Source organism: Balearica regulorum, chromosome 2 (assembly GCF_011004875.1).
Source record: "Balearica regulorum gibbericeps isolate bBalReg1 chromosome 2, bBalReg1.pri, whole genome shotgun sequence".
In the NCBI taxonomy this organism is placed as follows: Eukaryota; Metazoa; Chordata; class Aves; order Gruiformes; family Gruidae; genus Balearica; species Balearica regulorum.
This window is the reverse complement of record NC_046185.1, coordinates 114,374,732-114,496,627: the sequence shown is the minus strand read 5'-3', so window position 1 is coordinate 114,496,627 and position 121,896 is coordinate 114,374,732. Positions and strand designations below refer to the sequence as shown.

General features: G+C 40.7%; 4 protein-coding genes and 1 long non-coding RNA gene across 10 annotated transcripts; 3 read left to right on the top strand and 2 right to left on the bottom strand.

The window, feature by feature from the left end:
• Nucleotides 1-491: 491 nt before the first annotated feature.
• Nucleotides 492-10,943, bottom strand: LOC104631619 (uncharacterized). Its single transcript, XM_075747132.1, has 6 exons — nucleotides 10,887-10,943; nucleotides 8,446-8,606; nucleotides 5,461-7,404; nucleotides 4,309-4,434; nucleotides 2,366-2,488; nucleotides 492-736 (listed from the first exon to the last, which is right to left on the bottom strand). The coding sequence occupies exons 2-6, from the start codon at nucleotides 8,591-8,593 to the stop codon at nucleotides 699-701; spliced, it is 2,379 nt and encodes a 792-aa protein (XP_075603247.1). The 5' UTR covers nucleotides 8,594-8,606; nucleotides 10,887-10,943; the 3' UTR covers nucleotides 492-698.
• Nucleotides 10,944-11,373: 430 nt separating this feature from the next.
• Nucleotides 11,374-25,583, top strand: KBTBD2 (kelch repeat and BTB domain containing 2). Of its 4 annotated transcripts, none has more exons than XM_075745371.1 (4): nucleotides 11,374-11,513; nucleotides 18,866-19,389; nucleotides 22,270-22,435; nucleotides 22,863-25,583. In XM_075745371.1, the coding sequence occupies exons 2-4, from the start codon at nucleotides 19,220-19,222 to the stop codon at nucleotides 24,396-24,398; spliced, it is 1,872 nt and encodes a 623-aa protein (XP_075601486.1). In that variant the 5' UTR covers nucleotides 11,374-11,513; nucleotides 18,866-19,219; the 3' UTR covers nucleotides 24,399-25,583. The 4 variants fall into 4 exon arrangements, with proteins under 4 accessions (XP_075601486.1, XP_075601485.1, XP_075601487.1 ...); XM_075745370.1 differs by lacking the exon at nucleotides 11,374-11,513 and adding an exon at nucleotides 11,534-11,739; XM_075745372.1 differs by lacking the exon at nucleotides 11,374-11,513 and adding an exon at nucleotides 11,885-12,124.
• A 4,711-nt stretch (nucleotides 25,584-30,294) lies between these two features.
• On the bottom strand, nucleotides 30,295-71,153 carry AVL9 (AVL9 cell migration associated). 3 transcript variants are annotated; one of them, XM_075745442.1, is made up of 16 exons: nucleotides 70,925-71,152; nucleotides 55,993-56,113; nucleotides 53,813-53,898; nucleotides 52,018-52,089; nucleotides 51,159-51,248; nucleotides 50,737-50,803; nucleotides 50,029-50,069; nucleotides 48,902-48,940; nucleotides 45,058-45,127; nucleotides 43,887-44,431; nucleotides 40,914-41,048; nucleotides 39,884-40,103; nucleotides 38,394-38,511; nucleotides 37,420-37,473; nucleotides 34,994-35,082; nucleotides 30,295-34,132 (listed from the first exon to the last, which is right to left on the bottom strand). In XM_075745442.1, the coding sequence occupies exons 1-16, from the start codon at nucleotides 71,015-71,017 to the stop codon at nucleotides 34,038-34,040; spliced, it is 1,935 nt and encodes a 644-aa protein (XP_075601557.1). In that variant the 5' UTR covers nucleotides 71,018-71,152; the 3' UTR covers nucleotides 30,295-34,037. The 3 variants fall into 3 exon arrangements, 2 of the variants coding, with proteins under 2 accessions (XP_075601557.1, XP_075601558.1); XR_012834026.1 differs by having other exon boundaries at nucleotides 34,019-34,132; nucleotides 34,994-35,098; nucleotides 70,925-71,153; XM_075745443.1 differs by lacking the exons at nucleotides 52,018-52,089; nucleotides 53,813-53,898 and having other exon boundaries at nucleotides 70,925-71,148.
• Nucleotides 40,903-66,574, top strand: LOC142600507 (uncharacterized). The gene is made up of 3 exons (XR_012834029.1): nucleotides 40,903-41,042; nucleotides 48,874-48,968; nucleotides 66,405-66,574. It is a non-coding gene; the product is annotated as an uncharacterized LOC142600507 (long non-coding RNA).
• Nucleotides 71,154-83,951: 12,798 nt separating the features above from the next.
• Nucleotides 83,952-88,410, top strand: LSM5 (LSM5 homolog, U6 small nuclear RNA and mRNA degradation associated). Its single transcript, XM_075745369.1, has 5 exons — nucleotides 83,952-84,050; nucleotides 84,785-84,880; nucleotides 85,095-85,122; nucleotides 85,764-85,836; nucleotides 87,636-88,410. Exons 1-5 carry the CDS (start codon nucleotides 84,005-84,007, stop codon nucleotides 87,666-87,668), a joined length of 276 nt encoding a protein of 91 aa, XP_075601484.1. The 5' UTR covers nucleotides 83,952-84,004; the 3' UTR covers nucleotides 87,669-88,410.
• The last annotated feature ends 33,486 nt before the right edge of the window (nucleotides 88,411-121,896 follow it).

Sequence of the window (121,896 nt, the reverse complement as noted above, 5' to 3'; positions counted from 1 at the left end):
CAGGGCACACCACTGTTGTAAAAACTTCTATTTCACCTTCAAAGTCCTTCTTGCTAGCTCAGGGTCTCCATAGAGGACCAAAAGTCTCAAGAGAAAGAAGGCAGGGGGAAGCATCACATCAGCTCAGTGCTTTTGGTTTAGTCCTCAATCATGCCTTTGAAGAGAGTGTGATCTGAGGTACTGCCTTGAAATTTCAAGTCACTTGTGACTTGATAGAGCTTTAACTACATTCCTTTACACTTTGATAAAAATCCAGCCAAAAATCCAGCTGATGGAAGAGAATCTTATACCTATGTCCACATCATATAGACAAACTGACTATAAGATGAGATGACATGGTCAGGCTTCACAATTCTACAGTGTCTAGGAACAGAGCAGCAGTAAATGGTATGCTCTAATAGTATTGATGCACATACATCCCCATCAAACTTTTTTGCTTCCATGTATAGATGGACTACAAGAAGTCTCAAAGTGCAATTCTATTAAATTTATTATTTAAATACTGGATGTGCTAGTTGTAAAAAGGTGACTTTAGTGTTAAATACTTAATTCCTTTTTAATAGTGTCCTCAGTCTTTACAGTGCTACTTCTTACCCTTTAAGACTGCACAGCAACTTACAAAATATACAAGATGGTAACAGAGTTTTGGATTTATGCAAATCTGATACATTTTTCCTCTCCTGCCCCAATATTTGCAGTTATCTTCTTTTATAGAGGGACTTTTTTGTTCCACGCCCTAAAGAAAAAAAAAAGAGATTAAGGTATGCATTCTCTCTCTAAGTAATACATGTCAATTTTCTTCAAAAGAAAGACTAAACATCAGTGGTTGCCTTTTCCTATTACAGGAGAGGACACTGACAGTTGATATTAGAACTATATACTCAACTTCTCAGCAAGGATAAATTCTGCAGGAATAGTGTTGGACTGCAGAATACTCCAGTATAACAGATAGATAAGAGTTCTACATCAAACCCATAAAATATTTTCAGCATGTTCTTGTAACTACATGTTGTTAATTAACCAGGCAGGCAGCTAAACACTACACAGCCATTTGCTCACTCCCCCAAGCCCAGTGGGATAGGGGAGAAAATAGTAAAACTCAAGTTGAAATAAGACTATTTAATAGATCAGTAAAGGAAGAGATGATAATAATAATAATGGAATATACAAAACAGGTATTGCACAATGCAATTACTCAGCACCCGCTGACTGATGCTGAGCATGACATCATATGGTATGGTATATGCCTTTGGCCAGTTTTGGTCAGCTGTCCTGGCTGCATCCCCTCCCAGCTTCTTGTGCATCTCCAGCCTTCTCGCTGGTGGGGCATGAGAAGCTGAAAAGTCCTTGACTTGTTGCGAAGTAGTGCTTACACTAACTAAAACATCAGTGTTATGAACATTATTCTCTTACTAAGTCAAAAACACAGCACCATACCAGCTACTAGGAAGAAAGTTAACTATCCCAGCCAAAATGAGGACAGCATCCAAGAAACACCAACTATTTCTGGGGCAGTTGAATATTTTGGGATTATGCATGTTTCCTGGATGCTTTTAGTAAAAAGGATCAGCAATTAAAATGTTTAACACTGATGTTTAAATAATCTGACTTCAGGACTGACACCAATTTTGACTAGTAAGATGCTTCTGTTACCAACTTTGCAAATACATGAAATTGTAAGCCTGTTTAATATGAGAAAGCGATGGTCTTTAACTGACTGAATATTCTAGTTAGCTTTACTATGCCATCAGAGTTCCTTCTGGAAAAGAACAATATCTTTTAGGTAGTTTCTTCTATGTACTGACACTTTTCATTCAGACTGTCCCACAAATTCACAGAAGCATATTTGTTATTGAACCTTCTTAATGTGATTTTCACATATGTTTGAGAAAGATGAGGGGAAAAAAAGTAGCAAGAAGTTCCTACTCCATAAAATCAAAGTTCTAAGAATTATCTATATGCATTACTGTTGTATCAAATCACAGTATTTTGGCCGAAACAAATCTGCAGCTTAAAGAAAAGGATGTACTGCAACGTGACACAGGACCCAACATGTAAAAAAAGTTAGTAGAACAGTTTGAAGAACAACTGGACTAGAATAGTTGTATTTGGAGGATTCTCCTCCTCCCACCCCCAAATCAAGAGGAAGAAGCTAACCTGGTCAAAGCTACAATGGTATTCATAGCAAGCTAAGTAAGTGTTCAAAGTTTAGCTTGCTTTTTTCCTCATCTTGTCTGCATACATAGCATTTACTATTATTTCACAAGCTATCTAATACCTGTGCAGTTCAGACAGAGCCATTACTCTGAGAATAATGAAAAATGCTTGTAACAGTCATTTTAGTAGCCTGTCACTATATACCAACCTTTGCGTACGCTGCTTTTAGGTATCTCCCATGCTTCTTCTTCCACCTCACATCTTGTGTCTCTGCGTTTTGAAGGTGGCTTGCCTATTCTTTTCTTCTTTGATTTAACCAAAGGTGGGCACCCTAAATAGCAAGATACATCTGGTGTTATTTCTCCAAAGCATAATCTTAAAGCAAATTTAAACTTGACTTTCCCTGACTAGTCTGTAGTGTTCCTCTCTCCCTTCCTTCTATGTGCCCATTTTAGCATCAGATAAAACTGACACTACATATGTCAAGCAACAGTCTTATACATCTACAATATTTAATCACTCTCTAACCATAATTCTGGATGCTTTTTTGGGGGGTCATAACTTTGATAGGTGTTAATGTGGCAAAAAAGAACCCACTGAGAGTTGGGTAATTCTGTTCTAGTTCACTTTTCAAGTGTTCAAGACTAGTTGATGACTGTCCAAGTGACCCAACTCACCCATTGTCTTTAAGAACTCAGTTCTTCAGACCTGTTAATTTATGTACCACGGGTACACACTTCAAGCAGTCAAATTTAGCATATGATATAATTAAAGCAACATATCTTGTTTAGCCAAACCCCCAGACTTGCAGGGCACTTAAATTTCAGATTAAAGAAACCAGTCTTAAGAGAAACAACATTTTAAAAAGGACATAATTTTGCTAGCACTTTTTAGGCATCCATTGGCATGAACAGCATTCAGAAGTCGTCAGTTCCTGCTTCCTAATACTGAATGTGATAGCTTCTTTAAACTACATAGGCTGGAAAAGGAGGAAGAGAAAGCAGGGAGTAACATATAGGCCAAACATTCTCAGTATGCTGCACCATCTATGACTTAGAAATACAAGGGACATGCTTAAAGGTAATAAAATAGTTCTAAATTTTTTTTTTTCCATAAATTGTTGTAAGGACCTAAGAAAGGTGCTGCTAAAGTAAAGGGGTTTAAACTTTTTAGAGCAGGCTAGCATAAAAAATCCACAACATTTTGAAGAAACCTGTGGATAGAAAGGATCTAAAGCCTCCAATGCAGGAAGTAAATCCCAAACCCCAACATACTCAAGCATGAAAGCAATGCAGAGAGAGAACTCTAAGGAATACATACTAAAAAACAGTCTGCTGGGCTGTTGATACAGGAAACTTTATTTATATTATCACTGAACAGAAGCAAGTCAGTCTGTTCTGAAGATAACTTTACACTTTGTTACTTGATAGACTGATCATATGATACTTGGCAGTACGTAACCAAGTAATAATACTTGGACTACAGCAAACTCTGTGGTTGTTCCAACAGCACTTAAACTAAGAAATACTCGTGAAAGCATCTAGAAACAGAGCTGAACTCCAAGTAGATCTTAATTGTAAAGAAAAAACATTGTGCTTCAGAAGAAAGATATGGAAACTATCTAACCTTTTACTTTGTTAGAATAACTTGGATTTCTTCATCTTTTCCTTAACCACATCAAGATGATTTTACTCAGACATCCTTTAACAGTAGTGGGGCAACTGTTGTTCCATACTAGTTTCTCTGAACATCGGCTTTTGTAGCTGTCGTACATGACCGCCTATATGTTCTACTCAAGATTAGAAACTACCACTGCATATGCACTCAAGAGAAGCATTATTGGGTAAAGAATTAATACTGCAATTTATGGCAGTAGCAACTTTGCACAATTAAGGGCTTTGCTTGGCTGCATCAAAGCACTTGATGCTTTGATTTCCCATGGTACCCTTAAAAAAAAGGGTAGTGATAATGCACCCTTATTCACATGTTTGGGTTTGAGAAGGCTATAAACATACCCTGAGATGTAGTGACTGACAGGCTTTTCATCAATATCAGAGCAATGATAATTATCTTCAGTATCAAATATCATAAGCTTGCTGTTTTGTATCATATCCTTTTGAACATTACTTAAACACATTGAGGAAGTTGTACCTTGTTCTTTGCTCTTGGCCAGGGGTGAGAGACTACCATATATCTGGCTGGTAAACTTCGGTTTAGCACCACTTCTAATCCAATACTCTTCAGGTGGTATCGCTGTGTTCTCCCTTAACAGCCTTCCTAAAAAACCCCAAAAAACAACCAGTTGATTTAAGGCCAGTATTTAGTTTTGCTAATGTTAACATACTGTTTTATCCACACGACAAATCAGAATGCAAAGCTAGCCACTAATTTTGCTAGCTAGACTCTAATGTTAAGAGTCTATTAAAATAAAAACATAGTTTTCTGGAGACCACACTTGACAAAAATTACAAGCTGCTTTAAGTCTACAGATTTTGCAGAAAGAAAATAAAGTTTAAGAACACTAAGGCTGTTATTAGAAGTAGGTCACCTGGTTTATATGCCTGTCACACTACAAGACTGTACTAAACAGCAGCCACTTACTGAAGTACTCGCATAACCAGTTATGAACCCTGAATGATAACTGCTTATTTGGTTCAGATGAATCCAATTTCTACCAATATCTACTTTTGATTAAATAAAATGCTCTTTTCCAGATCAAATTTAATACAGTTTCACACTGATTTTATGAGAATACAGCAAAACTTTTGTTGCTAGCAGTAAGAGAGGAACAGCTACAATAAAGTTAACAGTTTGACATTTCTTCTGCAGAGAAGTTACACAGAGTATGACCACCAGATTATAATGAACTTAATCCTGTTTAATCCACTTAACATGGTTATGTTATGGGAGAGTAGAATGTTCATATAAATTTAAACACCAAGTTTCCAAGATATTATTAAACAATGGTAAATGTGTAGTTCAAATGACCTTAAGCTTTTCAAATTAATTAATTGCCAGTAATGTCAGAAAAGTAAGTATATCAAATCTAACTCAAAGGAGAGTTTCTGCAAGATTCTTTGCTGGTTGTGAAGATGCAGAATCCTCATGCATTATGTAAAAAAATCGCACCAACCCCCTTCTGCCTCAAAAAAAAAAATTCTGCAGTACTTCTGACTCTAAGCCAAACCTGAAGCTACAACATTGTCCAATCTTCCCACTGGTTCAAACTACAATTTGCAACTGCAATTAGATGTTCTTTGCATGTTCTATTAAACAGCATTTTGTCCTCAGCTATTAGCTTACCTCTCAAGAATTTATGCAGCATTCTCTGGTGTTCAAGTCCTTCTCTTCTTGCTGTAGGTCTCTTTCTTCCATAATGCCCATAATCACTGTATACAACTTCATCTTGTTCTTTCTCCTTTGGCTTGTAAACTACACCAATGTTTTCACCAAGCCCACTCCTAGTTTTTATTTTCTCTTGAGCAGGCCAGCTAATTAATTGAGCTGGTATAGCATTTTTAGGTGGTTTCCAAAGCACCCTTTGGCCAACTTGGTAGAAGCTTCCTTTACTAGGTGTGAAGATTCCATATGGAGGTGCTTCTTGAAAGAAATACTCTATTTCATCCATGTCATCCTCCTCCTCCTCCTCCTCTTCTTCCTCTCCATCTTCATCATCTTCTCCCCTCACAGAGTATTCTTCAGAGTCCTCAACTTCTGATAAACTCTTAGCTGCTTTTTTCTTGAGAGAATTGATTTTTTTCTGACTAGAAGATCTAGGAAGGGCTCCCAGCTTTCTACTTTTACTGGAAGCCTCTTTAATCTTCATGGTTGAAGAGTTTTTGACATCTTGGTCATTCAAGCTGTCCATCTGCTCCCTTCCTACTGCTTCATCTTCATTAAGGGACCCACCACTTTTAATTTTCTCTTTCTTTAACCCCTCTTTACTTTTCTGGAAAGTATACATGCTTTTCTGAAGCACATAGTCAGGGACAAAATAAGACACTGGGGAATTATCAATTGATGATCCTTCTTCTCTAGAGGACATGTCATCAGAAGAAAGACTGAGTACACTTTGATGTTTCCTTTGCGGCAAACAAACATCATAGTTGTAGTTTGTGTCCATACTGTCCAAACAAGCCAGCCAACTGTTAGAGGGAACATACTTCTCAATTGATTCGTCACACCAAATACTTTTATCCGTTTGACTTTCATTGGTTACGCTGTGGCTTAGATTCAGCTTTTTCTGCTGAAAACTCAAGTCACTCATCACCTCCATACTAGATGGAAGTAGTCCTGCTTGCTGAATAAAGCTGGGCTCTTCTTGAGAAGTTTTTGAGCCTGTAGATTTTTTAGAGCTAGGTTTCTTAGCTACTACCACATCCTGTCTTACTACTGGTTGATCTATGCTAACAGTTCTTGCCAACTCTGTTATTTGCACTGCCATGGTTTCACCTGGGGGGGATTTTGCCCATTGACTTGTATTCACCTGCTTTTCTGCATCCAGCTTAGCTTCATTATTTTGGACCTCTTTTTCTTGCACAGTTTCAACACCCTGTTTTGAGGTGAGAACAGCTTTTCTCTCATCTAAGGAAGCTCCTGGTACCATTTTCTCCCCTTCATGAGGGCCATATATCATTCCTTCACATGAACTAACAGAAAATAAGTCACGCTGCACTATATTCTCCGGGACTGGTTTACCACTTGCCACATCATACAAAGGGATAGTTTCTTTAAAGGACTTCCACAGTTGAATAGCTGGAGAGCCATTTCCATATTCTATCCTCACTTCTTCCTTCTCAAAGGCATAGCTTCCAGTAGGAAGATTTCTATACTGTGTAGAGCTAGAAGGGCTCTTGTTATGAAACTCTCTGTCTACCACAATGGAAGATCCAGATGAATCTTGTTTCTCTGAAGTATTTTCAGTCTCTGTACCTATACCAGAAGAAACACAGGCCGTATTTCCTGCATCACAACCTTTCGTTTCTGTACGGATATCTTGATTCTTTTTTTGCTTGTTTTCAGGCTGTCTAGGATCAGTCTGTGTTTCTTTTGTCTCCATTTTTTTCCCAGAGGTACTATAGTGTCTAAATCTTGTTGCATGATAAAACATAGGGGAAGGTGGGGGAGCATTAAAATAAGGCCTTCTGTTAATTCTTGCATGCATTGGATGCTGTGGAACAAAAAATCCAGGGTACTCATGGAGCGCAACAGAATAAAATGGAAAATACGGATTTCCACTTCGCAAGCCTAGACATTGGGGATTTAAAAAAAGTAAAGACAAGTATATCTTCTATCTGAAATAAGTCTTTCTGATTAATATTTGCCTGCATACACAGGGACAGCTACAAGATCAGACACATAGGTAATTAAACACTCCACCTGTCAATGCTTGGAAGCAAATGTGGTGCAGAAACCCGGAGAGAGTTCCTTGTTATGGAACAGCTTATCTGAACAGCTACACTTTAACCAGAGCTTATTTTATTTCTTGAAACATACACCAATTAGCTTTTTTTTTTTTTGTACTTTTTTGCTATTTCACAGACTATGCTATAGCATTGTCTTTGAAAAAGACAGCTCCAGATAGAAGTTAACATATATACACCATTTACAATATGTATTTAATAATATTGTTTCTGGGTGGACTCTTAAGTTGGTGTATATCCATACTTATAATGTATGCATGAAACACACATTAATTGTTAGGCATATTCTACAGCTGCGTAGCTGTAAGGGGGCCTACAGGAAAGATGGTGAGGGACTGTTTATCAGGGAGTGTAGTGACAGGACAAGGGGTAATGGGTTTAAGCTGAAGGAGAGTAGATTTAGATTAGATATCAGGAAGAAATTCTTTATTGTGAGGGTGGTGAGGCACTGGAACAGGCTGCCCAGAGAAGCTGTGGATGCCCCATCCCTGGAAGTGTTTAAGACCAGGTTGGATGAGGCTTTGGGCAACGTGGTCTAGTGGAGGGTGTCCCTGCCCATGGCAGGGGGGCTGGAACTAGATGATCTTTGAGGTCCCTTCCAACCCAAACCATTCTATGAGTCTATGAAGGTAACTATTACTTACTATTTTGCTTAGTTTCCATTCTCCAGAAACAGATTCTTTACAGCACGCAACCTACACATTTAACTAACATTTCATAGATCAGATCTTTGACAACTAAAACATTACATTAATTCTACCTTAAACTCCCAAGAAGCTTGTTAACATAGATACACAATTGTTTCCTACACTCTAGCAGTAATTTACTAAGCAAAGCTACCACAGACAGCTCTCATTTACCTTACCTGGAGGAGGTACGCAGTACGGACTGTATGCATGACTGAGGTACCATGGATTTGGAAAAGGCTGTTGTACTGTTGGCTGTGCATAAAAAAAGGGTCTTGTGTGGTTTGTGGAATATGATCCACTTTCTGAAGTTGAGGCAGTATTCATTTTTTTTTATACACTGAAAGAGATAAATGATCATAATTAGACACTTTGAAAACCGTGTGACCTAATGATTTTTATGCTCTGTCAGAGTTCAGCAGACATTCTTCTCCCAGCCCAATGAAACCAGGTCTTTCCTGAAGAAAGCTACTATCTTCCAAACAGAAAGTAGACATTACTATCAAGGTCAGAGATTTCAGTTCTCCTTTGCTAAGCAAGCTTTTATATGCAGCTCTCAATATTAGCACTTCAAGTCAATCTTATAATACATTTTAAAGCCACAGGACCAGTAACTTTAATGTAGTCTTACATGCAAACATCCATATAAGTAGTATTCCAGCCAATTATAAAGCTAGCCTTCAGTAAGAACCCTAAAAAAACCCCACAACACAACAGAAAAAACAGCAAACAACACAATTGGAGGCTTTACACAATCAGACATTTGGTGCATCATGAAGAAAACACTTCTTAAAGCCAACACGTACATTGCATTTGAGATCACAATAAGAGCTCTATTAATTCATGATTTGTACTTTATAAAGGACAGCTAATATAACAAACCAAATATTTCAGTAATGTCATGCTTCCTATGCTTAAACTAAATAAGTAACAAAAAGCACAAAATCCTTATGCATAAGTTCACATTCAAAGCCATACAAAATTCACAAAACAGAAGTTCCTCCCACACTTAGGTATTTCCTCAGTTAACTAATACACTACATTCAGTCTATTCCAACCTGTGCAAGTGATACAGCTCTGTCACACATCACTTATAAACAAGAATAAAAGAAGTCAGAGAACACAGAAGATCCAGTGACTAAACAAAACTAACAAAAGAAAAAGACAACAGTTCAACTCTTTGGAGAACTTAGGGGCTTCAAAGTTACAGAAAAAACAATTGAATTCAAGACCTGTTACAAAGTAGCACACAGTTCAGCCTAGAGTTTCAGGAAGCTTTCAGGAACACTGGAGCCCTCTTCAGTTTCCATCTAGAACAGCCTGTCCAGCTGTTCATAAGCACAAAAAAGCCTGCAAGACTCCCCCCACTCTCCTAGGCCAAAGTTCCCACAGTTATTTTGACCTTTGAGAAAGAATACCATAGGAGAAGAAAGGAAAAAAAAAACCAACCCCAAAACAACACCCTACAAAAACTAAGCTATTCCTGCCCCATTATAGCCCCTACAAAACTAAGGTCCATGCTGCTGCTGCTTACAGCCCAGCAAGAAACTAATCGAGTCCTCCACTCACCCTCTTTAAGGCAGGCAGCTGCTACTTGTCCGCTCCTCCCCCTTCCACCTGAGGCTCATTCGATAGTGGTGTGGGGGCCTTTTCCCATCTATGCGTGGGAGGGAGAATCAAAACATGAGGATAGGAATAGTGGTAAAAGACTTCAGCTGGTGTACAGAAAGCCAGCAGTCTCATCTTGCAGACATTTAAGCTGCATTGCTAAGTGAATCCAGTATTTCCCTTTTGTAATGTTGCAACTTACATTTAAAAAAAAAAAAAAAAGAGGAAAATATTACCCATCTTCTGCTTAAAACTACTGTTAAAGATACTTTTTAGAGGAAAAAAACCTCCACACAATGTAAGGCAAAGTTTAGATTTGTTTCTAAAGTTTGCCAGTTGATCAGTACTCAATAAAGAAAGCAACAATCTTCCATCCTAACAGGGCTGAGTGGACTGACAAATGTAATGTTCTTTCCATATGAACAAGGGAAGTGCCTATTCCAGTACAGGGTACTCTACCACATGTAACAGAAATCTATTAAATGGGATGTTGTAATTTGGCTCTGCCCTGTGTCTCTACAGGGCATGCGAATCTGAGTGGCCGCTTGGCAACTCCCCATCTCTGAGTGAATGACAACTCACTCGTATTGGGAAGACCGTGGGAGGAGGCGCAAGGAATGCCCTGTGCAAGTGAGTGACTAGAGGAAAAACAAAGCAGTGTGGATGGTTGGAGACTGTTTATGTTGGGAAATTCTTGTCATTTCTGGTTTGTTTGGGTTTTTTTTTTTCTATAATGTCCAGATTAAACTTGCCCTTTGCACTAAGGCACAAATTATAAAATGCCTGGGAAGGATTACTGATCTCGTTGTTCACAGACTTCCCAAGTCAAAGCTTGTCTTTTCCATTGATGGCAGCTCTTGTACTTTGTGTGGAGGTCTCTTGCATCATTTGTTTGGGATGTTTTAAATCTTTAACTCCCGTATTCATCAGATTAAGCTTTCACCTTTAAGTTAAATTCATCTTTCTCTTGGTGGATGGACCCAAAGGGAAATTAAAAAAAAATAAAACCCACTCCCTAGCTTTTAAAAAGTTTCCTGTCCTGGGGATTTTCCTTTCCCTTGGACCAGACTTCAGTCTTCGGGTTCCTCCTGCTTCCCTTGCCCCCATTGCTTCCCTCCTGCGGCAGGCTCAAGGCCCCACAACCCTCAGGTGGCGTTTGCTCAAGGGGCAGGCAAACCTCGCCTCTGAGGCTTTAGGATTTGGCTAAAGGCCGTTTCAGCTGCGTGGTGCCTCAGCCCGCGGGAGGGCCCCAGGGAAACAAGGAGGCGCTGGGAAGAAGAGAGGGATAAGGCCGGGCTGCGCCGCGGCCGACCGTTAACCGTTAACCCCACAGGCCTCCAGGCTGTAGCGAGCCGCTCCTCCCAGCAGAGGGCGCTGCCTCCGCCTGCGCGCCTGGAGCCGTTTGGCGGCCGCGCAGGCGCGTTCGCTCCTCTGGGGGACGCGCTCCAGCCCTTCCTGCGCCTGCGCAGTCGGAAGCGCCGGAGCTGCTGCCGTTCCCTTGGCGCGCGGGCGCTTGCGTAGGCAGGGGAAGCTCGGGGGAGAGGAACAGGAAATGGCGGCGGGCCGAGGTGCTGGACCTGGCGCGTGGGGCTCATTCCCCGCCCCGCGCCTTTTCCCGCTCTGAGCGTGCGCAGGAGAGGTGGGCAGGCGCGGCAGCGCGCGGCGCATCGTAACGGCCGCTGAGCGGCGGTGATGCTGGGGGGGGGGGGAGGAGGAGGCGGAGGGCAGCGCGCCTGCGCGCCTAGTGGCCGCCGCCTCCGCAGCCCGGGTGAGACCGGATCCTCCTGCCCCCGCTTCCCCGGCCCCCTCGCCCCTAGCCGCCTGTGCTCGGGACGCTGAGGTAGAAAAGGAAGCGGCGGTCGGAGGTTTGTTCGGGGGGAATAGCGGCGGCGGCGGCTTTCCCGCGCTCACGTCCCGCCGCGCTGTGAGGCGGCGGCTGCCCTCGTCTGGCGCGACCGTTGGGCCGTTTCCCCTTCCCTCGCCGGCGGCGGCCTGCGGGGCCGGGGCGGGGGTAGGCCACCCCTCGCCGCGAAGGGGCCTCGGCGGCGGGCGGCGCTCCCGCGGCGGGGAGGCCCATGGGGGGCTCTGCGGCAGCCTGCCGCTTCCCCCCCCCCCCCCGCCCCGTTTGGGTGCGGCTCTTGCCCGCCCCTTCCGCGACCTGTGGCCGCTCCCGCCCGGCAGCTGCGGCTCCCGGGCCCGCTGGCCACCGGCGGAGACTCGTGGCGGAGGCACCCCGAGGAAGAAGGCGAGGTGGTTGCTGGGGCCGCTTCCGCGCCCTTGGGGCCGGCTCCTGGCACGGCGGAGCTCGGGAGAGCAGGGAGGGGGAGAGAAGAGAGAAACGCGCTGGGCTTTCAGCCGTGCGGCCGGCGGGGCCGTCCCTGACCCCCGGAGTGCGGCGGTACTCGTGCAGCAGGAAGGTGCCCCCTTCCTTAGGGCTGTCAGGGAGCTTCTTAGGGAAGCAGGAAAGGAATTAAAGCAGGGGACGGATGGAACGGCGCACCTAGGTGTGAAGAAGAGGAGGGGAAAAAAAATGTGTTCCCTCTCCAGCACTGCGTTGCTGTGTCCCGCAAACAGGAGGGGACTGTAAACTCAGGCCTGTAGTGGGGTGGGCAGTAGGGCTACCAGAGTTCAGTAGCCCTCTTCAGCTGAGCAGGTTGGGGTGTTTGAATTTTGGTGGGCTTTTTTGAGAGATGCTTGAAGGGCTGGACACGATGAAGTTTTCTAGGAGAACAGCACAGTAGTGGCATTACTGTTTCTTGTAATTGCCCACCTTTCCTTGCTGCTATGTCTAGTTGTGTGCGTATATATAGTAGTAATATCTACAGTGACTGAGGATGGGCTTCAATGTTTATATGTGGATTTGAAGAGTCAAATAATCCTTAGTGAGCTTTTATAGTCTAAATATGTGCATAGTCTGTCTTTGATGTTAGCCATCTTCATGCCTAAGATTTTTCCAGTATTTACTATTATTTCTGTTATGAACAAGATAGATACCTGCTGCTTTTGAAATAACTGAAATTATGATTTATAAATGGAGTTACGTTGTAGTTAGCGTGCATTTTTAGATGTTTTCTTGCAAAGCTACAGCTTGGCTTCCTTGCATTACTTTGTGGTCATAGTGGACCTGAAAGGCTGTGTGCTGTTGTGAGCTCACCTAGGGCTGTATCTACGTGAATTTTAAGATGATGTATTTAGGAGATCATTAAAATACACAATCAACTTAGTTCAGTTTCTCATAAATGTACTGGGAGAAATAGTTAGTTTTTAATATACTCAGATATGTAAATCATGTAGTCTCATGATACAGGGTATAGGTGTCACACCTCTTTCCTAATTATTTTTGTGTGTGGAGTAAAAGGGTCCTGTTATACTCAGTGTTGTGTAACTAGCATCTTGCAGGAATAGGCCAAAGTGGAAGCAAGGATGTTGCTGCTAATTTAGTATTTATTCGACTACCTTTTTGGACAGGTGGTTGTTGTTGTTTGGATTTTTCTGTTGGTTTTTTTTTGTTCTTGTTTTTCTGAGGCAACCTTCTTTGTTTTGGTCATGTGATTATGAAACAGACCAGAATCGGTGCAAATCCTAAAATTTCCTTAATTTAGTGACTACTGCATTTTGAGAATAAATTTTATATGCATAAGATATCCATTATAAGACTCTTAATGTTTCAGGAACTAAGTTATGGCTAGTTAAGCTACATTAATTATTAATTTAATTTCTCAATGCAGAAATGCTTGAATTTATAGTTGAACATCATCATATCTCATAGTGAATATTTAAGGGAGTGATGTATACTTGTGAACTGGAATTTAAGTTGTTAAATAAAACAGGCTAGCTTCTTGAATATACTAGAGTTCGGGGGGGGAACCCCACTTTTCTGTACGTGCATGATATATGGCTGGATCTTACTGGAGACATCCATGGCCCACTTTTTTTTCAAAGGTTAATTTTCCAAAACAGGTCAAGTCTTTCCACAAAACAGAAACGCCCTTGGGGATGGAAACTACCTGCGCTTAGCGTAGAAGGCCAGTTGCCAAGTTAAGTGGTTGGTTTATCTTGTGCTAATTTTATTTCTGAGCAGGTATTTCCTTTAGTGTATAACTTCCTTTAGGAGCAGAAAAACAGGAAAGAAACTGGTCATGAGGAGTGCATTATGACCAAACGTGTTGTTAGCATGGAGTCTGATACTTCTAGTGTCTAGCTTTTGCATAGTTCCAGAAAGCTCACCTGCCTCAAAGTTGTAACTTGCCTCCCAAGCGTAATATGTATGGGCAAATTAGTAGTAGTTTCCAAGTGAATAGTAATTTTCAAGATGATAATGCTGTAGGAATAACTCAGTCCTTGTTTTTTGTGAAATTTCATGTTATTGCCTTATTAGAATCTCCTTGATGTCCTCAGGTTTCTGGACGGCAGTGGTATCAAAGACACCTTTGATGGCTTTAGAAGAGCGGAAAACTTCCAAGTCTGGAACTGCTTCATCAATTACCTATTTCTTTTTCGCTGCCAAGGATGTGAATTTGATACATTACTCAAGAATCTAGAGCTTCCAACTCCTTTTTCTTCTTTTTTTCCTATCTTTGAGATCTGTTGGCTAGGTGTATTAGTTTAAATTATTTATTTTGGTTTTAGTACTTATATTCCCCCTTGCTATTAGTTGGCATAATTGTTTTGAAACATGTTGATTTGTAACTCAGCATATCCTTAATAGTAACTAAGTGCGTACTTTCAGCGCTAGCTGGGAGGATTGCTATCTCTACACACATGAATGCTTGTGTAGTTTGGCTTACGGTTGTTCAGTCCTTAATTCTGACATTTTATTATGTTAAAAATAGTGAATGACTCACTTCTTTAGACGTGTTTTTACTTGTGCTTTGTATGAAGCTGCCCTTGGATGGGAATAGGAATTTGATTAAAAGTGCACAAAAGTAGTATTTAAAGCTTTTTTTTTGTTAGTTAAAACTAGATTATATAAGTTGAATGTCCAGGGAAGTAAGTTTTTCTTGAGTTTTATTTTCTTTTTCTTCCAAAAATACAGGTTTATTGAAATGTTAATTGTAGTTAGTGAAGTTAGAATTCAAGAGGTATTTAGAGGGCTGAAGATGCAGATAGGAACCTGTGAGACTTTTATAGGTCTTTAAGTATTTCCCGGAATTTTATTGGAAGTTAGGCATCTAATCTGGCAGACTTCTTAATGGGATTTTCAATATCTAAGTTTAAAAAAAAATTAAAAATTGCATGTCTATATATCTATTTTGCCTTTCTCATAGTTTGGAAAAAATAAAGTAAAATTTTTGTATTGTATAGTCCACTTGAAGACTATATATCCTATACCTTTCCCTACTAATTAAACTGGAAATAGTCAATATATTTATTCATTCCATGTTATACATTGAAATATAATGCTAGCACTTTGATGTGTGTAGTGTAGAATTTATCTCTCTTTATCAGTCTTTGCCTGACCTCAGAAGATAAACAGATTCAAGGAAGGCAATTAATAGTCTGTCCCAATACTCATTAACATTCGATGACTAATTTTTGGAATGGTCTCATTCATATTTGAAGTAGAAGAACAAGTGTTAAAAGCCAACCCCATTAAAATGACTTAAGCTAAAAGGAGTAATTACTTAAAACCAAACCCTCTTATCAAGCTATTACTTAATGTTGCTCTTCAGCTTGATAGGGAGTTACTTTGGATCACCTGGTAGCATTTTGGTAGCAATCCAGTACTGCTGTGGCCTTCCAGCAGCTACCTACCAGTCCTGTTTTAGCTGACTTCCAAGAAGTTACCCAGAACAGAACGGTCATTCCAGTGACATCATTGAAAGGTAAAGTCTTATTCATAGAACTTGTATTCAAGGATTATTTTTATTCTATCAGAATCTCAGTTCAGGATATTAAGCTAACTTCAGCCATAGATTTTTTTTCACCCATAAATCAGAAATGTTCAATGCTGTGTATTAGGACAACTACAGGAGACTGGTGCATCTACAGATGCACCACATCTTTTGTAGATGCACATCTTTTGAAGTTCATAGTTTTTCAGTTAGCTGAGATCTAAGAGCTGTATGCCACACAAGCACAGTGTGATGAGATGTTAGGTTGGGACTGGGGAGAACTGAGCCTCTTACAGTTCTCCTTTGGCAAGTATGTGGCTTTGGACAAGCTGATTCTTATTTCAGTTCCTCAGGTTTTCAGCCTCTAAAGTGAGGAGAATATCTCATTTACACTTGTCTTGAACTCTTTCTTCAGAGTGGTGCAAGAGAGGTAGCTAGTCTTGGATGACTTTCCAGGCACAAAATGATGTTCTTACACTACTTATCCTAATGTTTTGAGTAGATTCACTTCTCTTGAGCAAATGAGAATAGAAATTATGGTAAATTTAGACCAGAAATTCAGAGATCCTTGATGTATTTATTGTTCTCCTGAGGAGTATTTAGTTACAGTTTCACTAGAAAGGGATGGAATGTGACTCCTGACTTTGACAAATACAAAATTTTGTTCTTTAGAGAATGGTTAGCATCAGCAGCAAAATGGTATGGATGTGGAAAACAGGAATCATGTATGTAACATGTTCCTACCATCTGCACTTCCCTGGAGCATATCATGGAAATGAGATGGTTTCAGATCAGTTGTAAATCAAGGACTCCAGCTTTGTAAATTTACCGTTTAGAGGTAGTTCACATCACATAAATGTTCTGCAACAAGACTCCCGTCATCTCCTCAATCCTTTCTGCTGCTGAGGGTCATACTCAAATGTTCCAGCTATTTATAGCAATTAATTTCACAGTTTCAACTCGTCTTCTGTTGGACAGGTCTGTTTTTTCAGTTATTGACTGTCAGCCGCATGCTGCCAAGAATGTCTTTAATGTTACTAGCAGGTGTATATCAATTTCTCTGTGGCATCCTCGACTGGTTCTGTTACCTGGTGGCTAAAACAATGCATATTAGTTTTTGCTTTTTCCCCCTGGTTTCTAAAGATTTATATTATTTAAAATAATACATTGGAATAGGAAGTTATGGTATCAGTGACTTCTTTTGCTAAAGCTTAATGCTACTGATGCTCTGCCCGAACAGAGCTTAATCCACCGGCTTGTATTGTTCTTGAAACTTTACTCCTAAGCCAGGAAAAACAATGCTGTAGAGAGACCTGGGATACCAGTAGAGCCACGAGCTATTTATTCTGTGGGCCTAACACACTTGGGAAGTCTGTGTGTCTCTGTAGTCATTTAAAGTTCAGTGCAAAATCTGTCAATGGATTAGGTTGCACGTTAAGCTGTTATCAGATAACCAGGATAGTGGTCAGTGGCGCAGAGACAGGATGCATACTAATTTGGTGAAAAGAAGCTGTGACTTGAAAGAGAAGGTCGCTGCTTGAGACAAGCAATATCTTTGTATAGCCTTGATGTACTTGTGGTTTAGTGACTTCAGCAGTTAACTGCACTTGAAACTTGAAGGTCTGAAGTCAAGACTTAAAGATAATATGTTATTATACTAGACAGTAGTCTCTCCCTCCTCCTCCCCCAAATATTAACACCTTTTCTATTTTAATTAACTGGCTTCACCTGAACAAACAGCAAGCATTGGGTTTGACTATTTTGACTGTTTTCCAGTTAAACAACCAGTGAAAACTAAGTGTCTGAGATTCCTGTTTGTGTATATTTTTTCACTAAAAAAAAATCAGTCACACCAAATTAGTAGTAATTAAAGTGGCATTAATTAAGCATATATGTTTCAAGTGAGTGAATTTTAAGACAGCTGTCTTTGAATTATCTTACAGGCAGGGCTCTGTTAAAATAGCAGATCTTTGATATGGCTGGCAGGTGTTTCTACAGCCTTCATCTACACTAAATTGTATAATTTTGTATGGAATTTAAAGTATGTCATTTCAAGTAAGGTATTTCTGTATTCACTTTTCATCATGAACTATAATGATTGTGATGTCTTGGACATTAGATAAACATGTCCCTGATTAGTCCTTGATTTTGGAATGCAAAAGAACAGTGCAAGAGTAAATAAATCTGGGAGTATTTGATAATTTGGTACTCTGATGTCCTTTATGATGGTGATTTTACTGTCACAACTGTCCCATTCTTATGTTTCTGTATGCACATGGAAGATAAGATAAAACCTGACCCCATTTTTAAGAGGAGAGATGTCCAAACAAGAAAACAGACTTTGGTAGCCTGTGGTCATTGCTTTAGAACCACTGCAAGTGTTTTGACCCCTACTATTCCAGCATCCCTTTGCTCCTATTATCTCCTTATTTTTCTTTTCTCCAGTCTGCAGCAGTCATGCTTACCTGGCTGTATAGAAATGACTCAGTAGAAAAAAAAAAAAGGAATGTGAAATGGTAATAGGTGAAGCCCTTCTGCACAGAAAAGATGAATCAAATAAGCAGTGGGAATATAGGCTGTTAGGTTTGGGTTTTTTTGGTTTGGGTTTTTTTTTAATCCTTAAGCTCTGGTTCTGCTTGTTCTCTAGTAGAATGCCAAAGGTGAAATAAATGGGTTGATGATGATGTTGAGAGTTTAGTTGGAAAATGATGGAATGTTGAAGAAATTGCATTTATATTTTTAATGGCCTGGTATTGATAAGCTTTAAGTAGACAAAACCACAGAAGCGGAAAAAGTAGCCATTTAATATGGAGATGAAAAAAATGTGGCTATCTTCTCAGTGGTTGAAGGAAATATACAGGTGTGCCCAGTGGGTAGCTCTTGGAAGAGGAATAAAGTCTTCTTTGGTCTTAGAAGCTGTGTTGATGAAATAAATTTTCTTCATTTGTGAGTCTAGGTCTTGATGGGAATTAATGTACAAACTCTTCTGCTTTTCATTTTGCTTTGATACTTTTGTTGTTTAATTTTTTCTCAGTGAGTTTTTGTGCAAGTAATGAAGTACGAATTTAGAAACGTTTGCTAGACAATTTAAGAAAAACCTTTCATAGTTACCCCTTAAAAATGCTAATGTAAATTAATTTTATTTTCCTGCTTTTAGTCACTCAAGTGCAGCCACTGATCACGAGATGTTACCGGAAAACCTACCTCAGACTTCGCTTTTGCTCATTCATTTGCTGCATCATAGATCTCAACAGGAGCTCTGCAGACACTCTTGAAAACGTCTGAACAGATTGTGACATCGTCAAAACATGATGACCTAATAGGTCAAAGTCTGCAACATTGATTCAGCAGTCCAAGATAACGCTGCCTTTTTTTATCAATATCACTTCTGAAGGCTACAGACCTCCTGCCATTTCTTCCCTGGTTACATCAGAAACATTCAACTGACCTTTGTTGGCGAAAAGATCTTGACTTCTCTCTCTGGTCCTGGAAATATTAATGGAATACAGTCATGTCTACCCAGGACGAGAGGCAGATAAATACTGAGTATGCTGTATCCTTGCTGGAGCAGTTAAAATTCTTTTATGAACAGCAGTTGCTAACTGACATAGTGTTGATTGTTGAGGGCACTGAATTTCCCTGCCATAAGATGGTTCTTGCAACATGCAGCTCATATTTCAGGTAAGTATTCAAATTAGGATCTGTTAATTCTAGAAAATCTGTTTTTGAGTGTAGTATTACTTAATTAACAATTAATGTGTTGCAGAGAGTTTTAAAGATCAGTGAAGTAAGTAGAAAACCTAAATATCATTACTTGCCAACACCAAAGGAGTAAAATAAATTTTCCAGCATCTTGTAACTTACTGTGGATAGGTACTGTAGTTTTTACAGTAAGTGAGATGAGAGGGGGGGAAAAAAAGTCACACTTGTGATAGTTTGTTTTCTTTAGGGAGTTAATAGTCTGAATAATTAGTACATTTTTTTATTCTTTGTACTTTTAAATATTTAAACTTTTTTTTTATTTCCCAAGGTAGGGTAACTAGGGATTATTGAGACTTCACTATGGGAGTTCTGTTGTCATGTTTATTAACTATAGTTTCTGAGCAGAAGCCTCTGCTGAAAGTAGGGCTTGCTGTGCAAGTTCACAGCTTCATTTTCTGAATCATTTGGTTTTCTCTGCTCAGCAAAGAAGCCAGAAACTCTTGTCTTGTCTGAGAGTCTTGCTGCAATGCAACAGGGTTTTTGTGTGTGTGGTTTTTTTGTTTGGGTTTATTTTTTTCCCCCCACTGGCATGCTGTTGCAATTTTTATTTCAGTAGCTCCTGCTTCCCAGGTGTCCTGGTTTTGTCTTTTGAAAAGTTTTTATTAAGATGTCAAGTACTACTACTTTTTGCAGATACCTTCATAGTAAGACCTAGAAGATGAGGCACCTCGAATTTTCTGCAGTGATTAATCATTTTTTGTTGGCAATACAGTGTAATTAATCTGCCTGTCTGGAAGGAATTTTGAAGCTTGAAACTGGTCTCGGTGACATCATGCATGTTTTACCTTCCTGATGCATTGTGGAGTGTTTATAACTTTTCTTTCCTGTTTAATCAAGGGAGGGTTTGCAAATTCTGTTTTCTCATTGAGATGGCTCACTATACAGAACACTTCTAACACTCTTCTGTTATTGTGTGCTTTCTTGTGTAAAACTATTTGAGGATTAATTTATTACTTTCACAGAAGATTTTGTTGCTGATGATTTGTGTTAATTTTTCCATCTCAGATGAGTCTGGTAAAATTTTTAGCAACAAGAATTGTGTGATCACTAGATAATGATTATTGCCGTTGGCCTTGTGCAGATGACATAGTTCCAACAGTCTATAAAATAACAGCCACTGGAAATGTGGCCAGATTTAATGGGGGTGGCTAATCATAAGGTTGGAAAGCTGTCATGAATCCACACAGTGTGCTGCATTAGAATATGCAGTCAGATCTCTTATTCATATGCGTTTGTTTATTATTTATGGAATGAGGTTTTGGCACTGGTTAAAAGAAGTATCAAGCTTGTGGTTTTGTCATGTTGTTTTTCTTCTCTACATTGGTTTACAAAAAGATGCTCAGCTTCCTAAATTTAGCTTTATTATGAAAAATTGATAGCCCTGAAGGAGGCTGTGGGGGGAGGGGGAAGAACTGAAAAGCATCTCTTAGCATGATGCAGCCATTGTGTACAACCGCAGCCAGCTTCCCTTACATCTTTGAGCTTGAATGCTGTGCTGCAGCAGCCCAGCTCCAGCATAGGCCGCTCAGTGGTGCTTAAGTGTGCACTACAGCCAGATTCTCTCACAGCTACCTCTTCCTTTCTATGAAGAGGAGCCTTTGCTGGTACTTGTACTGTCTTGCTTGCCTTTAAAAAGCTGCATGGCAAGTTGATGCTCACTTGGCTGGTCAGTGATCCCTCCTAAAATGCAAGTTGCTCTGAGTTAATGAGCTTAGAAGATGACAGAGATGGGGATGGGGCAGGAGGGAATGGTGGTGGGGTGCTGTCTTTTGTATCAGATGCTTCTTGGAGTGGCTTTGCTTTGGGAGTGTATCTCCGTGTCCCCTTCACCTCTCCAGCTGCAGGCAGGACTGCAGGGTGCACCCACTGTCCCTTCTAACTTCTCTCATAATCTGGTTTCCTAAAATGCCCCAAACAAATGTAAAGAGCCTTGAGCTGAATTTTCAATACAACTGTAAAGGCCCAACCTGAACGAATATAAAGCTCTTAAAATCAATGTCCCACATTTTATTGCCAAGTACCTGAAGTACTAGAATCCAGTTAGTTCTTAACTGTGTTGCAATTAAAAAATCAGAATGGGCAATAAGTATATAAAGCATTATGGAAACAGTAACCTTTTTTTTTAAATTGCCTTTCTACTTTTTCAGGAAGATCAGGAAGATGCAATGGAAATATGCACTGGTGGTTTTTTGGGGTGTTGTTTTGTTGTTTTTTTTCCCCAGACCAAGTCTGATTGTAGACAAAAATCAATGACAAAAAACAAACCTGATGTGCACTGCATATTATTATGAATGGTATATAAGAAATACTTCATGGAGTGCTAGTCCTTGCTCCGTTTTCTGAGCTAACTTTTTCCTCCTCGCAGAGGAGTGTGCTTTTTGATACGACTTAGTCCATTGCATAAATCTGCTGCTTTTGTTTTAGAATTTAAAATCTGTCTGTAAATGTTTCAGCAGTATTTTCTGGAGGATGCTTCTTCCCTCTTACTACCTAACACAGAAAAAGTTGTACATTTCATCATTAAAACTCTATAAAGTCATTGTGGTTCTCTGCTGATTAACACAAAAGAGTTTGCATAAATATAAAATATTTCTACAGAAGACACTGATGGTACTTCTTGAATGTTCTGTACAAATACTTTAATCTTAAATACTGGATGGTAGCCTAAAGTAAATACTAAACACCTGTAAACAGGCAACCTAAAAGACTTTTCACCTTCACTGAAGACCTATGGGTGACTATTTAAGATTACTGTACTTAACTATTGATCCTTGTCTTAATATGTGTATTTCTTCTCAGAGCCATGTTCATGAGTGGGCTAAGTGAAAGTAAACAAACACATGTACACCTGAGGAACGTGGATGCAGCCACTTTACAAATTATCATAACTTACGCATACACGGGTAACCTGGCAATAAGTGACAGCACAGTAGAACAGCTTTATGAAACTGCCTGCTTCTTACAGGTAGGAATGTTTTGAGTGTGCAGTAACTGCTTCTAATCTCAGAATCATTTTTTCTGTCTTATTAAATAGTCTTTTCTGTTTTGTCATTTCAAAATACTCGTTTGGTTTGCTCAGTATGGACAGTAGTTGCTTGCCAGATACATTTCACGTACCCATCCCTCCTTGCTTCATGGTCCTTATGGAGGGTGGAAGTAAAACAGTGCACTTCTAACACGTAGAAAATTAGCTTCTCCAGCAGACATAGTCATGTGATGTACTTGATCTGTATGAAGCAGTTAAGTCACTGCTGTATTTTTGTGTATATGTAGTATTCCAGGCCTAAACTTTCTTGTTCAACACTAAATGCAGGTACTTTTACTTGCTGCGGGTACGTGAAGGAATAGATTGCACGCAGTAATACTTGGTGTGTTTCTTCTTTGCATTACAGGTAGATGATGTGTTAAAACGGTGTAGAGAATACTTAATCAAAAAAATTAACGCAGAAAATTGTGTGCGTCTATTAAGTTTTGCTGATCTCTTCAGCTGTGAAGAGTTAAAACAGAGTGCTAAAAGAATGGTAGAGCACAAGTTCACAGCTGTGTACCACCAGGAGGCTTTCATGCAACTGTCACATGATCTACTGATAGATATTTTAAGCAGTGACAATTTAAATGTGGAAAAGGAGGAGACAGTTCGTGAAGCTGCTATGTTATGGCTGGAGTACAACACAGAATCACGATCGCAGTATTTGTCCTCTGTTCTTAGCCAAATCCGAATTGATGCACTGTCAGAAGTGACACAGAGAGCCTGGTTTCAAGGCTTACCACCTAATGATAAGTCGGTGGTGGTGCAAGGACTGTACAAATCCATGCCCAAGTTTTTCAAGCCCAGGCTTGGTATGACAAAAGAGGAGATGATGATATTCATTGAAGCTGCTGCTGAAAACCCTGGTAGTCTTTATTCTTCTGTCTGTTACAGCCCCCAGGCAGAAAAAGTTTACAAACTTTGCAATCCTCCTGCTGACCTGCATAAGGTTGGGACACTTGTAACTCCTGATAATGACATCTATATAGCAGGTGGGCAAGTTCCTCTGAAAAACACAAAAACCAATCACAGTAAAAGCAGCAAACTCCAGGTTGCCTTCAGAACTGTGAATTGCTTTTACTGGTTTGATGCGCAGCAAAACACTTGGTTTCCAAAGACACCGATGCTCTTTGTTCGTATAAAGCCATCCCTGGTCTGCTGCGAAGGATACATCTATGCAATTGGAGGAGATAGTGTCGGTGGAGAACTCAACAGGAGAACTGTGGAGAGATACGATACTGAGAAAGATGAGTGGACCATGGTCAGCCCCTTGCCTTGTGCATGGCAATGGAGCACAGCAGTAGCAGTTCACAACTGCATTTATGTAATGGCACACAACTTGATGTACTGCTATTTTCCCAGGTCAGACGCTTGGGTAGAAATGGCTATGCGACAAACAAGTAGATGTTTTGCTTCAGCTGCTGCTTTTGGTGATAAAATATTCTATATTGGAGGACTGCATATTGCCAGCAATTCTGGCATAAGGCTCCCAAGCAGTACTGTGGATGGGTCTTCCGTAACCGTGGAAATCTATGATGTGAATAAAAATGAATGGAGAATGGCAGCCAATATCCCTGCCAAGCGGTATTCTGACCCATGCGTTAGAGCGGTTGTCATCTCTAATTCTCTGTGTGTCTTTATACGAGAAACCCACATGAACGAGAGAGCGAAGTATGCCACCTATCAATATGATCTGGAACTCGATCGCTGGTTTTTAAGACAGCATATATCGGAACGTGTGCTGTGGGACTTGGGGAAAGACTTCCGGTGCACCGTAGGAAAGCTGTATCCGTCTTGCCTTGAAGAGTCCCTATGGAAGCCTCCAACATATCTTTTCTCGACAGACGGAGGTGATGAGTTTGAGCTGGATGGGGAGATGGTTACTTTACCACCTGTATAGCTCCCAAATTAGACTGCACAACTGATTCTGTGCTTGGTTATCTTGAAATAAATGGTTGTGAAAGAACAGGTCTGGAAACAGAAATGTCAAACCTGTCTTTCATGAGTTGTATTTTTATGCCCTACCTAACACTTGGCCGCTGTTCAGTATGAATCAGTGAAATGAGCAGGTATGCTTCCATAATCTGAAATATTATTATCTGATAATTGAGAAACATATATGTATATCATGAGCTTAAGCATCTGACTTGTCTAAAGAATTAATTTCTAGTCCTACGAAGTCTCGGTTCAGGAAAATTAGCTTCAGAAAAAAAGTAGTTACTGTTTCTGGGATGATGTCACAACTTTTGAAAGTATCTTCCAGTTATATTTGAACTACTTCTGGATATTCTACTTAAGTGCTAGTTATAGAATTGTCAGTGTGGCCTAATTAAAGGACTGTGCTGCACTCACTTAATACTAATATCCATGTTGGTATAGTAATGCCATTAAAAGAAAAAGAAACAAATCCCATGGATCTACCTGTGGTAGGAAGGGTAGATCTTCCATTGTATGGTAACATGCAGGGCAAAATGACTGCAGGTTCAGTCAAGCTGTATTATTAGGTGCATGTATTCTATTTTCACTAACTTATACCTGTCTATTTAGAATACAGGTCTTCCAAGCAGCTGGTAGTTTACCAGGTGTGGACTTAAGTTGCTGGGCTTGCAATAGGAGTTGTCAGCCCTCATAGTGCGGGTCTATGTGGAGCTTTAATCAGTAAATGTCTCCACATTCTGTATTACAGTAACATTGGCTCATGTATATTACTTCCTGCTGCTGATGTATTTTTCCATTGTAAAACAAAGTTTTAGTGTGGATTAACCAGGTCTTTATTTTCTGTTAATTTAATAACAAGCATTACTGTAGTGTGATTGTGTATAGATACCCCTTAGCTATCAGGTTTTTTACTTTGGGGGGGTGGGGGGGCCAACTGTTCAGGAATATCCTGTGCCCTGCGTGCAGGAGAGCAGATGACTAGTGCTGCTCTGGCATTAATCCCAGGAACCACTAGCAGTAGCGGGGTGCCGCCAACCTAACATGAACACAGGTGCTTCATGACAAACCTTACTAGCATGTTCAGCTGCATCATGTTCTGGCACTGTATTTTGAATGACATTAATTTATTAAAAAAGACTGAATCCAACCGAGTTTGAGTGTGCTTTCTGGTTGATGTAGATGCAGTTGTGATGCCCTCCTGCCACACACACACTTCTAGCAAGTAGTTTTTTGAAGGCAGCTTGAAGTAGTTAAGCTGTGAAAAGCTTAGAGACATGTACATTAGTTGGCTCTGCTTACTGATCAGTGAAAGCTGGAAATCAGGTATTGAAGTCAAACAGAGGATTATATACAACTTGTGAATCCCTCACTATGATTTTTGTAAATCCTTTTCTCCCATCATGGGACAAGTTCTACTCTACTCAAAGTGAAGAACAACAGGCATGAGGGAGGTAATGAGGAGTCTTTCCTGTAAGCACAGAAGATGGGAGACCTATTTTCAGTCTCTAATATTAAAAGCAAGTTTGTTTACTCTGGTGTCCAGACTGTCACTGCCTTTTTCTTAATTCTGTTTCTTGTTCCAGTAAATACAGTTAGAGCTTTCAACAACGCTGACTAGGTCTGAAGTGGATTTACAAAGTTTTGTCTTGTACAATTAATAAAGGTTTTGATGGGGAAAGGGACTTTATCTAAACCTGCCTCATATAAAACTCTTCCTAATGCTTTGACATTTTGTACTATGTAAGGATTTATGGGTCCCAGAGTAACAATGGCTCCAACAGAAAGAGGCAAGCTACTGCTTTTTTGTGAAGGTGACATAACATGTTTGCATTTACCAATATATCAGCTTTTTTTTTGTTTTCCTTTAAACAGCTGAATTGCTTAGATAAGAGGGGAGAAGAGGCTCAGGGGCTCCTGCTGATAGGTCTGTGTGTATTGCTTTCATGTAGCCTGGGACATGCAGTTCCAAGCCCGTTATTATTAAAAGAAAGAGTGATACTACTTTATAATGCAATTTGGAGAATCGCATACCTCGGGCAGAAATGAGTAGTATCCTATTAACTCCAGCCTGAATAGACTGCTTGGTTCTGTAGGTTGTTCTCACTTCAGCCTGCTGTACCAGGCTGCATTAGGCTTTAGGACAAGCCTATGTTCTTTGAGTGTAGATGATCTATAGCTAGTGAAGGAGCACAGTGGGTTTGTTCTGTTACTGAGAGCTTTCAACTTGAGTTTAAAGTCTTAAGCATAGTTTCTTACCAAAGAGGGAAGGAAATGGGGGGGAAAAAAAAAAGGGTGAACTTCAATAGGAAATAGATGATTAAATTGCAGTGGCTCTAAGTCACAGTTGCCTCACAGAGCCTGGAAGAACTGTCCCTGATTTAATCCATTTAGGAACATTTTTTTAAAAGACAGATGGTCTACATGACTTCCTGCTAGTCTGCATTTTTTGTATATTATTTTTATATTGTTTTTAGATACTATCTGTATTTCTTGTATTTTATATTGTCTAAGATTATGTGGTACCTTATTTAAATTTACTATTAATAATACAGTACTTAAAGACAAGACTAGTTGAGTGTTGAACAGTTCTCTAGTGACTCTGTTAAAGACATACTTACACAACTAGTTGCTGCAGTCAGTATTCAACCCCAGAGGAAAACACAGCTGGCAAATGCTATTCTCAAGTCCAAATTCTTTCCTTGCATAATTTGAGAAGGAAACAGCAGGCAAAGCGTTGTCATGTGCCTGGAAATGATCACTAGTGGTAGAGTTAGAGAAAGGCTTCTGTGGGAACAAAGACAACAGCTGAAAAAAATGCAGTTCTCATTTCATAAATAGAGCAAATTTGATTAAAGCCTTCACAGAGTCCTAAGCTAGTATCTTACTACCAAGCTCTAGCCTAATACTAGCCTATTCAGCCTGTACTTGGCTTTGACGTACATTTACATACAAGTTTCAGTGAATCAACCTGGTATGTCCTCAAGCTTTGCTGTATTTTCAAAAATTTTGCTTCTTTTCTGGAAGAACTACTTTTAGTCCTACATAGTTTCAGTTCCCCCTACCTGAAGTAATAAAAAGCAGCCATCTGGCCTCTGTTAATTTTTAATGCACCCACTCATTTTTACAGTTGTTAAACCACATCCCTAATTGCAAGTTTAGTTTTTGTTCTAAGGGGACCAGTCAGATCTAGGGCAGTGACATGTGTCAGGCTTTACAGAGAACAGGATCAGATGGACAGTTAATTTTGGGGGAAAATAGTACAAAATTCTAAAGTGTTGTGTGTTTTTTTGTTTAAGAGTTTAAGGCACTGGTTTTCACAAAATTTCTCAGGTCACTTCTCAATGCTTCTGTTAAGATGTACTATCACCTGCAGTACAGCTAAGGAACACCTGTGGACAAACCTGCAGACCACTGAACTTAGTAACAGGCTAGTGATTTTTTTTCCTCCTGTTTCCCATGTACAGCTACCTTCATGTTTTCTCTCTTTGGATCTGGATTCCTACATGAAAGGAGCTTTTAATTTAGGCAGACTGAAATAGGCTTGCCCTTTAAAACCAGTTTCTTTCCACTTCATGCTCAACATTAGCCAGACAGAGTTGTTTAGTTCCACTCCAGAATTATTTAAAAGATCTTCCCCCTCCTACAACATTTATCATGATTACAATTCAGCAAGGCAGAGTTCTTCCTCGTAGAGCTTATAACCTGGAGGAGGAGTGCTAACAGTGAGACAGGACAGGCATGAAGGTAAAGGAGTAATAAAAGTATCTCTGGGTGCTCTTCTCCCCTTCTGCCTCTAAACCACACAGCTCTTCCAGGGCTTGGGCTGACTTGTGTTGTTTCAGCAAAGAAAGGGTTTAGGCATTGTACATACACCATTCCTGAAGTGCTAAAGCATGACTGGTCACCTGAAGCATTACATGACTTCATCTCTTAAAATAGTAAGCTCTACTGAATACATACATGCACTCTACTGCATTCATATGACCAAAGAGCCAGTAAACAGGACAATAAAAGGTACTAAAAAGGTAGCAATGTAATGTAGACCTTAAAGCTTACTCAGATTTACGTGCTAAACATCCAGCTAAATCTTGATGCTGAGATTTTATTTAGAAAGTGCAAGAAGTATGGCTAGCTATTTTAACTCAGCATGTGTTTTTACTGAAGTGAAAAAAAATACTGAGAAATGACTTCCACAATTTAAAGATTGGCCATACTTTTCAGCCAGCTCTTTTGCACAGCATTACATGTGTCAAAATGCATATACACGCAATTTATTAAGAGCGGCAAAGTTCAGTAACCACAGGTCGTATTAGGCAAGGCATTAAGCTCAGCATTATTTTTTGCCACTTTCTGGTATGCTTGAACTTGCAACTGCTCCACTGTATTTCTGTGTGCATTTCATAAAGTCTCTGATGAGACTACCCGTTGACTTTGCTTCTTCAGTGTTTTCCATCATGAAAGTGATCTTATTCCCCATGTTATTTTTAAGACAACAAAATGCCTCTACCTCTGCCTTCAGATAACTGTTCTTCCTTCAGTCTAAACATTCTGATTTGATTTCCTTTATGCTCACCTGATCTAGAAAGCAGTGCTACTTTCTTAGTGATCTAGATTAAGACAAGAAAAGGATTTTGTAGATGATTTCTGCTACTACTGAGGCAAATAGTAATTACGCTTTCATTAGTAAATTCAGGCAGGGAAGTAACAACAACAACAATCTCATTTTCTATCAGTTGAGTTTGGATTAGTATTACAAGAGAAGCAATGTATGTGATTAGGCAATTTTGAACCTATATAGAAAGACTCAACAAGACAGCAAGACTTCCAAGTTCCATCACAACTGAGATGAAGCCACGTGTCTACACGTTACGCACATACAACATCAACTGATGGGGAATAAGGTAAACTGACAGAAGTGATCCATCTCCTTTTTTTTTTTTTTTTTTAAGTGAATCCAAACACTACTTCTCATGTTTGATAAAGAATGGGGTCAAGACCAGAACCATCACAGAACTAAAGCTCTGTGCCCGCTGGTTTAAGTCAGTCTCTACTATAGCATTAAAGACTCAAAACACCACGAAGCAATTTGTCATACATCTTTAATCATAGTAGAATAATGTAGTGCTTCTGCCTTTAATGTATACTCTCCATGTTGCCCTTTTTAATGAAAACTAAATACCTGCAAGAAAGTAAAATTACACTGCATAAACAACATGATGTAAATTTATCTTTCGGTGTGTTTGCACAACTACTTGCATACAGTCGGAAAAATTTTAACAAGTTTTAGAGAATTGCAACCGTTTTCTAGACATAAGCTTCATCTAATTCATATCTGAATGTTATTCAAGGCAGCTCATTTCCTCCTACTGGAAACAGCAATTTACCAAATCATTCTCATCCAGGTACAGTGACAGTTACAGTAGAAGTTTTAAAGTTTTAAAATAGCTCACTGTGGCAGAGAACTGGATATGCAGCAATTAATTTACTCAGCATCCTGATTTTAACTAGGTGTCACAATCCACATGAACGACATACTATTTTGAATCTAAATCTACATCAAAATTTTATAGTCGTACCTAAAAGTTCTTAGTGATGTAATAGAGGTCTGTGACCTACTGAAGACTTTAATCAATTCACGATGAGCAGTACCCAAATAGGGAATAAAAAGTAAGTCACACTAGAGGATCCTCTTGTCCTAAATCTGCAAAAAGCAGCATTCACCATCAGTTTAAATGGAAGACAAATTTAAAAAAGACTGCCAGTGTATTACAAGCAGATACTAATATCAAAACCAGATGCCTGCAAGCATTCTGTGGTGGGATTAATTCCTTAAAATAATACAGCTTTTTGAGCAGACAGAACATTAAACAGGCTTGATGTATTTATTTTTCAAGCAGCACAAGAAAAATCAAATACAGTACTTGTATGTTCAATTATCAAGCAACAGTTTCTATGTTGAAAAACTGCATTCATGCCTTCACTTTCACAATTAAATACTGCCACATTAGTTTCTTTGCTTAGTAATAATTTCTATGGAAATCAGAAGCTTGTTTAGGCAAAATACTATATTTAATTACAAAAGTGCTTAAAACAGATGTACAAGGTCAAACAAGTAGAATGCACCAGAACACTGATCTAAAAATTATAATTACATTGTGATATTTGAGGAAACTGGTGTCAGATGTGCACAGGAATTAAGGTTATGACACAAAAATGGTGAAAAAAGCTGAACATTTTAGTCAAGTGAAATATTAGGTCAACAATACTTAGTCCTGGGGGGGTTTTGGGACTTGTATCTACAGAGGCTCAACAGGCAGTTCCTCAGATGCTGGCACATACAAAAAGCAGAGGCTGATGTCAGAAAGTTGAGAGGTGCGCTATTGTACTACCTATAGGTCAGTTCATGCTGCACAATGACAGCCAGAAAGACCTTTGCAACATATATCCCGACAGAGCTGTAACAATAGCTTCACAGTTGCCTTGTTAGAGGCATTGTCAACAATTCATTTAGGACTCTGTTTCTTGCAGTGCAGAAATGTATGTCAGGGTCTTTGAAATGGAAGTCAACTGCCTAAATCTTTCTGAATAAGTAATAATGCTTGCACTGGAAATTTTAAAACAGAGGGGAGGAAAGTAACTTGCATTTGCACTGGATTTAACTAAAGAGGTTACAGCCATTAAGATGACAACTACATGAGCTTAGATGAACCTCAGTGGCTGCATGCCTTCCTACAGCCCAAAAGTATGTTTAAGCAAATGTCAAAGAGCAAGCATACATGTTAATGAAGACCACGTATTACAAAGATCACTTCATCTCCACCCGCTGCATGAGTCTTAATCACTGTACGAGTTTAAAACACAGTCCAACTTGCTAGCAGGATGCCAGTTCTTAAAAAGATTGAGACTGAATACAGGTTTCTTATTCTATCATTTGTAAAGAAAAGAAAATACTCTTAATCAGGTTGTGTTTGGCTCTACAACAGACAGGGGGGAAAAGACTGCAGAGAAAGATCTGTCTGGTCTTCTTGCCCATAAGAGAAATACTGTGAAGTATCATAACAGAGTCCCTGTACAAAGCAGCAAGTAGCAGTACATCAGCTTAGCACTGCAGAGGGCACCTCATTCTGCCTTTCCTCAGATCAATCTACCAAAAAAGATAATAAAAAATGTCAGCTTTCTAATATCCCTGGGCCAGCAAGGGAGTCTGTGGGAATAAAGGGAATGCAGAGAGCTAATAAATCAGCTATACATATTTGGGGCATAGGAGAATTCTACAGAAGAAACTCAGGTGAGGAGGTGACCAAGGAGGATATTGAAAAGGGATCCCTGAAGGTCTTGTTTCTATACCTTGTACATGTAAATACTAACCACTTGCCCGGTTCCTAGAACTCACCATTGTGAGCTCCTAAGCCTAAATTTACCTAGTGTGCCTTAAGTTGCTGAAGTTAGTTTTATAGGTGCTTAAATCCTTTATGCACCTTCATTCAGTCTTCACTACAACATGAAGCCTGACCACTTAAATCCCAGACAGCAGATAATATATTAGCCGTTTTCACAAAAGCAAGTGATTATTTTCTTATCTGCATGCTGAATCAGAAAGCTCTAGACTCATCATGAATAAATGCAGCCCTAGTCTTATTTCACCAGAGCTCTTCCTGCATATCAAGTATTACTTAGTCTTTGAAAAGATATAAATGTCTATTACAGAAGAACATCAGAAGTTTTAGGAGATGCACAAATACACACAGAGACCAGGAGCAACAGATGCAGTTCTATAGATACAGTTTACTTCTATGTCAGAAGCAGAAGGTTAGTAGAGCTTTAGAGACCTTTTTTGCCCTTCTTAAATGAAACTACTCAAACTAGCTGTATACTCTCAGGTCTTCCACAGCTATTCTATCTAGTTTGTCCTGGAAAAATAACCAAGGCTTTAAGCCAGATCCTGTGCTTTCAAATTGCTGTTTGAAGCAATGAAACTGAAAAGTAAGTTGTTGGACAGTAATTACATGATACAAGTGTGGCTTTTCTATTAGCTTTTCAAATGCACCTAAAGAAATTAGAACTTAATTTCTTTAAACAAATTACATTCAAGCCTTGTTTCTCTCTTGTACAGCTGCTGTATTTTATTTGAGAAATAGAAGAAATAACCATGACTTGAAATCTTTGCCCTGGAAAAAACATGGCAAAATGCTGACAGATGCTGAAGAGGCAATAAACTAAGAGCCTTTTACTACAGAAAGTTGGGACATTTGATAATGTAATGTAGAAAATGTTAACAGCTATCATGTGGGGATGATAGAAAGCATATAGAGGCACACACAGTACAAGAAAGAGGAATAGTCTCAGAATCAAGAAACGTAGGAAGTGGAATATACGCTTGCATACAGAAGACACTGCACGCATGTTACGTACGAAATACAGCATTATGCCACATCTGTTCACATAAACCATTATATTTCTTCACACAAGGATATGAACTGAGCCATTTCAGTTACTCTCTCAATTCTACTGTTATTTTCCTCATGAAAAAAGTAGTTATCCAAACAAAACATTCCCTGAGTCAACACAGAAAATCGATATAGCTGATTTTCATTTGGAAGAGTCTTCATAACTTTAATGGCAAAAACAAACAAAAAAAAAGCCATGCAGAGTTTGCTACTGTGCTAGTTTTAGGTGTTTTTAGTACTTTGTATTCATATGTATGTAACTACATTGATGGTGTAATTACATTTTAATAGAGCAAGACCTCACAAAACTGTCTTATGATCCAATCCCAATTTGGGAGAATTGTTTTGTAATACTTTTCCTGAAGAGATCTCTCCAACTGGAATCCCATTCACATCCCAGGGTAAAAACATAGCCAAAACATACTGCAAAGTTATGAAGGCCTGCTGCGTAACATCAAGAAAATACTGATTTTGCAACTGTCACATAGATTTGGGGACACAAGCAGCTAGAGACAGATTACTGCAAACAACTGTATGTGGCTACAGAGGAGAAAGCAAAAAAAAACCCAAGAAACCCTTAAGTCAGCCACAGTCTTACTTTGCACCCTGTGATTTTAGTTTGCAGGTGAAAGTGAGACAGTTCCATCTGGCTTGGAACCCTTTAAGGGTTTCCACCGTATACTTTTTGCAGAGATGCTCTCAAATTCAACCTGAAGGAGGAATCAGTGTTTATACTCTGCTTATTTCTAACAAGAATTCACAAACATTTGTCTATTTGGAATGAAAAATATAACTAGTTTACATAAATATTTTCAACATCCAAGAAAATGTACAAATCTGAAGTCAAACACATTTGGCTTGCAACAAGCCCTGTTTGCTAATGTCTTTATAAAGGCTCAGTTTTAAAGAAAAGTAGTCATTTTAAATACAACCAATATCCTGCAAATGCCATCCCATTGGATGGAGGCACTCACCATTCTTTTATACTTCTAGTGAAACTGAATGATAACATTCCACGTCTGCTTGCAAGCAACATACACCTTGTTTTGGTCCTGGATAGTTAATCTTCACTCCTGTATTTTGGAGCGATCTTTTTACAGCTCAGAGAAAGCATTGCACCTGAAATATTCAGCAGCATTGTGCAAAACCATCATTTAGTCTCCGAGGCTTTGGGTTGACTGCGTAAAAGTAGAAAACCACGATGACATAGCTGATTTCGCACTTGTGAAAGCTCCTCCAACTGATTGACCTGCATTACAAAACAAAAGAAAGAAGGTCAATAGTGTAGTGTTATCATTACTAAGCTGCTACAAAGAAGTATACATAAAGAAATAAATCACACTATCAGTTGTTCCATTTAGGATTTAAAATCCAAATCCAGAGCCTGTGTCAGAAAATATTCAAAGAATTTCAACATAGTAGCTCAGCAGAAATGGCCTACATTGTCCTGTACCCTGGAAGGCCTGCTAGGCTTCAGGCTGAAAGGCACTCCTTTGCAGAACATACAACAGCAAAAACATAGAAACACTCCGATGGATTAAAAGCGGAAGCTAAACAATTTTTCGGCAAAGCTACTGCAGAAAAATTATCAGATTCTTCAAAGGGTGAACTCAAGTTATCTCGCACTGCAAGATGGCAACATGATGTTGCCCCTGTTCAAGCGCAACAAGTGCTTTTCCAGAAAATTAAAGACTATTTCAAAACCTGCAGAAACTGACATCAGGTCTTCCTCTGATCTCAACCAGCTCTGGATAGTTTCAAAGTGACAGAAAAATGAGAACAGCTCAATGCAGAAGGTGGTGTTGTGGCCTAAGCACTTCCAGATTACATGAAAGCTTTTACCTGAACGTCACGTCTCTCTTGCCGTGTTCATCTCTGGCCCACACTGGAAGAGGAATTTACGCTAATTTCTTTGTCTACTTGCTTCTCTTTCCACTATTACACAATATACAAGGCCTCAATCGGCAGTTTTACCCCTCAAAATGTTGCTCTGTTTTGTATGTATGTTATAAAGTACACTTTGTTTAAAACAAACAATAACTGAGATATAGGATGCTTTTTCAAAAAAGATACAGCTCAGATACAAGCTGGTTTTAAATAAATTTCTTACCCACAGCTTTTCCTGTTTGTACAACATTTCGGCTAGTAGAAACCATCACATTTCCAATCTTCTTTCCACGTTCACTGTTTTGCACAGAGCTAAACAAGAGAGATACTGACGACTGTCAGTTGACTAACTTATTACTTCCAGGTATAAATAAAACATATAGTTAAAAATAGATATCAATACACACACAGATTTACATTGCATACATATATATAATTTTATATATATGATCAAGCCCATAATTCCTGCATGCATCTTATCCACATAGATGAGTCAGGCAAGCTTCTCAGATGAAGACAAAATACTACCAGCAAGACAGGAATCAAAACACCCAATGGTTCCTTCTTAGACAACACACTTTATACCTTTCCTAAATGTTTACCAAAATGCATTTATGTTCTAAATAACAAAGTCGGATTTGCAGTAGTTTTGAGAAGTTTTAGCCCTAATATATAAGCTTTAAACAAAATAGTGTTACCAATCATTCTTTTTTCTAAATAGTTTACTTTATCTTTCTCTTTTTGATCTAGTACAGTTTACACTCACGCTTTTGTTAAAGAAATGCAAAAAGACAACAGACACTACAGTCATTTGGAAAGGAAAGCACAAAAACAATCAGTTCTACTGCACAAGTGTAGTCACTTGAAAATAATCTCATTTAGTTTTAAATTGTAACATTCAAGTCCACATTTCAGGCTTTGCAAACCCATTTATGTAAAACTTAACAACACAACACGCCACATTGTTTTCCCGTTTTCAGAATCTTCAGTGTGGATTCAAAAAGCAGAAAGGAGTACACCAAGAACAAGTTTAGGCTCAGTTTGCAAAAAGCAAGTCATTTTGATGAGTATCTGATAGCAGAGTATCTGATAGCAAGTCACATCCGGAGAATAAAGGCACTGATGTAAAAATATTTATTATTAGATACACACTAACAGCTACTGGTCCTTTTACATTGATTTCAGGCTACTCAGCAGAGTTAATATGTCCCCTTTCAAACACAAAAATAGGGCAAGTAAAAGATTATAGACACACATCTTTCAAATTAAGCCTTTCTACAAAGACCATCCATTAATAATAAGAGCTGCTATCAGCATGCACCTTATTGAAGGCAATTACTTTGAGATAAATCTTGATTCATTTGCATTCTCAATCGCCATCATGGAAATTTTATCTGTCATTGGTCAGCAAAAGCAACAAAAAGATTCAGCAGGCTGAAGTCTGAACCTTTTTATTCCTCAAGCTGTTCTTCTACGTCAGCATGTGGTTTAGGTCTACTCACAGTGTACAGAAAATAACTGTTTACAGCCAAGCCAGGTGCAGAATCAGCAGCATGTAAGTATTGCTGATTTACAGCATCTTAAAGAACCGGTCTCTGATGTTTTATGGTCAACATAGCTAAGTGAGAAAACAATCTATTTTGTTTGGTGCATAAACAAGAATAAATAGTTAACTACAACTCCCAGACTGAATTCTGCCTTCAGTTAGAGCTAAACCAGCTATAGGAAAAACAAGCACCACTGAGTTTTAGACTTGAATACTACACATTAAGAGCTGAGACCAACTTAAAGTTCAGTTGAGTTTGGTGCAGTAAGAGATTATGTAAAACTCATTTTAAACTTCTAAACTGAAGAAGCTGAACCACGTCTCAGTACATATACAGTGAACTTCAAGAGTTTTAGAAGAATGCTGTATTAAAAACCAGCTAATTTAAAAAAAAAGCATGAATTCAACAAACTTTATGGCAACCAGCGCAAAGTTGGAGGGCTTTGCTGAGTCAGGGCTGCAATGAGCTCAGTGGCATCACAGTAACAACAGTAGCAAAGAACTTTAGAATGAATCAGAATTTAGCTACAGGAAAAGTAACTCTCCCCCAGGGATTCCCCCCCCCAGTAGCTGGCATGGGCAGTAGGCTTTGTTTATAACATGCAGTGTTTGTGAATTTCGACAATGATTAATGGCCTTTAGAAATGAAAGAGGCGTGTCTCAGTACCTATACAGTGAACTTCAAGAGTTTTAGAAGAATGCTGTATTAAAAAACAGCTAATTTAAAAAAAAAAAAATTGTTTTCTCCTAATAACGAGACTTAAAGTCAACATACAGAAAAACATCGATGAAAGTTTTAACAGCTTTAGTTTGCAATTTAAAAATAAATATACAAAAGCCTTATAATTACAATGCAAAAAATCAGGGCTCTATTATGTAAAGTCCAACACAAAATAGTGCATTAGCACTGTTTTTCCCTATTTCAGGCAAATGTTCCATCTTTAGATGCGGTGATGTTTTGCAAGAGAACATTGAGAACAGTTTCATGTACATGGCCAATTTAAATCATTATTTTGTTTAGCTCATCATAGCAACAGTTATACAGGTATTAGTATTTGACCACACTTTAAAAAAAAAAAAAAATCGAAGTACTATATACTTACTGTGACAATCTTAATTTAACATCTGATACAGAGTACTGTCCCTGGAATGGGTGGCTAGAAGAGGAAGAAAAACCCGAGAAAACATTATTTATTTTTTCATGATGAATCTGTATCATACAATTATTATAATAAGTCTGTGGCTTACAAAGAACATAAATCTTTTGTAGATATACTACTATGTCGCTTTACAGAAGGCTAGGTCCCAGTGACTATTCAACCTCAGACTTCTTATGAACTACCTGTAAGGTAACATCTATTTACAGAGCAGATCTTAACCATCTTTTCACACTAAGATACAGGTACCTCCTCCTAGCAACACAGAGCAAATAAAAAAGAAAGAAAAAAAAAAAGATCCTTTATTAGACCAAAAGAGCTTTGCAGGTCTAAAGAAAAACCTTCTTCACACTACAGCAGCTGACAAAGCAAAAGCAAACAAAACTCCCTGCAGTACAGTAATAACCCACATTAAAAAAAACACATGCACAGCCAACAGTGTTACCAAGCCTGGCATCATCCAATCTTTGAGTGAAAATACACATAAACCAATCCAAAGTACAGAAGATGCAACATAAACCAGCCAGCTCCTCTCCATTCCCACCAATTACAACCCTGGACACAGCTATTCCCTGTTCACCTGGAAGCAATTAATAAAAAGCAGAACCATCTGAGGACAATTCCTGAAGAATGACAAACCTTCTATAGCTGGGACAGCCAGCAATCAACTTCAACAAATTTCACTTCTCCTGACTCGGGATATATTTTTCTTCATAAAACTATAGCCCAAAATTAAAGTATTGAAGAACAGAAATACTCAATTTCTGTACTTACAGAATAGGGCCCCAACGTTTCACCCTCAGGGCTTTATAGTAGGAACAAGGGGAATGCTGTAATTCTACAAAATGGTGTGCCTGACTACACGTACTAGGAGCTCTCCAGGTTAAATGCTACCAAAAAGAAAAAAAAAGTTTTCTTACCTAGAATTTACCTCTGCAAGAGCTGGATGCTTGTTGCTATTCCAAACTCTGTAGTTGTGGGTATTTTTCCAGGCTGCTACAAATGCTGTTCCAAAGTCTGACAAAGTCTTTTCATTGTCTGATAAATTAAAATAAAGATGAGAATTTGCAGCAATTCATTAGAGATGTAATATAACAAATTACTTTTTTTCCTTGTAAAGAAAAACTAAAGTTTTCCAGACTCTTATCAAATGAAAGACAATTAAAGCTCTAGTACTAAGAACTAGGCACTTCAAAAATGTTTCATCATGTTAATTTTAAAGTGTCCCAAATATACAATGCCAAGACAAGAGAGAAAAGAAAAAAAAGCTTAAAGAAAAGCTTCACAAAGTGCTAAGTAAAGAGCTCAAGTGGAAAAAAAAAAAGTCATCCAAGCATAGGCCTCTTGACTTACTCTCTGGGCAAGACAGGAAAGGGGAGAGAATGGCCACATATAACAACTAAGAACAAAAACATCATTTGCATTGGTCTTGGTCAGATACACTGGGCTTTGCTGTACCATGTTATTACTCATTCAAATTTAGTAAATCCCAAATCCACTCCAAAACTGCAGTATGAACTACTGTGGAATAAACTTAACATAACAACATCCCCTTTAAACCACTGAAGAGTATAGGAAATCACTTTAAAGCCAGCCAGTGAAATTTCCAGAAAACCCTGACATTTCGTATCAACCAAGTAATCATCTTAAAACATTAATGTTATCAGACAAAGAACTTGGCATCTTCCAGACTTTAAAATCAAGTTCTCAATCCCATGTTTTCTCACAAATACCACAGAACAAGATCTGAATCACTTAATTGAGGTGAATAGAAAATAACCATGACGAGAATGAAGTTAACAGGGTCAGTGCTGGGCAAACTAAACTTTTTCCACAAATAAAATACTGATTCTTTCAGTTATAGTCATGCAGAAAATGTTAGAACATAGAGACTTCACTCTGAGTTAAGACAAAAAATGTTGAGCCTCAGAAAACACAATCTTATAAAGCCTCTAGATGACACTTCTCACTTACGTGAATCCCTACATAAGATCATGGCAAGAAGGGAAAGAGATGGAACAGCCTAGTAAGACTTTCTGAAAACAGGCACGTAATGTATCCTTGAATCCAATTAGTTCCCCAAAATTAACTTCAGGTTGCAACAGAGTCTGTGAGACACTCAAGTTTGTGAAAGTCTCATCATGTATGGGGTTTCAGGTATTTCTACTTATGAGGAAAACTTCATTAAATCAAGGTGAAGGAGACAGTCAAAGTGTCTGTAAGGCTGTGAAGTAAGAATTAGCAGTTTGTCAAGGGACAACACGGCTAGCCAAGGACAACTGAAAAAGCAGCCTAAAATGAAATGTTAGGCAGAGGGAGATCCAATGATAGGCCATGTGCTTAATGCAACAGAGCAAATGCTTATTACACCCACCCTCATCCCAGTCCCTAGATAAGGTATCTGTTCTACCTGGTTGCAGCACAGCAGCAAGCAGTGCATGAAGATAAGCACTGAACTGAGCCCTGATCCACTCATCTCCTCCTTCCCATCCAGTGCCATCAAGGAAAACATCATCTCTGTTCTCAGTTACATGCTTCACCAAGTAATCTGCAAATCTTAGGTCAGCAGTTGTTGGGTTCAGGATCTTACGGAGTTCCGGATCGTGGATTTGTACATGAGCATCTTCTACCTGTTTGAAATAAGTTCAAGGGTAAACATTTACCTAAATAAAACAGCATATATATACTACTATATATCACTACCTAAATCAAAACCCACAGCCCCCCAAAATATCAAGGAGAAACAAATGGCCAAAGAATGAGTGAATTGTTCTCAGGAAGTCTGATACTGCTCTGATATAACTGGAATCTGATCATCTTCCTGGCAAACAGAAAAATCTGCTTATTTGACAGTATTTGGCAGGGGAAGTTTGGTGCTGACATGTATTGTCCTAGAGGCTCTTTGATTATCGCTTCAATTTATTAAGTTGATTACCTATATGTAGCTATCTTAGGTTACCAAATAACAATTATATAGTTGTATCTATTTGCCAGAACTGACAGTGTTTTCTTAGATAGTATTTTTTTAACCTCTTGATTAAATCAGAAGGAAGTCAATAGCAATGTGTTTTATTATCTGACTGCATCTGTTTCTCAGCTGCAAGCACTTACTTTTGAAGACCTTATTACAAAGTCATGAAAAAAGCCCATGACATGAAAAAATTACACCAGCAGGAAAATAAAAATTTAAGTGCCCTGCAAATTCAAACATTGGATATAAGAAAATACAGAAAAACATGTATTAGTTTTGCACAGCTTATCTAATCCCATCCTAACAAATGATACAAATTTAATAAGCTGCATTTAAGAATTTATTTCATAGGAAAATAATTCAAAATTGGGGCATGAACATGAAACTTTAAAGCTCTATTTAAAATACAAACTCTGTTTCCCCCTCTACTCCTCTCTAGTTCAAGAAATTCAAATGCAAAGATTCATACTTCCACAATTGCATCACTCAGATGTTTCTGCTGACGGAACAGGATATTGGTGGCTCCCGCAACAAAGCCGCGGACTGTTACATCTGACAGGAGATGATGCTGCTGCAGTGCCATGTATGGCAAACAAAGGTACCCCTAAAGTAACAGGGATATTTAGAGGATTAACATAAGGCTAAGGAAAAAAAAATCAACTGTTTAAGGTCAGAGTTTTTCCTAATAAAAGCCAGCACATTCCACTCAGAATGAACCTTGCTTATTACAATTCCATCCATGATTATCATTTTGTTACATCTGCAAAGCAAAGCAACCAGATTCCACATGAATTAAATTTTTCAAGAGGTTGTGTTGCCTTTCTGTCTAAGGACTGAAAATGAAATACAACACAAAGGACAGGAATGAAATGCGTTTATAAAGCAACAGAATAAACAGTAGGAAACAAGAATGAGGTCTTAGGTCCGTTCAGAGACAAGCAGTCAATGGAGATGAAGATTCATCTTTGCACTTGCATATCATGGTGTCTTCTGGTAGTCCTGAGGCACATAATGCAGAAAAGCTACACAGTGCTATCCACATTTTGTAGGTGGAGATTTCCAGGCTCTAGATACAGCAATCCATTTTTGATAAGCATATGCATGCCTGCTTTAAGAAAGGGCAGGATAGAAAGCAATACACTGTGTTTTTTTAGCCACTCCACACCTGTAAGTTAATCTAATATCCTATATTCCAATTAAAAAATAAAAATTAAAAAAAACCCCAAAACAAAACACCACAACATTTTGAAAAAAGGCTTTGCACTAAGTCATTGAGAGATCATTGAAAAGCAGCTGTAGATATCATAATTTTCTTTTTAAATAATCAACATACCCCTGAAGTCTAATTCCAGCTGTTCGATTGCATAAAGCACAACACAATTTATTCACTAGTAGAAACCCAGAAGGGCTAACAGCATACTGGACAGAAACAAAAAGCACATGCACTTTATCACAGAGTACATGGTAATTAGAAACATATGCAAGAAAGGAGCACAACTATTCTCTTTTGTTATATTAGACACAGGGATGGCTTTCCAGATGACAAGCACTTATCAGTTGAAAACAAACAGCCTGTGTCAAAGGAACAATGATGCTTTGAGAGAAATCACCAACCTAAAATGGAGTATTTTCAAAATATATGGCTTCAGAAGCTGGCAAAGGAAGGTTTAATTACTGTATATTCAAGTAGCAAAGTCCTGGAAATTTTTCATTATGTAATGTATCAAATGTCAGTTCCCAAATTCACATTTATCTCTAAGTATAACAACTTTTATTTCCGTGAACACGGTCCATTCTTTTTAAAAGAGTGCAAATGAAATGAGTATTACATCTTTACAGAACTGGTACTAAAGAAAAAAGTATCACAACCTGTTTTCCTTATGCTCAGGTGTACTTGGATAATGCATTATGCCATCTTGCAAAATCTCCTCCCACTCAAATTTGTCAGATTTATTAGTCTTTCCATGGCATGGCATAAAACAACCCTGAGATGAGAGCTCTAGAAGAGATTTAAACTTTCCAGTAAGTGGTTAAACTATAACTTTGAATCATGTTTTTCTGATAACTTAGAGATGTAAAGCCTTTTCTGCTTTAATTACATTAGATGAACTCAAATGGAAAGTGCCTTTGTGGAACAGAAGGTAAACATGTAGAAACTGTCAGCTTCCTTGAAGTTGTTTACTTTTCCATTTTATGAGCTTAATAGCAAACTGGGTTTGCACTCGTAGGCCCCCTTATCAATTATTTTCTTCTTGATTACAATCTAGTGTTTTAAACAGAACTAAATAGAACTTACTGGTTATTCTTTTCATTAGACAGACCGTAAGGACAAACACTAGCCTGCAGATTTTTGTTGAAAAAGCATCTCTAACAGTGACGTGAGGGAATACAGGGCAATGACATTTGAGCTGCTCACTTGGGCCCACATCGTGTACCATTTCCAATGAAAGTTATTGTGAGAAGCTCAAACACAATCATCAAATACAATGTTGCGCAAGGAAATGCAAATAAGCACCTCCAAAGGAAGAAACATCATTTTGAACCTCATCAGCTTGAGGAAATAAATCTGAATCTTCTACTTTCTGGGCAAATGTTCATCTGAAAAGTTACTACATTAAAAACAGAACAAAAAAGTATATAACTTTTTTTACTGACAAAAGTATCTTTAAAAGGGATGCATTTTCCCTGTTCTTTATGGGAAACCAGCCCTAGTACATATATTGCTTGTTATCTGACAACAATGTCCATTGGAGTCCTTAGAGAGACTCTGCAATACCTGGAGTTCAGTTAGGCATCAGCTCAAGCTTAAAATTCAGCAGCTCAGCACTATTCACAGGGAAAGAGCTACAGACAACCTGGAAGAGTTATCATGTAAAGAAAGGTGAAATTTTTTATATATACATATATATATTTTTGTGTCTATATATACACATGCATTTATATACACATTTTGTGCATATATATACACATACACATTTATAAATACATATATACATAAAAATTAAAAGAGGAAAACATAGGCTTAGCTGTCAGCCAAGATAAGGTCAGTTTAGATTAAGGTATTTAAACACTTCTTAAGTACTCTGATCTTGTCCTATATAGGTTAGATCAACAATTCTTCAGAGTAAAAGAAAACAGTAGTTACTGATACATGCCATTTATGAAGCACAGTGGGGTTGCAGGTTACCATCATGTAGAATTGAAAATAGTATATAAGTATACACGACAGAAAAGTGGAATGCATGTGTGCGCACACACTTCCCTCTCAAACGTGCACTTACACTTTCCACCTGCCTAGGAATGCAGTCACTTGCCAGAGACTGTACTTACAGGTTTTGTAGTACCCTACTGTCCACTTGGAGTTGGGTAACCAAAATTATTAGCCACTTCTGAAAAACAGAAGTCTTTGTGAATTACCAGGTATCATGAACAACATGTTTACCTTTGTAAAAATAGCCAACGGCATACCATACTGGTCCTCTTCCAACCCAGATATCAGTCCTGGAACAAGCACTGCGTGTCCTGTATTTGCTTGGGGCTGCACAGTGATTGGAAGGCTTTCTGAGCTCATGCCTTCGCTTGGAAGATTTTCAGCTTGTTCTGATGCTGTATTTTCACGTTCTCCTTTCAAATTTGACTCCTCCAAAACACTAGGATCTAAGGTCTCCCAGTCACTTTCAGAGGATGCTGGAGAACTGCGGGAAGGAACTTTCAAGCGCTGCACAGTACCATTGGAGGACTGAGCTCCATTGCAAGTCTTCTCTGACTGGGAGAAAGGCACGTTTGCTTTTTGACCTTCCAGTGCATGGCTTCCTGCCATCTTCCTGCCTCCCTTTCCCATTTCTAAGTTTGTATTTGAAATGTCAGCAGCAGACACAGAAACATAGTCATCTAACCGTGATGTATTTTCCTGCAAGCCAGCATCCTCCGATATGCTCTTTCTTGGCTTATACTGTGAGCAGTCAGTAAGACCATGTTCAATCATACCTGGAAAGCAATAGCACGCATGAGTATCACCATCTCAATAGAAATTTAAGTGACTTTTGTTAAAGAAAATGAATAAAGTGCTCTTGTGTGCATAGTGGAAATCACGTATTTCAAAACACTACTTTGGGGGGTGGGAGGTGTGCATTAAAAAACAAAACAAAGCAAAACCCCCAAAATCACACTTTCTTTCCTAAAGAATCTGCCCCAACTTTTGCTTTGAGATGACTAGTTATAAGCTCAGAATTAGCAAGGTTAGTTTTCTGTGGGTTTTTTGTTGGGTTTTTTTTTGAAGAGTGCATGCAGAAGGGAGAGAGAGGTTTGTGGTTTTGTTTTTTAACGAACTTGACAGGAATATGTGACTTATGCAGGGTCCCATCTATGTTACCCACAGGCAACACAGAAGATCCAGTGGCTCCAATTACGCACAAGAAATAACCCATAGAGTGCAAGTGGTAAGTATTAGGAAATGTGCATATAATCCATGGACATGCATACAAGTCACTCATTTTTCAGGCAACGAAACATAAGTCTATTGTCACATAAGTTGTTTTCCAAATGAAACAGTACAGCCAATCTCAGTCATCATCAGATAGCATATAAAAAGTAGTCCAAACTTCTCTTCTTACCAGGAAAGAGTGACAGGACAGTCATCAGAGCTCCCACCAATCTATTTACTGGAGAAATATAAAACAGCACCTGGTGGCAGAAGGGAGGGGAGTGGGGGGACGAAAGCATGCAAGAGAGGAAAGGGGAATTAGGGAGGAAAGAATGAGAAAAACACAATTACACTTAAGCATAACAAAGATAGACAGAACAGATGCAAACTATTCAAGGCATTGCTTTTGATGTTATTTTAGAAAGTCTGCTTAACAACAAAAGCTCTTACAGCAGAGTTCAAAGTAAATATTTAAGTATGTCTATTGCATCCTTGTATTTTATAATATTTGTAATATATATGTTATGTAAATATACACGTGTGTGTAATATATACTTGTCAATCATTCAGATTTTTCCGTCAGTCATTCAGATTTTTTTTCCCCCAAATTGATCCAGTTACTGAATGACTGACAGAAAAAAATTGTTCCTGGCATGCCACATAAATTCTTGTTCATTCGTAGTACATCAAAATTTCTGTTATAAATCAAAGAGGCCAAATAATCTCCATTCCAGAATTCGGACAAAAACCTATGCAAAAACATCTAAGAAAATATATTAAAGATATGCTGCATTTATCCTGTTTTGATTTATCTGCATACATTTATTACAAGTATCTTCCTATGATTAAAAAGGATTTTTTGGAAACAGAAGACATGACTGATACTAACTTTGGTTAAACACTTAAGGCATAACATGGTGAAACAGAACCTCCTTAATTAAATCAGAGAGACTGGGATTAGTAAATTAGTTAGGAATTTGAAAGGGGAGCGTCAAAGGCTAGCAATGAAAGAAGAAACACAAGGCAGACTGAATATTACTACTGGAGTTCCTCCAAGACAGGCCTTTGGCAGGGGGAGGAAAGAAAACAACCAACCAACCAAAACCAACCCAAAACAAAACAACAACAAAAAACCCCACAAAAAAACCCCCACGAAACACCCCCATGAAAGTCAACTTGTTTAACAATGCCATTTTTACATCCTCAAGCAGCACAATACTAGTAAAAAAATATATGATCATTACAAGCAACAAACAAAATGCAAAGGAATACAGAATGATCCAACTTGATGACTTTTCAAGCCAGTTTCATAGGTATATGATGAAATTAAAAGTGCAAGTTTGTGGACTTTGACTTAATAAAAGACTTCTACTATAAGCTAGGAAGACACTTTCAAAGTGACTGATGAGTAGTAACTCTTGTTTTTAACTAGCAACTCTTGTTGTTTTAACTAGCAACACTAGTATTTGCAAGTTTACAAGCTAGTGAATTGATGGAACCAAGAGAAAGACCTATGCAGTCCTAACACATACCAAATGATGTTTAATGGTACCTCAGCTAAAAATAGACTATGTATACTATCTTGTACAATTTTTCTTTTTTCTACATTCAAGACAGGTGAATTCAAATTGCAACAGCCACAGAAAAAGCATGAGAAGAAAAAGCAGCTCGTCTGAGGAAAGAGCTGCTGCTGACTCAACTGGAATAAAAACATCTAACCTTTTAAAATGCTGCTCTATAACATGCGTGTACGAAAGATGCCTGATATAATAGCAAGGAACAGAAACCCAACAATACCTCTATAGGTTTAGATTCTCAGATGCCATGTATTCCTAGCCAAACTTATTTTTAAGCCTACAGAAATAATTAGTCTATAAAGCACCACCTTGTTTTCAAGAAATCTATTCCAGTCTAGGTTTTTGTTTGGATATACTGCTTACTTAAGCCGAGTACTCTTCTGTATTTGTTCTATCAAGTCCCTCTGCCATCTGTCCATCTGTATGGGTGCACGCTTCCTTACCCCTCCCAACCCCATTACATGGACTACAACATTTACATCAGCAAACTGGGTGGTCCTGGCAGCGGATAGTAAAATGATCACCATCTGGAAGTTGTCTTCAACCCTAATAACAAGCTGAGAGGCGAAAAAAAAAATAAATAATCCTTTAGCCTGTGGAAAGGCATCAACCAAATTTCTAAGGATTAAAGGAAATCAGTCTGTGGCATTCAGGCACTCTTCAGCTCAAAGAAAATTGGCATTACTAGTGACTTCTTGCATATTATATTTAAGGTCTTTGAACATACAGATTCCCATAGTTATTCTGGAACTTGAACATTTGCCAGAAAACAGGCAGTGCTAGAAAACCAATACTCTTCCTTTTGAAATTGCAAGTTTTGTCTTCCTATTTGAGCTTAGGGAAAAACAAAACTAAAGCAATCTGCAGGTTTATTCAATAAGCATCCAGTTACTTTCAAAACAATTTAGTATGTTTGAGTCATAAGAACGTGCTTGGGAAACCCTCCCTAGCCCCTCTTCCTGTGTATTTATGTCTTGCGGTTTGAGCAGCTTCAGCTTTACTGTAGCTCAGTAAAGTATTTTGTTTATATATGTCCAAACGCTGAACTGACCTGATGAAATGTTATCATAAGTTTTTAAACAGATCAATAGAGATACTTTACAAAATCTTAACTGAAAAATGTATTTTCTACTAATGGTTAAAAAAAAAAAAAATCACTGCAGACTTTCAGAATGTATTAAGTTATTTTTGGGAAAAAGCTTGAATATTGAGTTGATTACACACATTTCCACATGTATACTCCTACTATGTTACAATCATATTTTCTCAAGTATACCTTTTGCATAGCCTTTAATATTGCAGTCTTTAGCATATGGTTCTTTAATGCAGCAACTGATTTCTTGTCATCAATACTTAGAATGGTCAAGGTGTATCTAACTTACAGAATTAAATGACAAGTGCAAAAGCTCTGGAGAAGCACTACTTCCATTTTTTCTGCCTCTTCTATTTACTGCCTCACAAAAGACACCTAGGCCTTGGATATATCAAAACCACAACTGTTTTGATATCTTACAGATTAAGTCCTACTGACTTTCCAGTTGCAGCTAACAGGAAATTCTAATGTTCCTTCTCAGCACTCTGAAGAAGCTGGGTTTTAAAACAGCAGGTTCACTGAAGAAAAAGTGAAATTTGGGAAACTGAAATAAAACTTTAAACAAAAAATTAAAAAGCAAAACAAAAATAAACCTCTGCATGAATATGTGTGGGAGCTGACACATAGTCATTTCACTGAAAGTTCCTGTTCTAGGTTATTAATATATATATACACACACAGAAGAAGAAAATAAATATACCTACTATTTCACATCTGCTTGTACATTTTGCATATCCCACTTAAACTGCTAAGATAGCATAGCTTCTGAGGCTGTAAGATAGCCCAAAGAAAACATTGAGCCTATAATGCAACAGTTTTTAGCAAATTAGAACCTGAGTTCAGTCTGAATTAACAGCCCTTTACACAGTCTCCTGCAGGTGTTCAGGCAATTCAGGTTTGAAGGACGCTTGTAGCACTCATTTCCTTTGGTATACCTATTTAAAACCCAAACCAGAAGTTCTATTTACTGAATCCTGTAAAGCTGTATGCTCCCTTTTAGGTACCAGCATTTCCTATCAGTTCCTTCACACAGGTACTTATTTGCATTATGTGTTTCCTTTCCTATCTTTTATAACATGTTAAGTTGCTTCACTCACATTTTACTTACTCTAGCTGGGACAGCTATTAATAAGGTGGAGTGTGGATAGAACAGAAGTGGAGGCAAATTTATGCATCAACACACAGTAGTTACTTTGAGCATAATTTCTCAATTTAAAATTGGATGCAAAGTTTTTTATATGATTTCAGATACTTCTGTTTTACCTTATTTTGTTTTTCGCTAGTATATTCTACATAACTTCATAGGAAAAAATTAACAATTCTATTTCTATTTCAGTTACCTGCCTCAGACTACAAAACATTACCTTTTTCTCTAGAAGAATCAATTTAAAAAGGATCAAGACCTGAAAAACACAAAAAAAGAAAAACATGGTGAGTTAATCAGTGCCATTTATCAAAAATAGTGTGCAAGCATAATCTCTTATTCAAGTTTTCATACTAATCACTGCATAACTGTTCTCCACCTGTTCTCCACCTGAGCACTCTTTAAAATAGCATTTCAGATGCACAGAGAAAAACCTGCACCAACAGTAACTGTGTAATTTGAATCATATAAAACTTATTTATAAGAAAGAACATGTTATATAATTCTGGAATTTAAAAAAACCCACCAGTAAACTGCATAAACATAAACCAGCTCCTCCACAGAAACACAGAAAAGAATTCAGCAAAATACCAAGAACAGCATTCACCTCACCTAATTTTAGGCATCTACAGATGAGGCATCTAGATCAGAAGTGGCTGTTCAGACTCTCTACACTCAGAGACAGATGCTTCTGGGGCATGACTGGCAGACATTTGAAGTTAAACAAAAATGAGTTCCACCCCAAAAATCTACTGAACATGCGCAAATATACCACGAAATCCAGATTCTTGAATTTGTTTCCTTGGTGCCTCTCAGTTAGTAAAAGATTCTAAATGCAATTTGTACCTTAGCTATAGGACACACACTCAATTTCAATAGTCATTAGGAAAAAGAGGCGCAAGTCCCCTCAGGTTCTATGATGGCAGAAGCTGCAATAACTACAAGATACAGGGAAAAATGCTCCAAGTTGTGTCTGCACGGACTTTAGCAATATTCTTCTACCCCATTCATCTGGGGTAGACGAGAAGCAGGAAACAGAAACAAGACCATAACTGAGATACCACTTGCACTTAAGGACAGGACTAAAAAAAAAGTCACACAAACCTAGAAAACTCCAGGGAATCCAGCAGACAAACAAAACTTCTCTGTCTGGAACTTACTTTCACTGAAGTTATGTAGGCAGAAGGGGAAGGGAAATCAGGAGGTTGTAACAAGAAGTACTTAGGAAACAGTCTTCTTACTCCTAGCTCAGGTATGTCTGGACATGTTTATTTTTCAATTCCTCACAAAGCATTTTACCCCACAAAATAAGTGCTGTACTTTATATATCTAGCAGAGAATACCTACCTTGTGTCTGAAGTGAAGAACAAGATCCCGAGGAGACAGACCTGAGATACCAAAAAGAGAGCAATTATTACAGTTTAATAGCTAGTAGAGATACTAACTTATTTCTTGTCACTGTTTTTCAGGGGGAGGGGGACACCCGTTATGTATTCTATGTGAACCTGGTTATTTCAATAGCAGAACTCATATCAAATTCTTTCTTTTGAGCAGGAGCAAGACTTAAATCTACAAAGGAGACAATAATAACATGAATAGTCACACTCTGAGTTATTCCTGTTAGCTGCCACATAGCATTATGGAAACACTGAATACTACACTGTGCATTCAGAAAACACAGGGAAGAGTCAGAATCAAATATGGGATAACCCAAATAACAGGTGGATGAGAGCTTGAGCACCCCACACCATCAGACAGTTCCATCAAAAAATTAAGAAGGTACTGTTTCCCAAAAGCAGCCAAGTAGTCGCTTGCCAGTTAGGTCAAGAGGTAACATGGCTTTCAACCTACAACTAACTCCTATTATGAAAGCAACACCACATTTATTTGACATTTATTTAAATCTATTAATAAAGAAATGCATAACAGAATACTGTGTAGGCACACAGACCTCTCGTGCTTAATCTGTTAACACACATAACAAATTAGCTCAGGAAGGGAATGTGTTGATTAGCATAACGCTATCTCTGCTGCTTGTACAAAAAAGTCACTCACCAAGATAAACTTGTGACCCTTCTAGCAAAGTACTGCCCAAGGAACTATTCATATGATCATAAAGTTCCTGTAAAAGTTAGAACAAAGGCAAAATAGGCAGAAGCCGTTAATGGCATGTGGTCACACAAAATCCAGAATAAATAGAATTCACTTATTCAAGGATTTCAATGTTTTACTCCAGAAAGAAAGTAAAATTTTACTAATGGAGTCAATGGAAGTACATGCTGACAATATTGCATTTCATTACAAATCAGAAAGTTGACCCTCTGTCAGATTAGGGTAGTTCATTTAGTTCACATTATTACAAGAGCTGAATAACTTAATGACCTGTGCAAACAGAGTATTTGAGCACTAATTAAAACCACTAAAGTTCACAGCCATACACTGAAAGCTTTGTTCTGTGTGGCTATTCCTTAAGTTACCTTTAGAATTGAAATTTGTGAGAAGTCTTTTTCTTCAAAATACGCATGTGTAATGAGTTGCAGCTTTGCCTGAAGTAACCCATACAAAGGCTTGAAAGAAAAACAAACACAAAAGCAAGTGAAGAAAACTTATTTAGTCACTCATTTTGAACTTTAATCTTCTCCCGCTCTTATCTTGCAATATAGACACGTTATTACACACAGAGTTCATGGAGTGGCACTCCTTAGCTGCTAACTTGCAGCATCTTTCTCCTATGCTTGTTTTAAATGATGATAATTCTTTTTTCTTTCCAATTGCACATACCATACAATCACTGAACATCTTTCTGGAAAAGTATTTTCCTGCTTTAACACTGCTCATGCAGCTCCCATAATAGTTCTTTCTTTAGCTTTAAGCACAGAATTTCTGTTCCCTGTCTGATGACCAGCTTTTGCTAAATAGGTAGAAATAAAAGATACTCCTTCAAAACAAGAGTATGCTGTATGTGTGACAATCTTCAAACCTCTTTCATAGCTGTCAATAGCCACTCTCTCCAGTTACTATAATGGCCAAACTCCTCAATCCTACTACATGAATAAAAAGTTAGCAGCACTTAAGAATAATCAAAAGTGCAAATAGATATCCTGGTCCCTGACAAAAGGCAGACACTTTTACAATTACTCTTACAAGGAGATACCAATTCAAGGTTGCTCGCTCAAATGCCATAAACTTTTGATTCAGTTTTACTTCAGCATTTTGTTACCCTCTGCAATGACTTCAAGACAGATGTTTGGAGCCAGAAGTTCCAAACAAGAATATGGAAACCAAGTAATTTTTAGTATGTTATTTTGAAGTGTTTTGGGAGTTAAACATTCTTACCAGCTGACTGAGAACACAGACGCTTTTCTGTACTGTTTCTCGGGTGATATCTGCTTGCCGTACTTTTAATGCCTAAGAAACAGAAGTATTACAGTATTTTTACCCACACACATTTTCAAAAATAATTCTTTCACGGGTCTACTTGCCACATAACACCCCCTATTTAAACAAAATACTAAACCTGACTGCCTTTAATGGTGGAATATCCAAACCATGTAACAGCATGCCCTTACCTAGTAAAAATGGTCCTAACACTGATATGTCAGAATTGTGTTTTCATCCCACTGTGCACAGCAAAGATCCAAATACCGTTGTGATGATAGGCAGAGAACTGTTTAAAAGACACTGGCATGGAAAAAAGGCAATAGCCCTGGTAAAGGCAATGGCATTTTAACTCAGGGTAATGTAACAGAAGAGAAGGCACACCACCACTCATTCTTCTCTAACATTATCTGGGAAAACGGACCAGGTTGAAAAGTCTTTGCATAGCAATTGTTTGCTTTATACGTCAGGATCTTCTTTGAGCCACCCGTAAAATAAAAGAGGTGCCATCTGCAGAATCAACTACATTCTCAGCCAGACCAAATGGTCCCAGCACGTAACAGCAGACCTAGAAAGGGTGGGGGCAGAAATACAACCAAGTGATTAACTCAATTGTACAAAACAGCAAGTGTGCCGACTGTAGCCCACACATCAAAAAGGACAGATGGAAAGAGTGCTACAGCTGTCATATGAAACACGTTGGTTTAGATTCTTCTTGTTCCAAAGAGTTCACTTTAAACATCTATTTAATTTCTTAATTGGTTACTAAACAGCATAAACTTGAATCAAGAGCACCATGAAGCCAAGTTATTGCATAGTTAAATACAGCAAGACTCTAATCACAGAATACAGTGAAGTCTGGCTGCAAAGATAGTGAGTGAACTAAAATCAACATGGATTTAGTTCAAAAGAAATGGAATTTAAATCTGCACCTGTAAAATTTATCCTATAGCACAAACAGGAATTTGAAATATAATAAAGATGTAAATTATGTGCCGTGGTTTAATGTTAATCACATTATCTGAATACAAGACTCATTCAAAACTCAAATCCACGTGACATTCCAGATTCTTGGCATTTCACTGGGAAAGGGAGTAATTTTAAAAGAAATTTGTAGTAACTTCTCAATTGTAAGTGCACATATATTACCACTACCACTTTTGAAAACATGGGCAGATTCTAGTAGATCAAGTAGATAATTTCCTCAGCGTGATCTGATGCACCCTGTAGCTGTCATCAATTTTTCAACTTTACTGCTAAAAGTTCGGTATCAGTAAGGAACTACAATGAACGGGAAGATTCTGGTCTACTCTGCAAGCATACTTTTGGCAAAGGAAGTAGGTGAAGAGAATTATCACTACACTCGCATGGTTAGATCCCAGGAAATACTCTAAAATTCGTCATAGTCACATACCAAAGAAATTTCAGCTTTTTCCACCCAAGAGGCCTACTTACTGGAAACATGAAAGACTGTCAGTTTCATTTTGCTACTTGGTGCCAATGCCTGGATTAGCTCTCAAGAACCAAAATGTATTTTGTAATTGCCTTGAACATTTCAAAAGATCACAATATGCCTACTGACATAAGGGAAAGAAATAATTCTCAAGTTCTGTAGCTACCTACTGTGCACATTTTCATAGCTTTTTAATGTAAACTGATCATGCAGTTTGTTGGTGCAAGCCATTGAATTTTAGGGTCATTACTGCAACAAGCCTGTTATTTCACTAATATAATTCACAACTTGGGAAGTTACCTTTGCTTCAATCTGCCTATAGCAAGAGACGCCATATACTGTGGTTCGATCTCCACATCTTGGTGGCAAATGGAAAAACACGGTATCTATGAAAAACAAAGGACCATTTCATAAGTCACTAACAAGAGTTCAGTATTTTTATTTTCAGCATCACTTATTTATAAAATGTTTACTGCTGAAAATACTGGCACACTTATTTTCTGAGACTTAAAAAAATAAGAAAGAAAGAGTCATCTATAAAGCTATGCCTGCATCAAAATTAGTTTCCAAATTGCAAGATGCTTTGTGGAAGAATCCCCAGCTGTGCCAATATGGATATTCTGACAACAGCCTCATGTTTAGCCTGACCAAACTCCCGTAAGCCCACTGACAGGTTCTCAGGAGCAGCTACTGACAGCAGAGAAGCACCACTGCAACCTGCAGGCATGCTGCTTTCCCAATCCAGTACGGAGGAGCAAAGACAAGGCACTGTGAGGCAAGGTGTACAGCTGGAGCATGATGCCATCAAGAAGGTAAATGCAATGAAGATAGGGAAAAAAGCCACCAAGGAGGAAATATACAGTTGAAAGATTAGAGTAGCTGCTACCACTGGCTTGATCTATATACGCACGTACATATACACATGCACTTGCTACTACTGCAAAAAAGTTGCTAAATCCTAAGCAAAGGACAGGACATTACAACTGTTTGCCTTTCAAAATATGAGTGAAATCTGTTTTCAAGCCAGCTATTATTTTTTTTGCTTCACAGTAACAAAATGAACAGAAGAGACAATTACACATGCATTCAGTCTAACAGAAAGAGGGACTCTTTATTACAAAAACTTACTCTCTTGAGCAAGTTTAATTACATTATGGAGATCATCTAGGGTTTTAGAAAGTCTTTAAGACCATTTCCTGTACCAAGTCATCCTCTTCGCAAAAATGCAACTATCAGAGGGAATTAGTTTAAAACTCAAAAAATAGATATCTAATAAAGTGACAATAAATGTAACATAACTATTATCTGAAACATATTTGCCTGTTTCAAGCTCGTGTATTCTTCCCTACAAAACATAAAGATACATATCAGTCTTGTCGCCAAGTCTTTTTTTTTCTTACAAAAAAAATACACATTGATAATCTTTTAGTGCAGCAATAAAAATGTTCAAACTTGAGCATTAACTGGGATTGTACTGAGCAAAGAGGGAACAGGTAAGTGCAGCTGTATATGATTTTCCTAGCTTTGAATATAGCCGACTTCTTGTTATGTATTTAACAATGCAGAAATTGAGCAAAAAAAAAATCATGACCCAGAGCAGAGTCAGAGAGACTCTTCTTGCTGCTGGGAAAGGGATTATTTTGATATGACTTCCTTTGCTTCAAAATGAGGGCTCTGGAAGCTGGAGAATTAGGAAGCTAAGTACATCAAGTTAAAAAAGAATTTAAAAAAATCTTATTAAAAGTAGTATTAAAGGGTTTCTGTGATTTTGCTGTTTTAAGTGATTTCCTTGTTCACTGCTCTGCAGAAAAAAGATGAAACAACTGAATGTGCATCTAAATGTCACGGCGATGTACTGAACTCCTGTCAAATAAAGAAATAAATCCAATACTAAACAAACAAGAAAAAAAAACTACTGCAGTGAACTTGCTGGTAACCGCATGGCAAAGGCATCCTATCTTCTTGCTGCTGACAAATACACTAAAGCTCTTGTTCCTGTCCTTTACATTTGTTGGTTTTCAAAATATGTCATTCTACAGACACTGAATAACTTGCAGGTCACTAAGAATCTCTACATTATTGGAGGGAAAAAAATCATAATGACTACATACAATACAAAGCTAAATTTTAGAGTTTCCTTTTTCCCTTACCCCAAAACTGGATTAGGTTTTACTCAAGAGTTTACTCCCCCTTCAAAGAACTTCTAAGGAAGCCGGTAGCCTTGTTTTGTGCTAGGACTACGCACAAACCCTTAAGCTTATATTGACATCTGATTTCTTGATGTAGGAGGTACAGCTTTATGATCTACTTTCACTTCAAACTCTGAGGCAACATGCCATTGCCGATGTATTTTGCATCTTAAACAAAATGTACAGGAAGTCTAATAGTGAAAAGGATCGTTGATCAACTGTTCAGATATGAGGATTTTTCTTTTGGTTGCAGTAGAAGTAGTACACACAGCTTCCTCTCTCATTTCTTACCTTCCTGATAGTTGTGAGCGCCATCTGGTAAGGCGAGAAATGGCAAGTATTTCCATTCTTCTGGTAAACTGTGGCTGTCATGTCCTTCTCCAGGCTTTAAGGGAGGATAGGAAAATTCAACCTAAACAAACAAAAACAGAATGGAGAATACATTACTGTTACCAAACAAGCCAGCCTCTGTGATTCAGCCTAGCACCTTTTCTTTAGCAATGGTGTGAAACAAAGTTTTTCTTCCTACTAGCATTTTGCATCTCTTCCTCCAAAGCACCTGTGGACTGACTTATGCATGGTCTAACTAACAGGCCTTGGGCAGATTTGGCTTTTACAGTGCTTCCACTCAGCCTAGTACCTTTTCCTCAAGAGAAATGTGAAACACAAAACACCACTCAGCAGCTGAATACCTTCTCCCCTGTATGCACATAGCCAGCAGCACATTGCTGCACCTGCAATGCCAGCAGAGGCCATTGCTGGGGCACATACATCCTCAAATCTGCTTTGGCTTCTCAGCCCCCCCAGTGCTCACGACTAGGTAACACTAACACATGCAAGCCTCTATTTTATCCTACCAGATATTGAACAATCTCAGAAACTATACTAACAACAAAATACTGCTTTTAATATTTTTATGTCCTTGACCACAATGCGTTTTACACATTGGCCTAAAGTATCTCCTTTTCCTTTCCCCAAGAGATCCTGCTTTTCAATGTTGCCTTTCAATTTCACCTTTCATTTATTTTACCATTTACCCCTTTTCCCTAGAAATAGGGTCAGCTTTTCTATTCCTTGCACTACACTACGTATCTACTACAGATCCTCATCATCAGCATATTCACAGTACTACCCTTTCATCATCTTTTCCTATGGAGACCCCTCTGGGTTTCCAGCCACCTTCATCAACTCTTTTTTCCAGCTATGCCTTTCTTAAATTTCTGAACAAAATCTAACCACAAATTTATCAGTAAAAGAAACTGTTTAAACATATTGCAACTTTTCTTGAAGGACATTTAGCTATTAACTAGTGAGCTGTAAAATGTACGCACGGAAAATAAAAAACCATGACAAAGCAAGCATACGGAAAATCTTAACATTTGAAGGATGATTAAAATAAAAACACTGTAAAGGATGAGAGTACTGAAGAAGGAATGGGGAAAAAAATGAAATTCTTCACCTTAACACACGGTGTCACTCTTTCTACAACTGTTGCCAACTTGGAAAAAAGCACAAAGGACAAAAAAACAACACAAGAAATCAGCCTTGCTACCTGCTGTATCAATTTCAAGTTTTCTTATTCCTCGCATTATAAAATAGATCTAAATATGCACAAAAAATAAAGGTCTGGTGAATGACCAAAATACTGAGCTAAAGGTAAGTAACCCACAAAGAATAATTAACCAAGGGCGTGGGGAAAAAAAGACATACAATAGAAAAAGGATTAATTTTGGCTGGGGAAGGAGGAGGGAATCCAGACCTTGACTTGTAGTTAGTTATCAAGAATCCATAGAGCCTTTTAAACAAAATACGCCATTAAGCAAAACTTCCAAAGGAGAGAGAAACACTGGAATTAGCATCCAAAGACGGAGCAGAGAAACTGCCTGCCGTTTAGTACACACATAAATCCTGACAGTTCCCTGCTATCCTTTTCAAATCACAGATTATAAGACAATTAAAATGATAGAAGCTTCATGTAAATATCTGCAATACAGAAGAGGATTGTACCATACAATTTGATGCTGTCCAGATTCAAACTGGCTGGCTGAAAACACTGTTTACAGAATTATTACTGGATACTTGCAGGAGGAGTAACCTTAGCAATAAATAAAGCATGGTTCCTAAGTTTTAAAGCATAGATACTGTCAAGGAGCATCTACGCTAACATCCCTTATCAGGTATTTTATTTCACTGCATGGCCAATAGAGAGGGGTCCAGATTTGCCCTCTGCAGGAGCTTCTTACCATCGAATACAGAGAAAACTCAGTCTCTTAGATTTCAGTGAATACCTTCAAAGCATCATTCCTGACAGGGAAATACCGTAAGTAAAGATCTAAGACATCATTACTTCCAAGCACTTACAGAATTACATTTGTATTTTGCATTCCAACCAAAATAATGAATTAGAAGACTTATTTAAAGGAAAGAAGGGTAGGAAAATTCAAGCTATATGAAAAACATGTATTCACTAAGCAATACTCCTTTTTTAAAGTCCAGAATAAAGCTAAGAGATCTGGCTCCTCTGTTCTTTTGACAGTGTGAATGAAATTTGCTGAAGAACTACTTTGGTCTAGCTCACAATATGCTATCAATAACGCAGCTGCTATCAGATGCTCCCAGCAACATGGATTTCTGCAGGCTCTGACTGTTCCAAATTCAACAAACTGAACAGGAATTAGTGACACTGATGATAATCTTGTTTTATATTAGTCTGCTTCTTTCAAAAATACATGTTCTAATATAGAGATTTTTGTATGTATGTGCATGTATAAGTGAGAGGGGATCACAAAACTCAGATAAAGCAGAATTAAGATTGCTTAAGTGGCCCTAAATAATCTATTTTACATATATACTTTATGACAGACCTGATTTGCATTATGACATACTATTCCTCCCTGTCCCCAAGAGGATCCATGTAGGAGGTACCCTGGTTTCTAAGGAGGAATCACATTTGTGTAGTTTAATAGATCACTGCTTGTAGAAGTACCGCTTCATATTGCAGAGGCTGAAATGGTGGAAGTAACAAAGAAGCAGGACAAAGAAAAACGACAATCTAACAGCAAGGAGAGCATGTAATGCTCTGGAGAACTTCCTTTCACCCCTCCTCTGACTTAAAGAGTTCCCAGTGATTTCATTTCAAAGAGTTAAGTCCAACTTTTTCACAAGTACTCACTGCAGGTGGGATTCATGTCAGCTGACCACATGTCAAAAACCAAGATCCCCGAGCCAGTTTTCCTAAGCATTCTGCATAGTCAGAGAAAACAGACACCTGCAGAGGATGATTCATCTGATCTGTTTCTTTCCATTGTGTCTGAAGAGAGCTAGCTCAGACTTCTAAGTCTAACTTGCAGATGACTGAATTAACGCAGATGAAACTCACCCTAACTTAATTTCTGTATCTCAATTTGCAAATTTGTATCAATTGCAGTGATGAATCCTTTGCATAGAAAAAAAACATTCTTTCAAAACCAAAGTTTTATAACAACATTGAGTAGCCTTAAAAAAACCCCAACAAATCCCAAACCCCACCGTTCCTGAAATTCTTGAAACTGAGCAGTGCATACGTACAAAAGCAATAATAATGGAGTAGACAGAATCTCGATACTATCACTTCTGAGGTTTTGAACAACTGGAGCCTCAGTAAAATTTTTCTCTCAGCCTGTGCGTGCAAACTGTACAGGATAGTGTTCCTAGCTAAGGCAACATAAAAAAAATTATTTTTTTTTCTTATCTTACATTTTAAACCCAAGACCAACCATGACAGGGGGATGGGACGACAGAAGAGATCTGTCTCACAGCTCTTTTTACCCTTCTTCACAGAATGAAGAAAGGAGCTCATTTTTTATTTAAATACAATGAATTTTTATGTAAATCCCTACATATATGCATGTGCATGCATAAACATGCACTTGTTTCCCTGTTTGTCATTAATACACATATGCATTACAAAAACTGCCTACAAATATGAGAAATAAAGGCTTTTAATAAAACTCTGTAGTCAATAGGAACAAATACATGCAAGCCTTCAGAGCTGACTGCCAGAGCAGATTTTACATTTTTTTGTCTCCACAAGTGAATTAAAAAAGACTCGTTCAACAAAACTAAATTCAAATTCAAAGCTGAACTCCTCAGAGACTTCAGAATAAACTACATAAAACATAAGCTAGAATCTCCACTCATTTCTTACTCTTCCAAGCATCACGTATCTTCATTACAGCTGGAAATATTGATCATGCCTGTCAAGGGGTTTTGATGGCAATGCTTTCTGCCTGTTCAGACCGTAGTCTTCTGTAAGTAGATAGCTCTTGATGGATTTCAGAACTAAAATCAATACATAATATTGTGTTGTGATTTAGTGGAGAAAGATAACTCTGCTCTTTGCTACACAAAGTATTTCAACTTTTGTGGATTAGCAAGTTAAAATAAGATATAACTTTAAAAAACTCCCTAAACTGCAGTACTGTATTTCTGGAAATGACATTTTTATTTTTCTGTAATTCTGCTGTGTTAACTTTTATAAGCAGTTTGTACTGAATCTAACCTACTGGTACACAGCACTATCCTGTTTGTGGAATGAATAAAAAAAAAAAAAAAAAAGCAGCCCAGGCACGCTGTTTTGGTTCCTTGTCTTTAAAGGGACTTCCTAGCCAGAATAAATTTACTAGATGTTCATTAACTCACAGTAAGAAAATATGAGTGCAGGCAAGGAAAAATGTATTTCAGTTCCTACATTTAAGAGCTAACACGATAGTTTTTCTTTAAAAAAATCCATTGATATTGTCTTCTACTAAATTACATGTACACAATTAGAAGAAAGGTTAAAAAAGAACATTAATAAAACAGGAATTTTCAAAATATATGTGCATGTCCACCTAAACTATCACACTCAAACATTAGAGAGGTAGTTGGCATTAATTTCTGGTGAACTTTATACTTGGGTAAGGTTGTTTTCCTAATCTGTGAAAAGTATTAAGTGTTAGCAGTCACAGTAAGATCCTCAGTGAACACTAAACAGTGATATAAACTCCTCATCCTCCCCACTCCATCTACTGTCACATGTTTGAACTACTCCACTTACAAGTTAACCTCTCATAATATCAGCTCTCCTCTTTAATACGGGTATTTTTTAAGATTTCTCTTCAGACTAGAAATAAAAAAAGTTGGCCCCCATCTAAGTTTTTCCATTGGTTCAACGGAGAGAGAGTTTAATCTCAAATGTCTAAAAACATCTAAAATATTTAGAACAACAGTATTATGTTAAAGACAAGGATGCTTTCACTAAGATGCAGAACTTAATTTACAGGGAGTGAACCCATTCCATTCTCTGAACAATTGCTTTGATAATCTCTCCCATTGCTTGTACTGCACAAACAGGTAGAATAATTGCTTCAAATTAAGAAAATGAGATCAGCAAAACCCACTCATTACATTCCTATTTAGAAAAACTTTTCCCTTCATAAATCATTTCAACACATTTCTTTTCAAGGATACCAACTCTTCCTCTGTCATTTAAGAAAAGCAGAAGGATATTGAGCATTCAGTATAATACTAAGCAGCAGTGACCAAAAAACCTAACAGATTAAAATTACACCTAAACCTTGATCCCTTATTTCAAATAAGCCAGTACTTGCTTTTCATTTGAAGTAGGGATTTTTAAAAGAAGTTTTCTTGATATATTAGTCCTAGCATAGCCAGATCCAGAGAAAAACAGCACACCAATGATTTTATCTGAATCAGGGTAACAACCGCAGCATGCAGCCAAATGAAAAATCCAAGAACATTGTTAGTCTTTCAGCACTGAGAACAATTTATTATCTAAATCATAGTTTAATCAGATTTAAATGACAAACGTTCCCCACTGTTGTATGACAGAACCAACAGATCAGGATCTACAAGTTGAAGAGCCCATCCACGTAACAATAATGGCTATGCAGTAATACGATGACATCTAACAACAGATTTTTAAATAAAAGTTATATATTTATATAAATATGTATAGGTGTAATAACTATGTATAATACACATGCATATTTATACATATGTGTAGACTAAATATGTATGATGCATGTTTATACAAATATGTTTAAAAAATCCATTACATAGTAACAATGAAGGAAATCCATGTATTACAAAGAGGTAGGGAATAGTCTTTTCTATCCTTCTAGTTCCTGAAACTAGACCTTCCTCACGTTCCCGTATCTCTAAAGCGATACAGCAGCCACCTACACAAGTTCTAAGACAGCATTTGTACTGTTACAGATGCACAATATAACCACATTTGCTTCAAAAACTCTGACTAGGTTAGTAAAGTTTTAACTCTTAGGCTCTTAGAAGACAAAATAACCTGAAACACTGAAACCTTCATCTTTGTTTTCAAAGTCATGCTAGTACGCATTTTAGACAATCTTTCCAATTACTTACAGTCAAAGTCTCTTCAAAGAAAGTAAACAACAACAAACAAACCCCCTCCACTCCTCCCAGAAGAGGGACATACGTAACACTATTGCAGCCATTCCAGCCTAAGGGACTTTCTAGAGAACTCTGCCCTCAAGACAAGACTTTGTGGTCTTACAGAAAGTAAGAATTCATACAGAATGAACTCTTAAGAAGATACAAGGTACCAGAGGGGCCAGCTTCCTTAATGAAATGAGAGGGCAACCCTCACTTCTACTAAGTTACCTCTGCCCAACACAGCAACTAGTACAGACTGGGGTCAGCAGCAGCCAGCTTTCCACCCACACCACCTGCTGCACCCATCGGCTCTTAACAGACACACGGAGCTACAAGGACTGGTAGCATTTCCTCTCCCCCAGGACAGCACCCAGACCTCATCAGACATGAGACTCAGACGCACACCCTTTCCCCAGCTCTGTTGCATGCCCTGGTTCCCCATGGGAAGGAGCCCTCACAGGCTGGCAGGGAGTTGTCAAATGGTACAGCGAATCCTCCTTTTCCTGGGAAAACTGAGGACCAGGACTGTAGGCAGGCTTTAAAGCACATTTACTCATCAGTTTATAAACAGCCATTGTGTGTAATTCATAAAGCATATATTGCTGAACTGATGCAGTCCAAGAGAGTGATCCTTTATCTTATGAGTCAACAAGCATTCAGGTTCTTTACCCAGAATGGATCTTATTGAACATGCTCCTTCCTTACAAGTTTCAACATTAGATTTACTCCTGAGAGCAGGCAAATCGGGCTCACTACCCAGTATGAGGCTGAGAAGCTACACAGACGTAGTAACATCATGCTCTCTGTAACCCCAATGAAGCAGGCAGCCCCGTGTCCTATCCCCCAGCATGTCAGAGCAGGCAAGGAACTTGCTTTCACATCTTCTATCCACACCTATCTGAGAATGCTTTTAGAAACAACATGCCTGCCTAGGTGTAATAATCCACCACCACATACAAGCAATGGGACAGATTACCAAAATTAGACATATATCATAAAATAAGGCAGTATTAGGACAGGGAACACAAAGTTGAGACTTGCAAGTTCTGATTTACTCCAACTCGAGTGACCTCTGTTCAGTGATTTTACAGCTTTGAACCTCCCCCTATTATATATGCATGTAAATTACGCTGCCACCTTTATACAAGTGCTGAAAGCCCGAGTTACTATTTGAAAGCATTCTGAAATAGGCAGATGAAAGGTGCGACAGAGGTACAGAAATAAATATTTTACTGATTTAGCATTCATTCAATTTATTCAAGAGAAAGGTCAAGATTCCTGGTACAGAATGTTTAAACAACTACTCGCATGTTATGACACATACAAAGAACAGACAGATCATAAGATGAAAGTTAACGATGAGGGCTATGGGAAGTGTTACATAACCGCAAATAGGTATTCAGGAACCTTCTCTCAATTCACACATCAGGGCAACTACAGAGAAAATATCCAGTGTGGAATCCTTCAAAGAAATACTTTACTTCCTGTTCGGGCCTTCAAGGAAGCAACCGAAAGATTATCAAGCACCACGCTCTTTAAAGCCTGAAAAACTAAACAAAGAAACAAAACAAAAAAACCCAAACAAAAATCCACCATACCTGGGAGTTTTTCTTGAACAATGAACACAAAATACTAAGTAAGTGGATTACATAGACATGCAAAGAGTGCAACCCCTCATCAATTCTACACACAAGATCAGAATCTGTGGTAGTGTTTACAGAAGTGAGAAATAGTAATTACATGTGTACTCAGCAATGTATGGTGTATTTAAAATGATTAGCATCCCATGCTAATTTGAGTCGCCTTTCTAATAAAGGCTAAAAGCTGCTAAGTTTCAACCCGTACAACCTGAACATAAGCAAATCCATGTATTTTAGACAATAAGCTAATCTCTGATACTCAATGTATGCTATGATTAACTTAGCATCATCAAGAGACTTCACGCTCATAACGGTCCTTTAAAATGCTTAAATAATATTATTACAAGCAAGGAACAAAAACAAAGGAACTGTGCTAACATTTACAGGTTATCATCAATAGAGCCAGGAACAAAGCCCTTCAGTTTGATTCCAGCCTAGTTCCTTTTGAAGTTCTTTTTGTTTCTGTTGTTCCTTTAACAAGACCTTGTTTAATCACTAGAGAAGATTATCTATTGCACAATATCTGCCTACTGTGCTCCTCCAAAAGAGAGACACAAGGACTTTAAAGACCACCGAGCATATACTTCATTCACATGGCTAAGAAAGTGCCAAGCACATCTAACAGAATCACAGCAACTACTGGGTTGGCAGAATCAAGAAGAGGAAAAAAAAGTAATTTTCCAGTAAAGCAGAGTCTTAGAAGACAGACAGCAGACAAACGGGGACTGAGACAGGCTAGAAGTGTTCCCCTTAACAAAAGAAAAGAAAGATGCCTCCAGAAAGGCTACTCGTGGAACCTAGGGAATTTCAGTATTTCCCTCTTGGAAGCAAGTGCCACAATCAAGGACACAGGAGACCTGGCAATGTAGGCAGTTCTCAAAGGAGTTGATAAAAAAGAGCAGACTGAACTTGCTTGTTCCTTAGACACCTCCTAATTCTGCAAACAAAGTCAAGCTTAACTTGCCAACAATTCTGCTCTGAGACACATGCTCCCTAGGTATCAGTAAAAAAGGCCACGTGCACGGATTGCTCAAGGCACCTTACGTGAATCACAAGCATTGCCTTCTGGAACTCAAGTACTTGAGGAGCAGCACATACACAATTCAGGAAGGGAGGAAGTCTTAAAGGGCATTCTTCCCTCTGAAAGATTGTACTCAGGCTCTTCTTTAAAACTTAGGCATCAGCTGTTTAATTCCTGAAACTCCTGTTTCCTTTGCATGCCAGGAAGAAAATGTACAGTCAGGCAAGACAGGGGGATTGGTCTTCAAACACAGTCCACACAAAAACATATGCACACAGCACGCAACTCAGACGCAACTTTGGAGAAAGCAAACATCACGTTTACATAAAAAAGTTAAAGTACTTTGAAGATCCTGAGGACAAACTTTGGGATTCCACAGGAATATGCCTTTCAGTGTTTACAATAATCCACTCCCATGTCTGTGACGCCAAGTTTGAAATGTCATTCTCCACTGGTGTACAGAGAAGTGGGTCAAGATCAGCTGCTATTTTACCGAGCAAGGATCCCAAGCGATGTGAGCTTGGGATTGGTCACCAGCAATGTGAGCAGTCCATGACACACATAGCACTTTCCCCACTACCCACCTTTTTTTTTTTTTTTTTTTGGTCTCTTTCTTTTCTACAACACAGTTGGAAATGCATATATTTAAGTCAAGAACGAACTGGAAGATACTCAAGCCCTTGACAGGATATGTGAGATTGGTCACCCACTGCACGAGATCAGAGGTGATCTGCTGAACTGCTCAGGACCCTGAGTGCAGAAAAGCTGGGCCTTGCCCTAAGTGAAGTGATATTATGTATGGCCTGACTGGTGGTGCCACAGAGCCTCAGTTTACTCAGATGTAATAGCCTCAAAGCCTTGTAGCATCAAGAGGAGAAGGGGATTCTTGTACCAGGTCAGGCAGTACAGTAGTAAAGGGACCATCTACTTCCTCAACAGCCAGTGGGCTTACGGGCACTTGTGTGTAACTCTCTTACCTCCCAGTTTTTCCAACTTTGCTGAAACTTTCCTTCCTCTCCTTTTCAAACAAATCAGTTCTCATTTTAAATTTGCCTTCAAAATTATTGATTTTTAGAGTACTCAGGATATTTTAAACCTTCCTACACCCTCAAAGACTATTATCTGCCTCCCCATGTAAACAAAGCTCGGAGACAGCTCAAACGAGGATTGCAGCACACGGGATCACTAGTGGAGAACTACACCTCATGACACTCAGTCTTCCACCTTCACCATAAAACAAACGCGTCTCTGTGTATTTTTTTCCAACACACAACTTAGATCTGCTAGTCAAGCTCTCAGTGAACTAGCTACAGATACTCCAAAACAGATCACACCATTTCTGCGGCAGGCTTTCCTTACTACCAATTTATGCCTCAATGGTTTTGTGAGTTGAGTCCTGTAGAACCTGAGAAGCTCCTATCGCACCAATCCCATGGGTTTTACATGAACGGACAAGAGTATAAGCAACTACATATGACAAAGGGCTGTGTTTGCTGTTCCCTCCTCCTTAAGCTGCTCCTCTTATCAGTAGCAAACAGGTATCAAAAAAGCAAATTTTTTTTTGAGTGCTAATTAAATATTTGTCATTTCAGGTGAATGAAAATCATGATTGAATGAATACTTCCCACGGGCTCTGCCCATTTCAGGACATTTGCTATTTAATTACGCACTGAGGAGGGTTCCCATAAGAAGTCAGCCGGTACGTAGAAAGCAAAGAAACCCATCACAATGCCTGCCTCACACCAATTGTCGTTCCCTTCTTTAACTGACCTGTTGAGAGTGTGTCAAATGGACCTAGTTTCCAGCCAAGCTTCTCCTCCCATTCTCTGAGCACTCTGTTGTAACTACCTCTTCTCCTTGGCAAAGAGATACAGCAGCCAGCACTCTTTGAACATCTCATTGGTATCACGGTCCAAGTCAGTAACTAAGAGGCCCGAAGAAGCAGGCTGGCAATCTGCTCATATAAACAGACAAAAGCCTAGCCTACAGCTTCTCCAAAAGCTTCCTCCATACTTGCTAGAGAAATCTCCTTCCAATACGTTCAGGATTTTTAGTTTGTAAAATGCAATGTGCTGCTTTCACACAGCACAAAGCCTTCCTAACAGTGAGTGGCAACTCCAAGTTTTTAACAATTGCCCAGGAAACTGCATCCTCACACGAAACAAGGTACGCACAGTAAACCTTCACTTTGTCTCTTACATAATCCTGTTTCAGCCAGCAAGAAGATCCACAGTACAATAGTGGACCCTTGGAAGGAGCACGCGGAACATTCGTCGCACTCATGCACTCAATCAAAAGGCACACAGAGCAGACCAATTCCCTGACTCTCCTTTTTTGTAAACAAATGCATATAGATTGTTTTTCAAGTCTATGCAAGAAAAATATGTTCCTATATGCTTCCAAACTGCACATAAAAGTCTTTGCTCTATAGGTTAAACATTACATAGACTGTAAGTTAATCAACAGGAAGAGCTGTATGCTCCAACGATCAAGCTTCAGAGGGAAAGTCAGCTAATGAAAACACCTAGCATCAAGACATCCGTCAAAATATCGAACTCCACATGCATTCCCTAGTAAGACTACGGAGAAAACAGATGGAATGCAGAACCTAAAAGGAGCCTTCTCAAGCAAGCCAAGTAAGTTTCTGTTATGACAGGCAGGCTAGCTGTATGATCTCTCGATCTGAAGCTCCCCAAATTCACTCTGAATTACTGCTGGTTGAAAGCCACTTTGGAACTTTTTTTTTTCTTTTCTGCAATTAGTAGTTTCTTGTATGCAATCTGCAGCACATCCACAGATAGTTCATATCCACTTTTTCTTGTGCCAATGCTGTCTTTTAGATTAAACAGTTGGTTTTTCCTCCTTATTCTTCACTTTCCGACAGTATCCGTGTCGGATTGTGTGTAATGCGGTAGTTCAATGAATACTCCAAATACCATGAGCAAACACAGCTAGGAAAAAGAGAAGTCCCAGACTGCCACTTTGAAGAGACTCTCTTCCAGCCCCATGCTGGTCTCCTCCTTGTGCCTGTGTAGCTGTCTTCTGCAGATGTCCACTCAGCAAACAGAACCTGTGAACCAACCAGCTCAAAACCGACCCATCAAAACAAGGCTTACTTTTTGGTCACCTCAGTTCCCTGTGTCATCTTACCACACAATCACCTCGGCTTTCCAGTGGTGAAGAGGCAGGAGAGGAAAAGGAGAGGATGTTCTCATATTTGCAGAGGTGGCTTATAGTCTTCATATGAATACAGCCTCAAAATCAATTTTGTTAGCCTACCTAGCCAAGCTCTTGTACATCCTCCTCAAAAACAAACTGCCCAAGGACTATCTCATCCATTTCTGGAAGAGACAGAATCCAAATCCATTTTTCTGAAAGGTGGATCAGAATTTATAAACATATTACTAAACTATAGGACTACATTTGTTGCCACTTTTGCCCTCAGATCACACCACTTCTTCTTGATCATATGCAGTTTCTTTTCTCTTCAGAGGTCTCCTCATGTTAATTCCCAAACCTATGCTGTTATATTCATTCCTATTGCATGACTCTGTAATGTTCCCCAATTCTATCACTCCAGCATTCCTTCTCATCCAGCTCTTGCACAACATTCCAGCCTTCCTTTGTAACACCGATTCCTCAAGTTTGCTCATCAGAGTTAGATTTTACCGTGTAAATGATGCCAGTGCCGCTTACGTGGGCCCAAATTCACTGCAACTTTCAGACCAGCAGCTCCTCTTCTGACACAAATCTGTTGCCGCTTCCTCTCCTTACCCAAGTATGAGCTGTTGTACTAATTCTCCGGTATCTCCACCTTAAAAAAAAAAACCCTCCACCACTTTTTTTTTTTTTTTTTTGAGGGGGTGGTGGGCCGTGCTGTGCGATCCATTATCAAGTTCCATGCAGATTCAAGCTACTGTTTCTTTTACAGAGGAAGTAAATCTATCATTCTTACAAAAGACACAGGTCAGTCTGGTATGCTCCATCTTTAGTGAATGCCCACAGGACTCAGTCTGCTTAGTTTCATGTTGTTAATTAATTCTTTCCTTCAGTAATTCTCTAGAGCCTCGCACAGCACTGACGTCAAACTCATTAGGCTATAGCTGTGCAGCTCCCTGCCTCCAGTTCTTTTAGGAAACTATTTTTATAGTTCAGTAACAAATCTGCTATTTCAGAGGTAGAATATATTTAAAATTAGATTTCTGGTTAGATTTCCCTTAGGAAGCCTGGCTGTTTGTGGTTCTACCAATTGTCGTTATATTCCTGCAGTTCTTCTCCCTGTGACACAGCTACCCCGTCCCCTTCCCAATCGCCTGCCTCTCCAACTTGTCCAGTTCCTTTCTTGAGATACTTAAAGACGACTTTGGTTCAGAGGTATTCCAACCCAATTTTTGACAACATATATTCTGAAAACTTACTTCTACAAACATTTTCCTGTCAGCAAGATAAAATTCACTGCTACTAAATTATAGTCTGGGGTTGGGTTTTTTTGTTTTGGTTTGGTGTTTTTGTTTTCCCTTGCATTAACACTGCATAATGCTACAAAAGAAATACAGGCCCCAAAAGAAGAACAGAAGCAACAAAAGCCACCTCTGCTTTTCTCTCCAGCCTATGTCTTTTCCAAGACACCAACAACAAGGTGAGGGCAAAAATGCACTCTTCCTTATACAGATATCCAACTAACACTCATCTCCTAACAGTCTTTGACAAGAAAGTGACTGATAAATACTGTAAAACTTGCAACCTAGATGATCTAATAACTTGGTAAGAACTGATCCTGTGAACATGCACATGTGAACCGCTCCTAGGACACCATGAGGAAAAAGGATGCATTACAAACACGGTCTTTCAGAAAAAGAGATTGAAGGACGCATACAATGAGTTATTAAACTTCTACTTCAGCCTCTGTTGGTATGAGGAACTGTTTTACATGTTACCATGCCATGCTTATTTTGTTTCCTGAAGCATTAACAAAGATTAATTTAACTCTTTGCTACCTTGTATTAAACGCGTTCATGTCAGATCAATTCTCGTACAATGGCAACCATCACGTTCCTTACTGTTTTGGCAATTTTTGTAAAGACTAAGAATGCTCCGTGGAAAAAGACTCACTGCAAGTCCAACATTACATCTATCTGCTCTTGTCACAGCAAAACCACTGTGTGTGCAGCCTACCTGGGCAACAGCATCTTCTGTTTCAAGAGTTAAAAAAAAAAATTTAAAAAAATCAGAACATAAAATATCTAAGAAATACACAACGTAAAATTCTTCTACCTTACAGGCCACATGAAACAGTAAAGCATTTATGAAAGAAGTGAAGAAACATGTAAAGAAAACTTAAGGGTGAATTTATACCCTGGGGCCATCAGGCTGTTTGGGTACAAGTTGTACCTGTGAGAGTTCAACACGGTGCTGCCCGGCTGGGCCAGCAGGAATAGAAAGTAGATTAAAAAAAAAAATTTTTTTTTTCTTTTAATTCCCTGTCTGAACGTATTAAACACAGACGACCCACAGCAGATCCGAGAGCCACGACCTGAGCCGTCTCCCAGCATTTGCAGGCCGGGGGGAGTGGGGGGGGTACGGCCGCGGCGGGGAGCGCACCCTGCCGGCCCTCGCTCCGCCTCGCCCCCCGGCGGGAGCGCCGAGGCAGGACAGGGCGCAGTCACGTCCGCAGCTCAATAAACATTAACTGCCAGGAGCGGGCTGAGTCACGGCCCCGCCAGGCAGCCCCCGCCCCGCGCCTCTTGGCTGAAGGAACCCCCGGCCCCCTCCGCTGGGGAAGCGGGAGGCCGGAACCAACTGGGGCCCTACCGCGCTTCGCGGCGCCTCGCCGGTTTCAAAGCACTCCTTTACCCTCCCTCTCGAGGTAAAGCAAAGCCGCCCCCACCCCATCAGACGCCCCCCCTCCCGCAAGGGTTCAAGCCTTCCCTGAGGGGCTGCAGCCAGGCCGCCCCGCCGCAGAACGAGGGCAGCAGCTGGGAAGGCGCCGGGCAGCTCGGGGGAGGGGACCCGGAGCAGGACAGGGAGCAAGCGCAAGAGCGGAGGGGAGAGGCGAGAGACGAGGGGCACCCGCCGGCGGGCGAGGAGGCGGGCAGCACCCGCGCCCCCTCACCTGGCAGCCCTTCTTGTGGTGGAAGCCCACCACCACGATGTGCAGCACCGGGCCCCGCGGGGGGGCGACCAGCGGCGCGCCCCGTTTCTCCATAGAAGCCCCGGCGATGGCCGCTCTGGAGGATGCCGCCGTGCTAAGGCTCTCGCTCCACCTCCCGCCGCCAACGATCCTACAGGGACGCAGCCCCGACCGCCTGCGCTTCCGCAAGGCCCGGCCGGGGGAGGGCGGGGCGCCGCCGGCAGCACCTCCCTTTTCCCGCTCCTCCCTTCCCGCCGCGGCCGGGGATTCGCTTCGGCCCGTCCCTTCAGGAGGTGTTTTGGGCTGCGGGCCGCGGAGTGCGGGTGGGTGTCGGCGCTGGGCTCTTCAAGGAGTTCTCCAGGAAAGCTCGTTTCATCGAAGGGACTCCTAGTGAAAGCAGTTTCGTTTTGTCCCGCGGCCAGGAAAACGCATGGCGGCTGAGCAGTGGAGTCGGCCGTGCCGGGGCAGCCTGCCGGACCTCGGCTGAGGCTTTCCCGCCAGTCCCCTCAGCGCTAGTGCTGCCAGCCGCGGCGGGGCTGCGAGCAGGGGCGTTAACGGTGCCTCCTTTTTCTGGTCCTGGTCGTCTTTTCTGAGAAATTTTCTTCTCAAAGTCCCCCTGAAGCGCAGAGGACAGCATATCCTCCGGCAGCGTCCTTCCAGCGTGAAGTCGTGCAGGTTAATGGCAGCGCAAAATGAAGTCTGGGATTGTTTCAGTTCAGGTGTGTCAGGTTGGTTGCTGAAGGTTAAAAAAGAAAAATCACGGCTTCTTCCATTAGTACTGTTCTGCTGCTAAACATAAGTTATGATACCCTGGAAAGACAGTCCAAAGACTTGTCCAAGAGCACAGGCAAATTTAGTGCAAGAGAACATTTAAAAATCTTTCTCTTACTGCAGTCAGACCATGCTCCCTCTTTAACCTTTGTTATGATTCAATTCTGGTTATTTAAATCAACAGCATTTGCTAGAGACCACTCAATTATTAAGATTCTGTGTGGAAATCGGAGGAACAGATTCTTTTTGAAAGAACCACAAAAGAATAGTGCTTAAAGAAAATCTCATCACTAACACAATACCCAGAGGCTCAAATTATAATAATAAAGCATGTAATTACATATTGTTCCTCAGCTCCAACAGAAGTGACATATAATAAAAAAAAAATAAAAAGAAAAAATATACTGTAGGGAACACAGGATAAGCTACAAGGAACAATCCAGCTCTGTCAAGTGAATGATTTCTTATTAGTTTTAGTCTGTAACTTACTGTTTAGCATCATTTCAAAAAAGAAAAAGGTTTGAAATATTGGCCATTATCTCCTGCAGTAGTGAGATATCCCCCAAAAGATGCATGGGAGTGTTCATAGCTCACACTCAGTTCATTGAGGAAAGTGCAGTCTGGCATCACTCTTACCACTGAATTTTGCATTATAGAGGCATCTGAGCGATACTGCTGGATAACTGTGCCTTATTGCTTCTCTGAACAGATTTTTTTTTTTTCTGATTGAAATTTTCTTTCCCACTAAGGCAATAAAAATGTTGGACTGACACCATCAGCAAGTTCTAGGAAAACTAACTGGTATAATGTGTTTTTGTTTTCACAGCTCACACTGCGTGTATTTATGAGAAAGAAAGGAAGGTGAGAGCTGCTATGAAATGGAAATTCTTGGAAAAGTCTCAGTTGTAATTTTCCCAATGGAATTTTCTTTTTCAGCGCATAGCTAACAAATAGCAATGAAAACAGCCCTACAAGTTCTTCTGTTACTCACAGGCAATATTTTACTTAAAAACCACCAGCTATTATATCATTACAATATTAATCATCATTTGTTAGTCATTCTGCATTTCATAACAATAACAAGGAGTTCTCAACTTGGCTTATGCGCAGTGAAGCTTCTTGAGATAGATAAGCTTTACCTAGGCAGTATGATAATTTACATCTGGAAGTAACACCAGAGGTAAGCAGTGCCTGTGGTAGCTGGTAGCTCTGCTTTGTTTGTTAGGTATAGCCCAGCTTCCTAAAGAACAAAATTGTGAATTTGTGGAGATGAGCATGTGAACAAAAAATAATCATTCTCGGATTTCTGTTGAAAAAACGCATAAATGAAGTCCTGGCATGGCTCTGAGGTTTGTAACTAATTTCTTCTGGATGGCAATCTCACTGTGTGTGTGGAGTGGATTTTTTCTGAAGCTCTTGTCCTAAATTTCAGAAAAACTGAGTTGTATGCAGTAAGGATCATAACACTCGTTGGGATTATGATCTCTCACTTGGAAACTTATGTAAAAGAAATAGGAAAGAGAAAAGACTGCAGAAGAATTGATCAGACATAAATTTAATGAATGTCTCACAATATTAAAAACTGGAGAACATTTTACAGAGATAAAAATCTTATATATGAATATAAAAATATGGGAAAATAGCCATTAGTCAAGTAAACAAACAAAAATAGCACAAAAAAGAAATTATTTTATGTGAAATATGGAAAAAAGCAGTAAGGCAAGACGAGAAAACACTGCCATGTAAGGACCATCCATGTTCATTATGGTGAATGAAGGTGCTTGAGAATTTCATTAATGCGATGATAGGATAAGTGTACCCTCACTGACTACATCCATCTTCCACATGGGGAAAAAATACTTGGTTGAAGTTATTTTGGGATAAGCATGGGCAGCCCTTCACTTCTGCGAGAGGCCATAACAATCGGTCTGGTCGGGGTGCAATATGGCGGCTAACGCGAGCACCAGGCCGCCTCAGCTCAGTAAGTGGTACTGCCACCGCTTGGTGGGAAGCTTGAATGGGGTCGGTGAGGCTGGAAGGCCAGGGGTGGGAGGCGACACAGCTGGGGTGAAGTGCGTGAGTCTGGCCGCAGTGCCTGGCGTTATTGGTTGAAAAGGGAGAAACCCTCACCTGAGCGGAGCTGAGGGGCCAGGGGTGCGGGCAGAATGGGGTGGCCCTCCTGGTGTCTACCTGAGGCTGTGGGGCCTCCTGCTGCTCCAGAGCTGTACCCGTGCTGGACACCGGCATGGTCCCTGCCTGTGGCAGTATAGAGGCGCTGGGATGTTTCAGCCTCCGGTGCAGGCAGCGCTCGGGGAGGTGGCTCTGGGCCATGGTTTGGGTGTGGAGCAAAGCCTGGCTGGGGAGGAGTGTTGGTGCTCGGTGTCACACGGTGATGAAGTGCACACCAGCGACAGTGAGGTGTTTGCACCGGAGGGGACGTGTCCCTGCAGCGTACCAGCCTATTGCCTCAGAAACTTCTTTATCTCATAGCAGCAGTAAAGTGTGCAAGTACACTAGAGTGACCGTCTTTTCTCCCTGCTTTTGCAGCATGTAGACAAGTGGTCCTGAACACCAGGAGAATCTCAGGACTCTCAAGCATGCAGGAATAAAAAGAGAGCTTGGATTATTACAGGGCTTTGCAGACACAAATGCGACATATCTTCTCCTGCAACTTTGAAGAGGCTTCAGTTTGGATGGCAGAAACATTGGTCTCAGATCTTGACCGTTCTCCCCAACCAAGTATTCCGCTGTCCCTTCCGTGCTATTTACGCTTCCACTCCCCAGGGGTCCCCCCTCACTTTGGCTGGAAAGGCTGTAGGAAATCACCATAAAAGTTGGCAGTCATCATCACTTGTGGCAACACTTGTGTCTCCCAATTTGATGGCTCCTTTTTCTGCACAGCTCAGTGAGAAAACTGAAGAAATGCTGCCACCAGCACATACTGTGTGATGGCGCATAGGACAGAAAGGTGCAAGCTAACAAGGCGTAGAGCAGCTTCTGCTGTGTCTTTTAGGCCAGTTTCAACACCTGTAGAGCTGTTTACACTCAGGAACGACCTTTTGTGCCTATGGTCTGTCTTTCTGTAGTCCCTAATTGCCACAGTGATGTTGCTCTCAGATCTGAGGCCAGAGCTGGAGGCTCTTCCCTGAGGAGTAACATGCTGCGGTGCCCCCTGTAAATGTGTCCCGAGTCTCCTGTGTTGAGTGTAGGCTGCACCTGTGAATTGCCGTGTTTACTAAAGACATACTGGGAAGGAGTCCAGCCCTGTACGTCTCAAGACTGGATCCAGGCTGCCCGATTCTGACTGAAGTTGTGTCAGTTGCTCCTGGTTGTGTCTGAAGTCAATAGGAATGAGGTCAGGTTTGCAACTACTCCCGATGGACACTCAAAACCTCCCGTGAGATCTTCAGTTGGTCACTGCTGCTTTTAGGGCCAGCAGTTAATGAAAATGCACTGAAGGCTTTCGTCAGTAAGACTAACACAATGTTGAGTAATGCCAATTGCATTATAATGGTGAGCAAGTGGATCCTCCTTTTCTCCTCAAACCGTGGAAGAAGGGCAGTTTTCACTTGGGGCTACTCTGCTCCCAAAAGTGACTGGAGGGAAAGGGCTGCCCAAGTGCAGCAGCCCTCCTGCCTGTGTGTGTTCAGAATGGCCTTTTTCCACCTTGCTGCTTCTCAGTCTGTTAGCAATTGAGCAAACTCACCCTTGAATGAATGAGTGGTATTTCATTCTCACCCATGTTGTCACGATGCTGAATGGGGTTTCCTGTTCTGCCTCTGAGCACAATAAAGCCAGGCAAGGCGTTAAAAAGAGAGAACTGGAAGGACATGAAAATACATGAGTAAGCGATGGAATAGTTTGGATTTTTTTGCTCTAAGAGGGAGAGACATAGTGTAGTAGATAAAAAGGAAAAAAAACCCAACAAAACAACATAAACCCCTGTAAACCAAACCAAACCAAAAAAGTGTTTTTACGTATATACAGAGCAAATTTGATATGAAGTCCCTGAGGTGCACCGAGACCATCAGTGTCATGTGTTCCCTGGTTTGCTGCAAGCCCTGGGCTCCAGTAACCTGTGCTGGATACCTGCCAGTCCACTCCATGGCTCCACGAGGGAGTAAAACAAATAATGACGTTGATTAGAAACCAAGGTGTAAAACAGTAGTTGTCCCCATGGCCTGCTGCCTACTGGCTTTCAAGACCTTAAAGCCAGAGGAGCTGAGGAGCTCACAGAGGTATTTTTTCCTGTAGAACCAGTTTTCTTTCGCAGCAAACCTCCACTTCCATGTTTTATTCCTACCAGTAAGATGAAGCTCTTTTCTTACACATCTCATGAACTAGACATGCGATGCTGCTTTCATGCACGTTGGCAAAGAACGCTCACATTTGAATGCTCTCTTTCTTTGATCAGTAAGACTCAGGAAGCAGGTAGGAGAGATGAGCCAAAGACAGTAGGGATACAAGCTGGGGGCAATCAAGCTGACTATTTTTTTTCGACAAGGCCTTTGCTGTTCTCAGTAGCAAAACTAGCCATGGCGAAGTGTGTGGGAGATAAACAGGCTGATTTCTACCTGGTATTGGGTGAGGAAACCAATTTCAGTGTTCTGGAAGATGACTAGTCAGCTCCAGCCCTGAGCCTCCTCTTCTCCCAGCTGCACAGCGGCAGCTCCCTCAGCCTGCCCCTGTGGGCCATGTGCCCCGGCCCCTCACCTTCTCAACAGCGCTGGTCTGTCGGTGTCTTTCCTGTCCTGGGGAGACCAGGATGGGACACAGGAGTCTGCACGCAGTCTCAAAAGTGCCAAATATGAGAGGAGAGCATTTTTTGGTTTTTTATTGGGTTTTGTTGGTGTTTTTAATTGTTTATTGGCCAGTCTTGCCAAAACTTCTGTCGGAACTGAAGTCTTCTGCTTCTGCAAAGGAAGAGCTGTCTCCATCTTGAATGTTTCCAGGGATGGGGCATCTACCTTCTTTGCTGGTCTGTTGCTGTTTTCTGCGCAGTGCCAGGGCAGGTCTGGCTTCATCTTCACCCACCCATTCAGTAGCTGAGGCGAGAGCTGGCTGAGGACAGCCACCCCCGTCTGGCTTCCTCAGCCTCAGGCTGACAAAGTGCTACCTTCAGGCCCCAGTAGCCTTGATGGCGCTTCAGGGGAGTCCAGAAGGCTCTGTGGTGTCCAGCAGTCTCTGACAGTGTCCGGTGACATCCAGTGGTCCCTGATGGTCTCCAGCAGTGTCTGTGGTGTCCAGTGGTCTCCAGTGGTCCCCCGGTGGTCTCCAGCAGGCCCAAGGGCCTCCTCCTGGTGTGATGCTGGCCAGGATATGGCAGCCCCTCTCCTTGCCTCTTCCCCAGGGCTCAGGGCAGAGGAGATGCCTCCCCTCTATGAGGGGCGGGGGTGAGGGGTGGGAAAGCAGGGCTCATCTGGACAGCTGGGCAATCTTCCTGATGAGCCTGCTGGATGTTGGTGTGGATGGTGCCCTTTTAGGGCTAGCGTGGGCTGCAGGCGTGGCTCTGTTGGAAGCTGGCTGTTTGGAGGGTCCCTGAGAGGCCCTGGCGGTCCTGTGGCACTTTGGTCACCATGGTGGTGTAGTGCCCCATCAGCCCTGAGGGAGGTGGATCCACTTCCATTGGCTCTTCCTGGGGAGGCCAGGATAGTGACTCCATGTATTTTGGGATGGCCCAGTACTGAGTGCTGGAACCCTGTGGCCACTTTCCTGGCTACTTTGGCTCCGCTGAAAGCGTGGCCTGAAATAGATGATGGGGCAGTGTTTTACCCCCGAATTGAAACAGCTATGTGTGGGTTGTCATGGAAAGCGTCATCGGAGTCTTCTCACAAGTTAGCAGGAAGGTTGGGATGGTTATTAGTTACTGGTCTTAGAGCTCTTGACTGTGAAGTTGTTCCATTCTGGAGTAAAATGAGAGAGTTGGAAAGGGAAGTCGTGGCTTTACAAGATGCAAAAATGATTGCGCAAGAAGTGATTAATACTCGAGCAGAGCAGTGCCATGAGCTGTGAGGTAGAGTGGTTGGTAGCATGTATTGCTAATAAAGGAAGCAACAGATACAGAAAAAATAAGGTTTTGATTTTCCAAGTTCATGCTCTCACCACAAAACCTTTGTGGGATTCTGAGGAATAGGATGGAAATATCTGGAGTGAATCCTCGGACTCCAAGGTTGAGTTTGAGTTGCATTCAGAAGGCAGGGAGGTGGTAGAAGCATGACACCTCATACAAATGAAGCGGCGGTAGAAACAAGCAGATGGGGGAGTACAGGTCACACGTGCTTACACCCCACAAGAGTTAAGGGAATTTTTAGAGATCTATCAGCAAAAGAGTGGGAAAGGCATACTGGCCTGGATTTTGTGAGCTTGGGATAGTGGAGCTGCATCTATCTATTTATTAATGAGTGAAAAAGATATATTAAGCCCTATAGCCAGTGATGATCAGATACAACGAAGATATGCTCAGTTGCAAAATATCAGAGATCCTGATAGACAAGATATTCTTGCACCTACACTGTATCAATGGTTGTGTGCAGCAGTTTTAACAGTATATGCTGAACCTGTTGAATTAGTGTTGTCCCTCGGAAATTGGCATACAATGGAAGAGAGTATTAATTTAGCGTGGCAGATGGGGATGGCTCATGCGTTGACTATGGGACCCAATCCAGACAGAGTAGCAGTAACGAGAAGTATCAAAATGCAACTTTTGAGAAGAGTGCCTGCCTCACTAAAATCCGTCATTACACCATCAGTCACGAATGCTACTGGTAACGTGGGTGCCCTGGCAAATACCTTGAGGGAAACTGGGGCTGCAACTTCAGGACCACGTGGTAGATAAAGAAAAGCTGGCAAAACAAAAACAAGTTACATCACAGATGACAAGGAAACAAATGTGGAATGATCTTGTACAAGCGGGCATCCCACGATCAGAAATAAATGGGAGTACAACATCAAAAATGTTTCTCCGATGGCAAAAGTTAGCACCTATGCAAAAAAGCCAACTGTCCCTGGCACTGCCGCCAACTCTGCGCCCACCCTCAGCCCTGCCTGCCACCTCAAGGCAAGGTGCTACCTGACAAATGCCAAAACAGCAGAAATGAAGGTTTGGCAGGTCCCCCAAAATTGCCACCACTGTAGCCTTTTACTGTGAGAGGGGCCAACGTCCTCATGTTCCTTTAACTACAGAGTGGTGGTCTGGGGAGATTTTAAATGTGTTAGCTCTGGTGGATACTGTAGCTGAAGTTACTGTATTACATGTTAATAATAAAGAAGCCGCATCACAGATCTGTGGATTAGGGGGAAATCTAACCTCTGCTAGAGCTAAGGTTACCTTAACGATAGGAAATGCCACTCCATTTACCACAATACTGTTAATTGCCCCAATTAAAGAATATATTTGGGGTATTGATGTGTTAGCATGATGAACAGTTGAAACTTTAAATGGTCACTTCTGCTTCAGGACTTGGCAAGCGGGATTCACTATTCGATCTATAACCGTCTTGCGTGAATTCCCAAAGTGGGATCTTGTTGCACTGTCCGTGCCTGCCAAGGTGGTAACTGTAAAACAATATTGTATTCCAGGGGAGGAGGAAATGACTCAAACCATTCAGGCACTTCAACAAGTGGGAATTGTTAAGGAAACCGTGACTGCTTTTAATAATCCTATCTGGCCTGTTAGAAAGCCAGATGGCACTTGGGAGAATGACTGCAGATTATAGAGAATTGAATAAAGTCACCCCCTGACTTGCAGTTATGGTACCAGACATGGTTACTCTTATAGAGAAAATTAGCAAAAATTTACAACCCTGGAAGGTAGTGATAGATCTTGCCTCAGCGATACAAATACAGTCCTTCCATTTGCCACCAAATGATAGCAGCTGATGTAGCACTATGGTCAGGTACCGTTATTGTTTACCATTATATTGATGATCTATTGATTATGACGGAATCACAACAAGAAATTGAAGTAGCTGCTGAAGTGCTGAAAGTGCATTTACAGGACTGAGGCTAGGCAATTAATTCAAAGAAAATACAGGGCCCTAGTACTACTGTACAATTTTGGGGAATAGTTTGACGTGGGCACATTAGAGAAATACCAAATAAGGTACAGCAAACAGTCCAGCGATTTCCTGTACCAACCACAGTAAAAGAGCTACAGACCTTCTTGGGACATTTAGGGTATTGGAGAACTTTTATCCCACTTGTGGCGGTATTAACGTGCCCTCTGCAGAAACTAACTAGGAAGAAGGTTGTTTGGCAGTGGACCAAGCAACAGAGAGAAACCTTTGATGCCTGCAGAAATGCTTTGATTGAGCATGTGCAATTATACACTCCTAGGCAAGGATATCCTTTTGAATGAGAAGTAACAATTCTAGATGATATAGTGGGAATATATATTTTTGATATATATATTTTTGATATATTTTTGGCTCGCAGATGAGTGGGCCAAAAAATCAGAAGGACCCTGTTGGATTTTGGTCCAAGGCATTATAAGGCTCCACTGTACATTATATCCCAATAGAAAAACAAGTTTTAGCTGTAGTTTGGGCACTCCAAGAAACTGAAAGAATCACAGGCCAAGATGGCGTGATTGTACACACGCTTCTATCTGCTCATGGATGGGTCACTGACAATTGTTAGGGCCCATGCAGGGGTAGCTAGGCAGCCATGCGTTGAAAATGGAAACATTATTTACAGCAATGATTTCTATCGGGAAAACCGCATGTAACCACTCCACACACCACTCTTCTAGGAACTGTATCATTTAATCATATGCCCATGCTAGGGGAAACTCTTCTCCTTGGAGATATCCCTGCATCTCCTGTGGAGGAAGCTCCCTCTTATGACGAGTTAATAGAAGAGCACAAAAAAGGTGCCTGGTTTACAGATGGAAGCGCAACGTACACAGCAAAAGACAGTGGAGAGCAGTTGCATATGCTCCACTTGCAGGAGTTATATTATGGCAAAGAGGTGTACAGGCATCTAGTCAGTGGGCTGAACTGATTACAGCATCTCTTGCCATCCTGGAAGGGAAGGCATATAACTTACATGCTGACAGTCGGGTTGTATACAGAAGCCTCACAATGTGGTTACCTGGGCCTAAAAGGATTGGTGTGTACAAAAATACCCTCTATGGGGGCCAGATATATGGCAACAAATTTGGCAGTAGGTACAGAGGTATCCTTTAAAAGTAAGGCATGTCTCAGCTCATCAAAAAGATGATTTGCTTGAATCACAAAATAATAGGGAAGTAGATGATATGTCCTCCACCGAAGTACATGCTCAAGCTATAAATGCACATATAGATTGTGGACATCAGTCAGCTCATACGGCACACACATGGGACATTGGTCACAATCAAACCCATCTGCCATTACGTATTTATAAAGCATGTGCACATAATTGTACTATTTGTACACAGCTACATTTAAGACCATTATATAGGCCATGGGGAAGGATAAAAAGGGGTCAGTAGACCTTGAATTACATCACGTGAACCAATTACATGGCCTCCCTGCCCCCATCGAGGGGGTGACAATACATATTCACTGCTGTGGATACAGTGTCAGGACTATTTTTTGCTAAAGCCACCAAATATGCTAATCAACATAGCACAATTGAAGCATTAGAACAACTTATTAATCAGTACGGACCTCCTCACCAAACACAAAGTGACCAAAGAACACACTTTGGTGAACATAATGTCCAAGATTGGGGTCAAGGGCTAGGGACAGATTGGATATTCCACATTGCCTACCAAATGGTATCTCTTCCAAAATATTAACTACAGGGCAAATGGAATTGTTTACACCGACGGATTGCGTGGTGGGACCACAACCTATTAGTCTAGAGATGAAGATTCATATAATAACCCGAGAATGCCATATGGATCTGTACCCCAACTTCTCTTATTTTATATCCTCTGTTGATATTAGATTCTTGAGTTCTTGTATTTCAGGTATCATCGACGAATACCTGTGCCTTATCTAGAGGAGACAGATAGTGTTGGAATGGTGTTACTGGTGTCATGAACCCAACATCAAATTGAAGTTTAATCTGAAAAAGCGCAAGCCATAGCTCTCCAATCTGTGTGGGCAGTTACCCCACGTCAGGTTATCAAACCCAGAGTGATATTAGTTGAGGGAGCTGGAGCAACAGCGTATATATTACTGGAAGGAGACGACACTCCTGTTTTCCTCCCGTCACAGGTTGGCGCGTCGTGCTGTGTAGTCTCGTACTACAAGCACATGCCCTGGATGCGTTTCTGCAAGGTCAACATGTAAATACTTAGATTTGGTTAGCCTCTACTGTCACTAACTCATCTGCCTTTTGTATTGTATTAACAGCTGCAGATCTTTTGACAACGTGTTTTATTGGCATGCCAACTCCAGTAGCTGTATTACAGAATTATACTCTGCTAAGCACTTTTGATACTAATGTTCCTCATTGTTATTCCTTCTGAGTAGATAATGGCTGTACGTCAAGGAACGTTACAAAATCGATTGATGGTGGACTATCTCCTTTTTCGACACCATAAATGCTGTTCCCGTTGAAGGCACGTGCTGCTTCAACATAACTGATGAAACGGTCAGTGTAAAGGATCATATTCAGCACCTCCAGGATTTAACGCGTCAAATGAAACAATCTACTGGTGGCGCCTGGCTGGCTGAGTTACTTCATTCCCTGACCGGATGGGTGAGACACTCAATTCAAAGCATTATTGTAGAGATGTGTTTATTCCTTTTTCTATATTGTGTGCCCCTCTAAGTTACCCTGCCCTGCACTCCAGAAACGGACACCTCCAGCTTTGCCAGCCCCAGCAGACACGGTCCCTTGAGCGAGTAGGGTGGAACGTGGGATAATAGCGGAAGATTGGTGAGGAGGATTATAAACATGCTCAAGTGACTTGCAGCTGGGGTGTAGAAAAATACGTATGTCATACTAATTGTTGTTTATCCTTGTGTGCGTGACAAGTAGAACATCTGTGTTTAGATAACATGGGCTTATGATATAGACTTAGAGGCACCCTATCCTACAGGCTTGAAGTTCCTGCCTTGCTAAAGACGACATTAAAGCACAGTGGTAAACTACACCTGCATGAATCCCTGATAAATGGGTGAAATCAGCAGGGTCAGCAATCCTGTAGCATGGACTGAGCTCAGCAGTGCCTGTGTCCGCTTGTGCGCCTCTGCCCGGGTGCTGCTTTGGGGATCCCCCGGTTGGCAAGGTAGCGAAAATAAATTTACTCCTTGCGTTTCATCCATGGTATTGCGGTTGTTCCTGCGCCCTACGTGTGCCGACTCGTGCCGTTGTTACAACTACTCCAAGCAGCACTTCATACACCCTGTGCTCAAGGGAGCCGCGCCAGCCCTGCAGCGAGTCGGGTCCAGCAGAACATCTCTGCTCTGGTCCTGCGCGGCGCCCAGCCGGGCAGCCGCATCTGCTGATTTCAGAGGTATTTCCCTTCAGGAACAGAAAGTCCAAGCGTTCGGAGTTACGTGGGATCTAACCCCATTTAGGAACCAAGCTCGCAGGTCTGCGATGCCAGCAGCTCTCCGGCCTTGGAAAGGCACGTGCGTTTCTGGAAGCAGCACCGCCCCTCTTAGGCGAGGGACGGAGTGTATTCCGGCTTGGTTCGGCTGAAGTCTACCCCGTCGCAAAATGTGCGATGACTCTAGAAGTTGACATACCCTGTTTTATTTAATACCGTAGCGTTAAGCAAGCAAAGCATGCTTGAACAGCCAGTGACTTTTTGGCTCAAAGCCAGTTGTGCGCAGGCAAAAGGGTTTCCAAAAATCCTTCTTGCTGCAGCCCTCTTGCAGATCAATGAGCAAAGCTGGAATAAAAAAAAATAAAAATCAGCACATAACCCAGCTATGAAATACAGCCCATAAAATCCCTCCGCCTCACACTCCAGACGAAAAGGAGACTTACCTGAAGGGTGGACCGACACCCTGGGCACGCCGGGCTGTTCCGTACCGGTTGTACCGGCGACGGTCCAAGGCGGCACTGCCGGGTTGGGCCGGCGGGAGAAGGAGGGAAGAGAAAAAGGATTTATATTTCCTTTAAATCTCCACCTGGACGCATTCAACGCGCACAACCCACCCGAGACGCGGCTGTCGCCACGCCAGCTCTATGGCGGCGTTGGCAGGGGAACGGGGGAGGGCCCGGGGCGGGGCCGGGAGGCGGGGCGATGGCTCTGCCATCCACTCGTTGGGGCTGCTGGGCGGGTCCCTGCGGGCGGCTCTTCATATCTGCTGGAGGTGGTAGCGACTGGTCAGGTCTGGATCTGACATGGCGGCTAACGCGACCACCAACCCGTCTCAGCTCCTGCCGCTCGGTAACCAGCTCCGCCGCCACGCTTCCGCGCTCTCCCGGCGTCCGGGCGGCGGCGGAGGGGGAAGCCCGTTCTGTGACGGGCGGGCAAGGAGGGAGAGGCCGTTTGTGGGCACCTCCGGGTGGTGCGAGCGGTGCCGCCGCTTGGCGGGAAGCTTGAATGGGGTTGGCGAGGCTGGAAGGCCGGGGCGGGCGGGCGGGCGCCTCACCTCAGGCGAGGGTTTCCTCGCTCAGCCCGGGGGTGTGTGTGTGGGGGGGTGTGGAGGCGGCGGCGTGAGGCGAGGGAGGGCATGGCGGCTGGATGGGGCAGGGAAGAGGCCGGCGTGGAGGGGCCTGGCTGCGGCCCCGCTTCTGCTCGGCGGGCGCAGGCAGCGCCTGGGGAGGTGGCTCTGGGCCATGGTTTGGGTGTGGAGCAAAGCCTGGCTGGGGAGGAGTGTTGGTGCTCGGTGTCACACGGTGATGAAGTGCACACCAGCGACAGTGAGGTGTTTGCACTGGAGGGGACGTGTCCCTGCAGCATACCAGCCTATTGCCTCAGAAACTTCTTTATCTCATAGCAGCAGTAAAGCGTGCAAGGATACTTTTTTCCTTTTTTTTGTGTGTGTCTTTTTCTTATTTTCGTGGGTTTTACCAGTGTCCATGACAATTACTTTTTTTGCCACCAAAATATCAGGGTTTTTGTTTGAAAAATGTATGTTCTGTCTCTTGTACTTTTTAATTTTTTGTTTTTATTTACAGAACTTGTGGACAAATGCATAGGTTCACGCATTCATATTGTGATGAAGAGTGATAAAGAAATTGTTGGAACGCTTCTAGGTTTTGATGACTTTGTCAGTATCCTTTGGTGGAAATGTTTAAAGCCATCCACTTTATGCTTCAGTTGAATTAATTTATTGCTTTTGAGAGGTTTGATTTCACTATATGGAGTACTTTTGTATGGATCAATTGAATTATTCTCCTATTTTTATTTTACATTATTATAATAATAATTTTAAGTACTTTGATTTTAAAATTGTGGGCCTTATTTTCCTTGAAACTGGAATTTCAGATATGGTGTTAGAAGATGTTACAGAATTGTAAGTATTATTTCTGTCTCTTGTTCCTATTTAATGTTTGGACTTCCTGAGGAAAAATATTGTGTAAGACTTATAGGCAAGATGTTTTTCTATTTTTGGAATACTTGCCACCTGAATAGCTTATACGTTGGACTTAAACTATAGAGAGTGATGTGTTCAGGACAGCAGCGTCAGAGTAGCTGTTGCATGATTTAGACTTGTAATCAGATTCCTAATTTGTAGTCTTAATTTTGCATGGGTTGTGTGTTGAACTTTCCAGTAGTTTGTTTGCCTTTACATTTCCTTAAGATCTAGGCAAAGATTTTAAAAGTTAGCAGACTTAAGGATAAGTATTTATTACTTTGTCATGCCATGTTGCTATTTGAAACCTATTTTGAATATTGGTGGTATTCAAGAAACTGCTGTGATGTAGAGGGTGAATATGTATCTTTGTGTACTGAGCAGAAAAGAACAATGGATCTTTTTGGTTACCAGATAGTTCTCTTCACTCAGGTGGTCAATTTATCAAGATTACGCTGTAGTGTGGCTATTATGTTTGTTAGTTCCAAGAAATGCAGAGACTTGTGTCAGTTCTGCAATCACAACTGGAATCATTGTCTCTGATTATGTGTTCTTTCTTACTTTTTCTAATGCTACTTCAGTGAGATTACACCCGAGGGTAGAAGAATCACAAAGCTAGACCAGATTTTGCTAAATGGAAATAACATAACAATGGTAAGTCATCATTGTTATAAGGCTGCGTGCATGTATTTTCTGTACCTGTAAACTGATCAGTAGTTGAGTTCAACTTCTTCAAGCTGACCTTTCCAGACACTTCCATTGTATAAACTGCTTTCAAGTAGCTTCCGGGGCACATGTGTATATGAATGAGGCTGGAAAAGTGATCTTAATGCCTGACTCGGTTCATGTTACAGTTAAAAAAAAAAAACAAACCCCAACATGAAAAGAGCATGGCCTGAATTTTATTTTGGTGAATATTTTTCTGGTCTTCAGGTGTACAAGGGAATTGCTGACTTTGTTACCCACTCTGTAGGCTGGTTCATGCAGTGGCTTTTAACTCATGAGTGTTTGCCTGCATAAGTGTGTAGGGTGAGATACATCTACATTTCATCTGTTATCATATGTATAGATGTGTTTGCAGCAGTTTGGATGCTTACAAGCTTGCCAAGTCATTTGGTAATTATGACACCATGTGATGCCCAGAGAGCTGTACCTTTATGTGCTCTGAAAAAAAATCTGGAAGTCTGTTGGATTATACCAAATCAGAAGCACTATGATTTTTAGTTTATTATACGCTAATGGATGTAGATCAGTACTGAAATGGTAATTGCATATTGTAATTATGTATCCCTAAGATGAATTCTGCAACTTCCTAAATACCACAAAAGCAGGCCACAGTAGTTTTTAGCTTATCTGCATAGATGGCTACAAAATCTGGACTTCCTACATAAGGACATTCCTAATTTTGTGGGAAGACGATGACTGACTTCAGTCTAAGTCAGCTCTATGTGAATGAAGAATAATCTCCCTTTTGCTGTCTTCCCTACTTTGCCCTTCCTTACTCTGTGTCTGGGCAAGTGCCATCTTGACTTAATTTCTAAGTTTTTTGTCTGGTTTGGTTATTCTGCTTACTTAAAGGATAGTGCATGTCCTGACTTCTTGTACAGGGTAAAATTACTACTGTCCAGTTAAGCTGGTGGTATACTGCCCTTGAAGCATTCTTAGAGTGCAAATTTTCAGCAAGTCATGGGTATGTTTCTGTATTAGATCTTGTCTCTTTTAGGGACACGTCTTCCCGCATTAGGAACATGCTTTAGATTGTTTCTTACTTCAGTCCCAAAAGCAGTGAAGCTTTTTGTCTTTAGAAGTGCTGAGCAAATTATTAAGAATATATCATTTATATATATATATAAAAGAAATGGTTATCCTCTTCTTTTCCCTTATTCATGTTTTTCCTGTTGTATTTCTTCTTCTGTTGTACAGTTCTTTATTTTCTTCACAGGAAAGTGCTATGCTCACTTATTCCTTGCTGCCTGTAGAAAGATTCAGGCGCATTATTAGGTTTTGGGCTCTGCTTAGCAATACAAGTTGGAAAGATGAAACCAACTTTCCAGTATAATGACAGCCTGGGGAAGAATCAGCAATTGGAGAAATCCTTCATGAAAGGAAGCATGTTCTTTGTCCTTTTAAAAATGAGCCGTAGTGTTTCTAGACAGAATCATCTCCTTGAAGTGAAGAACAAAGACAAAAACCCAAAATATGTGTTATCTAGGATCTCCTTTGTGTTTTGTTAAACATTCTTCGTATTTTGGAGATTCTTTTTGGCATGTGCTTCTCTGGCAGTAACTGACTTCCTCTGTTGGGAGAGGAAGATAATACTGAATCTGAAAACCACTTTTGTGGTCTACTATGAAGTCTCCATCTGCTAAAATGTTATAAAGCAAGAACTGTCACATACAGGTTTGTAAAACTCAAATCTATGGCACTAACACAACTGTCTTATTCTTTTATAGCTGGTTCCTGGAGGAGAAGGACCTGAAGTATAAATTGATACAGTTGTCATCTGTGAAGACATGTTATATATATATAAAATTTAAATAGAGCTTTTGAGGTATGGGTGTGGGTGGGTTTTGGTGTGAGTTGAGGGGGTTTTTTTGTTTGCTGTTGTTTTGTTTACACACTCTTGCAGTTGACATTTGATAAAAGACCAGGATTTCCCCTTCAGGAAAGGTGTATTGCTAATGATAATGCTGACTTTGTAAGTTGAAATCGTGACTTTCTTGTAAAGATGTAATAATCTATTCTGAATAAAAGGCTTTCTTTTTGTTAGTTATTGTGTTCTGTTATGTAAGTGCATGAGTTAAAGATAGTTTTATAACTGGTTGATGGAATGGAAAAATAATAGTTATGTTTCAGTTGCTGTCAGTCTTCAGTTTTTCTACATCTGTTGCATCTTTTTTTATGGCCCAAGTCTATATAAAACACAAGTTGCAAGCCAAGAGATTGCTGTTCTTTGGAGTACAGGCAGATGCTAAGCTGGATCATTTGTTTAAACATTGCCTGGCGCTGTGTCGCCAGGAGCCATGTGTTAGTGCCGTAGAATTCTGAAAGCTCTTTGAAGTGGATGCATCTGCGTCATGTTCGGCAGCCTTTGGTTCTGCTGGCCTGGAGGTTCAGCTCTCTTGGACTTCTTTTGCTTGGTAGATGTACTGTCTTATAGTAAAGGCACTGTAATGGTATTTGGCAAGCGAGGGCAGACAGAGCAGACCTAGTTCATGGTGAGGGGGGGGCGGTGGTGGGGTGTGTGTGTGTGTAAAAAGGCCAGTGTTAAAACTTCTTATCCATGTCAGTGGTGACTGCTGTCACCACTAAGCGGTGCTGTGTATACTTAATTAAGCTGGGAGCTGCCCATGCCTGCTTGCATAGTTTGGAGTAGTGATTTTAAAGTCAACGTTCTTTTGGCTACGTCTGTTCTGTGATATAAAAACTTGTCAGATACTGGGAGCAAATACTTTTTTAGGAGAATTTCTATAAAGTAAGGAATTGCTGGTTTAATTTTGTCAAGGTGGACAAAAAATAATTGATTCTAAATCGTGTCCTCTGCAGCAAATGCTTCTGTAATACACTACTCAACTGGTTTCTATGTGTGAATGTCTTTGGAGAAGAATCACAGGTGCCTGCTGTTACTGTAGACAAACAGGGTGCAGTGTGGGCTCATGGAGAGGAAATGCTTTGCCTTCCCATCACCAAAAGAAGAAAGAAGAATTGAAGAAGGGGCCTGAGGAGCAAGAGACTGCAAGGAAGCTGCTGTATGAGATCTTTTTGCCTTGCTTTATCTGACAGAAAAGCTGCTTTCCGCTAGCTGAGTCTTAGCTCAAAATACAGTAAGAACTGGCTTTTGCCTATTAAAGGAGAAAGACTCCCTCCTCTCTCCTGAGGAGCGTGCTGCTTTTGACTCACTTGTTCTGAATATATGATCAGCAATTGTAATGTTTAGATTGCATGGTGACAATCTGTACCATTGGATCCTTGAATGTTGTTTTTCATTTCTGTCCCCATTTCTTTCTCCAGCTTTCTTCAAAACATCAAATAAAAAAAATATTTTTTTAACTTACATGTGATTGGACATCTGTTGGTTTTGGCCCCAAACACTTTGTCCTAGAACTAAGTTGAGTCTTTTCATCAGAACACTTCAAAGATTTCTAGCTGGTGTAGTACTATTGTGTTGGATTTTTTTTGACTAAGATTCTATATATGTTCCAGTGTGTGCACTTAATTTCTACTTCACTCAGTATTTTGAAAATGGTCTTAACCTGAAGAGAGGTTTCATGCTTAGGAGAGAAAAAGAGCGGGTCTTGACTCAAAAGCAACTTGTCAAAGCGAAAGGTAAACTATTTTCTTTCTTATTGAAGAATTTCTGACAGCACAAATGTCTTGTTCTCTCAGGGGTTTGTTATCTCTGGGAAAAAACCAAACTTGGTATTGCCTCAATTCCTCCACAACCAGAGAGGTTGTGTTTTTTACTCCCTCCAGAGGAAGTGCTAAGACTGTTATCTTTTAGGAAAGCATTTTAATTCCTGCCTCGAAGGTCTGCAGACATCACTCTAAAGACAGTTTCTATGCATCCAAATGCTGTTAATCCTTTATGATATGAAAGGAAAGATTTTTAACTTTCAGCTGAGAATACAAAGTATTCCAGATGGGTCTGGTTTGCTTTGCATTAAGTATTCTTGTAGCCTGTTGCTTTGGAAGTGCAGGTAATAAGTTCCTCAGTCAAATACGTGAGTGGTGGTGGGTTTTGGTTCTCCTCTAGAAATCTAGTGTTTAACCATTCTGTGCTGTCCTGCACAAGCTGTGGACACTGTGGTCTCCAGAATGCTATTTAGGGTGCCACTGCAAGTTGGTCATTTGAAATAATAACCTTAGGCTTTAAAAATACATAAGTTAATGATACTTAAAGTTCAGAGCAGAGTAGTCATCAAGTTAAAATAACTTCATGCTTATTATATGCACAGTGATGGTTCTGTTCAGTATTTTTTGTTCTTCAGGATGGCACTGGTTGCAGCGATCTTTAGTTTTACTTCATGGCTAACTAACTGTCTTAGCATGGGCATGGTTCCTTTCTGCCTACTATTTCAGTTTACTTGCAGGCATAGTTAAGATAGCTGTTTGCAGTTGTGAAGGGAATATATATGTGTGTGTGAACATGTATGAAAATAAGACCTAAAGCGCAAAGTGCCCTCCCCACATCCTTAGTTTTGCTGACTTGTATTTCAGTGTTACCAAGATTTTACAGTGACCCAAGTATTGCTGTTGCAAATGTTTCCATGTTTGTCTAACTGTTCTGATGAAATAAATAAAACACTAGATGTTTTATTGCTTGCCCTATAACTATACAGGCTTTCCCTGTCTAATATGTATTCCTTTCTTCTAGGATTCACTTATTTTTAACCATATAAAATGGAAAGAGATTTCTGGCTTACTGTTGGCTTTTAATAGATGTTTTATCCTTGGGGAATTGCCCAGCAATTAATTCATAGAGTTTGGAATTCAATTGATGGACATTTTGCATGTCTGTGTTCAAATATTGATGCTTACAAGCCATCACACATGGTTTGTGTTCAGAGCTTTATGGATACCTAAAGATAGTCAATGTCTTATTTTTTAATAATGCTTAATTTTTTTCCTCTTTGGCAAGAACAAGCAAGTCTGCCTGGTTTTGTAGTATTTGCAGCTTTTCCCTATCAACAGACTTATAAAAGGGAAAACCTGTATCAAGTACACACTTAATGATGGTGATTTTTAAAATACTAAGTTGCATAACAGTCTCAGGAAGAATGTGTGTGACTGAATGAGAACCTGTGGTGCAGCATTGCTAGCGTGCTAAAAAAAGTTTAGAAGAACAAAGCATTTACTTTATGAAAGATATTTCAGGATAATTTCTGATGCTGCTAAAGTTTATTGAAAAATTTGCACTGATTTCAGTGGTTATGCAGGTTTGATTTCTGCTCATGCATTAAATCTGAAAAGAACAGAAACCTACATTTGAAGGAAGATTTTGTATGAAGGGTAATCAAACTAGTAACCTACTTTAAGAGTTATTTTAAAATACTTGGAGCATTGGTTAAAAGCGAATAAAAGTTTATCATATGCTCCTGCATCAACTGTGACTATTGAATACAGACAGCCATCCACCTCAGCGCTTTTTAGTGTCCAACTGGAATGTGTAAGTTTTCACTGCCATGAGCTGATGGGCCGTGGTGCTCTCAAAGCATACAGTGCTGTAAGCTTAGTTTCTTGCATGGCAGGGCCTCTCTTCAACATTAGTAACTATACTACAGGGTAAAAGACAAATTTAGTGAATAATTGTGTGTAGTTATTAAAATAGCTGTTTGCATTTCAATGTGATGCTGATCCTTTCTATAGTGGTAGTGTTGGCACATGTCTTAGAATTCAGCTGATCCTCTCTTGAACTCATTTAAACTTTTGTCTTCCACTACATGCCTGACAATATGTTTCACAATGGAAAAATTATTTTCTTTAAAAAAAAAAAAAAGGGTGGAGAAAGTGGAGACAAAAGTCTGTTGTCTGCCAGTGTTGTGGGCTGTTTGCTCTTTTCCATTGAACTCATGGGTTTTTTATTTTTTGACCTTAGCGTATCCTCTGCGCCTTTGGTAATCTCCTGAAGTTTGTCTGTAGTAGCTATGAAAATCTTATTTATCAGTTGTCCCTTTTACTTAACATTATTTTTTATTTTAAGAAATATATTGAAAATAAATGTTAGGGTACTATTACTGCTCAATGTCAAGAGATCATGGGAAATACGGTGAATTTGTAGTAAAAATTACGGATGTTTTTCAAGCTATTTTTCCAGGTCTGAGGCACACTGAAAGATTTCTTTCATATGGTGGTGTGTTTTATTGACTTCAGCAGAATACATTGACTTTAACCAGTTGAAAATCTGTTGATAAGATTTTATACTCTATCTAGTGTTGCGAAGACTTATCATCTGAAATAAAAATTGTATTTAATCATCTTAACAGGAGGCTGGATCTTTGATCTGGAAATTATCCTGAGTGTGATGCTACAAAACCCAAGCTTATAACTTCACTGTTTCTTCCAGACCCTCAAGTTCATTAAGGATAATAAAGACCCATTCTTTTTTGTTTTGGTGCCATCATCAGTGATGGAAGTATTACGTTGTCAGTTGTAAGACATGTGGTTTAACTGCTGTTGGATTCTGCTTTTATGCCTGAAAACCCTGTTGATTTAAATGGTTTGAAAAGCTTATGCTAACGATGTGGCCGGAATGAAACAGGATCTTGTGTGGCCGTATGTAAGGACTGTATATGGTCATGGTTTGTAGCTGGGGTGAGGGATTGGTTAAAGTTACTTCTTATTTGCACAATTTAATATATTAAATATGAGTGAACAGGTTCATTTTTACAAGAGGAAATTTGTAGATCTGGTTTATCCTGTGTTAGAATTAAGATATGTATTTACTGAAGACAATGAGTCTAGCCCAAACACTGAAATGGCTCAATTTTGGGTACACTATTAGAACTCTTGTAAAATTTTCAGATCATAACGGTCTGTCAATTTATGCTTGTTGTCTGAGACATTACATGATGCCCTTTGAAACTGATATTTGTTTTGTAGACTATGCCTTTTCTGTGCTCTAAAGTCATGTACAAATAACTTTATTGTATCCTTTCCTTTTTAAGAGTTCTGTTCATCCAACCATATAAGCACATACCTGAATTTCACTAAATTCAATGTTAAATTTCCTGAATTGCTATAAACTATTGTGTTGCTGTAAACTATTTTGGCTGATAAAATTATTTTGACTGATAAACCGAAGCGGTCAACTTTGTATTCCTACATGTATGTGTGATTAATATGCAATAGCTCAGAACAAGTTACCAGGCAACTGCACACTCCGGCTACATGGGAGGCACAAAGCACCTGGCCCGTTCCTTTTAATCAGTGGAAAAGTACAGATTCTCATGTTACCTTGGTCACTTTGTCTAACATATATGGACAAGAGTATTTTTATACTCCTCTCATGGTGGGAGAAACACAGTGTGTGTTTCTGCAGTGTGTAAGAATTGCTTTACCGAGAGTTATTTCTAAAACACTTGGGGGGAAAAAAAACCAACCAAAAAACTGATTTAATCCAAGGCTGACCTCAGGATTCTCATTCTCACAGTTTTACAATTGTATAACCTTGTAAACCATACTGAGAATGACTGTCTTGTATGTGACATTTGAAAGTTTCATTTTTGGTGTTCTACACACTTCTGATGGCAATGCCTTTGTTCCCCGATGACAACTGGCAACAGACAATGCATATTGGTTTCAAGGCACTGGGGAACAGAAAAGGTAGTTTGCCAATGTTCTGGCTGCTGTTGCAGATGTTCAGTGTATTCCAAGTAACATGTTCCAAGTACCATATTCCAAGTACCTTTTCCTACCCTTGCTGCATATTTTGTTTAGTCAGAAGAATGTTTCTGTACTTCCCTATAGATACATATTGATCTGGGTTGCATGCTATTGCAGAGTCCTTGGTCTACCTGTTACAGATTGCTCCTTTCGGTTCTTGTGCATTTATGAGTGTGAGCCTGCCGCTATACCTACTAAACTGTAACACTTATTCAGACTAATATGCAGCTGCTACAGCAATCAGATATTTTGCTAGTTACGGTGTTTGCCCCCAGTCAGTTGGTTTACTATCTAATAGGTACCTGATGGCAGAGAAGGGGAATGACAGAAAACAGGTGAGTTAGGCTTTATATTAGAAATGGTTTTTTGTAAGATTTACGAGAACATAATTTTGGAATGAGAATTTACATACTGCTTACAGCAATCTGTTGGGCTAATGTTTTGCAAGAAACTGAGGTGTTTAAGTTTCAAATGCTGTTTATGTAAGTTGGCTTACCTATGAGTAATCTCCTTAACTGTGTGTAACAAAGAAATAAATTTGCATTTGTAGGCATGTGCATATGCATACATAACTGTAGGTGTGCAGCTGAGGATGACGCTTATATTTGGTGACCATCGAACTATATGGAGGGGCAGCAATGGGTGAAGAAAACCTTTAAAGATAATCTGGCGTTTCTCTTATCCTAAAGGTGAATGATCGACTTCCTGTATCATTGTTGACAAATGCTTGTCTGATTTATTCTTAAATTTTTCCTGTAATTATTATGACTGTTGCAAAGATTTCTACTTTAAGTTTTTCAGGTTGTAATTTATTCCATGTCCCGTATGCAGTGGATGTACACAAAAGTTTTTCTTTATAGCTGCCTTTTAGACATTTAAACATTGTTATTTCTTTTCAGTATTTCCCTTTCCAGGTTAAGCAGCTGTTTTTCAATCTAGACTTTGAAGTCAGACTTTTGTAAATAATTGAGCACCCCCTTGGACTTCCTGCAGACTCTCCCCAGTTATACTACACCCTTCTTGAAATGCAGTACATCATTTGGAGGGTTCAACAGCTACTCTGTGCAAATATAATGCTGCAAAAATAATGTATGGATGTACTAACTCAAGTGTGATGTGTGACAAGGAATGGCTGGGCCTTTTAAATAGTGAGAAATGGTACATGAAAAGGACATGACAGAAATAGGACATGGGGCTGGCACACTGGTCTTCAAACTTGCAGTACAGCTCTGGGTTTGGATGAATAAAGAAAAGCATGAGGCACAGGAGGGAACTGCTGCTGGATCTTAGTCAAAGATGGTAAATGATGTGGAGAGAGGTTTTCAAACTCAGAAATTAGTCAGGTGCCCAATTCCAAAATGACCACGAAATACTGCCTTGTGTGACTGTCCGTTGTATATCATCTAACAGCTTTTGTTTCAAAGTTAACAAAGTTACACTTGTGTGATAGGTGATGTAATGGTCTCACAATAGGCATAATCAAAGTCATGGAAAATGTCAGCATTTGAAACAGAGCCATGATAATTTATCAACGACTTGCACAACTGTTGCTTACCATGCCTTCCATGTTACAGCTATCTTAATCATTGATGCTGTTTCCTGATACCAAAGGTCTTTCTCGCATTTCTTGATCCTTTTGTATTTTCCTCCTTGTTCAGGGTCAGTTGATGACTGGAGCGATCTGTTTGTAACTATGGAAAAGAGATTCGTTGGCTTCCTTGTGTGATAAGTAGACATCAAAGAAATTGTATGCTGCTCATCTCTGAGTTGGAGACAGGAATTAGACAGGAATGTGTTACTGGAAAATAAAATTGAACAGGGCCCCTTGAGACAGAAATGTGTTGATGAAGTCATGCAGTATTATTAATCAAGGCATAGTGACTGTTGTATCAGCTAACAAACAGATCTTATGTTAAAATAACGTTCATTCCAGGTAATTCTAGTCAGTCTCCCAAAACAATGGATCTGCTTTGCAAATGAGAAAATGTGGACCTAAATATTGAAACAATAAGGGCTGTTTTTCTTCCCCATTTCAAAATTGGCACAGCAGAGCCTATATAGTTTTCAAAGCAGTAGCGGCTCCTTCACCTACTTGTTAGCACACAAAGCAGAATCTGTGCTTTCTCTTTCTGTATGGTTCTTGAGAGAAAGTTCGTTGCACTTGTTGGAAAAAATGGGATGGTGATCAAGTGCAACTAGCAAATACTTACTTTGCATAAACAATTTAGAATTTTCCTGTGTTGATTCTCATTAGAAAAAAATCAAAACTTGAAAAAATTAAGGATTAAGCTATAAGACTGTTTTCAGAAAAAAATAATTAGAATAATAAATGGAACATGGTTTTAGAGAAAAAGTAATTTTCATAGCGCTTTGAAGTGAGGCTCAGTGTTTAACCAAAAGGCATTTGATCTCTGTGATTCTTTTTGTGGCCTTCTAAATGAAAAATCTGACTATGTAAGCCCTAGTTATCTGTGTTATAGAAAACTGATGTGCTTTTCAATCTGAGACTGTTCTGAAATAGAGCAAAGTATGAGAGACATGGTCTCGTGGTTTTGGTTACGATTGCATATAATTTAAACATGCTGTATAACAGCCAAATCTTTTTGTGATTTAGAAACTTCATTTAACTGCATAAAGCATGGATGTGCCCCAGGAAGAATTTCTTGTGTTCATGAGCATTGCCAATGTTTTACTACTGAGGGAAACCTTAGCAATTGTGAACAACTAAATAATTTGTCAGAACCTCAAACACAAATGTATCTTAATTCTTGTATCATGGCTAGTCTAATGCATTAACTTTTTATGTTAGGAGCTATTCCATAAGAATCCATTTCTCATTTTATGGGATAGACAATGAAAGAATTTCTTGAAATACCTTAAAGGAAATGTTGGATGGGAAACAAAGAGAGACAGAATGGGTTTTGAAGCGTTGGTGCAATATATAGATTGTGTTCCACTCCACAGAGGAAAGGACTGTTTTGGTTATGATACCAGAATATTTCTCTTCCACATCTGTAAGCTACACTACCAGTAATTATTTCACACTTAAAAGCTTAAAAGATCCTGAGAAGTTAATTTCAACCTCTTAACCAAGGCTACTTGGCTAACATGATATTCCACCTATGCGGTCTGGATTAGCTCGTATCTTTCTCAATGATAACTACTGAGCTAAAAGTTTTCTTTTCACATATCCTGGATATCAGAAGTGATAGGACTAAATAAATTGTCAGAGATTTGAATTTACAAGTCTACTGAAGCTTTTAAGTGCCTGATTCATGTCTAAGAACGGAAGAAAGCCTACTGAATTCAAGTGAGACCATGTTTTTCTGAAACAGCACATCTGGTTTTAGTATACTCAACACTAGTTTAGAAATGCTGTACCTATGTGATGCAAAGCAGTGAAATTATGTGAAGTTGCTCTTCTAATTTCTTTTATGAGTAAATTTTGAATGAGCAATTTGTCCTAGCAGATTCTGTGATGAATCATGTGCTGTTTCTTCCCCAACAATGCACAGAAACTGTCATAAATCTCAAATTGTAAGCTATGGCTCAATCCAAAGAAATTTGCTTACACCTTATCAAGAGGAAATTTCAACTTGTAGGTGATCCAGTAGAGCACAGATCTAATAATAATGAAAATCAAACTACAGTGTCAGCACCTTGTTGGACTGAAGCCAGAATGTACAGTACCTTAGAGGTGCAAGCTTAGCTGTAACCAACTGTCTTTACCATATTGTAAGTAACTTTTATCCTATGTTAAGTTTCCAAATTATTGTGAATGCTAAGCTGCGTGTATGCCATAATGCGGTATGTTTAGTAAGTGGAATGTTTCATAACATGACAAGAACCAAATGACATCTGCCATGGCATTATAATTTACGCCAAAACTATGGCAGGAGAATTTTACCAGGAAGTAGCTGTAACAGAAATCAATGATACTGTCAAATTGCCTGTTTTCTTCACAAGTGAAGATGTGACTTTTCAGTAAGACTTAGCTAAATGAAACACGTTAAGCAAGGAAGAATCTATTATTGAACACAAAGGATCGAATATTAAACTGAAGTCAAGTTTTCACATAAAATGTCACTGTGCTTATTCCTAAAGTGTCAGATTGGATAAAAGGGAAGGTATTTGTCACATGAAGTCAACAGGCATTTTCTAAGGTGTGTACTGAAAGAGCATGTGCTTTTTGCTTCCAGGTTAAATTAGCAGCTTATGCAAAGAGTAGGGGCAGCTTTAAAAGTGAAATCCTTTACTCTTTCCTACGGAAGTCATCAATACTGTTAAGCCTTATAAATAGTTGAAATTTACGCCAAATTTAAAGCTAGTGGTTTCCTCTTGCAAAGGTTTAACTGTACCTTGGGGAAAAGTTACTTCCCTTTGAGATTAAAAGGGAATTACTCCTGGGGAGAATAGCTGTATATACTATAAACTTCTCTGTCTATATGCTAGCTGTAGGACCCTTGCTAACCTAAAGAAAAGCAAACAAATTCAGTGAATTTTCTCTACCAAAATGATGTGAGAGAGTAATCTTACAAGAATGACATTTCTCAGCTACCTGTAATAATGTTTTCTGTCTCATGTTAAACATTTAGCTGAAAGTAACGTATTGTTCTCTGATAAGCTCTGGTTGTCCTCCACAATTAGAGTGGGGTGGAGAGTAAAAAGTGGTTCTGGGACCTTGGTCAGAGCTGGGAATGTGAAGCTCTTATGGAAGAGTTGTTTTAACTTAATCTCTGCTCCTGCTCAACAAAGAAGAGATGACACTCTACTTGCCTACTGATTTTTATGATGTTTCTTTCCTCCATCTTTCTCTTTTCTGACACGCTGGAGCCTCCCAGAGGATGGGATGGTGTCATGAGCGCTCAGGCACAGCATATCCACTTTACTTCAAATAATTGGCATGTGTTTCTTAGGCTGCTGCCTATAAAAAGCATTTTGCTATGGCAGTAGTCCCAAGTGACAAAGTGGATGGGTCTGTTCATTTAATTAAACCTCTCTTGCATTTCTGCTTTCCCCATCCCATCCCCCATCAAGCTTATATCAAAGATCAAGGCAGTCTTGAAATGGAAATAGAATGATAGAATGGTTTGGGTTGGAAGGGACCTGAAGATCAAGGACACCCTCCACTGGACCAGGTTGCCCAAAGCCCCATCCAGCCTGGCCTTGAACACTTCCAGGGATGGGGCATCCACAACCTCTCTGGGCAACCTGTTCCAGTGCCTCACCACCCCCACAGTAAAGAATTTCTTTCTAACATCTAAATCGACACTCCTTCAGCTTAAACCCATGACCCCTTGTCCTATCTCCACACTCCCTGATAAACAGTCCCTCACTATCTTTCCTGTAGGCTCCTTCAGGTAGTGGAAGGCCACAATTAGATCTCCCCAGAGCCTTCTTTTCTCCAGGCTGAACAACCCCACCTCTCTCAGCCTGTCCTCACAGGAGAGGTGCTCCAGCCCTCTAATGGTAGTGGGTTTTAAGGCAAAGGGAACTGTTATTTACTCTGCACTCCAGTACGCCATGAAAGAGGTTTGTGCCAAGCAATTGCTAAATCAAACTTGGTATGATTGTTCTGTAGTATCGTAATGATTAGGGATGAACCAAAAGTACATCACAGCTGTGCAAGTGTAAAGAAGTAGCTGAATTTCTGTGGTCTGTTCATACTGGATACACATTATTTGATGCATATGTATAGCTAATAGTCACATACTTTAGTGAATTGTTCTAGCTTGTGTGTACAGTTTCACATTACCCTATGCTGGATACTGTAAACATTTGGAGAAATTAGTGCTGAAATTCTGAACTTGCAAAAGAGAGCCACCACCTTGAAATATTTCTTTTCATCGAAGGACAGACATCCACTAATACTACCAGTGCTGTTTAATCAGAATGTTACATTGTGGCATTCTCTTTTAATAGCGTAGTGTAAAATTAGGATGATATTTCAGTTTTTCACAGATGTTTCACAGTTCACAAAGAATGGGAAGCTCAGGAAGACAAAAGTACAAAGGCTTTATTTACAAATATGTACATCTATAAGAAAACTGTAGGAAAACATCCAGTAACAAAACTGTCTTTGCAATATCTCTTTGCTGCTGTTTGGTTATTTATCCCCTCTGCTGTCAGTTCTTGTATTGGGTTTGCATGGCAAGGTTTTGGTAGCAGGGGGGGGCTACAGGGGTGGCTTCTGTGAGAAGCTGCTAGAAGCTTCCCCTGTGTCTGATAGAGCCAATGCCAGCCGGCTCCAAGACGGACCCGCCGCTGGCCAAGGCCAAGCCCATCAGCGCCTCTGTGATAACATATTTAAGAAAGAGAAAAACAGTCAGAGAGAGCTTTTGCAGCCAGAGAGAGGAGTGAGAAGATGTAAGAAACTCTGCAGACACCAAGGTCAGTGCAGAAGGAGGGGCAGGAGGTGCTCCAGGCACCAGAGCAGAGATCCCCCTGCAGCCCGTGGAGAAGACCATGGTGAAGCAGGCTGTCCTCCTGCAGCCCATGGAGGAAGGATGAGGGGGTGTAGCGATTCCACCTGCAGCCTGTGGAGGACCCCACACCAGAGCAGGTGGAGACACCTGAAGGAGGCTGTGGCCCCATGGGAAGCCCACGCTGGAGCAAGTTCCTGGCAGGACCTGTGGCCCCGTGGAGAGAGGAGCACATGCTGGAGCAGGTTTGCTGGCAGGACTTGTGACCCCGTGGGGGACCCACACTGGAGCAGTCTGTTCCTGAAGGTCTGCACCCCATGGAAGAGACGCATATTGGAGAAGTTCATGAAGGACTGTCTCCTGTGGGAGGGACTCTGTGCTGGAGCAGGGGAAAAATGAGGGGAGTCCTTCCCCTGAGGAGGAAGGAGCAGCAGAAAACAACATGTGATGAACTGACCGTAACCCCCATTCCCCGTCCCCCTGTGCCGCTGAGGGGGGGGTGGAGGTTGAAGCTGGGACTGAAGTTGAGCCCAGGAAGATGGGAGGGGTGGGGGGAGGTGTTTGGAGATTTGATTTTATTTCTCATTCCTTTACTCTGTTTTGCTTAGTAATAAATTAGATGATTTTTTCTCTCTAAGTTCAGTCTGTTTTGCTTGTGACAATAATTAGTGAGTGATCTCTCCCTGTCCTTATCTCAACCCATAAGAGTTTCATTATACCTTTTCTCCCCTGTCTAGTTAAGGAGGGCAGTGATAGAGCAGCTCTGGTGGCCTCCAGCCAGGGTCAACCCACCACAGTTCTCCAAAAACTTCCAAGCAAAGATTTATTATTTAACCTATGCAGCTGTTTTCTTAGGGTTTATGAGGCTCTGATCTCATGAGTATAATATGCATCAAGATAATAGCTCGCAGCTATTTGTGTTAGAGGAAATGACTGTTCATCCTTAACGTTTGAGAAGCAATGGTGATAAATCTTTGCTAATAAACTGTCTATATTGCAGCTCTCAGGTCTGAAATATTCCTTTATATATTTAGCTACCGGAGCCTCAAATAAGACAAAACAACTCTCTGCTCTGCACATGTAATTTCAGACAGAGAACACAAAATCCAATACACGCAGAGTAGACAATTAAAATGCTTGGAAGTTTTTGGAGAACTGTGGTGGGTATAAATGTTTGTTGTCTTCCAAATCATTCAGAGCTGACAAAGGAGTCTTCTAAAATGGTGGCCAAAGGCTAGAAACCATGATTTAAATAGTTTTCAGTGTAAATGAAAATAAAAGTTAATCCATGTAAACAGATTCCATTTGCTGAAAAACCTAGAGCAGTCCCTTGTATAACTTGTGAGTGTTCAAAGGCTGCTAGCTGTAAGGTGGGAGTGCCACAAAGACGTACAGTCCCAGGAAATGATACGGTCGAGAGGATTTATTTTGGTTGAATAGCGTAGTTGTAGGTTTAAAGCTGAGCCTCGAGGTTGGTAATTCAGGAGGAGAGGGGGAAGATTAGCCTAAGGGTGGAAGATACAGTTTCTGCTCTTTAGGAGAGAGAAAATCAGCACATGGAGCAAGAATGCAAAGGCCCCATCCACCCTGTGTTGTGGACCTGGCTGCTTGAAAGCCTGTTCAGTCAAACGCAGTCACTACACTATATACATTTTAGTACTTCTCCAGATAGCTGTAATTAAAATGGTTGGGCTGCTGGTGGAGCAGAATAAGTGTGCTTTCTTCTCCCCCCCCCCCCCCCCCCATCAGTCTTCCTTCCCCACACGTGTTCTTTGGTTGCTGAGCAATGCTACGCTTCCTGTCTTTGTATCAGGGGCAGACTTTGGTGTCGTGTATCTGCTGGTCTTGCTCTACCTGCCTCCACCATGGATGAAATGTCATAGCTCCTGACAGAAAGCTGGTCGCCTGGCCGAGGGAAAGGGCATCTGTTTGCAGCTGGCATCTCTCCTCCTCTGCTGGAAAACGTTTGTGCTCACAGACAGGGCACAGCCCCGGCAGCTGACTAGAGGGGTGCAGATATTCCCATTGTTAACTGTTCCATGAACTCATGAAACCTCATGTTCTGCCAGTCTGGGACTTGAATTTAGAGGCTGATGCCTGATAGGAAATAAGTTAATGCTGCAGTCTTTCCTACAGCAGGGCAGGATTTTTTATTGCTTATTCCTACAAATATTTTCACAAAACTCGCATTAGTTTTGCATCTTTAAGTACTTTACCCTTTGAGATTCAGGCAAATCTGATAAAGAGTTAAAAAATCATGACGAAGTCAGCGGTTCTATAAGCCTTATTTTCCTCTAGGCCGAAAGACAGCAACTGAAGATCATGTCAGGCAGAGCCGGAAACAGAACTCAGGTCTTGTCTTGTGACAGGCCCCAATTTGCATTTCAGAAAATTAATTCACACTCAGTCCTTAACTGTAATAGCTCTCCTGCCATTACATTGGCATCGTGACTGTAAGGCAGCTTTTAGCTGGTGATTCACCAAAACTGAGTATTTGTCACGTACCCCCTGAAAATCTGAGGTGGCCCAGCTCAGGCAGTAATTGTATGTTACTCTTTAGGCTATGCGAGCAGGGCCTGTGTAGTAGGTGTCTGGCTGTCTGAAGGGACTGTATGGAAATGCTGTATTTAGAGACTGTCGGTGATGCTATGAGGGGGAAAAAAACCCCATGCATAGAATTCTGCTGTTAAAGATGGAATTATAATGCCTGCGTGCAATTTGGCTGACTTTCCTTTTACCACACACCAAAACTGAGGAAAAGGGGGAGGTGGGGTTGTTCTAGAAGAAAGGCTAATACTTTCTATTTCCAGTCCCATTTTGTGTTCATGAAAAGTCCTTCCTGATCAAGCAACATCCCCAGAGAGCAAGATGTGTTCTCTACCTGACATGCTACTTTGTGCTGAAACTGTGTCCCTGCAAGGACAGTCAGGAAGAAAATACAGGTAGAAACATGGAGGCAAAAAAAGAATTGATCCATTGCAGAGGGTTAAAATGAACAGGCTGCATGCACCCTTGCTTTCTTGCTTTCCGATGCAGTAGTGCCACTGTTTTTGTCCAGAAAAGAAAGACCGCCTTAGCAAAGGAAATTCCCATTCACAGTTAATTACGTCAGCATTGAGTTGCTTTGGGATCTTACTGTAAGAGCACAAGAGGAGCAAAGCAGCCAGCAGCAGTCAGCTCCGAGGAACACAACTGCTCAGGAAAGGGGTGGATTCTTTCTAGACACGGAAGAGAGTGGGATAACAGGCTGCAGTTATTTGACTTAGCTCCTTGATAGAGATGCAGCTGGTTGTTGCTTTTGTGTTACTGATTGGTATCACTGAAGGGTTATGTGAGGAAGCAGAGACAATATGCTCGGGAAAGTGTATCTATATTCTACTGTCATTTTAAACACCTAAGGAAATATGTATCAATCACAGACCCATAGTATGAAGGTACTGAAGTTCCTTTACAATGATGTGGAGTGCCCTGGTGAAATTTTATGATACCTATTTTACAGATATGAAATTAAAGTCAGCTTTGGAAATCTCTGGCAGCTGAGTGCTGTGTCCAGATTGTAGGAGACCTGTGCTAGTGATGCGGTTATAGTTGGTGACTATCTCTGTAGTAAACTTTGCAGTTGTAAGTCATAAATATTATATGGTAGTGATGCCGTAATGGTTAATATTGCAGAATAATTGAGGTTGGAAGGTACCTCTAGAGATCATCCACTCCAACCCCCTGCTAAAGGCAGGGTCAGCTAGAGCAGGGTGCGCAGTGCTGAGTCCATTGCATAGGACCATGCTTCCCTTTCCCTCTGTGACAAGATAGCCCTTTTACCGTTCCCAATAGATAATACTGAAAGACAGATAAGGACATTAAGAAGCAGTAAAAAGCGCTAAATTTACTCCCGCTTCCTTACGAAGAGGATGAAGAGCAGCGCGAATGTGTTTTTTCAAACCACCCGAGGCGCTGCCGGTGCCTGGGTGCCGTCAACTTCCCCGATGCTAATCATTGCCTTCACACACGCACCGCAGCCGACACCCCTGAGGGGGGACGGGGCGCTGCTCAGCGGCACCAGGACTGTCTCCCCAGAGCGGACCCTCTCCCGGGGAGGCGGGAAGAGTGCGCGAAGGTCTGGAGGTGCTCGGAGTTAGTACTTCCACTCCTACCTCTCCACACTTTTTGCGGGGCGGGGGGGGGGGGGGGGGGGGGGGGGGGGGGAAGCAACGTCCCGGCGAGGCGGGGCCCCCGCGGCGGTGCTCGGCCGCGCTAGGAGCGGGGCTTTTCTTCCGGGACGGGAGGTGGGGCCAGGGGAGCGGCGCTCCGGCCGTGCCGGGGGCTGTTGCCCGCGCAGAGGCGGGGCGCAGCGGGGCGCAGCCGGCGGTGCGGGGCGGCCATGGGCTCCGTCACCTCGGTCCTGGGCCGGCCGCGGCGCGCCCTGGTGCGGGTGGGAACCGAACCCCCGAGCGCCGCTCTCCGCCGGGCCCCGCCGGCCGCCGCGCCGCCGCTGTCCGCGGTGCTGAAGCCCCGCGAAGAGGAGGAGGAGGAGGAGGCGGAGGTGGCGCCCCGCCACATCCCCGACGACCGTGAGTGTCTGCGGGGCGGGGGCGCGGGGGGGGACGCGGAACCGCCGGGGCTCAGCCCGCAGCCACCACCGGCACCCCGCCGCCGCTGCCGCTTCCTCGGCGCGGGGTTTGCCCAACGGGCGGCGGCGCGGCGGGTCGCGCTGCCCCGAAGGGGAGGGCAGGGGGTTCCCGAGGGTGTGCGGGGGAAAAGCGCACCCTTGGGCATCGCTCTCCTTCACAGCGAGGAGCCGGGGCGCTTGTTTAGAAGCAGGGCGCCGTTTGCTGTGGCGGTGCGATGTGGGGAGGGGGGCCGGATTGATTACGGGGAAGCAGGTCCCTGGAAATTGTATTAAGCCTTCCAGTTTTCTTCTGCAGTCGTCCGGCTATAGCTTCAGGATGAGGAACGAGCTTGGTAAGTGTTAGGAGTTTCTTCCTGGGATGCTGGCTGCTTGAAGTTGCTCCCTCTGTGTGAAAACTTACTCAGCTAAGATTTCTGGTCCTACTGTGCGTGCCTCTGCAAAACTTTTCCCATTGCTGTCCTTCAGTTTCAAAACAGTGTGCCACATATTTTGGATAATTTAAATTGCTCAGTGTGCTTTATTCAGTCAGGAGTAATAAAAGCATAAGTCTGGATACTGCATTCGTTAAACAGTCTTTAATAAGTTGCAAAGAAAGGCAGGGATGTAATCTCATATGAAAACGAAGTTACGTACTCAGGGAAGTACCTTACCTGCTTTTTATGCTGCTTAACATTAGCTTTCTCTTGTACATATAGCTCTGGTTACATTACGGGGTAGGTGAGTGTAGCTGTTTAATGAGGCTTGCTTCACAGCTCTCTTAAGTTGTGTCTACTTTTTAGACCACACACATAATCATTTGAAATCAATGATCTAATAAAGCTTAAGGTATTAATCTAACTAAATGCAAAGTGTGGCTCCTCACTTTTAAGTGCAAGATCTCTCATGAGAAGGCTTGACCATGGTGAACTTTTCCTTTCACACCATTCCTCCTTTCTTCCTATTTTAATATCTCCTGTTTATGACTTTATGAGTTGAGCAACTGTTTTTATGTCCCATTAAATTTTTATAAGTTACTGACTCATCGGACTTTCACTTCAAACCCTGCAATTATGTCTTCAGTGTAAGGCACTTGATATCTGATCAGCCTTAGAATGCCAATATCACAAATTCCTCAAAAATTCAGAATATGGTCAGATCCTGAGGTGTTGTCATCCCTTGGAATAGATGTAATGATAATGGTTGATACCAATAATTTGTCATTGGGATTTATCTAATTATAGAATCATAGAATCGTTTAGGTTGGAAAAGACCTTTAAGATCAACAAGTCCAACCATTAACCTAGCACTGACAAGTCCACCACTAAACCATGTCCTTAAGTGCCACATCTACACGTCTTTTAAATACCTCCAGGGATGGTGACTCAACCACTTCCCTGGGCAGCCAGTTCCAATGCTTGGTAACCCTTTCACAGTGAAGAATTTTTTCCTAATATCCAATCTAAACCTCCCCTGCCACAACTTGAGGCCATTTCCTCTTGTACTATCACTTGTTACTTGAGAGAGGAGACCACCACCCACCTGGCTACAACCTCCTTTCAGGTAGTTGTAGAGAGCAATAAGGTCTCCCCTCAGCCTCCTTTTCTCCAGGCTAAACAACCCCAGTTCCCTCAGCTGCTCCTCATAAGACTTGTGCTCTAGACCCTTCACCAGCTTCAATTGCCCTTCTCTGGACACGTTCCAGCACCTCAATGTCCTCCTTGTAGTGAGGGGCCCAAAACTGAACACAGTGCTCAAGGTGCGGCCTCACCAGTGCCACATACAGGGGGACAATCACTTCCCTAGTCTTTTATGCTTTCTAACTCTTCACTCTACAGGAGAAAAGAGCACATACAGTGGAATATGCGATCTACTGGATCTAATTTTCTTCTTTACACCTGGTCAAGATGCTATTTACCTGGAATTTGAGTTGAAGGAATTAATTTGTCATTAAAATAGATTTTAGAGCAGTCAGCACTTTTTTTGTTATCTGAGTGGTTCATAGGTTGTAGACTTCAAATACTTTAAAAATCTTGCTAAAGTGCATGACCAGTGTTGCAGTTGTTTCAGTTAAGAGCGATTACTGTGCTAAGCCTTGAGGCAATGGTCTGCTGCTGATACTTCCAAATGAATATTTAAGTTCACAAGGTGTTTGGTGTTGCTTAGCCACACATTCTAGATCTAAATATTTCTCGAGATTTTTCTTCTCAGCATCAATATCGCCCTTTCTTTTGTCACAGGCATTTGAAGTATTTTTTTAAGGTATTTTTCTTGCCTATGCCAGGAACATATACAAATATTAGGGCAGTATCAAATGTAATAGGAAATAGATTTCCTCACTTACGTTGTAAGCCATGTAATTAAACTTAGGAATGACGCCTTACCCTGGCTGGAAATTAAACAATTAGACATGATAATGCGTTTTGAGATTGATTCAGTTTCACTGAAGGAGAACAAAAGATTTGACTTGACTGGGTTTTGCTTACATCCAACTTAGAGGCTCAGATTTAGCCTGGGTTTGAATCATCAGTGGGGCAGAGGGGCAGTGCCCTTATGGGAGTTCCTGGAGACACCATTCTTCAAGGGGCTTACCTGGTAGTTTCCTGAGCTCTGGGGAGCAGGGCTACAGGGGGATGGTGGGAAATGAAATCTGCTATTTTGTGCTCGGTTCCCATCACGGTGTCGAAGAAAGGACCTGACACAATTCATCCGGAAATGCCACAGGTACCAGCATGTAGCCTTTCTGCTTGCGAACATTTTCATCCACTTAAGAGCAAAATATATTTCAGTTACACTTTGCAAAGTGGCTTCCAATGGCTTTATTGATCTTAAAGCCTAGCCTTTAAGTCACAGTAGCATAATGCCATCATTTGCATATCATATGATTGCATGATGATGCAATGATTGCAGGGAGACTCTATCTGTTTAGAGTGTGGTATATGAATATGACAAAAGGCATAAATTAACAAAACCTTAATTTATCTTTAATGATCTTTTGATCATAAGGCCTCAGACAGTAGAGGAAAAAGGTTTATTCTGATAGAGTGCACCAGTCTGTCTAAATCACATGAGTTACCAGGCACTTCTGGTCACACAAGATAAATATAGGAAAACAGTCAAGTCCTCATTTATTAATTAGTGTTAAAAACTTATGAATCAGCTCTTTCATTCTTCCTTTTTCCAAGCACAAGAATTTTTTACTGAAAAACTGATTCATATATCATTATCAATGGCTGCTTGGCGTCCAGCTTCTCCCCACTGATTTCGCTGCTGTTCCTGTTCACCTGAACTCCAGTCACCGGTTTTTCTGATACCTTCAGAGCCCTTTCCGGGCCCTCAATCAAGGACCTGAAAAGTCCACCTGAGGCAAGAGTGCTCTTTTCCATGGCTGGCACGCAAACAAACATCCCATGTTGTCTCCTAGCAACCTAACCACCCTTTATAGAGCCCTCGGATGTTAAATTGCTCTTTCATGTCCAACCACAAATGTTACACCTCCCACCTCCTCCATAAAACGATGAGAACCCGACACATTATCCGCAATGAGTATGAAGGGTGAGAGGACTCGGTGAGCTGCTTTGTTTCTCTGCCCAGGTGCCAAACAGTCCAGGTCCTTACATCGGAGAGCACGGTCGTTAGTGAGGTTCTGGTTAGCCTCCTTTTGTTTCCTGCAGTGTGGGAGTGCATCAACGACAGATCTTTCTGCTAGATTAATGAAAAAGGTTATGTAGAAATGTTAATGTTCTTGGGAGTACGTTATCTGTGGTTAGTCTGTAGTTGAAATGCAATATATTTGTTTTGGATACTTTTTTGATTTTTTTTTAATCCATAAAACATTTCATCTAATCTGTGGGACACATTATTAACACAGAGTTGTGCATGCATACATTAGAACTGTGGGCATCACTTCGAAGTCCTAAAGGGAGTTATAGAAAAGTCAGAGGTAGTTTTAATGTCATGTTATCCATTGGGCTCTGTGACACTGTTGGCCACATCATTACCTCTATCAGCTCAAGGTGTGATTTACATCCAATGCCACTGAGAAGACAGGAGGGGAAAGGAGAAATGAGTTGGGGGTTGCAGGGCATTTTGACTTTTTGGAGATTTCAGCTGCAAGCCTAAGCATATAAAACAATTTCCTAAGATCAGTGAAAATTAGAGGTTTTAATTTGACTTTTAGGCAAACAGCATTCTTTGAGTTGAGAACTTTGAAGTCCTTCCTCTGTTAACAGACAACATTTTGCCATTCTTTACATGATATGTTTTTTTCCATGGATTTTTACTGATTGTTTTTTATTTTTGGCTGCTTCTCTACTGTCTTCATTCATGATCATTTTCTAAGACATCCAGAACTGTATCTCGTAACGAATGCAAATCTACAGAAAGTGTCTGGCTTCTGGCAATATGTGCATACAAAAATAGTTTAAAAATACATCTATATTAATTACTTACTTATGGTGCCTCAGGGCTCTAGTGCTGGCTGTTTATGGAAAAAAGGAATAATTTAAGAGGCTAAATTTGTATTAAACAAGTGAGATATATGTCTCTAAATTGGGCTCTTGGGGACTGTTTCAGGGTAAGAGCATGCAGTGCTGATAAAACTTGCTAATTACCAGCTAGCAATGTGGTTACTGCTATGAAACGTGAAAGATCAGAATCCAGTCTGATCCAGTCTTTAACTAGCTGAAAAGGAGTAAAACCCAGTATAATACTGGTTTGATCTGAAAGTTTTTGCTAGATATGTGGCTGAGGTATTGCTGTGAAAAACTAAAGGGCTGACATTATTTCAAGGTGGTGATATCTGGCTCTCAGAGTAGTGGGGGCATGTTGCCAAAATGCTAATAAGGGATTTTCAGAAAATGTACCATTTAGTCAATGGTTGGTGTGCCCACAGCCTTCTGCTCCAAAGCACAGACCTCCAATATTTCACCTAATAGAATAATTAATGCAGCAGTACAAGACTTTGTTACCCTTTTGAGTATATAAGGTGCACACTGCCAGTAGTTTGTTAGATTAATAATTTATGTATAACAACATATTTGACAAGCTTATAGAAGAGATAACAGTGGTTAGCAGGAAGCTTGTGTTTTATCTTGATGGTAGAAAAGGTTGTGGTTAGGATCATAGTTTGAGAAAACATGTAGTCTAAAAGGCAGAATTTAAATACATCAGTTTTGTGTTTAAATATTAGGCTCTCCCAGTTCTTCTCAATGTCTCATTTAAAAATCCTGTCATACTTGCAATCCATATGAATATAGTTATTTTCCTAGCAGTAAAAACTGGGAATGAAAAAGAAATATTGGACCCCTGTACAGGGTTTTTTGGGTCAGTGCTGCTTCTCTTTGGACAAAAAATACTTGGATATGGAACTTCTCTCCCTTTCTGAAGGCCTCAGGATTGGTCCTCATGCTCTGAGGACCTTTAAGACAATTTAGCAACTTAGCAATTGCAATGCACAGACCTCTCTAGGGCACAACTCTGAACACCCTAGGCAGCCCAAGTACTGCATCCAACAGCAATTGGACAAACCCGGGTGCTGTTGTTTCTTGCATCCCAGGCTTGAGGATCTCATCTGTTCAGGTATTGTTCAGAATCACAGAGTGGTTGAGGTTGGAAGGGACCTCTGGAGGTCATCCTGTCCACCCGCCCCTGCTCTAACAGGGCCATCTAAACCTGGTTGCCCAGGATCATGTCCAGGTAGCTTCTGAATGTCTCCAAGGATGGAGACTCCACAACCTCTTTGGGCAACCTGTGCCAGTGCTTGGTCACCCTCACAGAGAAAAAGTGTTTCTTGACGTTCAGAGGGAACCTCCTGTGTTTCCACGTGTGCACATCGCCTCTGGTCCTGTCACTGGGCACCACTGAAAAGAACCTGACTCCATCCTCCTTGCATCCCCCCTTTAGGTATTTATATACACTGATGAGATCCCCTGAGCCATCTCTTCTACATGCTGCACAATCTCAGCTTTCTTCATGTGAGATGGTCCAGTCCCTTAATCATCTTTGTGACTCTTTCCTGGTATCTCTTTGTCCATCTCTCTTTTGTTCTGGGAAGCCCAGAACCAGACCCAGCACTCCAGGTGTGGCCTGACCAGTGCTGAATAGAGGGAAAGGATCACCTCCCTCAACCTGCTGGCAACACTCCTCCTAATGCAGCCCAGGATACCATTCACCTTTTTTGTAGCAAGGGCACATTGCTGGCTCATGTTCCTCTTGGTGTCCCCCAGGTCCTTTTCTGCAAAGCCACTTTCCAGCTGGGTGGCCCCCAGGATATACTGGTACATGGTGTTGTTCCTCCTCAGGTGCACTTATGGTCTATTAAGTCACCTGTGCTTAGTGCAAAGATCACCTTTGCTCCAAGTGGATTAAGGAGATAGTACTGGGTGACCAGGAACATTTTGTAAGATGAATGCAACCAGTCTTCTTGTTGTACTGTTCTGAGCAATCTGTACTTTAAAAGTATCCTACATTTTATGAGCACTCAAAATTGACAGGCAGATTTCCTCCAGTTACTCCTGAAAGCTCTATAGTAAAATATTCCCTGCTTAAGCTTTTCTTGGGCACTGACCTGCACATACTTTCTTTAGGAGTGCCGCTTTGCATGCTGATGAAGTGAGAACGAATAGGGGTTCTCACATGTTTGAAGGATTTGGAAATGATCTTGAGCTGCCTGGGCAAGCGAGGGCCTCAGCATTAGTAGGAGGGAGATTTCGTGTTATACATTTGATTTTAGTTCGGTATCCAGTGCCAGTTATATCAAGTAGGGTTGCCTTCCTCATAGTTAAATGGGAATCTTTATTCCATCTTTTAAAACACTTTTTCTCCTCTATAAGGAACTTTCAGTACTAGGACCTGAGGGCAGTAACAGCCTTAATTACCCTGATCAGCCTCTCCTGGGGTCTCCACCTACCCTGCCCACAGCCTAGGAGCTCCATTTAAGCTCTGCCTGGGGCTATTGCTTCTTCCCTAAGGAGTGCTGGTCTTCATTGGTCCAGATCCTGGTACGTTGGCTGTTTTTCTGGTCTGCCTTGTCACTCTGGACTTGCCTGGCCACTGTGTGACTGTGTCAGACCTTGGCTACTCTTGCTGGATGTGATCCTGGTTTAACTTTGTGGCTTGGTAGTGGACTTGTGTTGCTACTGTGGACTTGCCTGGTGATCTGGACTTGTAGCCACCTCTGTGGCTGCCCTACTGTCTTACCAATGTGGTTAGATATGTCCTGGTGGCCTGGAAATCCCTGTCGCTTGAGGAGCAGCCAGCTCTGACTGTGCCTGAACTGGTAAGCAATCTTTCAGTCTGCCTCTAGATCTGAGGCAAAGCAGTTTATGTCCACCCTGGTGTGTCAATGTGATGGCAGAAAGTGTGGGGTTTGGGGTTTTTTTGGGTGGGTTTCTTTCTTTTGGGGTTTTTTGTTTGATTTTTTTTTTTTGGGGGGGGGGAGGTTGTTTGCTTTTTGGTCTCTGTTGAAATTGCATTTTAGAAAGTCAAGAGCTCTAGTTTAGCACAAAGATCTGAAAATAGCTGTATTTTGAGACCTACAAAAAGTACTGGCATCACCTTACTGGGTAGCTTGGAGCATGTGAATAAATATTATTTAAGGAAAGTCTGTCTTTTGGGTCTTTGAGGCTTAAGCTGGCTCTGTATGCAGTAACAACTCCAGAACCAAGCATGCTTGGCTAATTATCTTAGGCTGGCCTGATTACATTGGGTACTGTGCTGCCCAAATACACCTGCACCCGTTTGGATGCAGGCTGGCAGAGTCAGCACAGTACATGGTCTCACACCATGTGGGCTGCCTGGCTCAGGGCACGTTGCTTAGATGTGCCCTCAGCGGGGATGACCGGATATTCCTAAAGGAGAGTGTTTCCAAGGCTCAACAGAAGTTCAGGATGCTCTTTCCGTGTTTCATGGCATCTTTATCCCTGTCTCCCATTCTCAAGATACAATTTTCAGAAATGGCTTGCTCTGAGGGCAGGCTAGGGTGCAGGAGTATGTGCTCTCTATCATAGCCGTACACCGGGACATATGACTTGGCACAGGAGGTTTATCAGCCTGTCACACTGTGCTGTACCACAACTGTCACCTCACTTTGGTCCCAAGTAGTGTTTTAAGGAACTAAATGCTTTTTCTTCTGTAGTCTATATAAAAGCATAGATCCTAATTTTAAGTAATAACTAGATCTTGGAAGACTTTCCAAGGAAGATAAAAGTAATTTTGCCTGCTTAACGGATAAGGAGATCAAAGTATTGCACCTAGCTGAAAGGGAATGTGGTACTGTGCCTTAAGGAGCTACCATCTGCAGCTGGACAGTAGCAGATATGCATGTCCTGGGATCCAGGACTTAAGTAACTTGGCCAAAGTTTGTGGCAAATGGGCACAGAAATTAGTTCTCCCTTGTCTTATTCAAGTGCTATATCTATCAGGTCATATAGCCCTTTATGAAATTTGGGACATTATGGCAGATCTGCATATAGATGACTTGGTGCCCCTGGCCTGCAGTGGAAATGCTCTTGAAATTCTTGCTAAACACGGAGCAGAAATAGACAGTGAGGGATCATAGAATTATAGAATGATTTGGGTTGGAAGGGACCTTTAAAGATCATCTAGTTCTGACCCCCCCTGCCATGGGCAGGGACACCCTCCACTGGACTACGTTGCCCAAAGTCCTGTCCAACCTGGCCTTGGATACTTCCAGGGATGGGGCCTCCACAGCTTCTCTGGGCAACCTGTTCCAGTGCCTCACCACCCTCACAGTAAAGAATTTCTTTCTAACATCTAATCTAAATCAACCCTCCTTCAGCTTAAACCATGACCCCTTGTCCTGTCACTACACTCCCTGATAAACAGTCCCTCACCATCTTTCCTGTAGGCCCCTTCAGGTACTGGAAGGCCGCAATTATGTCTCCCTGGAGCCTTCTTTTCTCCAGGCTGAACAACCCCAACTCTCTCAGCCTGTCCTCATAGGAGAGGTGCTCCAGCCCTCTGATCAGCTTCGTGGTCCTACTCTGGACTCTCTCCAATGGCTCCATGTCTCTCTTGTACTGGGGCCCCCAGAGCTGGATGCAGTACTCCAGGTGGGGTCTCACGAGAGCGGAGTAGAGGGGCAGGATCACCTCCCTCGACCTGCTGGTCATGCCTCTTTTGATGCAGCCCAGGATACTGTTTCTGGGCTGTGAGTGCACCTTGCTGGCTCATGTTGAGCTTCTTGTCCACCAACACTCCCAAGTCCTTCTCATCAGAGCTGCTTTCAATCCATTCTCTGCCCAACCTGTAGTTGTTCTTGGGATTGCCCTGACCTATGTGCAGGACCATGAACTTGGCCTTGTTGAACTTCATGCAATTCACATGGGCCCACCTCTCCAGCCTGTCAAGGCCCCTCTGGATGGCATCCCTTCCCTCCAGCGTATTGACCACACTCAATAATGTGTTGCCTATTGATTGCTCTTGAGCAATAACTCCAATGTCTTATTTGTAAAATAACATACACCATTTTTCTTGATGGTGAATTCAAGCTTGCAGAAGTTACCCAGATACTCTCACTGACTATTGTCAGCATATGATTATGTGGAATTAAGGCTGAGCTGTGAGGATGGCAGATGCTTTAATTAGGTATTTTGTAATTTATTTACCTTTTTCCTGAGATCTATGTTTAGCTTTTCTGTGCATTCTGAAAAGACAAAACACCGCAAGTCTCACCTAGCTCTCCACTGGCAAAGTCTGGAGTCATTGAAGTCTAATTAAATGTTTGAATTTATTTCTATAATTTGAAAACCCAGAGGAAAGGAATAACAAAATCCCTGCCAATGTAATTGTGACAGCTGTATGTTATTTTTTTCTTGTTGGTGAGCCAAAACAACAAACACAAGAGTATTTCACTCTAGTAAATGCACAAATAGCACTTTGCTTGTTATCCATGCAGCAGAGTTATGTTCTCGGCTTGTTTCCTCTCAAGGCCCAAGGATGACAAAGACCTGGTTCTTTGGAGGTATAGAGTATAGCTATCCAACTTTCAGCAGCTCTAAACTAATGAACATCTAGTTCCTGTAATAGCAAATTTAGCTTTATTCTGGCTGAGGCTTTGGAGAGCAGGCAGGTCCATAGACTCTGTTTGTCTAGTGCAAACATAACTTTTATACTTATACCTCTGCATTTTTGTAAGCAAAAATTTCAGTCTCCTTCCTGAGTAAATAAGGCTTACTCTATTTTATTTAACTTCTGTGATCTGTTTTCAAATTAGTTTCTGGCAGGAATGAAAAGCACACTAGGTGTTGGGAAGCTATTCTGTGAAAATGATAGCTGTGCACCTCTGCTGATACTGCCTGTTTCGGGAGGGCTTTGCCATGGTTGCAGGTAATGTACTGAGCTGAAGGGACCTCTGGGCTGATGTCCTACGGTGGTTCTTGTGTTGTGCCTCCTGCAAGTGGCTCAGGGAAATCTCTCTTTTGGCCTGCTGGGGAAGGGGAAGCAGATGGCGAGACAGGCTGCCATTAGCACCAGGTACGAGTGCAGTCACCTGTAATTGCATGGGCTTTCACGATTGGGAATAAGTGTTAGGGAGTCACAGGTTGAGGATGAGGATTTTCTTTCTGTATTGGATTCACATGTTTCCTTAAAGTGTTCAAGTGGAATTTCTAGACCTGTATGAGGAAGGGTATGGGCATAGCTCTGTGGCTACATTTTCTCATCTGTTTCTTTCTCTAAATTACGGAGGTCCTCTTGATCTACTTGCCCTTGCCACCACAGAGAGAAACCTACTTTTCTTTTTTTGAAGTTGCTGTCAACACTTGTGACTCACATTTGCTTATCAAAGGCATAATTACATGAAAGCCTGACACTGGGATTTTTACAACATGAGGCATGACTAAAGATTATTGTTCTGAGCTATAATTAAGTGTTCATCTTATTGCAGTGGGTCTTGAAGGGAACTTGATAGTTATTATTAACTGTAAGTGTGCATACGTATAGCTGCCACAAATAACTGCAGCTGAATCCTCCCTCAGTTTGCTTTCCTCCTGGGTTTTTCCAAATTCCTGGATACAATTGCATGCTTCAGCATATGTTGTTCTCCCCGCATATAATCATCCAGATCTTGGTTTCTGATGTCCCTTTTGGGCTGTTTCAGCTACCTAGAGGAGAAGCAAAGCTGCTGGAGATGCTCATTTTGCATAGGCCAAGGGATCTGTCCCATTCGGAGGTTTTTTTTCTGCCATGTGATCTCTACAGTCACAGCAGCATCAGTGTGCAGTGTCTAACTCGGCATTCAGGGTTTTGTCAATGCAGTACTTAGGCGAAGTCCCCAGGGACTCTCAGGCTATACCTGTACTGCTAAATGAATGAGCTTGAACGCTGCTTGCCCATCCTTCTGAGTTGTTTCCTGGTGTGCTGTTGGCTTGTGAGAGTGTCTGGATGCAGGTGGCACACAAGGGACCGATCTCGCAGGTGGCACACAAGGGACCAATCTCACAGGTGGTAATGCAGAACTGGCCCAGGTTTGGATCCCTTCATGGGTATGCCTTGGGGCCACTGGCTCCTACGGGAGATCAGACAGGCCAGCCCGTGCCACTTGGCCTCAGGACCAGAAATCCGTCTATGGCTCTGTTCTGTTTAGTCCTGTAGATGTAACCTTGAAAGCTGACTGCCATTGTGGTGTTTGACATCCTATGGCTCTATGAAAGACGAATTCCTTACAATAGCAGAATTTTGTAATATCCTGGAACAGAGATGAGAATCTGGCTCCTGTTGCCTCTGTGCGGTGTGAAATTTCCTTGCTTGCATCTGTAAGACTCCTTTGATTCTATGTCTCTACTTCAGGACTAGAGCATTTTATCAACATTGAGCTGGCCAATGGAGAAGTTGAATTTTGTTCTTAATGAGAGTAATTAAATGAAATTACCAGCTGAAGACAGATTTTTCTCAGGCTGACAGATTTTCTTTCATGTGCAAATTCCGGATGGTACAAAACTGTCATGTGCAGAGCCTAGCAGTCTTTTGTTCCTCATACACGTACTATGGGCTAAGCCACTCACCCTTCTTAAATGTTTCCTTATTTGTGTTCAGAGTAAAACTCTGTCTGTAAGTTAGCATCTTATTTTGGTGAAGGGAAATGGAATTCAAGACAGACTTCTGAAAATGTAAGCCTTGTTAGTGCCAGATGAGGAGTAAATCTGATGTATGGGACTGCTTTGGTTTTCTGTATTAGCGCTAGTAAGAGTTCTTTGATCTTAATTTGCAGGTATGTAGTCTGTTATCACAATAGACAATCTTCTGTTTTAATCTAATTTTATTAACTCTATTTGAAGTATGGCATTAAAGTTGTTGGTAAAAACTTCAGAACAAAATGCCTTGAGGGAATTGAAAAACAGTTATAGCTGCACTGAAAAATTTTCATGCTTATAATCAGCTTTCAAAGAAGAAAATAATTTTTCCACCTCAGTATTCCTAAAAGAAACACAGGTAGTGATCAACCAGCATCCACTGGTTGATGGTACAGTCTCTCTATAGAAAGCTTGTGTGCATCAGATGGTAACTCATAAATGCCTATTTCCATGCAAAACCAATTTCCCTGATAATCCCTGCTCCTTCACCTTCTGAGACTGTTTTGATGACATCTGCCAGTTGTGTCATATTCTGTGGTAGTTTTATGTCTGTGTCCAGTTATTTGTAGACTTTAACATTAAAACAAAATGAAAGTGTGTCAACCATGATGTAGCAATTTTTTTTTTCCCCCAGAAGGCACAAAAGGGCACTGGAGCTGAAGTCACTGAAGTCGGTAAGCTCTTATTTTGGTAGGGCTGAATACAACCTTGAAGGAGGTGCTTTTGTGCAGACCAGAGGTTCCTGGAGAAAAAGAAATTCATCTTGTGGCTTCTTTTTTCTCTCCCACCCTGGCCCTTTTGGTTTTGACACATCCAAGCAAATACAGTCTTCAGGTATTTGTCTTTTTATTTCAGTATCTCAGTGGCTGCCATCTTCTCTTCCATCTGGAAGGTACCTGTTATGTTGCTCTGAGGAGTCTGTTGGATTCAGCAGCCATGGTAGAAGGTGTTATTGCCTGTGGCTCTTGTCTCCCTTCTGCTGGACGTTATCACAGCAAGAGCAGGAAAACAAATGCTGATTCCTTGGCTCCTGCAGCTTGAAGCTGGCTAGCACAATCCAGTATGGTATTGCAGTGAACTTGGGGTAGCTAAAGAAATGTTGCACACTTGCTCTTGTTGCCCCTTTTGTTCCTGGTGTTAGTCTCCAGCCAAATGAAAGAGCTGGAGGAGATAAACAGTGTTCCTCTGCCAGAGCCCATATGACAGCCCAAGCTGCAGGACTTGTGTTGGCATGAGATTCAGGTTGCATTGAAGCCAGCAGGAATTTACCTAATAAATTCAGTCCGTGTTTTGAGCCTGATATCTCCAGAGTTTTAGATGGGCATCTACTGAGGACCAACTTTCCCTTCAGACCATAAAAAATTAAGGTTCCAGTGAAGTTAAAGCAAGATAATCTGCTCTCAAAATGTTGAGTCTTCCAGCAAACTCAGTAGAATTTGTGTACCAAACAAGTGAATTTTGTTGCATGCTAACCTTGTATGCATCACTTGTGGAGGGTTTTTTGAAGACGTTTTCTTTCATGTTTGTGAGCACACATACGGATTTTTTGATAGTGGGGGGGAGAGTGAAGGTGAATTGGCAGTGCTCTGCCTGAAGACTTGCCACTAAGCCTACAGATATATGAATGGTGTATGATTCTCTTGGCTGTAAGGAGCCAAGGGAAAACAATTCAGAAATTAGCAAGTTTATCAATTGTTTACAAAGTGGTCTGTTAACAAGGAAAACATGACTTCTAATCCTAGACAAATGAGGTTCAAAGGAAGTGGAAAACACCATCAACAGTGGTTGACATGTGTTTTTGTTCTGAAAGGCTAAGTCTATGTTAAAACTTGTTTCTTTTTGTTTTAACCAAAAATAGAGGGAAGGAGAAGCAATAGCTTATATCTTGTTGTAGATTATAACTGTATATCCACATCTGTGTTACGACATTAATTTGTAAAAGATGTTATAGAAGGATGCCATCAATGCTTCATCTAAACCATTTCAATATGTGGAAGCAGGCCACAATTTTCACTGTATATGTACTGTAGGAGCAGTCTGGGCATCTGTATATTTAAATATGGATCCTGGGGTGAAATCCTGATTTTATTTACTTGCATTTCTGGCTCCTGTGCTTTTGGAACTCTGCAGTCAGGCTCTATCTGCAGTAGAGCTAAGTCAGTTGTTGTGATATGGCAGTCTGGACTCAGCTTCCCCATTTTTAGTTAGAGCAAAGTGTGAAATGTCCTGCTGGATGTTAAGCTTGGCACTTCAAAAAAAAAAACAAACCCCACAAACAAACCCAAGTGGTTTGTATAAATGCTTGCATATGCTTTTTTGCATGCAGCTTATTGCTGATTGAAAAATTGTCCTGTTCATCAAAAATTTTTTAAGGTATTACAGACACAAGTACATAGCAGGAGCTATGCCTATGCAGGGACCTGAGGTAATCGGTAACGTTGGGGCTGTCTTAAAACTTGGAGGGGCCCTGGGTGCTGCTTGTGGGCCTGAACAGATGATTCTAGATCATGTGCTGAAGGAGAATGCGCATTGTGGAGTCCCCTGCACCTATACAGGCTCTCCAACATGAGAATGGTGCTGGCAGTCGTGTTTTCTGCATCCAGTGTTTTGCCTGACTCTACCACTAACTGCATCTTATTGTTTCTCATAGCTCCAGTGTGGAGGATATAGACCTGGCTAAGCTGCTGTCAGCCCCACCATGACTAGAGGAAGCCTTTGCGGGCTTCCCAAAAGCCAGGCAGGGATCTTTCTTTTAGGGTAATGTGAAAATTGGGATTTCTGCCTGAATCCCAAACCTAAACACACAGCTCTGTGTGTGTTGGGGTGAGGTGGGTGGGTATTACGTGTATGGAGCCAAAAATTATTGAGAGCCGCACTTCTTAACCTTTTCTGACTCCATTAGCTTTTCGTCTTTGTTGTAGGTTAACCCTGGAAAGCAGTGAAGCACCATGCAGCTGCTTGCTCACTTCCCCTGACCTCCAGTGGGACAGGGGAAGAGGAAAGGAAGAGTAAAGCAAGAAAACTTCTGCATCAAGATAAAAAAATGTTTAATAAGCAAAGGACAAGTGGAAGAAGAGAGAAAGCAAGTGATGCAAAGGCTCACCACCACTCACCACTTCCCATGGACAGATGGGACAGTTCCTGAGCCAAAGGTGGCTAACCCCCTTACAATTCCCTCCTCTTCCTTTTTATTGCTGAGCATGATGTTATACGGCATGGAATATTTCTTTGGTCAGTTTGGGCCATCTTCCTGGTTGTGTCCCTTCCCAACCTCTTGTGCACCTCCAATCTATTATTCACTGGAGGTGCAGAGTGAGAAACAGAGAAGGCCCCAACGCTGTGCAAACACTGTTCAGCCACAGCTAAAACATTACTGTGCTATCAGCGTGGTTTTGGTCACTAATCTAAAACACAGCACCATACAAACTGCTGTGAAGAAAATTAACTCCATCCCAGCCAGACCTGATATGGTGTTATAGAACTGATAGGATAGGTTACTCTAATAAGGAAGAAGAAATTCTTTGCCATCAAATGTAGCCCTGCAACTGGATCATTAATAATTTCTGCTGTCATCTGGAGCTAGAATAATATTTACAAATGATTGCCCAAATTTGAATGACCTTTTGGTACACCATGATTTCTAGCTAATGGGTCATGGCTAGAACATTAGCTGGAGTACTGTTGTTATTTAGCCATTAAATTATATTATTAATACTATTTCATCTTGTTACCACAGAAACAACAGAAGCAGTGAGTTAGTCTTTAAGGGCTTTAAAGGCACAGCTGTTAGTGGTTTTTTGAAAGTATTAGTAATCAATCATTCTGACAGGACTACCAGCAGGATTATGTTATATTCCTGCAATGTCTGCCAACCTGCCCACCTTGCTACGTAGGTCCTGGTTTGGGCAAGGATCTAAAGTGTTTTTAGTCTGACACATCTGCCCTCTAAGTGTCATGAGTGCTGCATTACAAACAAGCAGAATCATAGGATGGTTTGGGTTGGAAGGGACCTTAAAGATCATCTAGTGCCAACCCCCCTATCTAGTGATGATCTAGAGAAGGACGAATATTGACTGAATCAACATTAACCTCATCTGTGTGTGCAAATAAGATTTACATGGGTGAAATCTTCTTGCACTCAAACTGTGGGGCCAGTATCTAAAAGGTTGGAGTAACTTTTTTGGCTGTCTGAATACATGTCCTAACAACAAAATCAGATATTTAGGCTTGACATTTGGAAACAATCAGTAGCAATGTGGAAGAAATTTGCATATGATTTTATTTTTTTACTTCAGCAGTTTCTTTTGTTTTGCTGAGCCACATTCAAAAATAAAACTTACCAAATGTTTAGTGTCAATGACTGAAATAAAACAGTCACTCTTCAAAAGAATGCCCAAACAGCAAATGATGCTTAATTGCATTGCTTTTGTTGTTGCCCCAGGACTGTTAGTAGCCAGGATACGTACAGAAGCTGCCAGGAAAGGACAGGTTAGCGCTGTTGGATGAGTACAGCACACAGTATGCTGCCAGCCTCTGCTACAGAGGTGTCATAGAAAAAAGAAACATAGAAAGTATAAGATTTTGGGGTTTTGGTGGGGGGTGGGTTGGTGGTTTGTTTTTTTTTTTGCGAAATCCTTCATTTTCTCTGCATGGTGAAAACCTCTCAATAGGAAGGGATTTCTTAATGCCAGTTGCCTAGAACCCTGTAGATAAATAACACAGTCTGCCAGTAGAAACAACGCATAATTTCAACAAAACGAGACTCCCCTTATCCTTTGAAGTTCCTGAGGAAGCCCCCTCTCCCCCCTTTCCTTGTCCTTTTGTGCCAGCTGTAGCCTTTTCTTTCTTTTATCTCCATCTAGCGGCCACTGCGCTCAGCTTGGTCGCCACATCAGTAAGCGTGCCTGCGAACAGGTCACAGGGATGTGGCGGAGAAAAATGTCTGGTTTCTGGACCATGTTGGCTTTGGAAGCCTTTTAGGAAACGCCGAGGTGAGCCTGTGCTTCACAGGTGGAGAGCAGCGTGGTGTTTGCCAGCTCCATTAGAGTGCCCCGTTTCTCACTGCTGTGACAGCTTGCCAGTGTTTCAGGAACGCAGTTTTAAGATTTTTTGATCCCAAATACTTCTATAAACACCGAAGCCCTTTTAAAACCTGGAAAATGTTTCCTATCAGGAGACTTGAGGGAAAAAAAAGAAATCTGTTTTTCCTTTT

What these genes read in the sequence shown, in the direction of transcription:
- LSM5 (XM_075745369.1), top strand. Translation starts at nt 84,005, where the DNA reads ATGGCGGCTAACGCGACCACCAACCCGTCTCAGCTCCTGCCGCTCG. An exon ending in TTAGAAGATGTTACAGAATT is followed by an intron (nt 85,123 to 85,763) that starts GTAAGTATTATT and finishes ATGCTACTTCAG; the next exon opens with TGAGATTACACCCGAGGGTA. An exon ending in ATGGAAATAACATAACAATG is followed by an intron (nt 85,837 to 87,635) that starts GTAAGTCATCAT and finishes ATTCTTTTATAG; the next exon opens with CTGGTTCCTGGAGGAGAAGG.
- KBTBD2 (XM_075745371.1), top strand. Translation starts at nt 19,220, where the DNA reads ATGTCTACCCAGGACGAGAGGCAGATAAATACTGAGTATGCTGTATCC. An exon ending in ACATGCAGCTCATATTTCAG is followed by an intron (nt 19,390 to 22,269) that starts GTAAGTATTCAA and finishes ATTTCTTCTCAG; the next exon opens with AGCCATGTTCATGAGTGGGC. An exon ending in AAACTGCCTGCTTCTTACAG is followed by an intron (nt 22,436 to 22,862) that starts GTAGGAATGTTT and finishes TTTGCATTACAG; the next exon opens with GTAGATGATGTGTTAAAACG.
- LOC104631619 (XM_075747132.1), bottom strand. Translation starts at nt 8,593, where the DNA reads ATGAATACTGCCTCAACTTCAGAAAGTGGATCATATTCCACAAACCAC. An exon ending in GTACTGCGTACCTCCTCCAG is followed by an intron (nt 7,405 to 8,445) that starts GTAAGGTAAATG and finishes CCCAATGTCTAG; the next exon opens with GCTTGCGAAGTGGAAATCCG. An exon ending in GCTGCATAAATTCTTGAGAG is followed by an intron (nt 4,435 to 5,460) that starts GTAAGCTAATAG and finishes GGGGTTTTTTAG; the next exon opens with GAAGGCTGTTAAGGGAGAAC.
- AVL9 (XM_075745442.1), bottom strand. Translation starts at nt 71,017, where the DNA reads ATGGAGAAACGGGGCGCGCCGCTGGTCGCCCCCCCGCGGGGCCCGGTG. An exon ending in TGTCCTGTCACTCTTTCCTG is followed by an intron (nt 44,432 to 45,057) that starts GTAAGAAGAGAA and finishes ATTGCTTTCCAG; the next exon opens with GTATGATTGAACATGGTCTT. An exon ending in ACAAACAGGAAAAGCTGTGG is followed by an intron (nt 34,133 to 34,993) that starts GTAAGAAATTTA and finishes TTTGTAATGCAG; the next exon opens with GTCAATCAGTTGGAGGAGCT.